Source organism: Chrysoperla carnea, chromosome 2 (genome assembly GCF_905475395.1).
Source record: "Chrysoperla carnea chromosome 2, inChrCarn1.1, whole genome shotgun sequence".
Classification (NCBI taxonomy): Eukaryota; Metazoa; Arthropoda; class Insecta; order Neuroptera; family Chrysopidae; genus Chrysoperla; species Chrysoperla carnea.
In genome coordinates, this window is record NC_058338.1 from 60,972,612 (window position 1) to 61,116,790 (window position 144,179).

Below are 144,179 nucleotides of genomic sequence, written 5' to 3' on the forward strand. Positions count from 1 at the left end.
TGATCTCACGTAAATTAGTACACAATGCATCTCCTTTTTCAGTAGTTACTAGCAGGATGAAACGTTGTTATAGCCAGCCGTAAAACATTTTTGATGATAAAATTCTGGTATAAAAGGTTATTATATTTTACGGGGCCCCGTTTCGGTATTTTAGTAATCACAGGTTGTAAATTGTGATGAATATGAATGATTTAATCTAATGAAAATAGCTCCTTCGATTATTTTAATATACATACATATTTTTCTAGAATTAAATCTGATGTTTTTGTGATAATAAATAGACATACTAATGAAATGAAATTGATTTTAAATTACCTAAATATACTTCACCCGAACTTCATAATGTATTCAAAATATGATCTTGGTAATAGCTAATTGCAACGTCGTTATTTAACGACACTAAAAATTAAATTTATTTCAAAAAAGAAAATTTTATTTTATAAATAAGTTGTGTGATGTTGACAAAGAGACATTTTTTATTACTATTAATTTATTAAAAAAAAAACTTTATAATATTGTTGATTTTTTACTTTTTAAGTTTATATATATTCGTATCTCATGAGATTTTTGTAAAATATTTTTTTTTTTAAATATTAAATATTGAATTAATAATATTGCATTAGTCCTGCTTCGAATAAGTTTTCGATTTACTAAAGTTCAAAATACGAATCATCAATCATAGTATCTCTTATGAACAACTATGAGCAGATTAGTGAAAATCAGAGCCAGTATTTTGATGTGATTCTCGGCGTCCTGATAATTAATAATTAAGAACGATAGACTTAGAGAAAATGACGCGAATATTCAATCGGGGAATCTAAGTATTAAGTGACTAATTCATAAGTCCATCGTTTTGTTTTTATTGATGGTGAAGGAAAATGTAAGAAATTATCAATATTTAATTGATATATTTTCCGATTGTTATTTCATCCTATGTAATTACAAGGCGGTTGTCGATTTTTAAGCGACTTTAGTTAATCGGTCAGTCATCATCATATTAAAGAGAATATTTTTTTCTCTTCGGCCTCCTTGCCCGTTAGCTCAAACAATATAAATTTATTTATATTATTATAATAGTGTCTACATTTTTTTGGTAGTGCAATAATAGGAACAGCTGAAAAATTCGTATTTTGACAAAAATAAGTTACGGATAAGCCGGTTAATAGTTTTATTTAGATAATTAATTATTTATTTACTATAATTCATTTAATAATGAAATAATTTTACTCGAAATAGTTTATTACTAAATACTAACAAAGCATAATTGTTTGTACATATACTTTAACTATAAAAGATACATCGACAAAAGAACTCCAGTGGATACCTTAAAAATTAAATAATTAACGAATTTTGATTGCTAACTTTAAATCAACTCCTTGTGATTCGACACTGTTATATTCCGAAGGTGACTGGACGCATTGCTCAGGTCGCGTTAGCAGCTGAACACGTTTGATGTATCTTTTTTTAATTTTTGAATAAAATTCTCATTTTTTGAAATCGTGATATTCTATTAATTTGTTAAATTAAAATGACAAAACAACTACTTGGGGAGAGGGTGCTATAATTTTGGTAGCTTTTAGAATTATGCATTAAAGCTTTTTATACAAATGATATTTTTGCGTTATGATAAAAATTCTAACCGTTTGTCATCGATTAGTGATTACTCATTTGCTTATTCGGACTAATAGTTTCAAAATAGAAACAGTAAGAAAGTTACTTTTAAAAAATTGGAAAGTGTCTTTTAATTTAACCCCTACTGTAGGGGCCCTGTCATTGTCATTGACATTGAAATCTTTAGAAACATAAATCGGCTGTAATTCACAAATCTATTATTTATATTGTTTCATGTGGATTTTTACTAAAATGAAAATTAACTCGAGTGCGAATTTTTAAACAAAGTTGCTGTTTGTGAACATTTAAAAAAGTTTCTTAGGTCACATCTGCAAAAAATTTTCATTTCAGACATTTTACAAATCATTTTTGACATATCATTTTCGTGTTTTTTAATCAATATTTTGATGTAATTTTAACACAACAAGTCAAAACTCATGCTGTTAACCCCAATTTAACTCCAAAAAACATCCCATAACAACATTTTCATTTACAAAAATCATCAATTCTGCTTTCGTTTGTGTTTCCATTTAAGCTTTTTTTTTTATAGACAGGGTTGGTAAAGGTTTCTAGTTTATTAAAAAATAATGTAATTTAAACTAAATTTCTTTCCATTTTTTTTTCAAATTTTTTTTTCATTTTATTTTTTTACAATTTGTTTTTTGTTTTTTTTGTTTGTTAATAACAGTTGTGGATTGTGTTTTGGGATTTCTTTCCATTATTTTGAACAAGGTATCAACATTATATCAAAATACTACCAGGGGATACTGAAACTAAATCGGTTTTTTTTTTGTTCATCGATCGCATTCATTAATCCAAGTGAGAATATACACGAAACATTCGAGTGTGGGGATAATGAATCGCTGGACAGCGAATATTTTTCATTGATGCAATTTGTTAATGAAATGTTGTTATATTATTAAGAGTTATTTAAAATTTCGAACGAACTAGGTCGATAAGTATTATTAACAAATTAATTTATTTTTTAGCGTTTTGTTTAATTTTTTTAAATTTTATTTAACATTCCATTAATTTTAAATTGCATTTAAAAATTACATTATTTTTTTTATTAACTGATACCTTATATTTATAAATATATTAACTTAATGCTTTAGCTATTTATTTTAAATGTAATTTGGAAGTATGTTTTATAAAATTAAGTTCCCGGCTGGAACCGGAATACTTTGTAGAACTTTGCAAATACCTTGATAATTAATAAGTTTCTCTTTTTTTTTTTAAAATAATATTTATTCGTGTTTAAGGATTTAAACTTTTAAAATGGAAAACATATTTTCTCATTACCGAGAATTATAATATCAAAAGTTTAGAGAGAGCTCTGCATAAAGCTTATCAACACTTTAGATGAATTAGAGTATAATTCTGATAAATTGACGATTAAATGCCTCAATTTTCAAAAAGTTACGAAAATCCGTTTTCCTATCACAAATCGAAGATCAAAATTAAAAAATAGGCAATAATACACGATTTCTTTCATCTGCCAGTTTTATGTGAATAAAACTGAGGGATGAAACTTTTTATTTTGACAAATATAACCTCCTGAAACCATTTATTATAGTCTTGTTTTAGACTTTGATCACTGGTTCGTTATCAAAAAATACGCTTTATGACTTCGATATGCAGGAATTTACTTACCTTCTTTTTAACTATCGATTTGCCGAAATTATATTAGAATCCATCGAGCTAGTTTTCCCGTAGGGTTTTTTCTCTTTTAATAAATAGCTAAAACATTCATTAATTTTATTTGTAGTATTTATTTTGTCATTAATTTTCTCATTACCGATATAAAATTTGACCTCATTAATTAGAATTACAACTTTAACAGACTTTCGAATCAATTAAGGCCTATTATATAATTTGCTAATTACTTAAATTATAATTATTGTGTATCGATTGATTCAGGTTAAAAATATTTGAAAGATTCAGATTAAAAACCTATCATTTGGTTATGCAACAGAGATCAGATATGCGAAAACTTCGTAAAAACACGGATTTTTTTTTATATTACATTTTTATAAACATATCTCTTTTTATCAGTCTAAAAACATATCTTTACTATTAGAAAATAATGTTTTAATTTTTTTTTTTAATTTTCGAAGCCTAGAAAATTTTTGAGAGAAATTTGTGAGATTTGAAGTTTTTGAATTTAATTCGAATCAATCGATCAACACAAGTATCAAATAAATTAAAAGAAATTATTAAAAACGATTCCAGTAGGTTATTTAAATATTGTTCAGGTATATTAAAAAAGAACCACGTGATACTGACAATGGTATAATAACAAATATCAGCAAATATTTCAATTAAAATTTAATTATAATTTACATTTTATTATTGTAATGAGTTTGTGATAAGGAACAAAACTGATGTGCAATTTTTGTTTTCAAAATTTTGGCGGGGTATAATAAAATAATAATATGGTTGCTTTTTCTTAAAATCAATAATTTGTATATTTTAAAATGTATACAGTTTTTCGAAAATGCAATAATGAAGGCTATTATTGACATAAAAAAAAAATTCTGTGACAAAAATGTATTGGTAATATTTCGAATTTCTTTTTTTTTTTATGTTAAATATCCCGAAGGTTATCAAAATTAATCATTAAAGTTGCTGTAACACGCCCTGATGATTATGATCAGGCATATTTTAACCTTCGTAATTGCATTGTAAGAAAATAATCAATAAAAACTGTTGAATTTATTAGTAAATAAAAATAATTTAAATGAATCAAAATAATAAAAAGTAAACATTAGTAAATGGTTACCAATAAATAATATATTAATTAATTATAAAAATAAAATATTGATCAATAATAATTGTAAATTATTAAACTTGAAATAAAAAAACAAAAGAATATTTGTAAATAATATGAAAAAAAAAATTATTATTAATTTTTTTTATTAGTAACTGAGCACAATTGACTGTTTATAGTGCCTAAAAGAAGTAAATGAATGTTTACGAATTCAATTATATTATTGTAAACTGAATTTTACTTGTATTATGGCTTTTATCATTAAAATATATTTCGTTAAGGAGTAATATTTCAATATTAATAAAGGCGTTAATTTATCTTTAATATTTTTTATTTATTTTTTAAAAACATTTTTTATGAATTTTCTATTTCATGAGTTTAAAAGCTGCCCGAGGTTGTAGGTCAGTATGGTGAGTATGCGAGTAAAAGTAAGATAGAAAATATTAAAAAATAAAAACTATTGTTCTAGTAGCCCTGTATTTTCAATAAAGGTTTGTATGTACCAATCTTATTTTCTCGAAAGCTAAGTAGAAATTTTTGAAGTTTTCCGTAATGAAATTAATATTAAATGTATTTTCTAAACTGGCAGCTAAGGTACTACTTTGTATAATGCAGTTGGTGTCCTATTTGAAACCTTTCAGGTGAATATAATTTATCTGTACTGGATTTTGTTTGCTGTTTCTATCTATTATTTGGATTCAATTTTTACAGAAGAGAAATTACGAATTTTTGTTTCAGTTTTCTATTGAATTTGTTAAAATTAAAAAAAAAAAAAAGATTAAATAACAAACAAAAGCAGTTGGTTATTATAATAAAAATACCTTTCTAATTATAAAATTTTCTCTTTCTTATCAGGTATGGATATGAGATGATTTTTAAACGAGTTTTCTCACTTCAAGCAAAACACCTTTTACTCGATTCGTCTTTCTAAAAACACTTTGTTGAAAAAATATCCATCTCCTTGGTTTAAAATAAGACACCTGGTACATTTAATATCTGATATACCGTAAGTTCATTCTTAAATATCTATTTTTTTAAGGCTTATGCTATAAAAGCTTTGCATTATTATTTTAAATATTTGATCTAAATTATTTTTGCATACTAATGGTACATCCACATTGTTTGGTTTATAAAAAAATTCAAATAATTCGATTGTTACATATATTTAAAAAAATTTAATAACAATTCTATTGAAGAATACCAAAATACTTAAATGTTAGCAGTGATCGATTATGGTACCATTTATATCAAAATCACCTTTCGACCAAGTAATACACATTAATCCTATTTGTATTGGATATTGCAGCTATTACATTATTTTTTACTATTTCGTTAACTGATTTTAAGGTACTCTTAAAGTTTATAACAATAGAAACAGTATTAAATTAAAAAAATTTAATATTGCAAAAGGGAGATAATTTGTGTAGTTGTACTGCATTTTTTGAAAGAAGATAATTTTGCCACTATTGTTGTTATCTTCAGGATAATTTTCAACAAAAAAAGGGTACCTATAATATTTTCTCTTTTTTTGCACAATGCTTCTGTTCCTAAATAAATGCCAGCATGCACAGTTTGACATTTCATTTTTATGCATTTAATATTATTAATGATGACGTCCATTGATGAAAATAAAGTCGTATTTTCTCCATATTTTTGTTTGGAAAACGTATGAAAAATTGTTTAGGGGTGAATGGGGGAAGTACGAACACTTAAGGGAAATTGGAAATTGTGAAAAAAGATAATTTTTGCAATAATACGTTATAGCGTTTTTAACTTTTATAAACAAAATTGGCAGGTGTGAGGCAATTACGGTTACTATATTTTTATTGTAATTAGTTTTTTAAAAAAGTCAACTCTAGTAGCTCAGCTAGTTAAGGCGTAATCAATTCCGTACACGGGATGTCTAGGGTTCACAACAAAAAATTAATGTTGTACTTAGGTGCAGTGCAAGATATATACATGAATGATGTGTATAATTTTTTATAAGAAACTCTGAGTCATGGCGGCGCACATATTAGACATTCTTATAAGAAATTCTGACCGTAAGTAATTAACAGAGTGGACACACGCAATTAACAAATAAACCGAATGAAATTATTAGTCCGAGGGAGAGCACCATTTTGTTAAATGATTAATGAATACTTAAAACTTCGTGTACCAAACTTTCTCTATACGACTTTTTTCGAAAGTGCTGCGTTTTTAAATGAGCATGCTAACGTCATATTTAAGCTATTGATCTGAAAAAACGCAGCAAGTAAATTGTCGGACACTATGACCGCTTGATAACATTAATAATTATTGAAACAATAAAATATTTTGTCCGACGATTTTGTCTACCGCCTCGAACATGCAGTACTTAAGTATTTTTGTTTTTTAATGCATACATCATTCACTTTTGCTGAATTGTTTAATAATTATTAATGTTATCATGCTCATTTAAAAATGCAGCACTTTCGAAAAAAGTCGTAGAGAGAAGGTTTGGTTGGCTCGCCAAAAGGAATCTAGTCAAAAAGTTCCAAGTATGTATTGATCATTTAGCAAAAAGAGTGCTATCCCGTGGACTATATGATTAACTATTGAAAAATCTATGGGTCATTGATAAATTCATAGATAGGTTCAGTGTACGTTTTTTTGCTAATCGCGTGTGATGAGCGACATACAGCTGTGAAATAAATTCTATGAAATTGATTGAATTATAAATTTTAAAATCATTAATTATAATTTCATAGTTCAGTTGCTAAACGGGTGTCGCTCGTCACCCATTGCTTTTTATGTGAATTAACCATAACTATTACCACCTTAAATATCCTTGAATCATGATGCCATATCTCCGAAGGAGATTATATATTTTTCTCCAGGACTTCTAGATTTGAAGGAGATTTATGAAAGTATTTGTGGTGGTAATAGTTATCGATCAATCCCGTAAATGTAAGTGAGAGACAGTATCAGAGACATTCTGATGACTGTCGCACATTATCAGAAACGTGAATAAGAAAGTCTAATGTATAGACCCAGAGAATTAATCCGATGTATCCAGTACTTTATCAGGATTTCTGATAATGTGTGGGATATGCCCCGCATGATGTCAGAACGTAATATAAAGTTTACACAGGGTATTTAAGTAATATAAATAATGTGATAATGTCTTTATGGCCTTGATAAAGAAAATAAACATTTGCATGTGTAGAATTGAATGATCGTCATATACTTATGTGGGTCAATGTTAAAAAAGCTATTCGGTACCAGTCACAATACAATTTTCTAGATTTTTCTATCCTTGTCCAATGATTATAATATTTTGGTAAGGACAATTATTATGGATTTATGTAAAAGATTTAAAATGGATTGTTCCTAAAGCAATATAAGAATTTGTGTAACCGGTAAATTCCCGTGGAATAAACTAAATAGTCAATTTTTTTTTTTTTAATAATAAATATTTTTTGTAGATTTTGAATTAATTTGACGTAGTTATCCAAAGAGAAATATCTATAAACCACGATATTCGACAAAAAATGAGTCAAAGCTACAAAAAAATTACCACAGCGTAATCAATTGCCAGTAGACAATTATCGTACTTGTAATCAAAAAATAAATCGAAATAAACACATTAACTACAGCAAACTATAAATAAATAGAAACAATTTTTTTTAATGCCAAATTTGGAAAAACATTTTAAGAATACCAAATTTTTGAAATATCCAACAATAAATTATTAAGTGAATTTGATACCTACATTGCCCTGATAAATTAAAAGTTGCTTACCCCAACTATTTCCCAAATGCCTTTTTAGCGTTTCCGAATCTGTCTAAAAACCTTTTAAGGAAACCTAAAAATTTGATACAATGATGCGTTATATTGAAATTAATATTGGACCTAACAACAGTTTTCAATTGTTTTGGATATGGTCACAAATCAATATTCTCTTTAAATAAAATAAAAAATTTAGTAATTTTATTAATTAATAGAAAATTTTGGACATTAAAATAACTTTAAAATAAGATTAGTAAAATTAAAATTTGATGCAAATGAAAAAATTGGGTTTTTTTATGTTATTGGGGCACTACAGGTATCGTCATTCGATAGCTTACTCAGTTTGTTATAGTGTTGACTTGCACACTGTATATTTTTATTTCTTTTATGTGATTGTTTTTTATTATTTTTATCAATAACATGAAACAAAAAATTTAGGATTATGAAACTTACGATCGTTACCAGACAATTTTCAAACCGCCCTGAGCAGACCTAGAGCCCCGATGATTCTAATAATAGTTTCAATTACATTTTTACTAGAATATCAACCATAAAATAAGGGTACGATTATTTTTTTAAAGCCTACCTACTACTAAGTAATTTTTAAAAGTCATCTGTTTATAAATATGTTTGTATAGTTTTCTTTGCCTTTTTGTACGATATAATTTTTACGTATTTATTACACCGATGTAAGGTATTCTACAAAAGAAAAATTATTACTTTTTAAAAATTGCCAGCTACTACGGATAAATTTAAGGTTTCTCTCACAAAACTTAAGCTGAAAAGTGAGGATTGAACGGTTAAGTTATGAACTGAAACATCTTGAAGTTATCACACTTGCGAGCAGATTAGACTAAATAATTCAGCTTAGAAGGACATAATGAGGGTATTTATTATGAAACTAGCTGACCCGGCGAATTTCGTACCGCCTAACAGTCTATGAATGTCATGTTTGTTGGACAATTTCAACTTTAAAAACCAAGAATACCGCGCTATAGTCTTCACTTCCCCCTGCGCTCACTTGGGCAGGGGAACAAACACTTTTTTTTTCACAATTTCATGAGTTTTAATTTTTTGGTGCGCAACCCTAATTTAAAAAAAATAAAATACGTTTTTTTGCTAACAATGTAGCATTCTATAGGCGAAATAACTTTTATAATCGGTTAAGTAGCCAAAAATGACGGATTTTCATACAAACCCTTCTCCTTAGCCGGGATGGGGATAGGAGGATAAGAAATACAACCTTTTCTCATACCCACCAAATATACAAAAAAAATAAATGAAATTCGATGTCAGACTAAGATTTTTCTTAGTCTACGATTCAAACTCAATAATTTTTGTCTGAACCTATTTTTTTTATAGCTGGTATTTTAGATGTGTCTGTTTAAAATGATCCACTTTGTACATATTTTTTAGATTTTTTGGAACAATACCTATTCAACTGAAATGTTTTGTTTTTAATTATTTTTTAATCTTGTAGTACCTACCTACTTTTAGATATTATAATCTTTAGTACCAAATCAAGCCTCTAATATTAAAAATTCATTTATAAAAAAACAAAATAAATACATTTTCGCCCAAAATATTATCGAAAAACGAATAAAATGTTCTTAAAAGCAATTATTATGTAATGAGTTTTTACAAAACACATCCCCACAAACACCCTTGCATGTTTAGATAACTGCAATTTTAATTAATTGATAAATAGTTTAATTTTTAATTAATATTTGGCTTATGTACTTATACTATCGTCTATTTGTCTAATAAACAATTATAGTTACACCGGTGTACGTATCGCTGAAAATAACAATTACTTTGAAACAATTTCAGTTAAATATTATTAAGGTGAATATACCTTGTGTGATTTTTAGTCTAATTTATTTAACGTGCTTATATAGTCCAATAAAATGAAGATTTAAAATACCATCAAAACGGAAGCCTGCATTTTTGAATATATGTTTTGACATAAATTTGAAGTATACATAGTTAAAAAATATTGAATTTTATTAAGGGGGTAGAAAAACATTAAAAACTACCCCCATAATCACTTTTTTGAAAATATTTCAAAAACATACCAAGATATGAAAAAAAATTTTGGTGAAAATCCCATCTTTCTAGCATGCATAAAACAGGAAATCGTTATTTTTGGGTGGTTTCTCGCTCACTCTTTTAACAATTAACAATCAAGCACTTAAAATGCTACTAGCCCACAAATTTTTGCGGGATGTTGTTGAGCAAGCTTTACACTACAAATAAAAATTCTATACATATATTAATATTAAAAATTTGATTTTTGTCATACAACTTTTAGGGATGAAAATCGTAAAAATAGCATTTTTTCATAGCATTTTACGAATTGTTTACTCGAAAACTTGACGGTTTAGAGAAAATGGTCTAATGTCTATTTTTTGTTAATTATGACCCCAATTATATGATAAAATTTTTCCGAAGTGATTCGGTGAATATTATTTATTTGTTTAAAAAAATTAGTTTAAACAATATCCTACTTGGTTACCCACTGGCAACCCGCACTGTTACATTCAGGAGCATTATTTAAACGGGATTCTGCAAAAATTTTAAATGTGAAATTTATTCATGCTCAATGACGTATTTTTTCGGGTCTATATACCGCTTATATTGACCAAATGTCATTTAAATTAGTCAGCAATAAAGACTTTCTTCCACTTTCACATAAAAATCTACATATCGCTTGTAACGAATATCGGTTAAAATGTCGAAATTTGTCGCTATAACAGATCTTGTCTGTATTTCTACCATTTACGTTAATATAGTGCCTCAAGTTGGAGGAAAATTGAAAAAATCAAGTCTTTTAGATTTTGAAGCTCAGAACTCATTAAGGTTTGAATTATCGAGGCTCAAAATTATCAAGTTCGTGTTTTACAGGTCTTAGGTTGTATTTTTCGAGTTATAGAGGTATTAAATTCTAAGGCCAAACCGACTTACAGAGTTTTCCTCCACAGGGTTGCTTATTTTCATGAGCTGCTAATCCCCATGTGAAAAACTATAAATGTTTTCTTCAAACAAGATTTCCCTACAATTTCCGTAAGGTATAAGTGAGCGAATACTGCAAATTACTTGCATGTGAATTTGGAGCTACAGATGTGAAAAATAACTACTGAAATGTTTCAAATTTTTATTAAAAAAACATAACATTAAGATAATTTTACAGTGCCAATTTCTCTGCCCGTAACTTCCCAGTTACAAACATATTAACTTGGAACTTGATCCCAAACGCACATTTGCTTGGTTGATTTTTTATATAGAATCGAATATTTTAAGTGTGGCCCAAATAATACAGATATCAGATATATAAGCCCATTGAGACAGTGCTTGAAGCTTCAATTTTAAAATTTTGAATTTGGTCTGGATTGGACCAATTATACCAAAATTAGAATTGATGACTTATTAGTTTCATATACACAGGGTGTAATTTTCAGTTTTATGGACAACAAAGTATAAATAGATTAATTTATTAAGATAAACGAAAAAATAATTTTCGTACATGAAAACTATCTGTGAAAATTGTTTTTAATTACAATTTGATTTTAACTAAGTAATAAAAAAAAAATCGTAAATAATGATTAGAAAATATCGTGATCTTGTTAAAATTACTTGTAAATTTTGTAAATAATGGATTATATTCATCCCCTACCTAATTTTACTATTATCAATATTTTTTTATATACAAAAGGGGTATATTTGTATGACTAAAGTTTCATTTAATCAGCAGGTGTTTTACATATAACATGCAGTCGTGTCGTAGTTCGTTCAATATATTCATAAATTCATTTAAAATAATAATAAAGAAAATAATTTTTAATATAAAATGTCAGTTTTAAAATAAAAAATCGACTTTTTATAAATGGTTTAAGTGACTTTTATTTGTCTTTTGTTTTTATTTTTGAAAAATAAACAAACATGAAAGGATATTATGATAATGAAGGATATTATCGAAAACTTATTGAACTTCAAGAAAAATTGCGAAGAAGGTATTATTCAAAATATAATTTTAATATTATTATAATTTGTTCTTTATACGCATGGAATCTATACCATAGTTTAATGATTAAAATATTGTATTTTTAACATACGCTTGACTCGTAACATCAAAACATGCATTGTAAACAAATTTTATGATTCACCCGCTTTTAATTATTTTATTATTGGTTCGAAATTTTGAAAATATTTTCAATAACAATAAAAATTTATGTACCATATGCTTCATATAATGGAATTCGAAAATACGTTATGAAATTTATAAATTGGTGGAAGCGGTGGGAAGAAATATGTTTAATGGGAAGATGTAGTAATATTAAACTAATTTTTTTAGTTTAAAAAAATAAGAGAGTAGAGAGACAGCGTATTTTTATTGAAATATGGACTAAAATCACAAAATAATTTTTAAATATAGATATTATAATTTTTAATGTAAAAAACCGTGAGGTTCTCTTTACTTTATCTCTCATAATTAATTTTTTCTAAAAAAATATTCACCAATACGAATACTCTTTTTATAAACATTCATTTTTATATTTTATTTTAAAATTATTATTTTGTATTATTATTATTATTATTATTTTTTAAACTGTTTGGAATTAAAATTATTTTCTGAATTTATGGAAATCGAACTTGCGTTTAGAGCCGTTGGAACAGTTTTAATAATTAACTCGATAATTTTAATTAGGTAATATTAATTATTAATTAATTTAGAAAATTACTCGAATCGATAAAATATACTACCTAATAATAAATTTATATAGAAAATAATATTCCGATTTTAGAATTATTTCTCTTTGTACTCAATGGAATGATTAATTCTGATGATTATTAGCCATGTTTAATGAAAATCGGTGAAATCGTTAAAAAATTATTGCTCGAATTGGCTTATTTCCGAAATTTGCAGAGCTGTTTTAATGTAAACGTACCGCCGGAAAGAATAAACGACATAGTGTTTTTATCTCGTAAATTGAAAACAAAAACGTTTGCAAACACTCTGTATAGACAGGGATATATATTATATTTGTTTTTACATTAAGAGGGCTGCTGTAGTCTTGTGAACCTTTTCATACTACGCATATATAGCGATCCACTTTGAGTTTCCGTACTTCAGTCTTAATAATAAAGCACACAAAATGTAATATTATCTATTTTCTTATTATCGAATATTTAGTATAATGTAATAAATATGAAAAATAATATCAGCTAAATGGTCGCCTTTGATTCGTTCGAGATAATTTTCGATGGTTTTATCGCAAGTTTATGAGATTGTCTCGGCTATTAACTTTATGCGGATAACTTTTAGTTGCTCCGAGTCCGACATTATACATTATATTTCAAGCCAACATTCGTACTTTGATTCTGGAGCCAAAGTAATTATAAATAGTGTAATAAACACAGTACCTATAGTCAGGGTATTTCAACAATAAACTCATGTTAGCTGTTGTTTACAATCGTTTTAATTTCTTTAAATAAAATGATAATTTCGTTCGAATGTAAAATATACTTTTTTTCATTAACGTTTCATAATAATGATAAAAACGCGAACACGCTAGACTGATGATTTATTTTTTTAAATTAGAAAATTAATGACTTTAACTTACTATATTAATATAAATATATTTATCCTTTAACTTACTATATTAATATAAAAAGTTATGTTTGCTATTATTAGATCAAATATATACAACAATTTAGTTTTAGCATTAAAAAAAATCACTTTTCTTAATTACAGTGAAGAAGAGCGAATGAAATTAGAAGAAAAATTTAATAAAATGATTCAACACAAACGGGAAGAGTAAGTACTTTATAAATTCATAGTTGAAAAAGTTGTTTCCAGATTTACTGGATTTTTTCAAAGACGAAGGGTACGTTCTGTTACCTTCCATACGAAAAAGACAAAAAAAAAAAAAAAAAAAAAAAAAAAAACAGGGAAATTTGATCTCCGATTTGCCTAAAACTCATATTCATATTTTTCAACATCTCTAGATTTGCTCTGAAATAGAAGCTTTAAGTGCAGGATTTAATGCACAGGATTTTTGAATTTTTTTGGATCAAAGTCGCCGTACACTCCAAGTTTTATTAAATTTTGAAACAAAATTTTTTTGTCTTCGATTTGGATAAAAATTATTTGTTAGACTAATTTTGATTCCAATAAATATATCCTAAAATCCTGTACGAAAAACATTTCTTCCGGAGTTGTTCTGTAGAAAACTCGAAATGCTTTTATAATATTCAAAAGGACTCGATTTGCTAAAACTTCGAAAGCTTCGTGTAAATGGTGATTTTGACCCAAAAAATACAAAAATCTTGTGTATTTAACTATTGGGAGAGTAATTTTTGTAATATCGCCTAAAATTGTGTAAAAAAAAGTATTCCGAAGCAATTCTGGAGATATTTTAAAAAATTCTTTCTAATCGTCAACGGAAACGATTTTATACTTAATCTTAAATGAACGCGATTTATTGATTAAGTGATCATATTGTCTTTGAATGTAGCTTAAAATGATTATTGAGTTTATCTCACTAGTCGAAGAAATAAAGCAATGAACTGTCTATTTCGTGAGCAGTAAGACGAATCGGGATGTGGTTTTTTGCATTCGATTTGTGAGGGCCTCTACAAAGTCTGTGAACAAAAGTGATATGAGGGAAACGAAAAACTGGAAAAATAGTCGGCGGCGACTCTTGGAGTTTTATGAGAATATGTTACATATATCGTAGAAAGTCGTTACTCGGCGTCGCTGAACATGAATATCATTACGGAAATGGGTCTCGAGGTATTAAAAGAGGGCAGTATACACTTTTGATACCTGTTGCCCAAGGCGGACGAAAGGCAACGTCCAGGGAAGAAATATATTACATATTTTCGTAAAAATCCAAGAGACGCGGTGTACACTGCCCGCCCTGGGCACCACGTACCTCGGGGGACATTCGTTGTGATATTCGAGTTCAGCGGCCCCAAAAAGTTGCGAGTAACCAAGTTAGACTAATTTCCATTGATATTTAGTTTTTCATTTCTCCGTCATTACTTTTGATTGTAGACGCCCTCACGAATCGAATGCAGAAAACCCACAACTCGATCCGTCTTACTGCTGACGAAATCGACAGTTGACCCGTTTCGTCTACACAACTTAAGTAATTATTGTAAGATGTTAAGACTTTACTTATAATGAAAATTGGATCTACTCCGACGTTCCAATGCTATGTCACGATTGTTTGAAATTTAAATTATCCTAAAACTGTTCGTGCTCTGATCGATTTTCATTCCTCGGCATTCCTCTTTTAAAATAAAATACCGTTCTTTAAATCAAATATTCAAAGATGGCTGTAAAATATATTTAAGAAAAATAACTAATCAGGTGTTACTTAGCAAAATAAATATAAACATTCAAAAAATATTCTTTCGTAGAGAACAACTTGAATTGAAAAGATTAAAACGGCAATACAATAAATTTTTAGAAGAAGAGAAATTTCGTAGCGAACGTAATGATCAAATAATACGGACATTAGATCGTATTGAATATAAAGCCGCAATGTTAACAGCAAAAACAGATCGATTACGAATATTACGTGGTCAATACGAAACTTGCATTAAACGGTCACTTACATGGAATTACAATAATAATAACAACAATATAAAACCCATGGTTCAACAACCAACACGTGGTATTTCATATGGAGATACTCAACAATCACGACCGGCGTCGTTAAGTAGTGGAGGTACAAATCCATTCCAGAGTAAATTTATTTATCCCTCGACAAGTAATGAATATGTAAGCAACAACGACGCTCAATATTACCCAAGGTTTGATAAATCAAATGAGCAAAATATGGACAAGCCTACTTCAATGACATATTTCAATAAACAAAACACTCCATCGAATTTTGACAATAATAATTATGGAAGCAAAATTACTAGTCGATATACTCCTACTGCTGTGCAAGAAAATTCAGGAATTATCCGAGGAAACTTACCAATTCGAAACCCTTTAAATCAATTTAGTGAAAATGGATATCCTCAGTTCGATGCGCGAGCTAGCACACATGAAAATGCGAATACTTATTATCCGTCATTTTATAATCAAAAAAATGATACAACACATCCAACTTATGAAATGGAAAAAGTACAATTACGCTCAGAAATTAATGGACCTCATCGAGAAACTTGGCCCAAATCCGATGGTAAAATAAGTAGGCAAGAAGAATTATCAAATCAAAATTTACCAAGAAAAGTAGATTTCATTTCTACATTATCTACAATACAAAATAATCCTCAACAACTTTCTCAAGAAATTGAAAAATCAAAACATGAAGAATTTAACACAGGTAATATTGAGTCACCACAGCCCTCGAGTCAAGAAGAAGGCACGAAAATAAAATCAAATATCAAAGATAAAATTAAACCAACAACTTGTTACATTGTTGACGACAAACATAATGACGCTGAGGACGTACGAATTTTAAACAATGCGTACGACGGTTATTATGTCGATGATGAAAGCGAACAAATATATGAGGATTCTAAACAAAAGAATGAGCCAGAAAAACCATCTAAACCGGAAAATTTGCCTTCTAGTAATGTAGCCAAACAGGTGAAGGATACAACTACACCAATGCAAGCAAATCAAACTCCTAAGATCCAAAGACATATTTATCAAGAAAATGATCCTCAACAAGTCAAAGTTATCGCTGAACAATATGCTAATAAGAAAGTTGTTCACAAAACACCAATAGAAGCAACTGAAAATATAGTGCAACTGGCAAATGGAAGTGTTCCTACAACTGATACACTTGATGGAGTACCATTAACAGATCAGTCGTATCAAAAATCACTGACATCGAAAACCATAGAAAATCATGTTGAAACATTAGCCGAAAATTCATTGAGTGGTGCTAATCCTCCAGACGAGTATACTGATGCGAACCCAGAAAGTAACATATATTCAGAAAATACAAATTATGAGGATCAACAAATATCAAAAACTAATTTTGATAAAATAAAAGCTAATAATTATGAATCAGAGAATACAAATTATGACGATCAACAAATTGTGAATAAGGGGGATGATTTTGAACAAACACAAGCTATTATTCACGATCAGGATAATTATGAAACTAATTATGATCAAGAAACTATAAATCAAGCAAAGGTAGAGGGGTATGCAAATTATAATGAATCAGAAAACAATGCTGATCCCGTTGTAAATCCAGAGGAAGCACAAATGCAGGAAAGTTATGTCGATTATAGTCAGTCTGAAAATTATGAACCTGGTTTAAATCCAGACCCAGCTCAATTACAGGAAGGATATGCAAATTATGAATCCGGGATAAATCCAGACACAGTTCAGTCACAAGAAGGGTATGAAAATTATGAACCTGGTGTCAATATTAATCAGATACCAGAAGTTTATGGAAATTATGATGAATCGCAAGGTGTTATAGATCAAGATACCACATTGCAATATGAAGGCTACGATGATACACAAGCACAATTTGATCCAAATAATCCAGACGCTTATGATAATACCCAACAACAATTCGATCCTAATAATCCTATAGATTATGATACTAGTCAACAACAATTTGATCCTAATAATCCTGAGGGCTACGATAATACACAACAACAATTCGACCCTAATAATCCTGAAAGTTATGACAACACTCAAGCACAAATCGATCCAAATAATCCTGAAGGTTATGAAAATAGCCAGGGACAATACGATTCGAGTAATGTTGTCTACGACGAAACAAATCAAATAAGCAATATAGAATCATCTCAAATATACAATGAAGAATCCGTTGTTGGCGACGGCACTTCAGCCGTACAATATACTGATGATAATCAAGATTATTATGCCGAAAATCAAGAATATTCACAAGTCGGTCAGGAATATCAGCAGGGTGTTGAAGGTTACGATTCTAATGTTCCACAGGAAAATATTGAATATCAAAATGGAAATGTTGCTCCAGATGGAGTTTATCAACAAGATGGTAGTGAATATCCAGTAGGAAATATGCCTCAAGATGGTGTCTATCAAGACCAAGCTTATCAAGATAATATTTACTCTGAAGAAGGTAAAAAGATTTACAATTGTATCCTTAATTTACAATTTTTCAAGTATTTCATAAGGAAACGTTCTAAATTATACCATTTTACTTTACTAAGAGCTCAAATTTGTATCTGTCAAGAGTACAATATGAATTTGCGGCATAGATACGAGTTATTCTTTTAGACCCGGCACTTATTAGAATAATCTCTTAATTTTGAAATTCCTAAAATTTTATGTAATAACTTAAAGTTTCAAGTAACTCTATTCTGGCACATAGATGTATTTAAAGTGGAAGAACTTATGATGCATATTACAAAAATAAATTATATTTCCTATATTTCAGGTCAAATAAATTATACAGCAGAGTCAAATAATATCCAGGATCAAGAATTAGCTGGGCAAGAAAATTATGTAATGAATGATAACAACCAACCCCAAATGAACTTACAAAATGAAGCTCCAGTTGCAAAATTAACATCGAATTTAACAACTTTATTAGATTCTGATACATCTGAGCAATACTCGTCTGAACAACAACAAGTCCCCTCTGTAAAAGATGAAAGTGATTTTGATTTTAGTGAATCTGCTGCAAATTAAGTGATTAATAATGGATGAAGAAACTTCGATCGGTTTTGTATACAATTTTATTAAGTTGTTTAATTATTGCTTTGTTAATTTCTTCGAATTCATTTATATTAAGCTATAAAGAAAATTGTTACTCAGAAACTATTGTTAGAGCTTAGAAAATTATTTTCGAATTTATCTGTGTTAATTAAAAAAAAAAATTAGGAATAAGTTATTTGTTGTTCAAAAAAAAAAAAAAAAATCAATAAAACTAAGTGATAAAAATTATAATCGTTTTCATTAGCTTCTGATTTTTGATTTCTCTGCATCGATTACATTAAAAAATTATACATGAAAAGTTTTTAAACTTTTAATTATGGTGCAGATAATCTACTTTTCTCTTTTGGGCACAAAATTCAATTTAAAGTAGTCTGAAAGATCTTCCAATTCGTTGGTTTAAACTAAAAATTTAATTTCGTAAATGCAGTTGCTTTGTGGCAAGTTATATTTCGTTTATTTATAGACCTTAAAAAAATGTATTGCGAAAATATGTCTACTGTTTTATACACAAATGAAATATTAAAGCAAACATTGACAAAATCTCCCCACACCGATGTATATTTTCGAAAAATAAGTTTATTTAATTTGTTAAAAGTTACCAGCAACATTCTTTAAAATTTTAGTCCATCGATTGATTGAAAGTGTTGAACCAAGAGTTCTCAGAACCACTAGCATTGTGCGAATCAAACCTGAATTAATCCAAATGGTTAAAGAATTAGAATCGCTAACCAAAACAAAATATCTGAAAAGGTCAGCCAATGAAACAACGAGAAATGTAAAAGAATTAAAGCAGAAAATCAATTTCTAATTTAACACTTCTGGGCAGAGAAGCCAAAATAACAACCCAAAATCTTTATAAGACCTGCTTGTTGTAAGAAATGTTTGAAAAACATAGACGGTGACAGCAGTTGATTTAGAAAGTAAGGAAAGGAAAAGGATAAGGAAAGAATATGGTGTAACAGAAAAGGGTTCACAAATAGGAATTTATCACTTTCACAGTATTTTAAAGGTATCTTATTAGTAACTGACACTGCCATTTACGTATACGAAGCTTTCGTACGTATAATATTTTTACAAGGTGTTGTATTGATTTTCTCCTTAACTCTTGTTTGAAGTCCCCTGTTTCTAAACCATTAAGTACAATTAATTTTGCTTTCGGAAATTTTTCACATTTACACAGTGAGAATTAAATTCGTGATCGAGTATCTAATAGGAAACAGGATGAATTTAGGATGGTCAATGTAGTTAAAACTCGAATCCTTGTGGAAAGAGATCGTTAGAGTGCCATAGAGTGATATAGCCTACTTTTGAAGCAAAGATCATGGCATCAATAAGACTTTGTGTGCGGTGTAATTTGGTAACCATTTTCAGTGTGTTTACTCACTGACCATGGGGGTTCATGTACATCATGGTGGTTGAAAATTTTGTTCTATAAAGAATATTACTTCAAAATTGGATTGTTATCTTATAGGTACGAGGTAGTACTCTTTTGAGTGTTTACAGGCTAGTGGCAAAGGCAATCCATAACTTACAAATGTAACATTGTGTGTAACATATGTGAAACCCCCTCCCTCCTAGTGTGATTTCGACATGCGACAAAACCGAAGTGAGGTTAAAAAATTAAAAAAATTCTGTGACGTAATTTATGAATGACCAAAGCATTTTTTTTACAAATGTAACATTTATACATGTACAAAAATAACATTTTAAATAAAACATAAAATATTGCATATTAAAGACTATTGAAACATTTGGTAGCAATATCTTAATTTTTAAAAAGGAATGGTCCGGGAGACGCACAAGAAAATCTGTGTAAGATGGCTGAATCGATATTTTAATACTATTCAAATATATCGTCCTATCTGCCGATTGAAGCAAGACTCGATCTAATAACTCCAATCAAGAGGGAGATATAAGCATTCAAAATTGAATTAAGCCCTAGAAAGATTTATTGACACGATTACAATGCGAAACTTGGACAGAAAGAAAGCGACGGATTAATCTGCCACTTTTGTCAAATTTCGTTAACCTACCTTCATTCGGAAGAAAGATCCTGAGTTTCATGAAAATAGGTGGATAGACTATCGTTCCATGTTTCGATATACTGCCATTTTAACCACTTCTTGGCAGTGACGGTCGGGTATTCCCCCGAGGAATGCTTTCAATTTTAGGAGTATATATCTCTTGTTATTAAGAGATCTAATTTTTGGTAAAAAATTACAGATAGGACGATATTTTTGACTGACACTAAAATCTCAATGCAGTCATTTCGAACGGATATTTCCCGCACATCTCCTTGACCACAACTTATGTTTAAACTTAAATACTCAGATAGAAAAACAACATTAAAATCACGAAAACCAGGATAATTAATTTTTAATATTCATAATCATTTTTTAACATGCAATATTTAAAAAAAAAAAAAAAAAAAAAACTAATAACACAAAAATCCTTATAAAAATGTGATTAATAATTTACAGGTTATGTTAAAAAAAAAAAAAAACAACAACAAAAACAAAAACAAAATAACGTGAATAACAAAAGTAATGAATTAACCGACTTTAATAAAAATAATTAATTAAAAGAAAATATATTGTGCAATATTTATTATGACTGTAGACAGATGCGCAATAACCTTTTAGCGTTGCGTGCATAAAATATAAACATAAGGACCTATTCGAGGTGTTTGCAGATGACAGCTCATGTATTGGTAACATCACGTCACATATACAAATAACACACATGCTCAGTGTATTTAATAATGTGAGCTATATACCGACAATTTATGTTTTGATAGTACGATATTTATAAAAAAAAAAAGTGAATGTATCGATCGATTAATTAAAGAATAAAAATATTTATTAACTAAATTAATGTAATATTTTTAGCAATTAAACAATGGATAATATAAATAATCAATTTTTAAACGGTGTTCGTTTATACCAGAACCAGAACCGTTTAGTGACATTTGATATGGAAAATATTTCTTCGGCATGTGATAGTTCTAGCAATTCAATGGAACAGTCAGGTAGGTATTATTATTATTGTTTTTAATTGTGAAAAATATTTTGTCTCTCATTTAGTTGTTGTAACATTTTTATTGCTTAATGGATTAAGAATTAATTACTATTATTTAATATACGGGTTAAATTCAGCGGTGAATGGTTAAAAACTAGTAAACCTTATACATTTCACATTATAATGTATCTCATTTTTCAATCAGTTTGTGCAATACATATTGCATAAACGTAAATATGTATTGCATAAAATAATAAGCGGAGGGACGAAAATCTCCTTCGTTTACTTACTAAATGAATACTATAGACAGCATGAAACAGCCTCTCAAAATTTCTATTCTTGTTAATATGAGTTGCTAAAATGTACTCTGGCTCTAGAAGAAAAACTTAACCAAGTTTTTCCAATTACTACTAAATTTGCCGACCTAAATTTCTTGCCGCCTTAATTATAAACAATGCGTTGCTTAAATTATGTATGTGGTGTAGACGCATGGAAGATATAAACATTCCAATTGGAGTATGATGTTTTAGCGTTATGATTTTATTTCTTTTATTCTAGAATTAATAACATAGAACCGTATAGCTGTCTTCGCCAGTCTTATATTACCTCTATGTATATATTTTGAATTATCTACAATAATTCAAAATATTAATATAGCGCTTTGATCGGCTGCGAGACAAAGAGCGAAGACGGCCCTTTTTTTCAGTCCCTTTTTAAGCGGTCAATAATTCACTTATTGCGTTTTCTATGTTTTTAAGCCTCTATGTTATATATAACCTCTTTGATTTTACCCTATATATAATCACTAGCATTGATTTGTTATTTGCAACTGGTTATTAACAGAGGAACATCTTTTTAGTCTACGCTCTACGTGGTTACATGTTTTACAAATTTTTCCAATTTTATTTTACAGTGGTACTAATATTGTAAAGAGAGTGTAAAGAGAAGTTTGTACAGTTATTTTTTTAATTTATTATTGTTGCATAACTAAAGAACGGATGCACCGATTGTTATGAAACTTTAACATATATTATACATGTTGCTTATTTGTATATATGTAGTAATATATTAATTTTAGGAATGCCTTTACTCTCTTTATCCCATTCCAATTACTATGCGTTCGTCTTAGTTTATTTACATACTGATATTGTAAGTATATGAGTATGTATGACCTGAATGGGACAGAATAAATATATTCCTATACATAGTTGTACGAAATATAGGCTGTATGATGTATACTGTATACGATAATCATAAATAGTACAAGGTAAAGCCACTTTTGTAGAGTAAACATATATGTAATACTTCTATATTGCCAGCAGAGTGAGTTACCACTCAGAAACCAGAGAAAACATCACGACCCAGCCGATATATTCCTCCATACATCACCGAAGAAATATTTGACACAGGACCGTGGCTGTTTTGCGCATACGCCTCTTCATGGGTAATAGTATTCGTGGCGCGATAGTAAACGGCTAATAGTAAAAGATGACGTGATTCTGGTGCATGCGCATAACGTATAAGGTACTTATGCTCTGTCTTGCTTGTTATCGCTGATTCTTCTCATAGAGGAAGATAGGAAGGCATTGGCAATATAGGAGTGTTACATATATGAGAGTAAAGCGATCAAGCTAAAATATGAGTCTATATTTTGCTTTTTTAATCTTTGATACCAAGTGCTTAGCTTAATTTTAGATTTATAGTAGGCGTGTCAAAAGCTTTTGTCTGGAATAAGCAGTTAAATGATGTGTGCTGTCGTAGAGCTGCTATTTCCTGCGTTTCCTGCATAGCGTATATAAAAGTGTTGACGAAGCTGTAGCTGTCTTTTCTTGCTTTTCCAACGAACGTTAACTGATACTCGCACGTTAACCTTTTTTCTGGACATATTTATGTCAATCTAGGGAAGTTTTTGAGAAAATATGCTCTACTATAATAATAAACATTCCTTTTATAAACAACAACTTATAGTACGGAATACTGACTATGCAAGTAACATTATAGCTTTGTTTGAACATCTTGTACATTTTGGCCGTATTTTCATAAATATCTGCATGTTTTCATGACAACCATAAATTTTTCATTACTGTATTTTGACTTTTCTCCAATTTACTCAAAGTAAGGGGTAAAGTATTTTTTTTTCCTCAAATTATGTGTGTTTGTGATAAAATGATATGTATTTACAATGATCCTATGTAAGTTAATGTTATATTTAACTTATTTTCAATTTCTCCATATACCCTCAGATGAACAGACAAACATAAAATATCGATATTGTAATCGTACCACATTTTAGCCGTAAAACTTTTATTTTACTCTTAAATTTTGAATTTCTTTCTTTTAAACAAGGTAGACCAAGGTTTAAAATTGAGATTTGAATGATTTCTTAACTTAAGTTTTAAGTTTACTAAGCCACTTCTTTTTATAACATAAGTAAGTTTCGAATTTTTATCTTTTCAACTAGAATGAAGCGAAGTGGTACTTTTTAAAATTGAGAAGGAACTATTTCTTCCTTCTTTGGTTTCTTAAATCTTTACTGAAAAATAGATATTCAAAAATTTTTACTAACTTTGACTTGGTGAATACCCTTTGTAGTATTCTTATATTCAATTAAGAATACTACGTATAATACTAATACGGTTCTATATTACTACTTTTCGTTCTTAATCGAGCATTGAAAATTGTCGTGGCTAATCATGGCCAAATATTTATAGTGTTAGAGGTTTCATTAATTTTGATATAATAGAAATTAAATAACCAGAAACAGAATTTTGTTGTAAAAAGGGAGTTTTGAACATTTTATTTGGTTTTCGAGTTATAATAATAATAATAGATACTTATGATATAAGACATAACCAAAAATAAAATAAGGCATAAAAATTTTTTACAGTAAGAATTCCTGAACTTTCAACCGCGCAAATGCCAAACTGCATATTCTGTTAGAAATATGAGGAATACAAAATTTTTTTACTATTGTATATAAAAATAGATTTATGTAAGTTTCGTTCAAACGTCATACAAATAAATTTACGATGCTGTTCCTAGCTATAAAGTGTTGTGATTTATTTTATGAAAATATAAGTAATAATTTTGATACAAATGTTTATCCTTGCAAAGGCAGTAAAATATTATTATAATACAGAAAACTAGAGACAGATACATATAGTATCTATGTAAGCATAAGTAATATAAAGGTATTGAATAGGGTTGTCCACCAAAGTTATTGTGGGTATCACGAACCTGTATGAGTTTGACGCCCATACTGCATTGACTCGTTCGTCGTAACTATTGCTAATGTTACTATTCCCTCAATAGAGTATACAGTATGGCGTTCACGCCGATATTGACATAGTGGTATCGACAAAAAAATTTTTACTGTGTACAAGGTTTCTTCCAAATTATTACAATATTTATAAGCATAAAGTTATTGCTTTGCCTGAGAAAATCAGTTAATGTTAATGTTGTTGTTAATCGCCTTTTGGTATGATCGATTCCCCTGACACACTTCTTGCCCCCTTTTTTTTCATAAATATTTCATCTGTTCAAAAACATGAAAAAAGAAAAGACAAAAATCTTATTTCAAAGAAAAGAAGCTAATAATAAGAAGCATCTAATGATAGTGAAATATGACCATCGAAATAAGTTTCTGCTACTCAGGAGTTTTTTGTCTTGAGTTGCATCTGGTACTCAAATTTTTGAAATGAATCTTACTTTTTTCTGATTTATCTGTTTGATAATCAGCTTGTCCTAATTTTATTATGGTCTGTTCATAACGCGACACTTTATCTGTGTTGGCTGAACAGAACATTTAGAGAATAAAATATTGAAAATATAAATAATTTCGTTGCACATTTGGTAAATGAAAATATTTGCAATACACTTTCACTTGTGTATTGCAATAATTCAAACTTTTGATTACTTTTTATCATATCTGGATGTAACTAATCCTAAAACAATTGAAATAATTTTATTTTGGATTTAACAAATTGAGTACATTCCAAAACAAAATAAGTCGAAATGGATATGACTTTTGGAGATCCGAACAATAATTTTTTGATTCCGAAAATTAAATTATTATTATTTACCTTAGCACCCGTAAAATTTAGAGAAGAATAGGATACTTTCGGTAGTGAAAAATAAATTATGAAATTTGATAAAAATTAAAATTAATGTAGAAATATACTGAAATATTTTGTATTTGAGTCATAAAAGCACATTATTGTTTAATTATATTAAAATTAAAAGTCGTAATTTTAATCTGTATATCACGTGACCTAAAACACGAGCCGCCATGCTGTGACATCCTATAGGAAAAAATAATATGCATTAATTACTAATTTGTTGATGGGTTTCATAGTAATTGTAGGCTATGTTATCATCAAATTTATTTATACATATAATAATTACATACACGACTGTTGTTTCTTCCAATATTACATCACCAAAATGGCTGACAGCGTTTTTGCAAGAGTAAAACAAAGTTTAAAATTTAATTAAATTTTATCGCAAGAAAGCGTCTGTATTTCGCTGGAATATATTTTTTTGTGGTTTTTATTAGAAAAATCAACATTTTGAAGTATATATATTGGTTAAAAGTTATTTTTCTATTTTGAATATTTTAAAACGTCGTTTTTCGGGATGAAAACTATTTTCTCTGTCAGAAAGTTAAAAAACAATTTATCATGTGAAATCGTAATTATTATAAACATAATGTGTTATTAAGATGTTGAAATAATAATATTGTGTTACGTTAAACATTTCAGTAGTCAGGTGTTTTTAAAAACTATGTACAAAATACATGGCTTCATAATTTATGTGGAAACAGCCTATGCTTGGTGCAAAATACTCAAATCGATAGTTTAAAATCGAAGGAATTACTGTGTGTAAAATTAATAATGTAAATACTTGAATGAAACGCAAAATAGGAACCTTATCAAAATTTGAAAATCAAATTTTGAATAGTGGATTCTAAATGATATTCTCCTTTTTTCGTAGAAAAAATACCATAAATTTAAATAATAAGTTTATTAGGCATACCTGTTAAATTTTACAAATGCTCTACTAATACTCTAGACACATAATTACTATTTTTAATACATGTTCTCCTAATATTAAGAACTTTTGATTTTTCCATCACTTTTCTACGAAATTTGTTGTTTTTAGCCACGGGTTACGATAATTACGGGTCGAGCTAGTTTCATATAATAACAATTTCTATGTAGATTCATAAGCTGGTAGCGATATTAAATCGCTTTAACTATCTTATAGAAAATTTTGTATCCATAATAAATGAGTAAAAAGAATTGCATTTATAGGAAAAGTCTTCAAAATAAATGTTTCATTCCGTGTGGCTGACAACACGATGTCAAAATAGCGTTTTCTTGTTATGTACTCATTGTCTTTGTATGTCATTTGACTTCATGTTGATTACGAAAAAACATGGATAGCGCTTACGTTAGCTGAGATTCTCGATTTCCTGCTCTTTCCTGATTCTTGTTGTTCATATACCTCCGGTACACCAAATATGCAGCATTTACCCTATTTACAAAATCTTGTTTCAAAAACAAGACCTCCTATCATTAAAATAGAATCACAATTTACATTTAGAATCAATTTCGATTGATAGATTGGCTAGAATATTTGGATATTATAAATTTATTTTGAAGGTTATTGTAAATGGAATTTTAGAATATTTTTTTCATAATCACCTATATTTAAATAAACCATTATGTTATATACTATAGCTATTTATCTAAGTATGCTAAATAATAAAGTATGACTTTTATTACAACCAAAGTTCGAAATTTAAAAAATATTCATATATTTTCAATATGATCTGGACTTACTTAAAGTCATAGCCGTTAAATATTTTGTTTGTTCTGTAAACTATAAACGAAGAAAATGAGTTTAATTTTCACTCGACATTTGTATACCATTTTTATATGAAATATATCAAGGTATACTAAGTTTAGTCCTAAGTTTGTAATCCTTAAAAATATTGATGCTACGAACAAAATTTTGGTATAGGTGTTTATATAATCACCTAATTAATCCATTTTCGGTTGTCCGCCTATCTGTCTGTGGGCACGATAACTTAAAACGAAAAGACATTTCAAGATGGTGTTTTTATAGCGGGCTCAGGACGTAAAAAGTGAGGCTAAGTTCGTATAGGAGCAATTGGGTCTTGGGATCGTAAAGCCCATCTTGTAAACCGTTAGAAATAGAGCACAAGTTTAGGTGTAAAAAAAGTTTCTCATAAAAAAATAAACAACTTTTGTTTGAAACATTTTTTCGTAAATATCACTGTATACTCGTGGAGGCGTAAATTAGCTTAAAACATTACCTATTTCTTATATGTATGTATAGTATGTATAGGGGAATATCAGTTATGTATGTGTGCCTCCGCAGTCGTCTTATATATACAAGACTGTGGCTATCTAAGAGTGATTATGATTGCGTAATCAACACTATCTATACATGGTATTTCAACAATTAACTCAGTAAATTGTTTGTTTTCACTTGAGTAAAGAACAAAATAATGAAAAAATTAAAAATGCGAATTTTGTCATGAAAATCGGTTTATTGATATAAGAAAAATTATCGAAGCTCCTTTTTCTAATACATTTTCTAACCTTCTCTGACGCTAGGCAAAATATTAAGAATCGGCTCTATTTGTCAATTTGTAGTAGGGCTGAGTTTTAAGATCAGATTTCGGTTAAGTATCTTAAAAAATGTGTCCCATTACCTGGTATGACGGCAAAATTTCAAATTGATATTCCTATAAGTAACGAAAATATGAGAGTAAGTTCATTTTAAATGCGACACATGGTTAATGACGAATTTTTACTTTATTTGTTAACATTAATTAATATTTTAAGTTATCATTTTTTGTTTGTGCACTAAATATCTGTAGACTATAAACATCAGAGTCTGCTGATTAATAATATTTATTATACAATGGTGTACACTATAAAAACAAATAAATCTCTATCTCTGTATATTATAAATGCGAAAGTAAGCATGTTTGTTTGTTTATTTGTTACGCTGTCACGCTAAAACTAGCGAATGGTTTTTAATGAAACTGTACAGCAATATAGCTGATATATCAGAATAACACATGAGATATAATTTATATAGATATAATAAAAAAAACATTTAAAAATTAATTTAATTGGACATTACCATAAACTACAGATAACTGTAAAAGTAGTCATTTGACATTACCATAAATTACAGATTTCTGTAAAAATAGTCAATATAAAATATTTCACGGCCATCTTTTCTGATATACTCAATGAACAATTACGACTATAATACATTTAAAAAAAATAGAAAACCATGCATATATTTTACCTGTGTAAAGCAATCCTTACCATTATTTCGATTGTTAAAGAAAGGGGATAAGCGAGAACAATCTTCATCAATCTTCAATTTTAAACTCAGCGAAGCGGGTGGATATCACTCTAGTTGTTAAGTAAATCTTAATTTAAAAAATACGCATAAACCAGAAATCGACCCCGGGGCTCTTGAATTCGTGTCAACCGTCCCACCAACTGGATACTCGGCCATATATGATGTGTTGTGTTGCAATTTTTTTAGAGGATATGTATTTGGAATTTTCCCAGAGGAAAATTTTGTTTAGTATTGATACAATTTCTAGCTTCGGCAGTAATAACAATATAGGTATGTTATGATTTACAAACACGATGTCTAACAACAGTATATGATAGTTAGTTATTCGTTGATATTTTCGAGGACATCGAATGAATTTTAAAATTATATTTTAAAATGATAAAACTGCATCATTTGACTACTTATGTGTAATAATCGTATAATAAATTTTATTGTATGGCGTATACAACAAATCTAAATTTAAAAAAAAAAAAAAAAAAAAAAAAAAAACAATTCACCGAACAATCGAAACGTCTATTATAACTACCTCGAATCAAACAGCGAGATCATTTTTATTTTTGATATGTACGAAACGAAAAATAGATGAGCCATTAGTAGTGAAATAACAAGATACTAACTAGTTAAGAGAACACTTGTCACTGAATGGTACAATAATATATTATATTTTAGTCATTGTTGTAACAAAAAACGTAATATTAACATTGAAAATAGCATTTGTGTTTTAAAACAAAAAGGTCAGTGTTCGGAGGGATATTTCGAAACATGTGCCAAACGTGTATTGTATTATTTGTAAAATAAAATTATATGATACGAGATCTTTGTGTGATTTGTTTATCAAAAATTTGATCTTTTTTTGTTATATTATGTGAGGTTTTGTGTTTTTCCTTTTGTGAAAAATGAGAAACTTGTGTTAGGTTATATTTCCTTTTTGTTTTAAGGTTAGTTTTTCTTTATCGTAATATATATATTATATAAAATGTATTTTCTATGTTTAGAAAGTGCCTTAAAATGTGGTTCGTTGTATGCAACTGAATCTTTCCTGCTTCTTTCTCAAAAATATTTTATCAGAAACTTTCAGTCTAAATTTTAAAGATTTTTCAGTTGGTAATTTTTAAATACAAAGAATGTTTTTTTAGTTTAGAATTGCGCGTATGTTACGTAATGTCGTGAGACGTGATTATCTTTAGTTTGCGTTAGAATGTCTTAAAGGCTATTTGAGTAAAATAATATTAAAAAATATACTCAAAATAGTAGTTCAGTTCGGCATCCGGCGTTTAAAGTAATATATCACCGTTGATTTTGATAAATCGGATACCGGTATGACGTTTCTTTGACTTGTTGCGGTAAGATGACCTTCAGTTTATTGGTACCGATCTGACATTTGTTTGTTTTTAACCAATAATGCTATTAAAAATTATGTATAGCTAAGTTTACGATTTAACAGCTGTTAATTACCTGCTTTGCTAGGCAACTTCAATTTTAAATACAAAGATTATTGTGTTATAACCCTCACTTCATATGTCGTCACTTATCCTCCTTTTTGTTAATAATTTTGCCGTTTATTATTTTGGTGCGGAACCCTAATTTTAGGCCAAAAGCTCTAGCTGTATCCTATTATGATATCAGACTTGAGTATATTTGAAAATATTTGATCGTACATCTCCACTTTCACTACTCCCTCCATATCCTCAAGTGTAAGGGTTAAAGTATTGTAATGTACACGTTATGTTCTTTTATTTGAAACCCCACTTGAGTATATTTGAAAATATTCGATTGTTCATCCCCACTTTCACTACTCCCTCCATATCCTCAAGTGTAAGGGTTAAAGTATTGTAATGTACACGTTATGTTCTTTTATTTGAAACCCCACTTGAGTATATTTGAAAATATTCGATTGTTCATCCCCACTTTCGCGCCCCACCTTTCCACCCCCGAAGGTTAAACATTTATATAAATAATCCTTGAATATATTTGTGTATCGTGTCAAAATTTGAGCTTAATCGATACAGAAATTTATAATTTTTTGAAGCACACTCCCTTTCAACCCCTCACAGCCCTTTTTCGCATTAAAAAGTAATCGGTGTCCTTTTTCAGGCTCTATACTATCTCTGTACAAATTTTATTTAAATCGGTTCAGTAGTTTAGGCGTGATTGGATTGCGTAACATACATACATACATACAGACAGACAGTTACTTTCGCCTTTATAATATAAAATATATAAGTAAGAATTTAAGTCATTTTTGACGTAAAAAGTAGCTAATACTGTGGCAATGGAACATAGATTTACGCACTAGACGATATGATCAATTGCGACTATTGACCTGACACTAGATTGATAAAAATATCCCATAAAAATTAATGTAGTATTTGTTAGATGAATGATCAATGCTGTAAATTGTCTGATGGTTAGTACTCGAAATTGTTCATATGCGTCTAGTGCAGGGCTTCTTAAACTATGGGTCGCGACCCCATTTGGGGTCGCGTAGCAAAATTCTGGGGTCGCGAGAGGTAAGAATACAATTTAACAGAAAATGTTTTTTAACCCTTAAAATTATTGTTATAAAGATAAAATAACAATTATCGTAGATAAATATATCATAAAATCTTCTAGTTTGGAAAGATCGTTTGTACCTGCATTTCTATTAACCTATTATAATAACTTGAATAACATTTACTACGAATTATGAAATGTTATTGTCAATCTCTAAAAGTCGAAATAATCCCGAGAAATAATTATCAACAAAATTTCTAGGTATTAATGCTGAAGAAACAGATTTAATACATATTAAATCCCAATATCGTTCAGCGATAAAAAATGTCAAAGAGGTTGTACGTCCAGCAGTTTCAAACATTCCACCAAGATTTGATTTGTTATGCAATAAAAAACAGGCACATCCATCTCATTAAATTTTTAATTTATATTTTAATTTAATACTTACCACGCAACTACTTGAATATATTCGAGAGAATTAAGACGGTCAGAATCCACTTTTATTTTTGAAACTATAATAAATACAATTTTATAATTTTTTGTGCAATTTTTAATTTTAGATTTTTGTATGTTCGAACTCTAAACTTATATATTTTAATATGTATATGTATATTGTTACCTAATAAATAAATCATCAAAAAATATTAATTTATTTTTCTTTTATATTTGTATGGGGTCGTCAAGAAACTCGCAATCATAAATGGGGTCGTGAATTACAAAAGTTTAAGAAGCCCTGGTCTAGTGCATAAAAATAGAATGTTGACAGGCATGTTAAACTTTAATAGATATTAAACAACACTATGTTACGGAAGATTTGATCTAATTGAGATCGTATCAAGACAGGTATTGATAATCAAAAATCTATACCGTTGTAATGGACAGTTAGTATAATAATGCTAGAATATTTATAGAAACAATAATAACGTTCTAAATAGGCTATTTCTATAAACCACCCTAGATTATACGATTAAGTATTTATAAAGCTCGTAAAATTGATTATTTTTAATAGTTTTATGTATTTATCAAAAAATAGCTCCTAAAAAATCCGAATTAAGATCGACCTTTACCCATCTGTTTCCTAACTGAAAGTTATTTTTTATGAAACATAAAACGTTAACCAATATCCCTAAAATGTTTTGCTCAGAGTAAAATTTTTTGAATTGGATCGCTGACTAGCTATATTAACGACTTTTGCTACTCAAAAGTTAAAAGCATAAAATATATGCAGCAGCTGAGCTGCTTGCCTCTTTTCATTCACTATTATCCCATATATCGCATTGTCGTTGATAATAATAATTACGTTAATTTATTAATTCAGTGAATCGCATATCAAAATAGAGATAATTTTATTGCAAATATGGTATATGATTGTCCGCAAAATATCGATAAAAAATGACGTTTACAGGTTTTCGAAGTTTTGATATTTAACAGTTGTCTTGCCAGAATTTTTCTAGGCCACCCATGGCAAGGATTTTGGTTAACTTTTTATATTTCAAAAAAAATAACCTTTATTCAGGAAACAGATGGGTGAAGGTCGACTCTAATTCAGCTCCTGTACTATAAATTACCCACTAGAATAGTATTTGTAATATAATATGAGGTATGTACTATTTGTTTATTAACTTGCTTGTGATGTCATAAGCAAGTAAATAAACAAACAACAAATTCAAATTATATAAAACAACAACCAATTCAAAATTTAAATATTTTGTAAAATTTTGTTAGATTACGGTAAAGAAATATGACAAAAATTTTCACGCTGCAAATAGCCTGTTCTTTAGAATTCAAAGATAGTTTTTACGTAGTGTATAAATTTGATAAATAACCGGTTGAAGTTCCTTAAAATAATGTCACCATAATTTCCATAATTTCCATACTTTATACGGCTTTAACAATTCATTCATGTTTAAAAATGTCGTTTTTAACTTAACCTGATTTATGGGTAGTTTTATAAAAATTTTACCTTTTTGAGTCCTATTAATTGGTAGTGGTTCAAACTTAACTCACATGGTAGAAGTTCTTTTCAGTTTTATGCTGAAAATGCAGTAAGACTTAGTAGCCTTTTTTCTTCCCTTCGCTTCCACGATATGACATTCAGAAGTCAATGGTATTATAAGTGAAAAGTTTTATATATATATATATATATATTTATTTGTTTTCCTTCATATTTATGTCAATTTCTCATTTTTCACAAACAAATTTATAGATCATAGACCCACACCTAACAGACTATGTGAGACACATTTTTGAGATTTTGTACATGTTCTCTTTATGTCCTATTGGGCAACTTTGCATTTAACAAATTCTCGGTAGTGTGGGGTTCTCTTTCTTGAAGTCATTCATTTTTTGATTACATAACATAAATTTCCCGGGCCCGTTGAACAACTCTTTGAAAATTACAATTTTCTGAGCGTATGTCAACAGATACCTTGTTTGTCGGATAAAATGTCTTTTCCATTTATTATTCGATGATGTGCCTGTTAGAATAAGAAAAAAACCAAATATCTATCAATTTTATTCCTAAGGGTGCAATAAAAAATTGCCCGGGCTCCGAAAAAGATAAACATTGCTACCGAGAATTCATATACAAACATATACAAAAGCTTAACGGCTTAACGGTGAAGTAATCAAGCGATTTAGGCATGGGCTTTTGATCTATTATACTATTATGACAATTTAAAAACATTGGATTATTTATTGAATATTTTATTGTTAAAGGTAGTATTGTTGTTGTATTGTTGAACGTCAAATTTTTTTTATTTATGGAAATTATTCAATATGAGCCAAAGAGGACAAAAACCACTTGTACCAGTGCCAGCTGCACCGCATGATCGTATTACTGCATTTGTTGACGATGGGGGTATGTTTTTTTTTTGCTTTTATTTTATTTTTATTTATTTTTATTTCTACATTTTCTTTAAAATCAAATCAAATTCGAGGAACGCTTAGCGGAGAGTGATTTGAGTTATCATGTTTTGAAAGAGACATTTTAATTTTTTGAGCTTTTCTGAATCTCAAAGCTGTTTTAGTTTTCCTAGCTAAATCACGGTCCAACACTGTTAAATAATATCAACTTTAATTACCTTTTTTTATCAACTTCTCCGATTTGTAATTGATGAAAATCGAGCACTATTCGAAAGAATATTACGTGAGGAATTTGAAAAATATGGAATGTCTACTTTCCCTTCACTACAACTGTGAAGTTGCCAGGTATTTACAGGTAAGCGATTAAATGCAATAATGACATATTTTTAAATCGCATTTTTTCCGATTGCTGCCCTTTTTTCGAAAAAATGGTTTAGATGAAAATATTAGTTTCTATATGAGGATCAACTTTTTAAAGGTGTCGCGATATTTGAGTAGCGTCAGAAAATTCTAAATTTTTGTGTACTTACTAAAGACATGATTATACAATTACCCTTGAAATTTGAATCGGTTTGACCGTCTAGAATCCGAGATAAATTTAATTAAAAGTTCGATATTTAACATGTATGGTATACACTCTTTATATTTTTGCATCAGTTATTAATTTATAAAAAACAAACTAACTGTCAGATATTTTCCAAAAACTAACAGTCTTTTAATTGATTTGTTTCGATTCTAAAAAAAATAAATAAAATTTTTGACCGTCTAGTTCAACAATTTATATGCAAGTATACATAGTAGCGAGTCAGACAGAAATAAGTATTAGCGAGTCAGACTGTAGAGTGTTAGGATTGGTGGTGTATACGTACACATGAATGAATATTGTATGTGTAACGTCTCCACGAGTACAGGCTTGCTTAAATATTATGGATTACTTAGCTACAAGCTCGTATACTTTTACAGCGCGCATATTCCATAATATTTATATATATATATTGTACCACGACAACTACCTTAATTTAAAGTGTTTTTCTATGTCTTACTGCTTAGGATCTAAATTGACTGGTAAAGAAACTCGAAGAACTAGGTGTCCTATATGATATCAGGACATTATGTCGCCCATCAAACTCTGCAACTTTTGTTAAAGTTATTTTTTGATTTACAAAAGGAGCATTTAGCCATTTAGTCTGTGTAATCTTTGTCATCATCAAACAAAGATGAGGATATATATTAATTATTATACCGTATCTTAGACTATATTTAAAAACTGAAACATCTATGAGATACATACAGAATCATTAAAAATTAAAGTAGGCTTTTCAAAGATTGCTCATTCATACCTACTCTCCACTAATTTTGTTGTTGCCAAAATCAAAACCAATTCGAAGCACGCTAAATGTAATATGCTCACTGTTCCTTGACATTTTCATGTGCTCATCTTTGTTTGGCATGAATGGTCAGTTCTGAATAACACTTCCAACACATTTGTCATTAGTATTAAATAACTGATGAATTTGTATCTGATAAGGACTTTCTACAGGAAGACGGGTGGCCCAAAATTCAGGTAATAATTTAAAATAGAAATTAACATTCTATAATTAACTAATTTCAATATTTTAACTTCAGATTCTTAAAACGTAAGTCCGAAGAATTTTTTTTGATGCTTTATTAGCTCATTTATTTTAATTTGGAGCGTGTTTGTGTATGTGATTACCATATTAAATGCGTTTGAAATTGTATTACTATACCGTCCAAACCTAAACAGTTTGTCAATGATTATTTTTATTTGTTTTTCTTTTTTAAGCGCATAAAAGGCATTAAAATATCTTGAGCCATTAGTGTTTTTACAGACTAATGAAGCCGCACTGAATAAGCTTTAGAAAAGGTCAGGGACTAATAGTAATGTTCATAAAATCATGAATATATCTGAGTATAGTTTAGTCTCAAGTTTGCAAAGCTTAGAAATATTTTTACAAACAAAATTTTGGTATTAGTATTCTAAAAGTCATTTGATTAGTTTATTTTCGTTTGAACAGACAGGCTCTCCGTCAACTCAAAAACGATAACGATACTCGATGGTAACCCGTACGATGACTCAAAAACAAATATCGAGCTAAAATTTTTATACGGTGTTCAGGGCATAAAATTTGGCTTTGAGTACAAAAAGAAATAGCTTTATTGGGTCCTGGGTCCGTAGGACCAATTCTTTTAAACCGTAACAGGAAGAACAAAAATTAAAAAAATAATAATACCCCTTTTCGAATAATAAACAACTTTTGTTTCAAACATTTCTTCGTAAATATCTTTTTTTTCTCGTGAGGGCAAAAGTAAGATAGAGATTTGAAAATTTGTAGGTAGCTTCAAATAGTAAGTTTATTTAAGGGGCTAAATTTTCGCTGAAAAGTTTGTTTGTGTACTAATAAAATTAATGCATATAGATTCCTAAAAATGAAAAAAAAGTACCTAGGAAAATTTTGTTTTCGGAGAGAAAAGGACTAAAATGTTTATATACATGCATCTTTTTTTTATTTATAAAAATAATTCACTTGTTATTATCAAGCTTCAATCGGAAGATTGTTTTTCCTGATATCAAGATGGGGCAATTACCCGACAAATATTACATAATCTTATAATTAATATAGTACTTCAAAATTAGTAATATATTCATAGGTGATATTTATATCCTCCGAGAACTAAATCAATATTTTTATTTAATCATGTGAAATCTTCTTTGTTCGAACGAACGACTTAAATAAATTTTGATATATTTATTTCTGGAAAAATCAACATAATTTTTAAACAAGACGAGTGTATAAGTTACAAGTTATTAATTTCTTTGTGTGAAATGTTGATGTTTCTTAATTTCTTGGCAATACGTCAAATAAATTAAAAATATATTCTTTATAAAATTTGTTAAATTAAAATGATTCGGCATAATATTTTACGAAATTTATATTTAGAAATATTATTTCTAAGAAATTCTTGTTTTTAACAAAGGGTGTGTTACAAACGATGCATCTAGTTACACAGAAAGCCTTGGGAATGCTAAGTTTAAAATTTTTACCATTGGAATAAAAATTTGCATATTCGCAGTAAAAAGAGGGTAATATCGGAAAAATTAAGAGTTGTCAACGTTTTTTTACAATTTACTCGAAATCTATGCGTTGAGAAAAACTAGTTCAGTTTTTTTAATATTTTCTGGAAAATCTTCATCAATGTACAATTTTACGTGTTTTTAATTTTTTTTTTTTAAACTGCAGCAAAAATTATACTAGTTATAGTTCTTAAGTTCTACAACTTGGGACAATTTTACGCTCTAAAAATTTAGGTTAGGTTAGGTAATATTGGCTGTCCACGAAGGACACACTTAGGCTATAGAGCCCATTGTGATACCATATATGTGTTTTACCACCTTTGCCGCTGATAATTTCATTTATCAGCTCCTCAATTATTTTCAGAGGCTGAATGCACCTCGTTCATGCATATACCCTGTACTACACCAGCCTATCACAACTATTTATTAAATTAATTTTTGTTGTGACGGCGGGAATCAAACCGGCTACCCTAGGCATACAGCGGACTGAATTGGTAATGCCTTAACCAACTGAGCTACTAAGGCGACCTCTACAACTTTGGACTGAAGTATTTTTTTGTATAAATTCACAAAAACTGCGGAAAAACGGGAACTTTTTTTTTTAAAATATCGATTGTTCCGAAACTTTGACAGATTGGGAAAAATAAAAATATAGAGATCGGTAGGAAATTTTATGCTTAGCAACTTCTTTCAGAAGTATTTTTTGTCCTAAAGTACCACAAACACGGAAAATTATACATTCATTGTAGATTTTTCAGGAAATATGAAACTACCTTGTGTTGTGTAATACAGGGTTGGGCAGGGAGGAATGTATGATTTGAAATAGCAGTTACACACTCATTTTTAAACGAAACGCAAAGTTTATTTTTTTAATGTGTTCCTTAGATGTTGCCATTATAAACATTAAAACATTGATTACGTACGAAAAATAACATCTGTTAAATGCTGTCCGTTTTTGTCCATACACTCCTGTAGACGTTGTGAGAAGTTATCCATACTCCTCTGAAGCATTGCACGTGGTAATGCAACACCAAACAGTCAATTTGTCGCCGTGCAGAGGTTTTTCATGGAGTTGACGTAGATTTTCAGAAGCCCAATACCTAAAGTTCTGCTTGTTTGCCACTCCTGACAAATGAAAATAGACTTCGTCACTCATAATCAAGTGTATGGACAAAAATAATGGCAACATCTAAGGTACACATTAAAAAAATAAATTTTGAGTTTCGTTTAAAAATGAGTGTGTAACTGTTATTTCAAATCATCCATACCTCCCTGCCCAACCCTGTATAAGCACAAAATATCTTTGGAAAAATTCTAGCCCAGCATTTATGTAATGTAACGCATAACATGATATTCTAGAAAATTCACTGAGCAAATATCTTAGATTTATGTATGGTATGCAATTTTTAAGAACACCTTATAGCTATATTTATAGTAAAAGTATCAATATGTAAGTTATTTTTATAAATATGTTTATTTATAAAAGTTTAATGCCATTTTACAGATGATGTTTATAAAATTAAATGTTTCTATAAATTACTACATTTTTCAAACACATACATTTTTTTTTGGATTTTATTCAATAAATTTTTTTTAATTTAAGTGTTGTTAAAATCAATTTTATAGAAAATTTTTTTAATAAATAACAGACAGCAATTGGTACATGGTAAAATATTCTGAACTATCAGAACTTATGAGGGAAAAGATGAACATACATACATATATACATATTCACATACATTCCCGTTAAATACGTAACCCTCACCGTCGCCGGGGTATCATAATCGATAATATCTGTCTTGGGTAATATCGAAAACTAGAATAATTTATTCCTAGTGTTTTTTGAAAGATCTACCGCGGAAAGTATTTTTTTTAAATATTCCACAGGTTAAAATCTCTATATATTATAAATGCGAAAGTGAGCATGTTTGTTTGTTTGTTTGTTACGCTTTCACGCTAAAACTAGGGAATGGTTTTTAATGAAACTGTACAGCAATATAGTTCATACTACAGAATAACACATGCGATATAATTTATAAAGATCTCTATATATTATAAATGCGAAAGTAAGCATGCTTGTTTGTTTGTTTGTTTGTTTGTTTGTTAAGCTTTCACACTAAAACCAGCGAATGGTTTTTAATGAAACTGTACAGCAATATAGCTCATAATTCAGAATAACACATGAGATATAAATTATAAAGATCTCTATATATTATGAATGCGAAAGTAAGCATGTTTGTTTTTTGTTACGCTTTCACGATAAAACTAGTGAATGGTTATTAATGAAACTGTACAGCAATATAGCTCATACTTCAGAATAACACATGGGATATAATTTATAAAGATATATTAAAAAAAAAATTTTTTTTTTAATTAATTTAATTTGACATTACCATAAATTGCAGATTTCTGTAAAAATAGTCAATATAAAATGTTTCACGGCCATCTTTTCTGATATACTCAATGAATAATTACGACTGTTATACATTAAAAAAAATATAAAACCATACATATATTTTACCTATGTAAAACAATATTTACCATTATTTCGAGTGTTATAGAAAGGGGATAAGCGAGAGCAATCTTTATCAATCTTCTTTTAAACCCAGCGAAGCGGGTGGATATCACTCTAGTTTTTTAATAAAGAGGAAATAATAAACAGATACCATAGATATTTGGTTTATATATTACTTAGTTTAGGATTGATTGAAGGTCATTGTGAAATAAATTTTTGAGATAATATTAGCAAATAAAACGATAAATGATATTCATTCAATAAACATTCAACAAAATTTATTATTAAATTAACATTGGTATCAAAATATTATGACAATATTGATATTGTTCATGTTATAAAAACATATTTACACAATTTATTAAAATCAAAGAGTTTGTTTGCTGTTAACTACTGTATTTTTTACAAAAAATAAGTTTGGAATTTAGAAATGTGTACTATAAATGGAATATGTTGTACCTGTAATTATAGGGTATTCTATTATGGTTGAAAGGATACTTAGGATACTTCAAAATGGTGATTTTCCTAATAAAATGCCACAAAAAAACCTCGAAAACGCTGTCAGCTGTTTTGGTGATGTAATATTGGTAAAAACAACAGTCGTGTATATAATTATTATATGTATAAATAAAGTTGATAGTAACATAAACCTACATTTACTATGAAAGCCATCAAAAATTTTTTTCCCCGATTTTTTTGGAGCCATATGACCGAGAAAATAAACAATTGATTGGTCTATTGATTTTCAATGTTTTGTGGATTGTTTATCGTCGGAAGTTTTGTCAGAACTTACGTATTTTTCCTGTGTTGAGAGAAGATCCCAAGGTCGATTAGCTACAACAAGCAAAAACACACAACAATTCTTCTAATTCAAACAAGCCCTCCTTCAAACTAAAAGACCGTGGATATAGGGTGGTGTAAGTTATAACAGAACTTCAGCAAAATGCAGATAACGTTGAAATAATGAAAATTTCTCTATAAACCTATAGTGGATAAAGCCTTCTTTTACTAAAAACAGGTGTTGAAATTTTGGAAAAAAGTGACATTTTTGAGAGTATTACCAAATTGAGTGCTTGTAAAAATTGAAATTTTGGTCACAGTATGATCTAAGAATCCTATAAGACAATTTTATGGAGCTTTTAAGCCCGAATATAAGAATTTGAGGACCGTAGGCAGTTTTGAAGGCACCTTCATGCGCATCTAATTCTTCACTTACTATATACCATCTGAAATAGAAGAGATCTTTGCGAACCACTCTCAAAATTTCATCAATTCTATGAGGAAAAGCCCGCTGACAATACTCGCCCTTGACAATACTCCCCAATCGCGATTTATTTTCTCGGCCATTTAGTGAATTACTGTAATTGTGTTGTTTTTTACTTTATAACTTCTATTATTCTTATAATTTCTAATAACCGCATGCTTTTCAATTATAATTAATAGTGTAAGCATGTCTTTACAGATAATAAATAAATTAAATATTTTTGGAATGGAATTTTTTGTATTTAAATTAAAAAAATATAACTGTGTTTATTTTAGGTAAGTTTTTAATAGTCTCTCTAACAATAATATTTGCATGCATTGATTAATTGTCGAAACAAGTATTTGCAGCATGGTATTTGAAGTTCCTATGCTATAGCTCTATGGTAACAAGAAATTAAATTAAAAAATTTAAATTTAATAGGACTTACAAAAACGGTTAAAAAACAAGTGAAAACAAACAATTGACTGAGTTAATAGTTGAAATACTATGTATAGACAGTTTTGAAATAGACTAATTGGGTGATTTTATGAACACCTATTCCAAAATTTTGTACTAAACTTATTATACTATGTATATTTCATATACATGGTATAAAAAGATAATAGGTGAAAAGATATACTGGTATACCGCTAATGTGTAGTAAACGGATATTTGTGAGTGCTGATTGTTATGTTGGTTGCATATAATAATAAAATTTTAATTAAGTATTTTCATGAAAATTATTTTGCACATAAAATTAATTTTAAAAATTCTTTAATATACATATAAAATATCTAAATAGGATTAAAATTTAATTTAACAAATGAATTTTAAATGAATCAATAAATAAACTGATTAAAAACCTGACTGCGTGATACAAGTCCAGTAGTTTATATAGCGACAGTCGGGGCTCTTTATTGGGAAGATTTGAGCCGGTATAGACTTTAATGGGTTCCTACTGTTAAAGTCGCTATGTAAACTATTGGACTTGTTTCTTTCTGTTCAGATCTTGTTTAACGCAGTCACGTTTTTCAATTTTTAAATTATGTTTTTTTTTTAGACTTTTTAGTGTCCAAGCACTAAAAAAACTCTCTTATATAGTATATATTAAAACATTTTAAAGTAATTTTATCTTCCTAATTAAATTTAAATATATATAACGTATATATATTTTTGTAATTCCCTTTTAATTTCCTTTATATTGATATCCTACTCGATAAATTTTGTTAATTTTTTTATTATTTACGTATTACTACTTCGCTCAATTTGTATTTTTTGACATAATAGAGATAATTTAAAGTACAAGGAAATTTTATGTTATGCCATATTGAATATCCTGATCAAACAAATTGTGGGTAATGTACGCACATATTGGGTTGACTACTAAATGAGAAGAATGCCTTCTTTAAACTAATATTACAATGAATTCATAAATTATAGAGTTAAAGTAGCTATAATATTTAATTCTTTAAAATAAATTAAAATATATAAAAAAACAAATTAAACCTAAAATTACATTAGAAATGCAAAAAGTATCGAGAGAATAAAACATTAAAAGAAAATAATTTCAAACCTGCATGGTAGTTTATAATTAATTACTAATACAGTTATTTGTATTTTCAAATAATTTTTATCCATTTGTATATTTTCTTTTTTTTTTTTATATTTTAAAAATATAGACAGAAGAAAAAAGCACAAAATGATCTTGTATAATCAATCATTCAAACCAGCAAAAAATTTAAGAAAATCTTAGTAAAAAAGCGCTACATTATATTGTACGAAGATACAATAGGAACATAGTTCCTAACAGGTGTCCCATGACACATCTCGTTCTTTTTTATATTGAAAACTCGTTGACCCAGTTTCATCCCTACATTCGAACTAACTATATAAATTACCATCGAGAAAGAAACGTGAAATATAATTGTTATTATTGATTGATACTTTTATGACAATGAGTGTATACTCACCTATATTAATAAAATATGTAAATTATTAAAACCAATAGGTATGTTTTAGGTAGGAGTTATAATAAGTGAGTTTGAGTGAATACTACTCAGTAAAAATACTCAGTTCAGTTGTCTCTAGGTCAACACAAAATAATAATAATCATAATCGTCATATTTATAATAAATATTAATATTTTTGCAATTTATGATTACTGTTTTATAAAAATATGTTTTTCTCTAAAAAAAATTGTTTACTTGTAATTCGAAATTTTCTGCATAAATATGTCAATAAAATTTTTTTTCAACATTTTAAGAATTAAAACAAGGTCAAATCTATTAAAACAGCAACAAATAGTTTTTCATATATAATTATAATGTGACGCATTTGGAAAATTTTTTGATACAGGAAATAATGAATAGACAATTAGTTGAATATTTAATCGGCTAACTTTATTGACAAAAACTTAAAATTTAGAGTTTTTGAAGTAAAATTTCTTTAGGCACGCTCGACTTGGGGAGTAAACTGGAGAATGTTTGATCAGAATGTTATGAAAATGTGTGATCAAGCTTGTTACGAAAAGTGTGATCAAGTTGAGAAGGAGATATAAGTTAGTGAAGATAGAAACAGAGAAACAGAGAGCTACGTTTCAACAACATAACAACAACAATGTTATACTATAAGTATATAAAATATTATACATTTACACAGAGACTCAGTAGCTTAGTGGCAATAATCTTATAATTTATATTTTATCTATTTGTAACATGTATTTAGACCAAAAGATGGAGCTAAAGAAGTTTTACGTCAGTCGTGTAAAATAGGTCTAAAGCACATTGTTTTTTTTTTCGGTATATTATAAATAAAAAACAACTATTTCTTTTGTTCGATTTTATCAGAAATTCTTATGTAAATTATGTTAATTTTTTGAATTTGTATGTAATTTCATGAATTTGGTATTAACTCACATTTAAGTTTTATAATTTGTCTGCCACATTCTTGTCTATTTCGAACCTACCTGTATTTTGCTTATTGGCTTGAAGACGAAAATCTAGAAGACATATAGTTGAAAATGCAAAAAATGCTGTGTGTATTTGAGTCTTTAGTCAGTGATCCTAATATATTCACAAATATCAACTGATAGCTGTAATGCTACGTTACCCGAATTCATTCCAAAACTTTCTAGAGGATTCTGTCTGAGCGTCTTCGTTATACTTTTTCAGGGTTTCTTATAAGTAACCCATGTGCGACGAAAAGATTTTCATCATCCACTTCAATTTACGCACAACGACTCCGTTTGGAAGAAATCAAACCCTTTTATTTTCAATGGGAAATAATAATTTTTTCTCTGTTGTCTCTGCCTTTGTAATCGAAAGTCGGGCAGTAGTGGATGACTAAACAGAACTTGACAACCGAAATTTTTGGGGACTGTTTTCAAGGTTTTGTCTAACAACTTTTTTCGAAAATTCAGCGGCTGTTATGTATATTAATTAATTTATTCTATTATTTCGGCATGTATAAACCGGGCTTGGGGTATGGTATTTTACAATCATTTCAGAATAAAATCAAATTTGACAACCGGAAATTTTAGGGTACTGTACTGTGTGGCAATCTAAAATTTATCAGACATAAATTTGACCAGTTTGAAGTCGACCCTCTCAAGGTTCAAGCCATTTTGAAATGACTATCAAACCCTACGTTTGATCCTAGACTTACAATAATAATCCTCCTTCGAAGAAATTTTAGAAAATTTGGTTAAAATGATATTGCGCAATATTAAATTACCCACTTAAAAAGAAATCATTAGCCAATCGGAAATACTTTTTTCATAGTTTCTATCATTTAAATAATGAATCAACAACTCACACAAACACACACTCCACTTCCATATATATGACATAAACACACATAAAACATATAACCAGTAAACTGTATTTATTATCATATTTAATCTTTCAGTGAATAAAATTCCAGTCTAAGTATAACATGCGTACTAGTCATAATAATTGTTCTATGTAAGTGTGGATTGTCAATAATTATAATTATTGCTTACAATTTTTATTTACTGACTAAACAACGTGTGCGTTTCTAAAATAAAAATTGAGTTTTTTTTGTTGAATTTTATTTTTTTGAAAGAAAATTATTTTTTATGAGTGTTAAAAATTTTGACTAAATGGAAAAAAACATTTATTTTTATAATAGTGATGAAAATAATACTTTAAAAAGCTCAAATAATGGTGTAAATGGCTCGTCATCGAGTAAGTTTATTTTTTTTTTGTGTGAAAACATATTTTTCTTTTTTTCTTAAGTTTACAATTCAAGGTTTTTTTATTGTTGAAAAAATATTATTGTTGTCTATTGTTTAAATATTTATTTTTGTTTTCTGGAAATATGTTTTATTTTTACAAATTTTTTTGTATTTATATTTTTGAGATAAGAACATTTTTTGTTTCTCAGCTTAACATTGTGGTTAAATATTTTATTGTTTTTCGTTAATAAACCTGAACAGATGATTAAGTTAATAGAGCATGACATAATTCATATATAACAGTGATTATTCGTTATGTAATTGTTTCTTCACCAATTAACTGATGCCAATGTCTCAACGCAAAAAAATCAGCTGTAAACTCCTCTAACAAAAGAATCTCAATGACCTCAAACGAGAGCAAAACATTGATTCAAAAAGATGCGTCACTTTCGCGTTTTGAAAAGTTAATAGCAATTCTTCTGGTTAATTGTAAGGCTGGTTTAAATATAATTTTTTTTAGCTATGCTTACTAATCGCTAAAGAAAACTTGATTTTTCTTATCTTCAAATCAGTCGTATTGTGTAGTCTGTTTATTATAAAAGTGATTGTGTGCCCATCGCTTCCACTACCAATTTTTAAAAAATCGCAATTTTTTAAATCAAAATTTTGGAAAAGTTTAACGAAACCTGCTTAGTTCGGCGGTTTTATATTTGTTGCCAGTTTTCACTATATAAATAGCACATCAGGTCTGACACCTGTATGTGCTACCGTTTCTAAAATAGAGTAAAAAAAAACACGTGTCATGAATGAGAACTTTTTTCTTTTTGATTTCATGTGTGCCATAGTTCTACATATTTGTAACAATTTCAACCGGTTACCTATTACTGTTTAAAATATGCCCTTCAAAGGTAAGCCAATGATTAATTTGCTAACGCCACTCACGGTATACCATACGGCTACAGAATACTATCTTTCGTAAAAAAGTAGGTTAAATATTATCGAGGGAATATTTTTTATAAAGATTTCCTGTTTACGTTTTAAAGCTTATTAATGTAAACTTTGAATGCATTTTATAAATAAATAAATCACCACTGACTTGAATATTAAAACCTTGAAATTGATTGGGGGAATAAAAAACATGTTATATAATTGTAATACTCAAACTTGTTTATGAAACTGATAAAATTTATGGATATTTCATAACACAAGGAAATACTGTTTTTAATTATATTAGAGGCGTTGCAGTTATTATTTAATAAATAATTATAAATATCTTGAAACGAAATTTTGAATAAATCAAGTTAAACACTCAAATTAAGAATTTGGGGAATACAGGGTTAGCTGCACTAATGCGGTTAATTCATCCAGGATAAAATCCATGAAAAATATTCCTGTTTACTATGTTCGGATTAGCAGCTATATTCCAAATACAGTTAGTCGACTAAATTGCTCACTTTTGAAAGGACACTGTGCTTTAATAATAGAGTCGGAAATTTTAAAATATTCTTGGTTTTTTTTTTATATTAAATTATTGATAATAATACTGTAGTTGCCTCATGTCGAATTTACCATATTACCCATAAACATATGAAACTAGACTTGATACCAAGACGAAATTTGAAAGTAAAATTCAAATTGATTAAAAAACGAAGAAGTTATAAGCATTCTTCACCTGAAATGATTAAAAAAATTTAGTCGGCATGCCTATTACTTAGGCAGACCGAGAAGCCTTACTTACTGAGGCAGTTAGATTAAAAGAAACTGAAATTTTTTTTATAAAAATACGCTTTTAATAAAAAATTAAACAGGATTCTATTTCTAAATTTCCCAAAAGAGGAAATTAAAAAAAAAAGACTATGTTTTGTAGCCTTGTTAATCAACACTCGTGGAGTGTTTTATTTGCAGCTTTCAACTAAGACCTGAAAAAAGTCACACAACTTAGACTCATACAAACTTGAGTTAAAAAAAAGGCGTTTCAGTAATGTGGTTTCTATACGCAGAGTATTTTCAAAACATTGAAAGAAAATTAAAATTAAAAATTATTCTCGAATTAAAAAGTATTTCATCAAAATTAAAATGTTAAATTAAAATTCATATCACAATTTTTATCACTGATGGAATGTTCCAACAAATTAATTAATAGCGCGTTGCATATTTTTTCTTTCTATTAATAAATTTAAATAATTTTTTAATTCTTAATTATTGTTCTTATAAGTAAATCATAAATTATAAATGATGCATAAAGATACATTATACATTGTGTACTTTCAATCTTTCTTCATTGACGTCAAAATCCTTTTGTTAGACAGCACTCCAATAAACATTACATTTTACATTAGAATTAAAATTGTTTTATACTTTTTAGTCCATAAAAGATTTTTTTTTAAATAGAAGAGAAATAATATTAAGAAAGAGAATATATTTATATAAATTGCCTACCGTCTGTAAAGTCACCATGTCATTGTAACTCCTTATATCTACATTTTATAGATATGTCTAATGCTCACAAGTGCTATTTCTTAATCTTTGATTTTTCTATATTCACCACTCTGTATATAAGTTACTCTCTTAATAAAGTAATACGGATATCTGTTATCGATGTAGTGGTTCAAGTGTCATGTTTGTATAGGATGTTTAGATTATATTTCATTTTTATTTAAATGATTAAGGGGTTAGTTATTATGATTTATCAAAAAAATAAACTATGAAACCCAAGTATATGTTTTTAGGTTCCGCCACCAAATTTCACCATTTCTGCCTGTGTTTATGCGATAAGAAAATCTGAAAAACGTTTCGATGATAGAAGGGTGGGGGTCTTAGCTAAAGATATTGGATACGTCTTTGGTAATATTTTTGCGTCACGTGAATGTTGTGCGCGATATAAGTTCCTAAAAAGAAGTAAAGAAGTAAGTCCCTTCTCTAAATTGAAATCTGAAAAAGTGTCGATACTAGAACTCTAAACACTTCAACGAAAATAAGTTAAAAAATTATTTGAAACTTTTTATGGCTTTTTAAAGAACCCTTCAACGATGTATAAAATTATGTTGTTTCTTTATATTTTATTTCGATAAAAATTCGATACAATGTTTCTTTGTTGCTCTTCCCGTAGGGCATATGGGGAACCCTTTTATGCGTGTCCTATACACACTAAGCCTGTTTAAGCAAATAAACAATCAATGGATTTAAATTTATTAATGTTATAGTAAAACTTGATCGGGGAAAATATCTAGGAAAGATAAAATCATATAAATAAATCCAATATAATTGGTATAATAATACACTCTCATTTTCAAACTGTTTAGATAATCAGATTACACTGGTCTGCAAAAAAAATTTCAGCTGCATGGGATATTTTTGGTAAATTATATGTTCTGAATCAAAAAATAATATTCATTTCCTTCTATCAGATCAGGCACTTGCAAAATTAATTTAAAAAAGCAAATTCTTAATTGGAAATTCATTTAATTGAAGAGTTTATTAAGGATGATTTTGACTTCAAAGAAAACTTTGAGATCTGGAAAGTTATCAGTTCGCCTTTTTTGTTTTCCTTCATTTCTTTTTCTTCTTGATGCTCCTCCGCTCACGTTTACACGAACTAATTAGGTATCGTTAATTTATTAGGATATGATAAACTAACAATATCCAAGACTGTGTTTGAAAGAAAATACGTTGTTACAGAATTTATTATATTACTCAGTTTCAGTAGATACAAATCTAAATAAAATTTCAATTTTTATAAGAATCGCTTTTCGAATTATTAAATAAATGCAATAAAAAAATGGTGGAAGCGCATATAAGTAATGCAATATATCCTTTTTGATTATGCATCGTATATTTATTTGCGCTTCCACCATATATATATTTAGTATAGTTGATTGTATTATACTTTTAAGCAATTTTTTAAAGCGATAATCTTATAGTTTATTCAACTATTAGAAAAACAATTAACTCCACATACATGAACTTAATTAAATATTAAATCGATAATAAGATACTATAAAAGAGAAATTTTAATAAAACGCAATGTATAAAATTCAGGATAATATATATGTACTTCTGTTATTGAAAATAAACAAGTTTGTTTGGCACATTATATTCTAATAAACAACAAATATGTTATGATTTTGATTGTGAATAATAATTGTTTGATAACAATTTATTTCTATTATGTAATATAATTAGAGAATTGCACATGCCTATCAAGGCAGTTGTTCTTCAAGTTCACGGGGAAAATTTGAATAAATTATTTTTACACATTTTATCCGTAATCAACCAAGAAATCGTAAAACATACATCATATATTTTGTACTAATATTACTGTATATAATTAGTTTTTACTTCCAAGGTACAAAGTTAAAAAAGTGTTGTAATCGCGAAAAAATACGCCGTAGGTTGGGGGAATTTGCTGTTCGGTCTTTGCTCTAGCTCTTTAGATTTGCTAGCTCTGCACCTCCGTCTTTGTGCTTAGTGATATGGATTATCTTCGATTTTCAGGCTACATTTTAAATATCGTTTAATTATACCTGAATTTTTTTCGATTTGTTTATAAAGATAAAAAGAAATCATGTGATGTTCACATCTGATTTTATACCATGTATATGAAATATACCAAGGTATACTAAGTTTAGTCCCAAGTTTGTAACGCTTAAAAATATTGACGAAAATCACCTAATTAGTCCATTTCCGGTTGTCTGTCTGTGGTCTGTCGTCTGTCCGTCTGTCATCACGATTACTCAAAAACGAAAAGAGATATCAAGCTGAAATTTATAGCGTGCTTAGGACGTAAAAAGTGAGGTCAAGTTCGTAAATGAGCAACATAGGTTAATTGGGCCTTGGGTCCGTAGGATCCATCTTGTAAACCGTTAGAAATAGAACAAAAATTTAAATGTTTCTTATAAATATATAAACAATTTTGTTTGAAACATTTTTTCGTAAACATCACTGTTTACCCGTGAGAGTGCAAATTATATAGTATGTATTATATGGGTATATCAGTTATATGTGTGTGACATGTATGTATGTGTAATGTGACAAAGTAATCAATACTGTCTATACATAGCATTTCAACAACTAACTCAGTCAATTGTTTGTTTTCACTTGTTTACTTAAGTTTTATGTCCGAAACAATAATTAAATAATGCATTTTTCTGAGTCCTTCAAAAATTTTTCCTAATTAAATCAAAGTTAATATAATCTATAAAAATGGATATTGTATTTTTGATAAGAGTACAAAAATATTTTAAATATAAACTTTTCTAGTATTTTCTCACTGTGATAACATGATAGAAATTTAATATTCATAAATATTATCCCGTATCTTTTTAATAACAATAATTTGTAAGTACATACTTACACATAATGAAAATTTTTACGACACTTTATTGTATATAATAAATATTTGATTACACTTATCACTAAGAAATTTAAAAATTGTAATAATTGTATACAATAGGTCATTTAATTACTTTAAAATAATATACAGTGTAGTGTAGATAATATTTATTTTTTTTATTTAATAAAATAAATAATAAAAACAAAAATAAAACAGTGGGGGCCCATTATTGGGAAGACTTGAGTCCGTCTTGCTTGATTTTAATAGACCCCGACTGTTAAAGCCGCTATGTAAACTACTGGACTTTCTTTTTAGATTTTATTTAACGCAGTCGGATTTTTAATTTTTTTGATTATTTAATTTATTTTGTGTCCCAGCACTAAAAGAACCCTCTCATTGATTAACGTATTAGTACTTTATTAACTTATTAATATTTCGCTCAAAAAATCCTTAGAACACTTGAGTTTTTGAGACAAATATAATGATAATTTAAATGTTAAAATAAATTGAGCCGTTTGGAAGATACGAGATAAACAAGAAATTTACAAACAAATATACATATATACATACAAGATACGCATGAAAAACATTATGACTCCTTGCCGGTCGGGTAAAAAAACTGAAAACCGATATTTGGTTACTTAAATCTTTGAACCATCTTTTCTTTGTCGTTTGACAAAGACAAACTTATTATAAATTTCTCATATTCATAAGTAGGAAAACCGCAAAAGTTTTTGAATCTTTTTATCTTGATCATATTTTTGGCTTAATAATTATTTGACCCAAAAACAGCAGTTTAACGGTGTTCTTCTTTTCTTTTATTGCTAATCCAGACAACCTATCTTCATTTAAAGATATCTCTAAGAGAAATAAGAAAATATCAAACTTTCCTAGAAAATAGTAGCGATTCTCAAAATGATTTTAAGTTATTTTTCCATGTTTTCTATAATTATATAGAAGTTATCTTCACAGTTTTTGCTACCTACCAACAAGTTAAGCAAAATTTCCAAAATTTCTTATTTTTTACGCGTTTTTTTTAAGTATTAAAATTATGAATGCTTCATACCCAATCTAGACAAAAACTCTTTATAGTGGTATTATATGAAGATTGTAATAATTTGGCAAGGCTAAATATTAAAACTGATTCGAAGCGAATCTCTACTAAAATTATCAGGCAAATGTGGCAACCAGAACCATTTTCGAGCTAAACATTAGTATTTACTATAATTATTTTAAATATAGTATTACTATAATTTGAAAATCTATATCTAAATCATGAATAAGATTCTAAAAATTATTTCTTTTAGCTGAAATAACTTCGGAGATATATCATTAAGATCGGTTTCCGTGTACCACCCAACACTAGTAAATTTAGTGCTTCCTATAAATAGAACCTTTTATGGCCGCTCATTGTTTTCCATAAGATTTTTTAATGTTCTAAACCTAAACAGTGTGAATTATAAAATGTTGAAGAAGTCATTCGTGATCGTGTCACCTATAGCATGTTTATGAATACTAATCTTTTAATAATATTACAAAGTTGCAAATGAACACGTATATTTTAGATATATAAATGATAAGGGTATTATAGACTAAAATTAGGACCTTAATTTAAAATTTATGTGAAATTTACACAAAAAGTTTATTCATTTAAACCAATAAAATATTTATAATATAAAAAAATCGATGACATAAAAAGAAATCATTTTCTCCCATTTAGAAAATTATTGAAATAAATCGGAAAATAGTTGCATATTGAAGTTTTCCATTTATTCCCATTGAAATTCAAAATTTTGAACAGTTCAGATTTATTCCCATTTTTAATCAAAAATTAATTAACAATAGCTTTTATTAAAATTGAAAACAAAAAATAATTTTTTTACATTTTTTTCCAACGGACTCTTGACTTTTTTTTCTCTTGAAATCAAATCTTGCTATGACACATTTGTATCAGCCGTTTTTTGACAACCTCTCACAGTTAAGATCGGTCAACGTCAAATATTTTTTGCTGTTTTGATTTGTTTGGTTCTATTTTTTTTCAGAAATTAGGACCGCTCGTTGGGCTATGTTTTCTTCTAATAATCACAATGGACCTTATGCTCTAAGGGCCTACTCCCAACAACTTTTGCAATTAGTTGATTTATCAATCTAAATGAAATAAATAATCTTTATAAACAAATAACCACGGAAACATCTGAGGTAATTGCTTCCTGATACGGTTATTAAAAGAATATAGGGACATTTATCAAAAAAACATACATTGAATGTCAAATTTTCATATCACAAAATGTTTTACATAAAACATCGTGATTTGACCCAAGAAATTGCCTCAGGTGTTGGCACACTTCTAGCCCAATCTATAACAAAACTTGAAATCCAACCCAATGTAAAACAAAACTTGCACTCATTGAATAATTCAATTTGAGGAATTGCAATCGGCGAATTCATCTCGTGTAATCAGTCCGGAATTACATTTCGTAACAACAGACAATAATTGTTAGAAATGGAAATTTCTGTAATCTCGTTTATTTTGTATGCGAACCTGCTTGGCATTGTTTACTACATACATTAAATGTACACTGTTAATTGACATGTCTTTTGTTGCATGTATAAAATGTATTATAATAAATTCGTCATAAAACTTCTATTATACGATTTAAGAGTTTATATAAATGAAAATTTAATGTTTTCTTTAAGTAAACTTTTGTTTTAATAATATAAGACTAAAATTATATTTGTAAACAAACCACGCCTGGAGCACAAAATTGAAGACCCAAACCAATATCGAGACCCCAGACACTCATATTCATTCTTCAAATTATTTGTAAAAAAATATTTGCCATTATTTTGTTCCTACTTTCTTTGCCTTCTATCAATCCCTTACGACCTTTTATTCAAAGGTCGTGTTCCAGATATCATGTCAACCATGTTGGAAAAAGTAGTTTCCAGAAAAAAAAGCTAAAAATTTGGAGTAAATTTTCGTATAATTGTATTTTATACATAAAAGTCGATAAGCAAATGGAATTTTGATTCCTTTGGAGGATTTATTTTAAAAGGTCTAAACAGAAAATATTCAAAAGAAATTGATTTTTTCAAAATTTTATATATATTTGTGTTATATATAATAACACTAATTATCAAAAATGAATGATCTAAAGGTAAATAATAGCCCTGTAAGGTCTATAGATATATAATATATTAGAGATTTCGAGCAAGATTTATGAATTTCAGTCTAAATACTTGGTTGTCATAGAATTAAAAAGCGGTTCGTATCCACTTTAACCACTAGCGCTAACCTAGTAAACTTTTTTTTTGCATATTTCAGGTAATTGGTTCATTTATGTGAATGCCTTGTATTCTGAATCATTGAATTCAGTTTTACATGTTGATAAATAAATTAATATATGCTTTTGTTTTGTTACAGTCGATTCGGAGGCATTCAGTCCTGGACATCAAAATACTGAAGAACCTTTATCAAATGAAATATCAGCACCGTATGAAGTACCTCAATTTCCAATAGAACAAATTGAAGGAAAAATTAAAATACAAAGAAAATTAAATACTCTGTAAGTAAACTTTCTCAAATAATCCTTTTCAACATTCATTTTATGGAAAATTACTGATTAATGCCTACAAACACTTAAGAAAAGATACAAAAACATATAAAATACATTTCAGCTTAACTAACAAATTATAATGTACGCTATCAGCGAGACAGTGGCCCAAGATTATTGTCTCGTTATATATAAAAGCGTGTATATTTATTTAATTAGAACAGTAAAATAAAAAATACAATTACAAATTTTATTGTTATGAACAATTTTCAGAAATCCAATTAATAATTTCTTAGAATCATTCCCCTGTAATTAATTATTAACAGCCAATCATAATACACTAATGATGTCAAATGTAAAGCTTTTAAAATGACATTCATAGTCATAACGTAACTAACATTTAATATAATTGATTACATAAATATAATTAAACGAAAATGTCGTTGAAAAATTATTGGTACACAAAACGGATGTACCACTAGAATTCCATCTTTATTTATACTTTTTACTGTCGTCTGTAATTAACACTAGTTCAGGTTGCTATGGCGGCAAAATCTACTCAATTTTGTTAAAATTTGGACCAACGATTATTTTTTTAAGCTAGAGTTGGTATAAGGACTTGAGATCAATTTTGGGTGTAAACAGGTTAATGGTTTTTTACAAGCTAATTTCTAAATCGTAAATTTAAAAAGGAAGTGCATTTCAGTTCTAAAAGTTTTTAATCAAGTTACTTTTCAAGTCATTTGTTACAAGTATAACGATCTTTAATCGATCAAAATACGTAATTATTGAAAAGAAAGTTATAGTCACAACGACGGGGAGTAATAGAAGGGCGGATAAAAGAATTTGCTACGAAGATGTGGACTTTGAGTGCCTTTAGTAAATGAAATAACGTCAGTAACAAACGCTTGTAAATAGTCCGGATGACCACCGTCGTGATAATCATTTCTCTTTCCTCCCATTTGATTATATTACTTGCATTGTTTTAGCATATAATGATCAATACCTACCATTTTAAGGCGCAATTCCACTGACGCAACATGTGGCATGCGGCATTGAAGTATGCTACACATTGTCATTGTTGATCGGTGCGGCTTGTAACATGCACCATGAAATCTGGATAAATTTACGTTGTCGCACGTCTACAATAAGCAATACTTGAAAAAAAATTACGAGCGACATGTCGTCCAGTGTTGCCTCAGTAGAATTACGCCTTTACTCTGAATATATATGTGGTGTATATCAAAAAAACCCAACGCTCGTTATACTCCAAGAAATTCGTTTAGAATGTGTAGATACGCAGATTAAATTAATTTTTGGGAAACTTTGCGATAAATGGATATGTAATATTTAAGGCACGTAACTTTCTCTCTTTATAAAGCTGATAATTTTACCGAACTAAAAAAGGCTTCACAAATCAATTTATTACATTACACAATTTAAATAAAAGTTATCGCAAGATCACTTGATCTTTGAGGCGACACAAGGTTGAAAAGAAGGTGTGTTCATTCGTCGAATATTCTAGTTCAAAAAGTCGAGTAAGAATTTTAATAAAATTTCTTCATTTTATAGAGAAAAAGACAAGCAAAATTTGATAAAGTTTTCCGATGATTCAAAATTTGATATACAATCTTCAACTGAATTTAAAAATGTTTTTTACTATTCATTTCTTTTTTTTAAAACCCTTTCATTTGATACCCATAATATTATTGGAGTGCGTAAAAACAAGTTCGCCATCTTGTGAGGTTGCCGAAATTTATTGACATCCAGTATAATTGGTTGAAGTAATAAGTAAACCAACATACGACACATTGATCAAATCTTTATTGAAGGGCATGCGACCTCCATGTATACCCTAAAAAGAAAAATAATTTATAAATTTTATTATGTTGTCCGTTTGCTTGAATCCCGGCAGATTTTCTTTCACTTAAATTATAAATTTAAATAAAATATATTCGAAATATTTTTAAAATGACTGAACTGAATTGAGTAAATCACTCTTTTTTTTCCTACATTGTAGAAATATTTGGAGCATATTTTATAATTTTGGTGGATTTACCCAAAAAATACGTTTTTCTTTCAAGTATTTGTTCACAGTTACCTAAATTGATAGAATCCAGTGCTGGTTTTAAATATGTATATGGAAGTAAATAAATAAATAAAAACATTGAATAGATATTAAAATTTACGGATTCTTTATATTGTTGACACACATTGTGTTATGTACGTAGTATATACCTTCCATTAGTCATGTAACGCCAGTGGTACTTAAACTGTGCATATTATTTCTATTTTTAGATTTTAGCTATTGGATCATGCAATTTTTATTTTACAAGTGAAGACAAACAATTGGCTGAGTTAATTGTTGAAATACCATGTATAGATATTGTTGATTACGAAATCGTTTGCTTTTTACGTCATGTAAGTAAAGAAAGATAATCACTTTTACACTCAAAGTAATAAGAGTGTCTTTCTTTTCACTTCCTAAGTGGAAATATTAATAAACAAATACCTACATAAAAAAAATAAATGTATACTTGATACAATACAATACATGTATAATGCTCTAACCTAATTTGCACCCTCGCGAGTAAACAGTGATGTTAACGAAAAGATGTTTCAAACAAAAGTTTATTTTTTATTTTTAATTTTTTTACATATAAACTTATATTCTATCTCTAACGGTTTACTAGATGGGTCTTACGGGTCCCAATTGAACTTTACTGCTCATTTATGTTTTTAGCCTCACTTAGCGTCCTGCGCACGCTATATGTAATTTCAGCTACATAACTCTTTTATTTTTGAATTATCGTGTTAACAGACATACGAAAGGGTAATCGGATTCTATGAACCCACATACCAAAATTTTGTTCACAGAATCAATATTTTTAAGCGTTATAAACTTGGGACTAAACTTAATATATCTTGAATGATTTTCTTCTTTTTCGCAAAACATTATATATTTACAATCCCATACCACAAACTTTATGAAACTTGTAATTTTTCTGGATCATAATTAATGCTCAGTATTCTTAACTCCAAAGCGACAATTTTTTATAGCCACAGAATCATATTTAATGAAAAATTAGCTTCATTGATGTTTGCATGAAATAATGACCCTACTTGAACACTAAATACACAACTCTTATGTGTTTTACATTTTTCTTATGCTATTATTTGTAATTTTCTCTCCATTATGCATACCACCTAATTCATATTATAATAGTCAAATGCTATTTTTTCCGCGGAAAATTTGACCAAATTTCATAGTATGCTCTAAAAGAATTTATCAACATTTTTGATTTATTATACGATGTGCATATTTTGTAGCACTGAGTATACATTATGAAATATATCAAGCTATACTAAGTTTAGTCCCAAGTTTTTAACGCTTAAAAATATGGATGCTAAGAAAAAAATTTTGGTATAGGTGTTCAAATTCATAAAATCACCTAGTTAGTCAATTTCTGGTTGTCCGTCTGTTTGTGAACACGATTACACAAACGAAAACAGATATCAAGCTGAAATAGCGTGCTCAGGACGTTAAAACTGAAGTTCGTAAATGAGCAACATAGGTCAAGGTTTTGGGTCCGTTGGACCGATCTTGTAAACCGTTAGAGATAGAACAAAAGTTTAAATATAAAAAATGTGCCTTATAAAGAAAAAAACAACATTTTTTCGTAAACATCACTGTTTACCCGTGAGGGCGCAAATTAGCTTATATACAGGTACCTATTGTTTATATATTATGTATGTGTTTGTTTGTTTATCTTTCTTTACTTATATGACGCAAGAAACAAACGAATGCGTAATCAACACTGTCTGTACATGGTATTTAAATAATTAAATCAATCAATTGTTGTTTTCACTTGTTGTATTTTGAATTTCATTAAGCTTGAAAATTTAAAGAAAAAGGCACGATTTTGTTAGGATTTCAGTATACGTAAATTTTATCAGTTTCTTTTTAAAATTTGAAATCGGGAAGTGCAAATTGGAAATATTGAAAAAGCGTGAGGATTGATTTATATACAGGTAGAGTTATTACGAGCACTTGTAATTAGTTTTTTATTCAAAATAGTCAATAAAATATTTTCTTATGATGTTTGTAATTACTTGCCAGACTAAACAGTTTGACGATCCCCTTCCGATGAAAATATCAATAAGTCTATTGATGACGACACAATTACTCTTTTGTTATTAAACATTACCAATTAACTGACTTCAATAAAAAGAGAAGGTTCTCAATTGGATTTATTAACTGTAGGAATTATTTACTGTGAAATTCCATTTTGCACATTTTTTGTTTTAATGGAGTATGTGAAATCTATTCATTTTTATACCATGTATATATGAAATATACATAGTATATTAAGTTTAGTCCAAAGTTTGTAACGCCTAAAAATATTCATGCTACGAAAAAAATTTTGGTATAGGTGTTCATAGAATTACCTAATTAGTCCATTTCCGGCTGTCCGTCCGTCCGTCTGTGGACACGATAACTCAAAAACGAAGAGAGATATCAAGATGAAATTTTTATAGCGTACTCAGGATCTAAAAACTGAGGTCAAGTTCGTAAATGAGCAATATGGGTCAATTGGGTCTTGGGTCCGTAGGACCCATCTTGTAAACCGTTAGAGATAGAGCAAAAGTTTAAATGTAAAAAATGTTCTTTATAAAAAAAATAAACAACTTTTGTTTGAAACATTTTTTTGTAAACATCACTGTTTACCCACGAGGGCGCTTATTAGGTGTAAATTTTATAGTATACATTAATATGGGAATATCAGTGTGTGTGTAGCTATTTAAAAGTGGATATCTTTTTTATTAACGTGACGTCAAAAAACAAACGATTGCTTCATCAACACTGTCTATACATGGTATTTCAACAATTAACTCAGTCAATTGTTTGTTTTCACTTGTTCTATTGTTGAAACTTTTTTTTGTTTCCATTTTCTCCATAACTATAAAATATAAATGCAAATTTGTAGGTAGCTTCAACTAGAGAGTGGAAGATTTTCTAATTACGAGAAAACAGTTTTCTAAAAAATACGCCGAAATTTTCAAAAATAGAACAAGTGGCGTCCGGTAGGCTTAAATGTGCTTGTTTTTTAAAACATATTCTCTATTTTATTATAATTGTCTAATCTAACATTTTTTTGTATTCGGTTTAATTTTTTACAAAAAAATTCCTACATGAACAAAAAGATTTAAAAAATTAAACGCAATTTTGTTAACATGTTATCATTTTATGTTTGTTGACTACGGTAATATCGATGATACAAAGCAAAGAAATTTTTTCTACATAAAATATGTTTGAGGGTAGGGCTCCTTCAAAATTTTGGTAGTCCTTGGTGAATCTTTTCTGAATTTAATAAAAATGGGATTTTATTTTGATGCAGTTGATATTTGTAAACCTACTTGACGAATGTTAAGAATGGGAAAACGCATGACCACATTTTTATTTTTCAACAATTCTTGCGGAATTGAGAATTGGTAATGTTCAAACGGCAAACAAGCAAAGCTTTTAAGAACCCCGATCAATCAAGTCAAATTTTTTAAATGGTTAATCAGTTTGGCCATATTACCCATAAAAATGTAAAACTAGACTTGATATCATGCCAAAATTTGGTAGTGAGATTAAAATTGAGTAAGAAACGAAAAAGTTATAAGCAGTCAAAGATTACATTCACATGTTGCCCAGCTGCTTTAGCAAAACAAAGTTTTATATGAAATCTCTATGGCGATACCACGTATGACGTCACTAGTAGGTATCTTTCTCTTTGTTTAATTAGGAATTTTAAACGTTCATATCTTGCCTATTAGTAAAATCCAGTGAGAATATTTCACCTGAGGTGATAAAAAAATTTAGTCCGATCCTCTATTATGCCACGAAAAGATACATCCCTGTTTTTTGTTGAAGGTTATTATTTCAATACTTTCGATTCGTATCAAACAAAGTGCATTTTTCAAACTACTTTAAACATAAAACTAAATTTTATTAAAATACCACTGTTGTAATGTGTATAAAAGCATCCATAAAGATTCTCTAGTAGATTTTTCGCGTAATTTGTAACAAGGTATTCGGTTGTACAATTGCACATCTCTTTCTAAACATAAATATATTTACATTCTTAAAATACTTATAAACACAATAAAATTGTTAACAAGTGCAGAACCATATCATGATTCATATTGGCCATGAATATGCCCAGAACAAGAAAATGCTTACTAAATACAGAGTGTTTTTTTAAGTTGGCATATGCTTGAAACTCGATCAATTTAGTCGAGGAAAATGCTTCAAACGAAAATTGTTAGTTTCAAAGGCACGCATCTTATACCTGCATAGAATTCGCTCTAAGTTTTTAGGTTCAATTAAAACCTCACTCTGATTCATAACTGACAAATATTAGGTGAACGCTTTAAATTAGAAACTTGTTCTGTATAAATAACCAAACATTTTTTTGTAAACCGAATAGTTTAAATAGTAATTGATAGCAAAAATTTAACTTTTTGTACGTTTGTTCATACAATTTGAACAAGAATGGTCTTCTAGAAAAGCAAACCAGTTTTATTGTACTTATTGGAAATTTGTTTTCAAAGAGTGTCTAGATTTCGAAGAAATAATTATACGAAATAACAATTTTGATAGGGAAAAACTATTTTGGAAAATTAAAAAAAAAAAAAATTACTTTTTTAATCAATAATAACTTTCTAACTTAAAGTGTTCATCTATCGATTGCCAGTTATGGAGTAGAGTGAGCTTTTATTTGAGGTTAATAACCTAGGTCAAGTTTATTGTCTGCGTAAGATGCGCGCCTACACACCCAACATTTTTTCCTTGAAGCTTTTTTATCGATAAAACATGTTTTTTGAATTTTAGCATATGTCAATTTAAATAAGGCCTCCCATATAATAAAATATACTAAAATGATATTTACGCAGTTATTTTGATTTGAAGTTTCCAGCTTGAAAAAATAGTTAAAACAATTTAAGCTGAATTAATGGTTATTAGCTAAGCAATGGTAAAAAGGAGGCATACTAGGGTGTTTTATTTTTAGTACGAGATACGGTGTAATAAATATATACCCTCATTTGTTATTTCATGATGAGAAAGACTATATAATAGATAATATTAAAATTGGAAACTGAAATTATAAAGGAATGGAAAATTAATAAACTAAAGAAAAATTTGTGTGGCTTAACTGGAAATTTGGGAAAAAATTCTCACATCAAGAATCCTTTTAAAATAACGAAAGAAATCAGCTGCCAAAAGTAAGCTTTAAAGACAATAATACAAAATTTCTACATGATAAATATTGTGAACGGTTCATTGGTTCAACGATTCACCTGATGAAAGGTTCATTTTTTTACTTCCGCGGCGTTGAGATCTTAACAATATTCTCGGCAGGGAGAGTGACATCGAGGCTATGCGTGCCCCACTCTAAAACGCGGAAATTATCATTTATATATTTATAAAAATTATTAACTATCGACTCAAAAAAGATGCTTTACAGTTTTTACTTCTTTGATTTCCACATTTTGTTTATATTTTCAAAATTATTCCCTAAGTTTATTTTGGACTTCAATGCAACTACCAGATATAGTACAGCTCAGAATATATCAATTTAGCTAAACTGGGTTTTGCAAATAAAAGTTTTTTTCCAAAAAATATTGGTAAATGTATACAGCATCCTAAAAGTATTGTAATAATGTTTCCTCTATATTTAGGCCATTCTAGTCAAATATTTCAAGTGTTGATTCTTCATTGATAGTGTAAAAGAAAAAAAATCTCTCAAAACCTTTCAAGTATCACGAAAAATAATATCCGTTATCATTTCAATTTACGAATTGCATGCAATATTTGTTACTCTTATAATGAGAGAGATCAATTTAAAAAATTTACATTCGTGAAATCGTCAGTGTAAATTGGGTTAAAATTATATTTTAAGTGATTGGCAGTACTACCATTAGATTAACGGTGATTGTTACTGTATTGCAGATCCTGAAACCATTTAAAACAGGATGTCCGTTAGTTTTTATTTACCACTACAACAAAATTTCTCTAGGGCATCAAAAATTTATTTGTTTGCAACATGATACATAAAATTTTGATACAAATTCCATTTGGCACTACAAATGTTCCGTACCAATTGCATATTAAGTTCAGGGAAATTTAATGGTTTGCAGTAAAAGTTTTTTGATGTTTTTAGTAGTTTTTATGTTTTTCTCTGAATAAATTATATACAAGCATATCTTTAAATCAGCATCATAGTTATCCTTCTAAGAAAAATGTAATTTATGGCCAAACTGTTAAAGATATGTTTAACGTCGAAATATTTTTGGTTTCTTTATTCAAGTGTTGCAATATTGGCATGCCAATTTCTTTTGATTTGTTCAAAGTTTTAGAACTATTTAATATTTCTCATAAGGGATCGTTTTACTAATCTTGTAAAAATAGGCGGGTAAAATGATCACATTGTATTCTTTACCAAACAGTTCACATAAAATATTAATTGTTCTTTTTCATTGCATCAACGGTTAGTATGAAAACAAAAATCACTTTTAAAATAATCTAAATCAACACATTCAAGATCCTAATGGAGCATCATTTTACCCATTATAATTTTACTCACAAAATAGGGATCATTTTATCGTATATAAAGGGGATCATTTTACCCGTAACGACATATTGAATATCGTCATAAAAACTGACCTTAAAATTTATTATATGTCTATCAAATTGTGTTATAATATTATTAAAAGTCAACAGAAGCCAAGAGTAAAACAATCAGCCGTGGAAAACTAACAAAAAAAAAATGAAATTTTACGTTGAAATTAAAAATATTTCGTTAATATTACGTTGAAACTATTAATGTGATCACGTGGGATTCATCTATCGATAAATATACTAGATGGCTTAAATGGTTCACTTAAAACAACGAGATATCATTGTACCTTAAGGGATCATTGTACAGCACTTTCCCTTATCTATGTACCTACACACAAAAAATAATGAAATAAATTTAGCCTGAAATACCGGCGTGATCTCGTGGAGGTTCTTTTTATCTGATTTTTTCCGAATCTAATTTCAATGACTGGCGTAACCATTATAGGATTACCCAGCTAAAGTAGTTCATATCACGGTTAAAACACATTTAGATATAAAACTTTAACGAGTCTCTAATGGACGATTAATATATGCAAATGTCCATTATATTTAAATAAGTCATCTTAACATGATATATACAGTCTGTTTTTAAAAAGATTTTATAATTTTACTAGCAGACTCGGCCACGCGTAGTTTATTATTTAGGAACGAAGGCGGAAACGTTAAAGCTTGTAAAAGAATCCATTGGAATAGGATTTGAAAGGGAAGGACTTTGAACACGATTGATCAAAATTTTCGTATAATTGATATTAAGCAAAAATTAATACAAAAGAATTAATTTTAAAATTTTTTTATTTTTTTATTAAAGTCTGTAACAAATGGGTATATTACAATTGAATTTCACTGTATTTGGTTTATTAGAAAATAAAATTAGGTTATACCTTGGCCTCAGCAACATGTGGTGGTTATCTTATATGAAACGTTTGTATTTTTAACATAGCGCCATCTATTGAATACTTACTCAATTCAATCAACAGATATCGCCATCTGTTAGAATCGTTTTGAGCTAACAGACAATTGTGACTGTCAAATAATAGACAAATAATTTGCAATAAAATAATATTGCGACTATATAGATTGAGATGTAAGCTATCCTTTCAAGTTGGATCAAATTGCACACGGTGTGAAAATCAAATTTAATGTCGGTTCAGTAGTTTAGGAGTCCATAGCGGACAAACAACGTGACACGTAATTTTTATATATAAAGATTATAATATTACTATTATAATGATCGATGATGTTATGTTTCGGACATCTAAGTCCGACGACTATACACATCGTTTAACTAGAAACTGAAATTTTTGATTAAAATATATTCATTTGTTTTTCTCCAACTGATAGTTCAGATCGACGATTTTTGCGCAATTTTTAAAATATTTTTTAGGAACATACTTTATACATATGATTAGAAAATATTATATAATTGAAACAATTTACATTATTTTTTTATGGTTTCAATAATGAAGTTGGCAATAACAGTTATAGAAACGATGATATATTTTAAATAATTAACTCTCAATTAGATATGTTTAAAAAGCAAAATAAATATTAATTTATATTACAAATTATTTATATTCGAAAAATAAAATAAAATTGGTTCATGGAAAGCATCAAATACGATCAATATATATTGTCAATATAAATAATAAATATTGACTGCAATTAGGGTCCATTCATTAATTACGTAAGCATAATAATGAGGATTTTAAAATACCCTCCCCTACCCCTTTCTTACGTAAGATTCAATCCCGCTTTGATGAATAGTAAAACTTTGTTAGAAAGTGTCAAAATCGTCAAAATTATGCTTACGTAATTAATGAATGAAAATCAAAACATTAACGTCATCGTTATTGTTTATTGAAAAAATTTCGATTGTGGTTGGCAGGGTTTTAGAATATATACTGCTTGTAAACTTTTTAGAAATATATTAGATTGCCTTCAGAAAATGTACTTACTAACGGCCTACGAGTATAAGATGCAATTATTCCCTACAATTCGCAAGTCGTAATGTCTACAATTTTTTCCATTTGAAATGGCCAAGAAACTGTACAGGGAATTATAACTAGAGATAATAGTATTAACAAAAACCAAAACAAAAAACTAATTTGAAAACAAAATCGAATTAACATAAACTTAATTATCATAAATTAACATAATTAAAATTTTGTAAACATATTATTATTAATAAATTAATCTAATGAATAAAATTATTTTATGAACAGCTAAGAATCGATTATTTATTTACAAATTTTAAATTTTTTCATAAATCTACCAACTATTATTAAATTTCAAAGCGTTTAAGTGCTATTACTACAAGAAATTGATGTTAGAAAACATTAACAACTTTTACAGTATGGTGAGAAAAAGTTTTCACGAAATTGTAGAAAATGATTGTGCTGAAGAAAACCCACGAGAGACGTCAGATAGTTTATTCTTATATTTTAATAGTGGAGTACATTATTAGTACAGAACGCATAAGCGCACGAATGTGGAAAATTTTCCCGTGGGTTTGGTGGTCAATGAAGCATAAAAAACCCGTTTTTTGCAAATTTGAAAGGTAGTCAGATTACTCCCATCATTTTTTTGAGAAATTCAAAAAAACCTATCATCTGATTAACTTAAAAGATATGCAATCTGTTTTTTTTTTTGTTAAAAGCGTCAAAAGGAATTTTGATGAATTGATTTATAAAAACTTAAAAAATAGTGTTTTTCCTTGATAATTCTTGAATTATAAAATATCATATATCAAGACTACTTTAAAGAATATGAAAACTTCGAAAAATTGCAAAGATTATTTTTAACCGATATTTCGCGGACAATCATATACCACCGTATTTGCAATAACATTATCTTTATTTGTATAATGGGATTTAATGAATTAACAGATGAGCGTAATTTGAGTTCGTTCAAACTAAAGTAGACCAAAGTGGCACCGACCAAGCGAGAAGTATGATATAATAACTCTACTATTATCAACTTAATATATATGTCAACATAATATTGTAATTTCTGTCAGATTGTAAACTAGATACAAAAAACCACTCAAAGTATTAGCACGGGTTAGGGAGGTTTTCGGCCCTTTTTTTAAGGGGATTTTTGGATTATACTTCACTGACTACTGCAAATATCTCACCAAAAAATGTTCATCAACAAATTTTCCGTGTTTTTGCTCTGCAGCATGCTACACTATTTTGTGTAGTATGATATCGAGCACAAAGCTGCAGCGCAAATGTTTATTAATAAACTAAATATTTATTGTTTCGAATAAGCTATTAACTGATAAAATATAATTAAAATACATATTATACGTAAGCTTTAATGCAATATAAATGAACAAGGGGATAGCCTGCTTAAAGTCCATAGAAAAATATGTGCTTTTCTTGATGAAATTTTGTGCATCAACAATTCTTTTTTTTCTGTGTACATACTTGAAGCAATTTTTCGCAATGTATTCATTTAACAAAAATTTAAAACCAAATTTTATTATTTTCAAAAATTTATAATACCTGCTTTGAATTAAAAATTTCAATCGAAAGTGATTAAGCGAAGTTAAAAAATAAAATTGTCTAGAAAATCAAATTAATGAAATTATTGAAAATGAAATTTGGTAAGATTGCCTTGTCTTTTAAACCTGCATATTTATTTTAAGACCAGTTTATGGTCGGTAATCTTGACGAAGAAAATCATTGAGTAGAAAAATGCAAAAATAATTTTGTCTATCATCAAAGAGGGGTGTTTGACAGATAACGGAGACATACGTTTGGTTCTTTTAAGTGGCGGTGAAGATGATTTTTGTATTCATTTATTTTTCTTATTCGAATATCGCTCTCAGTGAATATTCATCAATTTTAAGCTTGCTGCGCAATTAAAAATTTTCTAGCTCTGAAAAAGACGTTCCGCGCTATGGAAAGCCTCTCAACATCCTAGCCACTTCGAAAAAACTGCCAATCATAGCCCTGGCCCTAGAACTATTAGTTTAATTTTTTTATCATTTTTTGCAAGTTCTGAAATTGGTACTGTTATTAAATAAAAGGCCATGAAAACATCAATATTGTATAATTTTTCAGAGACATTTCTGTATAAAACACGACATTTTTTTATCGCTATCCCCCTCTGCTTGTTGTGTAATATTTTTCCTGATTGGTTCATTTTCATTGCATCCAATTATACTTCCTATACCTAATACTATGTTAGTTAAAGTGGAAAATTTTTTTTCATTCTGAACCATTTGTGAGTTAGTTATTCAATACTTGTTGTGTATATGTAGGCTTTTCTTTTTATTTTACCACCTGCGCTGACACATATTATTGTTTATTTTCATATATCTTTTAATATACAAATTTATATCACTATATTATATATATATATTTTCACGATTATATTTTAAGTTATTTTGTATTTGAAATTTATAGCAGCGAAAGCTGATGATGTTAAAATTCACAAAATTTAGATAATAAGAAACGAATGATTATCACATGTACTAACAACAGTGTCTTTGTTTAATTTGTGTTTTGAAACAAAAAAAAAAAAAAAAAACTCACCAAAATATTTATGAAATATAAAAAAATGTTTTCATCATCAATGAGATAAATTATAAAATTTAATAACTATCTTTTTAATTTTATATTAATATTTATTCATCGAAGTGTGTAAAATTATTTTCATTTTTTATTCGATTCTTAGGCGATTTTAAAAAGTTATTTTCATGTTTAAAAAAAGTGTTTTTGTTTGGTACCTAATTTTTTTTCAAGCATTACTTTTAAATGGTACCTAAAATCGTTATTTAAATTAGACAAGTTTGAAACTTAAGAAAATTCGGGGACCCTAAAAAGTTTAGTGACGCAATATATTTTTGTTAAGTGTGAGACTGTGTTGTTTTTGAGAAAATGTTAAGTTTATTAAAAGCTATATTTTTTTAATATAGTGAAATACTATTATTATTAAATTCGATCCTTATTTGGTCTGGGCTGAGTTTGTTCGATCAAAATTTTCCAGGCGGTAGCGGCTTCTTTATATAATCTAGAATCTAGATTATATTTGTATTTAAAAAAAAATAAATTAGTTACTTTTAACAAAAATAGCACGAAAGTATAGATACCTTGTTTAATTTTTTTAAGAGTTTCAGATTTCTTTTTTTAAAGTTTAATGTTGCTTAGGTACATTTGTTTAATATCTTATAGTGCGTTTTTCGTGATTCGTGAGTAGAAGAAGTGAAAATGAAAATAGTAGAGCTATTTATTGTGTCCGCATTATAACTGCATTAATTATAAATATTTCTCCGATAGCAAGGTCAAATTAAAAAAGTAACCAAAGCATGCTATAAAATTTTTAAAATATATTTAAAATAATTTTAATATAAACTTAATAATTAACCCGATAACAGTAACAAATTCTGACAGTTGATAACTATTCAAAGCAAACAAAAGTTATTTCCATATGAGTTTAAATTCAAATGTGGTGAATATATTTCAAAATTTAATAGTCAGTTGAAGCTTTATATAATAGGCTTTCTAAGAAAATACTATTTAAAGCCACCTGTTTTGAAATATTATTTCAAAAAAGGTGGATTTAAAAAAAATATTTTTGCTATATTGTGCTTCATAAAAAGTCTTAAGGATTCCAGAATTATAGAAAGGTTTTTCAAAGCCTAAGAACGATGTTGGTTATAATTAAAGGAAAATACCAAATTTAATCAAATATAATTAATAGATTTTTTATACCATTCATTTTATTAAATTATAATTAACATTAAATTAATTAATTTACAAATCATTAGCATATATGCCGTTCATTATTTGTTAATTATTTTATAATATATCTATTTTTAGTTAAATTAAAAAAAAGTATTATTTTAGTTCATTTTATCATAATGTTGGAGTATTTTTGAAAAGTATCACATGTGGGTAATTGGAAACACAAGATTCTTGATATTTAAATTATATTTTACTAATAAAACTTGAAAGTTTTTCAATTTGTGTAAATCGTTATTCTTTCATGATAAAAAAAAGCTGGAATCCAAAGTTTAAGAAAATTAAGGAATGAGCTGTTGGAAGAAAATCCAACTTTTTCGGAAGTGCTAACTAAAACCTGATGTAATGTATATTGCATAGTTTGAATACATTTACGCCAGTTACTTACTGGCTCTGTAATATATTGGCCGTAATTGGCAGTTACTCTGCTCCTTTTTTAATCGGACGCTGTTTCTGCCATAAAGATACATGTTAAACGAGACGTCCAGATCTGATTTAGTCATACATTTGGATGTGCGTGTATGCTCACATCATTTTGAAAACACGTGGCTCAATTAAGTTACATAAATAAAGGGAAAAAATCCGGTATTTTTGGAATTAGTTTTATAAGTTTTGCAAATAGGAGGCTATCCCGAGACGGAGGAGTTTTTTAAACAGGTGTTTCCTTTATTTTTGCGTATGTCTGCGTTCGGGGTTTAAAAAAGCGTCTTTTAATTTTCCTTGTAGAAATCAAATGTTCAAAGTTGCAGGTTTGGCGAGTTTCATAATTTTACACGTATATTATAAAATTAAAGTCATCAAAAAAGCTTGTTTTAATTTTCCTTGTAAGAATCACATGTTCCAAGTTACAGGTTTGGCAAGTTTCATATCTATGTGAAAATTAATTTGGTTGCAGTGTTGTCTAGAATTGAATTAGTAATTGTTTATTATATTTTAATAATTGAAAATCATTCTTCCTAACCTTAAAGATATTGGAAGCCCTAGCTTACTATAGCATTTCATTAGTCTCGTATCTCGTTCTAATACCAATTCTTTGTTTTTCATGTTTAAGTACCTCTTGGTTAATGTGTTGTCACTTTCCTTCATTTAAATTTACCAAAAAAGCATACTTAATTTTTAACCAACAAGATTTGTTCGAAAACGGAACAGATTTGGTAGAAATGTTAAAAAATTCTGAGGTTTGTAGGTCCAAAGCGGGTTGTTTCCAGGAACGTGTTTATCATAACAAAATGCTTCTTTTGGCATACTGTATTATCTCTTTAAATTGACCGTTTTATCTTATACACCCGATATACTTGAGTAGCTTCGGTCAAATTGTCTAATAAATTCAAAAAAAAAAAAAATATTATTATTATGAAATTCATGAGTATGTATTTTTACAAAAGGTTATGCGAGGGCATCTTTTAAATTATATGAACAATAATTAAGCTAACTATAATACGATGGAGGAGACAAACTATTTATAACTTAATTTTTATATAAACTGATATTTTAAATAACCTTTAAATAAATAATAATCATAAACACAGTCACATAGGATGATTAATTAAAAATTTTAAATTGTAATTAATAAATATCATATGTTAAAGGTTATTAATATTATATTAATACATTTGTTTTTGATCCACAATTTGTGTCGTTTCAAGTAATTAATTGAACAAAATAATATAATTTATTTGAAAATATTGCCGGCTTAAATTTAACTCGAATGGTCTCGATGAGAATATGAATATCATACCCGGCAAAATGCTACCATTAGAAAATATAGTGTTTAACATTTTTTTCAAATAACCCAAAAACTCAAAAAATTCAACATAAAATTTAAGATTAAATCAAATTAATGAAATATTTTTAAATCGCCTTTCCTCCAGAAGGTAACGAATTTCGAAAAAAAGTTTTAAATAAAAAATGTTACTTATTTTATGAGGACCAATTTTCTAATTTACAGTGTTATTTTATCTCGTACCTTTTAGGATGTAAATTGACTATTAAAGTAACCTTCGTTCAAGTTATTTTTTTTATTAGTTAACTGCAAACCGAGCTATTAGCCATAATATATTAAAATGACCCACCCTATGGCCCACCCTTTTTAATTTTCTTGACGCTGACATCTTTATTTGTTCAGAAGCCGAGCTTGGTAAACCTATACAGGGTGTTCTGTTAATGACTGCAGATCCTTGGCCTACAGAATAAGCTCATAAGGACGAAGGGAAAAGTTATTTATCAATTTTGGATCTGAAGCCAACTTTGAAAAATAATTAACCAAATAAATTAATATAATATTAATATTAATATAAAGTAAATAGTTTTATCGAATCACAGTTCACTTAGATATTAAAGGCAATACCCAGCCTATTACATAAACTAAGTAACTGTCTTATATTTACATACATAAAACAAAAATTATTAATAAATACAAAATATTGTATCTGTGGAGTAATACAATAACATGTCTGAATCAATTGGCTGATTAACATAACAAAAACAATAATATGTTTATTATTTACTTTATCGTGTTTGTAGAATATAAGACAGTCCACTTAATTTATGTAATAGGCTGGTATTGCCTTTAATATCTAAGTGAACTGTGATTCGATAAAACTATTTACTTTGTATTAACATTATATTAATTTATTTGGTTAATTATCTCCCAAAGTAGGCCTCAGATCGAAAATTGGTAAATAACATTTATCTTCGTCTTTATGAGCTTATTCTGTAGCTCAACGATCTGTAGTCAATAACAGAACACCTTGTATATGCAAGCAATATAAAAGTTTTTTACGAGTCTTACAGAATATATACAAATGTAAACAACACCGTTGTTACAAGCCAATTATTTTACCTCATAAAAGCAAAGATATATTGTAGAGCAAATTTTTGAACAAAATAAGAATATTTTATGTATGTTATTGACAATATGTCTATGAAAACATGAGCTATTGAAATGGTACAAATTTTAAGTTCTTGACACACGTAATTAAGTTATATTTTATTTAGATTAAACTAAAGAAATGTTGATAAATTAAGCTGTAAAAACCATAAAAAATTCAGGGCAACTGAAAGCTTGAAGTGAATAAACAGTAAAAAAATAAAATTTATGAATTTTCGTGTGTGTGATAAAATAAATAATGTTTTTTTGTATTTATCATAAAATTCATTGTGTTCTGGTTTAATATGTTTGGATTCGCCGTTGATTCAAAACGATGGTATCGAAATAGTTTAATTCAATCTAGGTATATATTTGACAAAAGGTATATGATTATAATATTGCTTTTTCAGAAATTATAAAATTTAAAGTTTTTCCGTTTTATATCAAGTCCTTTTTTTTATTTGGAAATCTTTAAACTCCCAAATTGAAATTATATTTAGTCAGATGAAATGATTTAAGAAGATAAAAAACTTCGTTGAACATTCGACAAAAATATTCATACTTTCAATTGGCAGAATACTAAAACGAAGAAAATTGTCATATTTTCTTAGAAAATTAGACTTCAGCCCTTTTAACAGTTGCATCACTAATGTCTATCGTATTCAAAACCAATGCCAGGCTCTGTCATATAATTCTATCAGTAATAGATGAGTCTTTAATCCCGAAAAATGGGTTCGGGACTCTCAGCTTGACGACACTCACATCAATTGTTAATCCGATAATTCTCAATCGCATTCACTTCGAAAATAACGATTTAACGATTTTTTTTTACTACGCCAATTAGATGTTTGCGATGTTTATACAATAATATAAAAGATATTTTAGAGCCAGAATATTAAGCGAAAGTCTACGTGTATCAAAATCTCGACCCTTTTTTGTTTCGGTTTTAAATTTTAGCTAAGTAGTAACTAAGCCATTTGCGATTTAACAGGCACTTTCAGTTTTATATTGGCATAAATGGTGCTTAGATTTATGAGAAAACATTTTAATCGTTATATAACAAACTAAACGTGAATGATAATTATAGGAGTAGGTCAGGAATGTTTTTTGAAAAAATTCTAAAACAATTATTACGGCTGGTGCCCAGATCAGATTCACCACCCATTTTTGGGGTTAAACACGTCTTTATAAACATAGTAGATTCCACAAGATCATAGATAGCTGTTCCAAAACATGAAAAACAAACTTTGCTATATGTTAGCGAAGCGAACACCAAATTTTCTCTCTTTCTAGTAAAAAAGTTCTAGAAAATAATTTTTAACCTCTTCTGGCTCAGAAGCATGTAAATGGTGCACTTTCATCTGTTATTCTTATAATCTTATTATCTCTCTAGCACCTAAACTGTTTTACAACTTATGTACATGTTTTATTTTATTTTTTTTCTAGGAGTAAACAACACGAGACTGGAAGTCAGTCCAAACCAATTTCAGTTGTGGGTTCAGATGCCGACCTTCGTGAGGAACTCAGTACAATTGAAGAACATGAATTTGTTCCACATTTCCAACGTGTTAGTGTATCCGGGGAAGATACCAGTGGGGTAAATATATATTCAGTCATTTAACTGTTCAGAGTATAAATCATAATTTAAGAAAAAAGAAGATATAAAAAAGAAGTTGCCTCATGACGAGTATATGAACTTTCTCGTTGGTTATCAATCTGTTTCGGCTTTTATCCAGAAACTGAAAGAATTTATAAAATCCTTCTTATCTTACCTCATGACTTAATGATATCAAACATATCTTTCCTTTTCTCCTTTTGTGCCATCAAAATTTGTCTCGATTATTTTTTACAAAACTAATTATATTTATCCGAATGTTCATTCGTTGGATAGCTTAAGAAATCAGAATACGAAAAAAAAATATAATGAAATTTTGTACGGCCTATTCCAGAGTGAACATTTAAAATCATTTATGGAACGAAGTCCTTCTATTCCTATCCCCGCTTCCTCAACTCCAAATAAAGCGGTAAGAAATAAAAACAAGATTTAAATAAATATCTAGTCATTTTCTTTAAGGACAAATTTTCATTTTTGGAAGTATTTGATAGCTTTTAAAGGAATATGCTTTTATAAGCCAATAAATTAGAAGAGCATTTCCGAAGTAAAAGGAAGGAAAACTACTTCTTTGCTTAGTGATTAATTCAAGGGAAAAGCGTCCAGGGTTGCATCAGCATCCATTGTCATTGATAAATACACCGAAAATTGGTGTGTGGCTAAATTATGCTTAGAATAACTTTTTCTTGTACGAAAATTATTATACGTGTGGCATTCTCTTCCACGGGCCCGAAAAATTTCATATTCAGTTTCGGGCAAGAAGACTTTTGCATTTGTTATTCAAATCGTCGTATAATAAATAAACCGATATTCGACAAATTGAAACTTGCACATGAGTTCAAAAACTTTCCGAACCGCGTAAAAGAATTTACAAGAATTCTCATAAATAAAATAGTTGATAGGCTATGCGTAATCAATGACATTGTATGCAAATGGGCACCAAGACTGTTTATTCGTTGAACTAAAAACGGAAATTTGCTTGTCAAATAGTACAATCTGATTCTAATTTTTATTCAGACTTCCTTCTGAAAGAGTCCCAAATTCTATGTTCTTTAAAGCAACGACGTGATCTAAGAATTAAGATTCAATGCCGTCCAATTTCTTATTTAAATTATACTCACATCTTTTCAAAAATTCCTTGTTGTGTTTTGACATGGACCGTTTTTAAGTATTTTTATCATTATACTTTTTTTATTATACTTCATATACTTTTCATATTTTTATCATTATACTTTTCTTCAATCACACAACAAAGATATTTATGAAAACCCTGTATAATAAACTTAGAATATGTAATTCATTAGTAATCCTTTCTAATTGGATGAAACCTGTCTCTTGCATAAATCATGTAATGATGTTATAAAAATACATTTGCATTTCTAAGAATTCAAAATATAACAAAATTATTAGAAAAATACATTTTGAATAAACAACAAAATAAGATTTTCTTCAAATGAGTACGAGTCATCTTTAAATATCATATAAAATTTAACATAAATCAGGGTAGGCTGCTTATATTTGTTTTAGTCTAAGAGCTGAGTGGCTGTTTTGAGTACATATTTGAGGAACATTGAAAATATTAAAGTTGATAACTTGCGAATGTATGGATGGTGAAATCGACAACCTGGCTGGGAGGTTGGGGGCGTTAGTGACCTATGAAATTTTTAATTTGCAATTTTTCCTATGAAAAAAATGTTCTTGAGGCACTTTGAAAACTACTCCATTTTTAAAGTCTAATATTCAATCATACGAAATATTATCGCCTGACATGATTTGGTGGGGGCTAAAATAGCTTGGCAGGTCATTTTAATTTGCAATTTTTCCTATGCAAAAAATGTTCTTGAGGCACTTTCAAACTTACACCATTTTAAAGTCTTATATTCAATTATACGAGTTATCATCGCCTGGCATGATTTAGTGGGGGCTAAAATATCAGATCCACTTTTCTAGTTAAAGCAATTATTATAATATTATGTAGAGAGCACTCCACACATTTTATTTATATCAAATATAATTATTTTGTACTTTTTGATACACTAAAAATTCAAAGTGTCAAAATATTTTATGCACAAATGAATGATTTTTTATATTGAATACTTGTTCGCCACTTAGGTACCATTGGAAGACTTAGAAGTCGCTTCATTAATGCTTGTGAAAGCATTAACAATAAGAGAACAATACATGGCCATCTCTAAGCAAAATTTTCCATCAACAACAGCGCGATTTTTACGAGCTGCAGACATCAAGTCAACCTCATTATCATTAGAAGATGTTATTCATGATGACAAAATGACAATTGCAGGTAAAAATATTTTTTTCAAAACAAATTAACTCCAAAAAAATTATTTCTTTATAGTTCCAAATTATTACAAAACTTTCACATAATAAACGATTTTGACAACTTTCAACAATAAATTTTAAAGTCCTAGTTTAACAATCCTCTATCCTATTCCTATCACAATGTTACTTTTTTATAGATACTTTTGATTAAAATAGCCATTTTTTATAAAATTGAATTCGCCTGAATATTATGAAATTATTTATCCTTGTCTCAAAGCTGTATTATGTACCTATATAAGTTCGACTTGTTAATGTAGGGCTATAAATCAAACCAGAAATTCTAATTTTCCGAGATGAATTTTAGTTTCCCGGGATTTAAAAAAATAATAATAACTGTTCTTGGCAGCAAACTTAAGCAATTTGAAAATCTTAAAGAAGATTGACTTATTGCGAGCGATATGCTTTTTAATACTTTCCAATCGTTTGATATCAACAAAAACTTTTATTTTTAAGTTATCCCAGCAATGCTAGGATATTAGCCTAAAAAATTAAATTTTCCCGTTGTCTAGCCCTACTTTGTCTACTCGTACACAAATGAAATGTTTTGCGCTAAAAATCAGCTGTGCGAGTTCAGAGAATAAGATGGCTATAGCCTATACCCAAAGAAAATTGATATTTTTTGAATTATCAAAGAACTGGCATTCATCATGAGAAACAAAAATTTTCTTATTCAGTGGGTATGGTTTTCTTCTTCAGTCGACTCAATTTCATAAAAAATAGTTAATATTATTCAGAGTACAAAAATTATGTAACATAGTGACTATTAACTTAATCCTAATAATTATCCTAATAATATTACTTTCCAAGAATGTGATTTAGGACTACCAACCAGTGTAGTGGAATTAAATACAAGAAAAGACACAATAGACTATGAATCAAGGAGAAATTCAATCGATTTTAATACGCAAAATACCAGTAGAAATACAATAGAATTAAACACAAGAAAAGAATCATTACGGTCCTCATCACCAACATTACTTTCATCCAACAAATATAAGCATTCGATCAGTGATATTGAATTTGATAATGAAGTATTTAAAAAGTTTAGAGGTAAATTGTAGACTCCTGTTGGACGAAAATATTTTATTAAAATGGGCTCGCCCACTTTATACTTCCGTAAACATCTTATTGGTTCTAAAACCGTCTTAAAAAAGAACATCATGAAACATAATTCGGCTTAATATAGGCTTTATGCAGAAGTAGATTTATTCATTGATGTCAAATAAAATTACAAAAAGGCTCATTTAAGCGTTAAACTAGATCTCCAAAATAAGCACAGTCCTTCAGGAATGGACTACGATCACACGAGCGTCGATTTAAACGCAATCTTTACCAACTACAGTGCTATTAGCTCCATTTTAACACGAATGTATTGCTGAAATTCACGTTGACCTAAGATAAAATTAAAAATGGTTTCATGCGGTCATTTTATGAACGAAACATGAGCCTTATGTTAATTGCAAACTTAGAAGGAGAAAGCCTCGAGGAAATGTTGTCCGAGCCTTGCCTAGTTACGTGTGGGCGATCCCATTGCTTTCAATGCTAACAAAGTAATCAATCGATTCCTGTTCAAAACAATATTCAGAAATATATGGAAATATTATTGTTTTAGCTGGTTTAAATCCTTATCCTTTTAATTTTCCTAACGAAACCAATTTTTTCCAAATTATTTATTTTTTTTCTAAAATAAATGTTTATGTGTGAATAATAAAACTTAACGTGTTTGAAAATATTTTTTTATGTACCCCAAGAAAAGTTCGGAGACATGCGATCACAAAGCTGCTTATCATAATTTTTTTTTTAACTCAATCAAAAATAAATTGACTTACAAATTATTATTTGAGGTTTTCGTTTTTCTGTTCTTTTAAAATTTAGCATGTTGTGATTATGTGTGTGTTTATGTAAAGAGTATCAGTCAAGTAAAGAAACATGAAAAAACAGATTGAAAGGCCGATCGAGGTGTCTAGAACAGTTGAAGAAAGTTTGAGAATTTTTAAAATAGACCAATTTAAGTCAAAATTAATATCTCGAAAAATAAAATTAATATCTAATTTTTTTTTAAATTTTATTCTAAAAACATTCTTTTCAACTCTCCGCTTTTAAGGTTGATAAAAATATGGTTAAAATAGCACAAACCTGCTTCTTCAACAGTAAAATGTGTCTGGTATAACCAATTCCATATTTCTAAACTTCTGTTATTAGCATTTTTACTTATAATGCTTGCAAATCTTCCTGTTTCAATTAATTCTAACTCGTTCCTTGTTAAATAAATTTTTGAATCCATATTGAACTATTGGGAATTGGAAATCTATGTGCTGCATTTCAAATTCTTCAATTTCCAATCAATCAAATTGAGATAAGTTCGGTTTATTAAGTGATATCAGATTACATTATAAACTTGAGTGTGTTGAAATAAGTAACAAAATATAATACATGTGATGCCATCTATTATTACTTATTGGTTCTATTATCAATAGTATGGTAATACATATGACGTAATTTTGTAAGATAGAATGTTCTTATATAAAAATGTATGTACCAACAGAATAAAATATAGTTCGTTACAAAACATAGTCGTGTTCACTTCTAAGAGGTTATGGGCCTCACGTGTTCAAGTACTGCGTTATATAAAAAGTAATCCACATGTTCATAATTAAAAGAAATCTTAAAATATTTCATACATCTTCCAGTAAAATATTTTTAAATAGTGTTAATTCATTTTAAATTTTCTAAATAAATCCATTTGTGTTAAAATTTTGGCTAAAATTTTGTTGGAAAATTTCAAAGTGAAAACATGTCGGGAAACGTGATAACAAGTATTACGAAACTCAAAGGAAGAGAAAATTATGAAGAATGGGCGTTTGCAGTTGAAAACTTTCTCGTTCTAGAAGGCATGGAAAAATGTTTGAGACAAAATGATGAGGCAACCGATGCCAAAGCACGTGCAAAAATTATTCTTACAATAGAACCAGGTTTATACGTGCATATTAAAAATGAAACAACGGCATCAGGACTATGGGCGAAGCTACGAAAAATGTTTGATGATAACGGTTTTACTAGAAGAATTGGATTATTGCGAAATCTGATTTCAATACGACGTGAAAATTGCGTGTCCATGGCACAATATGTGACCGCAATAGTGGAAACAAGCCAGCGATTGAATAATACTGGTTTCACAATAAATGAAGAGTGGGTTGGGTCGCTACTTTTAGCAGGATTACCCGAGAAATTCTCACCGATGATCATGGCCATTGAACATTCCGGTATAGATATAACGGCTGATTCAATCAAGTCGAAGCTTATAGATATGGATGATTCAAATGAAATCAACAGCGGAAGTACCCAGAGCGCATTTGCTGGTAAAAAATGGCAGCCCAAGAAATATGAAGGAAACCGAATGAATAGAAATGCAAACATAGCTAACGTCAGTACGCCAGAAACGTCAAAATCAAACATTAAATGCTATAGATGTAAAAAGGAAGGGCATTACAAAAATCAGTGTAAATTTACAGAAAAGAAAAATCAATCAAATGCATTTAGCGCTATTTTTCTAAGCAGTAAATTTAAAACTACAGATTGGTACATTGATTCAGGCGCCAGCATGCATATGACAGCAAGAAAACAATGGCTTAAAAATGTGTCAAATCAGCCACTTGTTGACGAGATTGTCATTGCTGACAAATCAATGATTTCTGTGAATTGTTGTGGTGATACACAAATAACAACAATAGTTAACAACACAGAATATGATATACCTGTCACAGAAGTGTTATACGTGCCAAACCTTGCTACAAACTTACTTTCAGTGAGTCAACTTATTAAGAAGAGAAATAAGGTAATTTTTAATGACAATCGTTGCCTGATTTATAACCCAAGAAACGAACTGATCGCAACAGCAGACTGTATGGATGGTGTTTACAAGTTAAATGTAAAACAAGTAGACTGTTTGTTTACACCAGTATCCGGACGTATATGGCATCGTAGATTTGCGCATTTAAATAGCACCGATCTTGAAAAAATGAGAGATGGTGCAGTAACAGGAATGTCATATACAGATAAATCCCAAGTAAACAAAACAAACTGTGTAGTATGTTGCGAAGGAAAACAATCAAGATTACCATTTACACATATTGGTAACAGAAGTGAAGAGTTTCTTCAGACTGTACATGCAGATATTTGTGGTCCCATGGAAACTGAATCAATTGGAAAATCTAAATATTTTCTATTGTTTGTGGACGATAAAAGCAAAATGATCTTTGTTTATTTTTTAAAAACAAAAGATGAAGTACTAAATAATTTTAAAGCATTTAAAAATATGGCAGAGAATCAAACAGGTAAAAAAATAAAAATTTTTAGGACTGATAATGGGTCGGAATTTTGCAATAAGCAATTTGACAATTTTTTAAAAGAAGCAGGAATATTGCACCAAAAGACAAACCCATATACTCCTGAACAAAATGGAATGAGTGAACGGCTAAATCGTACAATCGTAGAAAAGGCCAAATGTCTATTGTTCGATGCATGTTTAACCAAACGTTTTTGGGCAGAGGCAGTGAATACTGCAGTGTATTTAAGAAACAGGTCAATAGCATCAGGTCTAGGCAATAGAACACCATTTGAAGTGTGGACAGGAAATAAGCCAGATGTTAGTCATTTACGCATATTCGGCAGTAAAATAATGGTCCACATACCGAAAGAGAAGAGACTTAAGTGGGATAAAAAAGCAACCCAATGTATCTTAGTCGGCTATTCAGATAATGTAAAAGGCTATAGAGTATACAATCCCAACAATAACTCTATAACAACTAGTAGAGATATCGTCGTGATTGAGGAGGGGAATGGTTCCACAGCTACAGAAATGCCTATAAACATAACCGAATCTCAGCAAGATTTTGTTATGAAAACAGAAATATCAGAAGCAGTGGGAAACCACGATGATGCATCAAAGGTGGAGGTAAAACCAGAATCTCAATCTTCTACTACAGTTACAGAGCAGCAAGAGCAACAGAATCTTCCAGAACAGCATGAGCAGCAAGTGAATCTTCCAGTACAACAAGAGCAACAAGTGAATCTTCCTATAGTGTCTAGAGTACGCCGTGTGCATAAAAAACCGAAACGATACTGTTTTACTAGTGCAAGTAGTGAAATTGAATGTGGTGATATAACTCTTGAAGATGCTATAAATGGACCAGAAAGTGCTCAGTGGATACAGGCTATGAACGATGAATTAAATTCATTTGAAGAAAATGAAGCCTGGGAAGTTGTGGACTCACCAGTGAATAATACAGTTGTGCCATGCAAATGGGTGTTCAAACGCAAGATAGATAGTGATAATAATATAACACATCGTGCGAGGTTAGTTGCAAAAGGCTTTCTTCAAAAGCCAGGTATTGACTTTGATGAAACTTTTTCACCTGTGTTAAGACATTCATCATTAAGATTATTTTTAGCTTTGGCGGCTCAGATGAATCTTGATGTAACTCATCTAGACGTGAAGACTGCTTTCTTAAATGGCTTTTTAAAAGAAACAGTTTATATGAAAATGCCAATAGGTTTTGAATGTAATGATAATAATAAAGTACTTAAATTAAAAAAGGCCATCTATGGTTTAAAGCAATCTTCAAGAGCCTGGTACCAAAGAGTAGATAGTTTTTTAGAATCAGTAGGTTTTAAAAGGTCTCAAGTTGAACCATGTTTATATATTAAAATAAATAATTCAATTAAAATATTTATTGCTCTATATGTTGACGATTTCTTAATTTTCTCAAATAATGTATCAGAAACTGACAAAATTAAGAAAGATTTGTCGTCTATATTTAAAATAAAAGATTTAGGTAGTGTTAAACAATGTTTAGGCATGAGAATTCATGTAGATAAAGAAAATGGTAGTGTAACTTTGGATCAAGAACAATATATTGAAAAATTGTCGCAAAAATTCAATATTCAGAATTGTAAAGTTACACATACACCTATTGAAGCTAAGTTGAATTTAAATAAAAGTGAACACTGTAACACTCAATTACCTTATCAACAGTTGATTGGTTGTTTGATGTATTTGGCAGTACTTACCAGGCCAGATATAGTTTTTGCGGTTAATTATTTAAGTCAATTTAACAATTGTTACAGTAATGAACATTGGGCTTATGCTAAAAGAATTTTAAAATATTTAAATTCAACTAAAAGTTTCTGCCTCAGATATACTGCTAATGGTAATTCTAAAATACAAGCCTATGTTGATGCCGATTGGGCTAGCAATGTATTAGATAGACGTTCATATACAGGTTTTTTCTTTACCTTATGTGGAGGAGCTGTATCATGGGAAACTAGGAAGCAGGTTACTGTCGCTTTATCAAGCACAGAGGCAGAATACATGAGTATAGCTGATAGTTGTAAAGAGGCCATATATTTAAGAAATTTACAATATGAAATAACTAAAGAATATTATGTAATAACTATTTTTAATGATAATCAGTCAGCACAGAAATTGGCAAATAATAGCTGTTTACATAAAAGATCAAAACACATTGATATTCGTTTTCATTTTTTTAGACAACATATAAATAATAATATTATTCGTTTGGAATATTTGCCAACGTCAGAAATGCCAGCTGATTTATTTACAAAAGGATTAAGTGCAGTCAAGCACTATAAATTTATTGAAATGTTAGGTTTAAGTAAATAGAACCAAAAAGTCAATGCAAAGTTTTTGCAGATAATTAATAATAGTTTTATTTTGTTAAGTGGGAATGTTGAAATAAGTAACAAAATATAATACATGTGATGCCATCTATTATTACTTATTGGTTCTATTATCAATAGTATGGTAATACATATGACGTAATTTTGTAAGATAGAATGTTCTTATATAAAAATGTATGTACCAACAGAATAAAATATAGTTCGTTACAAAACATAGTCGTGTTCACTTCTAAGAGAGTGTGCCTGGTATTTCCGATAATTCTTTGAACTCAGAAAATCTCTCTGAAAATTACTTGATTGAAGCGTCATTAAATTAATTATTTCACTTTATTAAAATGTAAATTTAAAAAAAACATTCACTGTCACAAACAACATTTAATAATATCCCGTTGAAGAGTCATTAGCAATTGCAGTACACGATGTAACTCCAATAACAGACGAGCGAGCATTCGCTCGTAATATAAACTTCATAATGAACTTTGTGGCGTGCCCAAAATATTGTGTCGCCTGTTATTGGTTCGCCATCCCTGATCTAGCGATGCCATAATAAGCCAATAATGATAACAATTAAAGAAGAAATTTTAAATTTTATAACTGCCCACTTCTAAACTATTTTCAACTTTGTTCTTGACATCATATGGAACAAAATGACCATCTTCCAAGCAAATCGGTCTTATTACACTCTACTTCGTTCATTTTATGCTAATTTACTTGCTTATACCTTGTACTGGTAATATTATTTTTTTATTATACCCATTAATTTACTTACGTTTTTCATTAGATCATCCTGTACATCCACCAGCTTCACAAGGGGACCCATGGGAATGTAAAATACCACCATCTAAAAACTATACAATTAAATCGGTTGATGGTGTTTTTAATTTATATTCGACAGCCGATGATGCTAATAATAATCAAAATACAATATATAGATATCCAAATTTAGGAACATTTGTATCTGATATGATTGCCTTATGCAATATGATAGCTGATGGACCATTGTAAGTATTCATAAAATTATTTTATTTTATTTTTTTTTTTAATTCTTTAACATATAACACTAACAAAAAACGTCCATCTATGCAAAAAAATTATCACATCACCACACAAATTCTATCGACGGGTGTGTTTTTTCTTTTTTTTCTTCATAAATCTCTTTGTAAAAGTCTTATTAATATACCTGAGATCTGAAAGATTGGATTCAATGATTGTCAAGCAGTTTAGACGTGCAAATTTTTTTTGCACGAAATTTTTCCAAAAATAGATAAAAACAATCCTTGAAGCTGATTGTATATCGTGTCAATATCTGAGCTTAATCGATGCACAACTTTTTAAGATTTTGAAGCACATTCTGTCAACCCCTATTTCAATCCCTCACTCTACTATATTATGCATGTATTAAACACAAAAACTTCCTTTTGTATCACTCTATATATTAGAAAAAATCGCATCAAAATCCGTTGAGTAGTTTTTATTATATGTAATCCGTGCATTTTTTGTGACACTGAGTATAAATAGTTAAAAGTATCAATAATAATAATAATAATAATACCAAATATTCCTGGGGTGCCTATCCGGGGGGCCCTTTGGCCAAAAATTTGTTTCCTTCCACTTTTCTTCTACTTGTCCATTTTTTCTTCGTAAATGTACTTGACACTCTTACCATACAGGGGAGAGGGGCTACTCATACTACATGGCTAATCCGCCACTGCTAATATATACATATTATAATTATTTAAATACACCGTATAATATTCATGTATTTTTGTTTCATTGTTTTTAGAAAATCTTTTTGTTATCGACGATTATCATATTTATCATCAAAATTTCAACTGCATGTATTATTAAATGAATTACGTGAATTAGCATCCCAGAAAGCTGTACCGCATCGTGATTTCTATAATATACGTAAAGTAGATACACATATTCATGCAGCCTCATGTATGAATCAAAAACATTTATTACGTTTTATTAAGAAAACATTAAAAAATAATGCTGACGAAGTGGTTGTAAATACGCATGGTACTTACATGTCAATGAAAGAAGTTTTTCAATCAATGAATTTAACAACGTATGACCTTACTGTGGATATGTTAGATGTGCATGCTGATCGAAACACATTTCATCGTTTTGATAAATTCAATGCAAAATATAATCCAATTGGTGAGAGTCGTTTACGTGAAGTGTTTTTAAAAACTGACAATTATATTAATGGTAAATACTTTGCAAGAATTATTAAGGTGAGTCTAACAAAATAATGAATGAGTCTAATGAATAGTCGATTTTTGAAAACAATATAGTCCAGAAAGTAACCTAAAGAATTCAAAATATTCTTGCATTGTATTTTGAAAATGAAATAAAATTGTGATTTAGAACCTTATGGAAGAGTGGTGGCGTTGGATGGCTAACAAAAAAAAAAAGCAATATATTTTAAAATCATTTCGTTAACTGAAAATAAGTTTCATACAGCCTTAAATTGAACATCAACATTTTTGGTGTGCATTTTCGTACTATTTAACAAATATTATTTTATTTGTTTCTTTATAGGAAGTAGCATCTGATTTAGAGGAAAGTAAATATCAAAATGCTGAATTAAGATTATCAATATATGGAAAAAATTATGATGAATGGGATAAATTAGCTAAATGGGCAATAGAAAATAATGTACATTCTGATAATGTACGATGGCTAATACAAATGCCACGTGTGTAGTAAGTATATATGCTTTGATTTTTTCACCGATTCGCTTTTGTTTCGGGCAGTTTTCAAAAAACTATACAAGAAAAGGCATATCAAAGTTTTCACCTCTTTGACAAACAGCACTGTTAAACAACGATGGAAGATATATGGCATCTCCTTACTTAAAAATTTTTTTGACATACTGCCCAAAACAAAAAAGCATCATTTTTTTAAATGAAAGGTCTATACAGTAAACATAACGAAGCTTTTATTTTTTCCAGTGATATTTTCAAATTAAATAAGTTATTAGAAAACTTTCAACAAATATTAAGTAATATTTTCCTACCATTATTTGAAGTTACCAATGATCCAAGTTCTCATCCTGAATTACATAAGTAAGTAGTTTGTAAGCAGGTCAGGTATATTTTAGTATAACTTAAAATTTGGCTATTCCATCAAAATCAATTTAAATTCGTTTAATTACACTTTTAAATATATTTGCTAGGCTTCATAAATGCATAGTTTTTTTTTTATTCAGCTATTATGAGATTTCCGAATGCTCTTCGGCTTGAGTTATGCAACCCAAACTTTACATTTTTGAATAATTATAGTAAAGTGAATAATATCTGAGACAGTGATGCAGAAAGAGCTAATAACTCGCATCTATAAATTGCAAGTAGCAAAATTTATCGGATTTCTTTTTTAAATTACAAGTTTTTATTTAGCTTCACCTGTCCGTTGTTTGTAATCAAATCTTAGAATTTAAATTTGACCCACTTCCTGGTTTCTGCTGACTATTACTTATGCAATTTTCAGCCTTTCTTAAATCACTCACAAAAACTACGCTTGGCCGCTGACCTATGAGTGATTCATAAGATAAATAATTTTCCACTTATTAGTACTAAAAAATTTTGTCACATAAAAGTTTTATTTTATTGATGATTTATTCTTCAAATTATTTTACAGATTTTTACGATATGTAATTGGTTTTGATTCAGTAGATGATGAAAGTAAACCAGAGAATCCATTATTTGATAAAGATGTACCAACACCAGATAAATGGTCCGATGATGAGAATCCACCATATGCATACTATTTATATTATATGTATGCAAATTTAACCGTTTTAAATCAATTTCGTAGTGAACAAAAGTTAAATACATTTGTATTACGACCACATTGTGGTGAAGCCGGTCCTGTACAACATTTAGTGTGTGGTTTTATGATGTCTGAGAATATATCCCATGGTCTGTTATTACGAAAAGTGCCTGTATTACAATATTTATATTATTTGGCACAAATTGGTATTGCAATGTCTCCACTTAGTAATAACTCATTATTTTTAAATTACCATCGTAATCCGTTACCTGAATATTTAGCAAGAGGCTTATGTGTTAGTTTATCCACGGATGATCCATTACAATTTCATTTTACAAAGGTAAAATATAATCCAGAATTATAATAAATTTTTGAAGTGAAAACTTTCTTGATCCTGTTTCATCAATTTTATTGTAATAGTTTTTAGTGTGGGTAAAAATTCTAGTTTGGTGATCACCATGGTTTAAATCGTCTCCTCGGGAGCGACACGCATACCACGTGGCATACATACTATGTTGAAAACATCGATTTACAACCGATAAATGAAATCATGCAACATTGGGATGCACAGTCAGTAAATTGATGAGATTGAAAACAATCGGTGTACCCATTGTTCTCATTTATAATCGTTTGTTATACCCACTGTATATATTACGTATTTTTATGACCTCAAAACTCGTAAAGTAGTCAATGAATTTACTTAAAATTTTCACAGGTTGTTGCATTTACACCCAAGAATGTTTATACATTCGTTGCATCTCGAAGTTTCTAGATTATTTTTATATTTACTCACCCGAGTTTAGCCTAGTATGTTAATAATTTCATTTTTTAAAATTATGAAATTTTCATTATTCATACTATAATTAATCTGAAAATCAAAATAAACACAGTTATTCCAAAGTTTTCACTTCTGCCGGCTAAATACCCATGACCGATTAACATTTTTTTAAAAACTAAATCATCTCTTGTAGGAACCTTTAATGGAAGAGTATAGTATTGCAGCTCAAGTATGGAAATTAAGTTCATGTGACATGTGTGAATTAGCAAGAAATAGTGTATTGATGAGTGGTTTTCCACATAGGGTAAGAATTTATTAAATCTCCATTTAATCTCGAAAACCTCTAAAAAATGATTTTATTTTCTAGATGAAACAATATTGGCTTGGACCAAATTATACAAAAGAGGGTGTTGCTGGTAATGATATTACACGCACAAATGTACCAGATATTCGTGTAGCTTTCAGATATGAAACTTTGCTTGATGAGCTTACAAATATTTTCAAAGTTTTTCAGAAAAAAACAGTGTAATCTATTTCAATTTTTTTATTATACTCTACTACTATGCCAAGCTAAACATTTACTTGTTCAAACTTGTAAAATATATCTAAATACCAATTTGTTACCAATTAAAACTGATAATTCAGTACCCTTTACTATTCAGGAATTAATTATTCCTTTTTTGAAATACTGATTCAATCAAGATATTACTCTTAAAACAATCAAATCTCTTCAGAAAATATATTTATAAAATTAATTAAACTAAAAATTCAATCGGAGGCGGTTTTGTGAATCACATATAAGTAGCGCGATTAATAAAAAATGTCTTATGTAATTTGGAAAGCGTGGATTCAAAATTTGATAATTTGATAATTCATAATATCGGTTATTTTATATTAATTTTGTGAAAATGTATATCCAAAGTTTTTTTAAATAGTTTATTTAAGCTGACAATTGTCAATAGTTCAAAAGTTATGTGCACTATTAAATTTAATCAATAAAGTAAAAGCATTGTTAATAAAGTAAACCGCAAATCAGATTTAAGCTTCAAAATATTATTACTGCAGCAGAGCTCTACGTCTTCAAATTTTAGAAGAGCAATAATTTGTTGTGAGGCTGCGGAAGGACATTTTGAATCAAAACTTTAATTAAAATTGTGTAGGCAAAACAAAAATTTCTAATTAAGTAATAAAATATTATACTGCTCTTTTTCAGCAATGTCTTTACTTTATTGGTTAAATTTAATTGTGTGTAAAACTGTTGGGTTTCGGGCAAAAGTATATAAAGCACTGTCGATATAAAATTATATATTAGTATAAAAACAAAATTCAAAGAATCCCCTTTTTTATTTAAATTTAAAATATTTGGACTAAATTGGTCGGTTTCTAATACGCAGCCATCTTATGGATATGACGCAGCCAACTAGCTTAAATAGCTAGTTGGCAACCTAGCCTTTTTACTAAACGGCCCGTTCAACTAGCGTCCTGAATATTCAATGAAACAGCTAGGCGGAATGATGAAATCACATGGATCTGATGCGATTCACAAATCGTCTGTTGAAATAATATTTTATTAAATAAATAGTACTTAAAATGTTGCTAAATATTTCTGAAAAATACAAAAAATTTAAAACTAAAAATTCTAATAAATTGACGATGGATTTTTCTAGCAGCTACAAAGCATTTCAATGCGCCTTAAACATGAATCAGTAAGATGCATATTGATTCGCCTCATATTTGCTAATAAAATCCAATAAAAAAAAACTGTTTATATTTTCTTATAATTAATGGCGTTTAGAAATGTCATTATTTTCTTTTAAATATTTAGTAAATATAAGATAATTGATAAATTCATTGGATATTTTCATAAATTGTTTATTTAAGAAAAAAATTATAATATACAAATTTTTATATTTAGAATAGTTTATAATTTTTATAAATCTCAATGTTCTTTGAAAAAAAAAAAACTTATTAGAAAACGGGAAACCACTAAATTGCGACATTAAAAATGTTTTCGTCTTATATTTACGAACAAGTTTTTGAAATTGAAAAGAAATAATTACGTTTCATAAATCTCCAGATGTAATTAATTTTCAAGGCAAGTTCTTTTAAAAAAGGCAAAATTTTCCTTAATTGCAACACAAAAATAGTTGGCCTATTCGGACTAAGAGTTCGATTATCCCACCGTTGTTGTACACTTTATTACAGTTGAGTTATTTAACATCTATATTTTAAATTTTATTAATATAGTTACTTATTATAAAATAAAATGTCGCATTTTTTCGTTACAAAATAACATAAAATTTAAATTGTTTTAAATAAAAAAAAAATAAAAAAAATATTAAAAAAATTATTGAATTTGTTTTGTTTAGCTCTTACCTTGAACCAGAAACTTCCATGTGTAGCTGTACCTGCTCTAAATGATTAACATTTAATTATATTCAAAAATAGCTGTTTTAATTTTTAATGACAAAAAATTTTTCAAAAATAAAACATTATTTTGTATCCGTATGTATTTTTTTTACTACTTTTAGGTCCATAAACAATAGTTTTGAGAATAAATTTCTAGCTCGTAAAATGCATGTTACGTTTTTGAAATGTATTACGGATAAGTATTGAGCCTTCTCCTTCATCCTTTTTAATTAAAAAATTAACCAACAGTCGTAAACAAACCATCCACGAGGTTCAAAAAACAATGAAGACACCAAATGCTCCTATTACCAGATTTCAATTGATTGCAATTTTTGCTTGAATTATTTTTATTTTTGCCTAGCATTGCTGAGCGTTTCGTTAAGTAGTATGAATTTAAAACTGTCAACGACGACGTTATATTATTTGAGGCGCATCTTGGCAATAAAGGCCAATTAAGGAAAGAAGCCGTCATTTTTAGTTCACTTCCGCCATTGCAAGCGCTATGAATACAATATATGGTGAAGTTGGAAGCCTCGATCAATTCAAAATGCATGTTTATTTTTAGGAGGATGGATTCTAGATTAACCACCATCAACTCCATTTTTTCAAATGGAACACTATATTTTTTGTATTTGATTCATTTATTGATTACTTTCGAGAACTGTTAATTTTGAAGAAAGTTCGTAGAATGTGAGGAAGTCTTTTTTATTTTAACACGAAAATTTTAATATTTAGTTGCTTGTAGTTGCCACAGAGGTTACATTTTTCTCAATATCAGTAGTATTTTTTTCATTTAAATTCTTGGTTAAATTCACAACAGTTGCAATCGTTTTCTCCTTCGGTGGATACAATGTTAATTTGATTATATTCCGTAAAGGTGCTTCAATCATGATATATACAAAAAGTCCAAAAATATATGACATTATTATCATTTGAAAGGTGCGGTTTATCTGAGAAAAAAATTAATTAATTAAAAATATTCCAAATTAGAAAATACAATTCTTTGACGATGTATGTCAAAATTAATTTTTCGCCTCATCAATTGCCCGGTGATGATTCATGATGGTCAGGACATATAATACATTATATTTGGTACTTACAATGGAAAAATCTCCTTCAACGTACGGTACTTTTTGGATACCAGCCATGTACATAAGATAAATAGGATGTACTAAATAAACGGCATATGTTAATTTACTTAACACTGTGAGGAAATAGGCCGACAATAAATTTCTAATGGTATCTGAAATATTACAAAAAATAAATTTTTAGATTGTTAAGATCAATGGAAGTTCAAACTGGTTTTTATTTCAGTCAATCACCGTTTTCACGCTGACATGAATTGAAAGTTATTTAAATAGTAATAATGTAAACTAAAAAGTACTCCAAACATTTACCTAATTTTCCATATTCCAAGCAAATTATTATGACCGATATTGCAATTGCCCAAATAAATCGATGAAATCCTGCATAAATAGCGGCTATTAGTGGATAAGGAAAATTTGTTACATAAAATAATCGACCGGATAACAGCAATAGAATTAATGTAGAACAAGCTGCAGTTGAATATAAAATTGATTTTCCCTTAAAAAATTAAAGAATGTTGAATATATTTTTCATTGAAAATTAACTGAAATGTATTTTACCTTATTTAAATGAATATTTGAATTTTTTCGTGAGTACAAAATGTAACCAAGAAAAACACCTACTAAATATGTGACAATTCTTAAATGGCTTTTAGTGTAACGTTCATTGAATATTACATCAGTTCTAAAATGTCGTACAAATCTGAAAAAACAAAATAAATCGACAAAGTTTAGAATAAGAATGGTCTTTACCAGTAGTAGATTTTTCAGACAGGCAGCAAATTCAGCGACTTCATACTACATGCTTTTTTAAAATAATATAAGCAACACATTTTACATAAATGATTAAACTTTTCCGCTCTGTAGTGAAAAACAAGGCAAAGTACTATTGGAGCAAGGTCTGTTCTCTACTGAGTTACAGATCAAACTGAGTTACAGGATTAAAAATGTGTTTCTGTATTGAATTAGTATCAGAGAAATATCTTTTGCAGAAATTATCAAGCTATCTTCAAATCTTAAGGAAATACCAAAGAACCAATAAACTTCAAAAAAATAAGTAGATTCTAAGTTAGCTTCGGGTTGCAGGTTGCTTAACGGTCAAATTAACTGCAAACTATACTGCATATACAAATGGCAACAAGATAAACCGTGTGGCATATACAACCTCTAAGTTCCGGAAACCCTCATACACTTCATACTCGAATGTTCAATTTATAATCACACGCGAGAAAACATTTTATAAACCAGAATTTTCACACCCGAGATAGTCTTGAACAACAAATGATCGATTTACTGATCACCTTATCTGTAGAAAAGATAAATAGTACCTACTACTATGTATGTGAGGCACTGGAAATGAGAAGTTTTGTTTTAGATTAATAAGAACCCCTGCCAATATATCTATAACGATCTGTTTATTTAATTTTTAACATCTAGGCTTTTTAACTTCCGAACCAAAAAAAGGGGTGTTATAAGTTTGACCTCTATGTGTGTCTGTCTGTGACATTGTAGCGTCTAAACTGATGAGCCCTTTTGTATTTTTTGTTTCGTTTGAATGGTAATTTAATGAGAAGTGTTCTTAGCTATGTTTCAAAGGCGACTTTAGGTTTCCGTACCCAGAACAAATAAAAAAATAGGCGATGATCCTCAAAATCGGTTCAGTTTAGAGAAGGCTCTAAGGAAAAAGATAATTTAATGGAGAGTGTTCTAAGATACGCTTGAAGTGCGAGTTTAGAGTTCCGTACGCGGAAAATTTATCGGGGGGTTTTTTAAATTTTGTAAATTTCAAATTGTTTGTTATTATTCTAGAGGTGAAAAAACTTACGTTACTGTAAACAACATAGCTCCATCCCAACTGTTAATAAACGTTAATACGGATGATGTTATCATAGAAGCAAATGCAATAATTCCAAGTGTTAATAATCCATATTGATGCTTTTTATTAATCAATTTAACAATTAATATTCCAATAATGAAAAAATGAACATCACATGATAAATACCATGATGTTACCATGCACTAAAACAAATAGGATAAATATATAATTGTAATCCAATCGTTACTCCTTGACACCAAAGAGCTTGTTTTTCTAAGGATAGGTGGTCAAAGACGAGAAGAAGTGGCTTCAAGGAAGGCTTCGACCTTTGGCTTCAAAGTTCGTTATATTTCTTAATACCATATTTAACTACACCTCTAGAAATAAATATGATATCAATATCCCCTAGTATTTACATTCCTAAAGAAGAGTTAAAACGGAGTATGAATCAAGGCGGACTTTTTTTTCTCTAAGCATCAGTTAATTTTCACCACTAAATATATTTTCCTTTAAAGAAAAGATATTCTCAAGAGTATCAGATCCAAATGCACCAAAATGACGTCGTTCACCTAGAATGCAATCTTATTGAAGCTGTTTCAATTCAAAAGAAGTTATGAACATAAATATATCATATGTTCAAATAAAAGTCAATTCTCCTGCATAGAGCCCCAGGTCCTTCTTTTGCATTGTGCACTGTGACCAATTGTTCAAGGATTCGCCATTAAAGGGCCCTCAAATTCTTAAATTACTGCCAAAGGACTTCAAGGTTCTTAATAAAAGGTTCCCAGCGGATTGAAAACAGGCTTATTCCAAATCAGAGTTATCAACACTGCCTATACATGGTATTTCAACAATTAACTCAGTCAATTGTTTGTTTTCACTTGTTATGTTTATATTTCGTAATAATTCGGTACTTACAGTTCTATTTGTATTCACATAATTACTTATGTAAAGTAAATTTAGCCACCAATTCTCACGACACATTTCTTTTTCGTCATCTAATATTAGATGATATAAAGGTCCATTATCTATTTTTGTGAATATTGTGGCAAAGAAAAATACGGCTATCGCATACACAGGTGTTAATCTAGAAGCAATAAAATGGAAACTAGTTAATTAATATTTAAAAGTCACTGTGCCCGTATGGTCTACAGCAATCCAGCAATCTTTAGACAAATATCAATATGAATATTGAACATTTTTTTCGACTTGATTCCTACTTTTTATTATTGGGCGTACTCAATTTTTGGTGCAAGGGAGAAGAAATTTCAGATACAGGCATGGACAGGTGTCCAGACTTTTCCTCTCGTCAATACGGCCATGTTTTGATTCGTGTAATAATAAAGCTAGTCTGCAAACAAGCAGAATGCTTGTCTTGTCTAGTTTGAAAAATTTAGTCGGGAATTAAATAGTTTCGACAGAAATTTCATCTGAAAATAGATCAATACATTTGCTATAAAGTAAAAAAATTAAAATCGATCATATTTGCTATTAAAGTAAAGGACAGGAATAGGGACGAAGACGATAAAATGTTTTCAACAAACTTTGTTTATTTTTTATAAACCATATCTTCCTTTGTTAAAGCTTTCTTCTATCTCTTACTATCAGAATTTGAATAAACAAAATTCTTTCCGTGTATGGATTTCTTCTTGTTTTCGACAAATGTTTCGAATAACAGATGTTCATTTTCTTATAATAAACAATCCAATTTAAAGTGTACTATTTTTTTATCACTAATGAGCTCGAAGTATCTTAGATGATCCTGAAAATCACGTTCAAATCCAGGGTGTCTTAAAGATGTTCTTCCTTTGAGCATTTTTTGTTTGAATTTTTTACCATTATCGATTAAAATAGTCAAATAAGTATAAAACAATAATAGATTGAAAGAAAGTTGAATCATACCTCAAATACCGTAATAAAACCAACATTCCTAGATTAAATTTTTTCCCTTTTTCATATTGACTCAATAATAGGTATGTTGTAAGTAAACCTCCAACAATGAAAAATGTATCAACCCATAAGTCGGCGTGTATAACTAAATAATTCAGTAGATAATTATTAACCTAAAACATATTTAATGCAAAAAAATAATTCCTTTTCTCAATTTTGATCGATATAACAATCATTTATTTGTTGTAATTCCACATTAATTATAAATTAATAAATTAATAAATAATCATAAATTGTTTATTCAAAAATGTTTTTAAATTCTTTATAGCACTTTGCTTACTTAACATTCAAAGCTTGGCGTTCGTCAGCATATGCTGATTGGAACCTAGTCTAAATTTACAAAGAAGCTATTTTTTAATAATAGTAAAGTTTATAATATTAAAATAATTTACCTCTTCAGAGTGTCTGAAATCATACATAACTCCAAGATGAGATAAAGCCATGCTATGCCCGAATACAATCCAAATCACCGAAAATACTTTAATACCATGTAAATACCTCAAATTATTTTCATCAGCTTTAAGTAAATCGTTTCGAATTGTATGCGTTAGTGAAAATGACTGAATTATTATACTTCTAAGTGTATCTTGAAACCAAAAAGAAAATTTGTTGATAAAAATGGAACAAAATTTTAATTTTGCAATAGCCCAATCAAGTATTTAGTAAGAAAGTTCATCAAAATAATTTTTACAAATTTTGTATTAGTTTAATATAATTTCAGGATTTATTTGCTTGATTAAATGTCAACTTTAATACTTATATTGTAGGATATGGCACGTAAAAAAGTCCATGAACCCTAACTTTCTGCAGCATCGTAAATAATTAAAATTTTCAAAATTATTTGCCAAAAAAAAGAGGAGATTTATGAGTCTATTACTCCTAACTTCTTCGAATATCAACTTTAAAATCGAAAAAGAAACAATGTTATAAACAAATGTAAAAACGACTATTTTCGTTCATTTTTTTAAGTTTTCTCGGCACCTACACCTCCAAATGGGATTTATCAGACGTTAATCGAAAGGTTTTTTGAGATTTAGAACTTTCCCATATAATTTTTTTTATTTTTGCCAATTTTTGGCTAACTTAGCCATTGATTTATAACTTTATGCGGCTGAGCTATAAATTAGATTTGATTATTGCAAATGTCAGGGTTTCTATTGCAAATAGGTACGTCAATGTGATTAGAAATGATTTTATAGAAAATTTTGATATCTACATTTTTTATTTAAAACTTATTTCCACATCTTCATATGTTTTCAAGATATTTAAAAAAGTGATTTTGGGGGTAGTTTTTAATGTTTTTCTACTCCCTAAATAGAATTCAATATTTTTTAACTATATGTACTTCTTTAGGTCAATACGAACTTAATTAAAAAATGCAGGCTTCCGTTTTGATGGTAGTTTTAATCTTTTAAATCTTTATTTTATTGGACTATTATTCATGATTTGTAACTAATTACAAATTTTTTTTGTATTTATAATTAATGATAATAATCTAAAGGCCAAGAATCTTCCACAGACTAAGAGCATAATTTATTATTAAATATGGAAATGAATTTGCAAGTACTCTGAATTTAAATACATTAATTATATTACATGCGTGTCGAATAGTGGCTAGTTACAATGTAAAGGCCTAAATAATACAATGTGTTAAAAACTTGTACTAATGAGATTCAGTAGGCTAGGTTAGGATGGAGGTTCATTAGGTTAGGTCAAATTTAACATTGGGCCTCCGTAGATTAATTGGATTATAGGACATATATGGCAGAGCGTCCATTTTCGAGATAGAGGAGAAGAGAGAAATAAAATGCGTAAAAATTGAGAAAAATTTCTGCCCCATATCAAATAAGCTCTCTAATGAACACAAAAACGTTACATACTACTGGCATAGATTTTCTCCTATCCTCCTCCCAAACGCCCGAAAAAGGGTTAAAATTTGTTTAACTGAAATTAAGCGAGAACGGAGAGGTATATGTCATTAAGGAACTTATTTAGCAAGGAAAAATGACTAAAAATTGAAAAAACTTGTTTCAATTTTACTCATTTTATTTCCCTCTCCCCCCTCTATCTCGAAAATGGCATGGCGGCTCTGCCATATATATGTCCAATGAGAGAAAATGCTCCACATCGATTCAGGAGTTTATTTGCCACACAGAAAGTTAGGATTCATGAATTTTTTTACGTGCGTGTTATTTTTTAATGTAATTATAACTATAAAGCCACTGGATTCAATATTAATTGGGCTATTTCGATAATGTTTGTACTTACTTGGCTCTAAATGTAAATAATTATGTATTATACTTGAAATAAGTACCAGCACCACAAATACACCAATTAAAACACTAAAAATTCGACACAAAAGAAGGTGGTATTATTAACAGTTCTTTCGTTTATTTTGATTGAGATACAATATGTTATACGATACTAAAAAAGAACTTCTTCCATTAGAACTATTTAAAGACGGGTACTCCCGATTTTTATTAAAGAAGACTGGGGCATTCTTATGAAGAATCAAGCAGATTCAGTGTCTATGAATTATTGAAGATAATTAGAACCCAAAAAACGTTATCTTCCTTTCGAATAGCTTCCTAATAAAAGTTTTTCGTTCAGAATTATAGGCAATTCCTCCTTGCCAGGAAGGGGCATCTTTAGGGATACCCTTAAAAAAATTGCAACAAGTCGTGAAAAAATTTTATTATAGAGTATTTACGATACAAAAAAATATATTCCTTTTATGATTGAAAGACTAGTTTCGAAGATATAGACGAAAATTTTATACAAAGGGCGATATGCTGGAGCAATTTCTTCTGCAGTTGATACTTGATATTTTTGGCGACATCTCAAAACTAACTCATCCAATCGTGAAATGAACCAGATTTTTGGATGAAAATTGCCCTATAGATATCAGTTTTCATAAAAATTATGAAACAAACATTTTTTGCTGTTTTTTTTTTTTTTCAAGCCTTCAGCAAATTTGTTTGTCTACCTAGATGAAAATAATTTTCGTGAATAATTTCGACTCTTAAACATAAATTGAGTCCCCTTGGCAATCGGATAAGTAGTTCCTGGAATATAGACTAAAATCGCGTACGAGGGGTCATATCTTGGAACATTTTCTTCTGTCGATACCTCGGAAACTTGACAGTTTATCGCAAAATCAACCATATGGCGTGTTTTTAAACAAATTAAAGGTAACGACATAATATGAAGGATATAAAATTTATAATTACTGAAAAATGCTCATTCATCAACCAACAAATTCTGAATGCGCGCTCGTAAAGTAAAACATGACAAAATTAAAATATTATAATCTTTTTGGAATTTTGCTACGGAACTCTAACATGCAACTTACCAAAACGCGAAATCATAAATATCAAATTCTTCACCTCCATTAACTTGGCAAGCATTAGGTGGAAATGAAACTTCATAACTGATATTCATTTCATTATTCATTGAATAATTATCAAAATATGTAACCAAATAATTTTTTAATGTCATATAATCACAAGATTTGGGTAAACATATGCCATTTCGATAAAAGTTTCGTAAATTTTGAAATTTATTCGTAGGTCTCTAAAATAAATGATACAAATATAATAACTTCAAACTTGTTTTAATACTTTTCAAATTTGTACTTACAAGAATTGAGTCAAATATAGTTTCTTCATTAGTCTTTGGTGGTTGCTCTAATGTTAATTGAACATCAATTAAACAATATTGGGTGTCGAATGGTGCATTTGCGGTTAAACATTCATCAAAGTGTCCAATATTAATGGAATCGGCAATCATTTGTGCTACAGGAGTTTTTGAGGAAGCATCCCACACTGAAAATAATAAACATTTCATTTTGAATTTGTAAGAAATTTAATAAAATTTTTTATGTCTGTATAGGATGAAAGTATAGTTCTAGTAAAAAATCGTTTTTTAATCCGATGCAGTTAGAGATTAATTAATTATAAACTAATTAAACCAATAATTGCATAAGAATATTCATTATCCATGACATTTTCTCTTTCGCATTATTTGCTGTTTCTCTCTCTTTGTTCTATCACCTGTGAAAACGGAAAAATCCGCTGCCTGGATTCGAACCCGCAACTTCTTAGTCAGTAGTCAAAGACTTAACTTGCTTGACTACTGAGCTGATTTAGAAAAATCTAAGAAAAAAAAAATGTATTTATTAGGCGCTGGAACCAAAATGAGTAAAAACCCGGACATCTTGGAAGACATTTAAAAAAAATAAATTAATAAAATCCTCCAATTTATGAGTTTAAAATTTGAGATCGTAAGTCAAATAAATTTTTCAACTTTTATATTTTTACCAACCCGACCATCAAATTAAATAATCGCTTTAACATGAACTCATACGTCTGGAAAATGAAATGTTACGCTTAAAATTAATAAAAAAAATTATCTTACTTTGAAATGCCCATTTTGTATAATTTTGAAAATTTTCCAAATATAAAACACTATGTTGAACACATTCATTATTTGTGGAGTTTAGAACATAATTTGGAACTACTGGAAAAATTTCATTATATTTGGTTACAATTAAATTTGAATTCACGATAGCGATGAAAAATAATAAAATATTTAGACAATTGATCATACTTAAGTGAAATCGTTAAAACTTTTTAGCAATTAATGATTTGATTAAACATTTTTTGAATTATTTATACAAACTTTTTATTTTTTATTAATACAATAAGCCGTAGCGAGAGGCCGTAGCGAGAGGCCGTAGCCAGGGTAGCAGTTGCAAGGGAGGGCAACTACTCCCCTGGACCTGCATTTGTTTAGTATGTGTTTTTTCTGAAATACTATGGAATAATTCAAATTTTTAGGACCAAAAATTTTGACTTGTCCCTGCCTAAAACACAAATTCTTGTGCCCTCCTTGGGTCAAAAGATAGGTACTTCCCTGCTTATACAATTACCAAATATACGGTTCAAAAAATCTTATTATTAATCTACAAGGTCAATCATTTAATAATTAAATCCATTTCCACTCGACAAATGTTTCCTCAAGAGTAAACTAAAAGAAAATAAAAAAAGATGGGATTTTTGACCAATAGCTTGAAAAACTTGCATGTTATAAGAAATTTACCATTGTAGACGGTAAAGTTTCCTATAATAATTGACTGTTTTTATGTTTCCTTCATTTTTCGGGATGAAAAACGCATTTTAGGTTGTAAGGGCTTGTTCTTACATTTGAAAATGCTGAAATCTAAAATACGAAATAAAAACCAAAGAACTATATTTGAAAATTTATGCCGCAATGATAATGTACCAAAAACAGGCGTTGCTTCGGTAATAATTGTCTACAATCAAAGTAGCATTATTGAATTAATAGGCATTATTTTCAATTATGTCTATTAACGTTAGTTTTGGAAATATTAAACACAATTTTTCAAAATAAATTAATTAATAAATTATTCAAAATAAATCTGTAAAATAATAAATAATAAAACTAGACACGCACAACAACAATAAATATTTAAATTTTATTACGCGTAAATAAATTTAGATAATTTAAATGTAAATTTCCACTTAATCTTAAAAAATTCGCTGTATTGGCATTGAGATAGTAATAATCCGAAGAAGGGGATGTAAGGGATATTAACTTTCGTTTGGAGTTCAAGTAACGAAATCTGCATAATCACAAAAACTGATGTGGGTGGCACTAAATCACCTACCTTAGATCTTGTACCACCCCCAATATGAGGAGATAATTTTCCTCGTTTGTGAATTAAAAAAATGCTTTTTTTGAAAAATTTTGAAAAAATTTTTTTTTCTAATTCTTATTTACTATGTTATATGTATGTAAAAGAACTGTACAAAAAATGCAGTTTTTAATGCACAAACGAGGCAAATTATCTCCCCATAATTTGCAAAGTTTATAAATACCTTCTAATTCCTAATGCAAAAAATCGCATCACGATCCATCTTACTTTAGAATGCTGGCGTAAAATGTTATATTTCCTCGTCTACATCGTTCAATGGCTTTTCTAAGGAATTAAATATAATTGAATTAAGAGATGTTTAAAGTATTTAATTTTTAGATAAAAACAAGTAAGTTTATGCTACCTATTTAACTTCACAGGCATAAATAATTAAATTTTGTATCTTGCATGTTCTTGCTTGACAAAATATATGCGCATTTTCATTGCTAATATCTCATTCCACAGAAACGGTGAAAAAATTTCCTTAAATATAGGTTTTTATATTTCTTTATTTAAAAAAAAAGTAAATTTTTTCGCTGCCTGTGAAATGAAATATTAATAATCAAAACGCGCATGATATTATACCAAGTATAAAAAATAGATCATTTTCTATATATCTTGAAAACGGTCCTAACCATTTTTTTTTTCAAAAACAACGTATTGAAACAACAATTCATGTCGAATTTTTTGGTACCGAAAAAAAAGTTTTTGTTGAAAAAAAGAAAAGAAAAAAAAAACAAACAACTTTTAAATTTACACTTGTATGCATGTATTGAATATATTAATAGATACATTGTCTTAGTATTGTACACTGTTGTTGGGACAAATAGTGCACGAATATAAGAGCATATTTTTATGGATTTTGACTATAGCAGAAATGTATTTTTCATCGAAGTTTTTTCGTATTTTTTCCAAATTCAATCGAAAAGAAATCAAAAATTATAATGATAAAAACACATCTGCCGCAAAAATTGTTAAATTAGAAGCGAATGGAAAAGCACTTGTACGGAATTTCAATAATTACCCAATGCTTTAAGATACGAATAAGAAAGTTGATGCAGATATTCCACCTACTCAAGCATTACAGGCAATAGAATTAGGTATAAACGATTTTTGTGGCAGATGTGTTTTTAGGATTATAATTTTTGGTTTCTTTTCAACTGAATTTGGAAAAAATACGAAAATGGCTGAGCTACCTGGCTGAGCATTTTTTTCTATTTTGAATGTTATTAAAGCAACTGATTTGTTTCATTTTGGTTAATCGAGGACACTTTTGGAGCTTGTGTCGGTCTATAGTATATATATAGTTAGGGATGTGCGAGATAATTTTGTGTAAATTTTTGCTTTTTCGATTATTAACTCGAAAATTTTAGATGACCATGCTGTAATCGGTTCCAGTTTAATGTTATGAATAGTTTAGTGTTGCATAGTCGAGTTTCTCGATTGTATCAGGTAATTCATTTCGTACCCTAACCGGAACCATTGCACAGCGTTGCACTTCAGAGGGCATACAACACGAAAAGAAATTTTTAGAACTAAAAAAAAAAAACAATATATAGAACTGCACTCCCTTACGAAGTAGTGGTAAATAACCAATCACTTGTCAGTTAGGAACAATGAGTTTTCATTTAATTGCTTCTAAGGAAACCTAAAGACAAAGTTTTATCTTGTTGTACATTCATTTTAGAAGCAGCATCCAGTTATTTTGGAAGGAATGGAAGTGTTTAAATTAAAATTACAATGTTTTTATTAAAATTAATATTACAAATGCAAATTAAACTAACATTTTTGGTTAACAAAAATAAAGTCTCAAAAACGGTATGAGATATCAATACAATTTTTTTATATTTTAGACATTGAGTCATGGCATTTTTATTGAAAATTGATTTCATTTAAATAATCGCCTTTTAAACGTACAATCAGTATTTCTAAATATACATAAACAAGCACCAAATTGTTAATTTTTGTGGATACGAAAAGAACAATTTTATTGGGTTGCTTACGTCTTACAGAATTTGTTTGGAGTGGTTTTGTGATACGAAACGTTATTGGACTAGATTGCTTCCTTGTTATTATTTCTAAAAAATGTTTATTTAAAGTAATGGACACTAAAATAAATTTTAACATTTAGTTACACTAGATCTATTCTTCTCAACATCAGTATTATTTTTATCATTGCCATTGATCGTTAAATTTAAAAAACTTGAAGTCTTTTTATCCTTCGGTGGGTACAATGTTAATTTAATTATATTTCTTAAAGGTGCTTCAATCATAATATATCCAAAAAATGCAATAATATATGACATCAATATTATTTGCAAAGCTCGATTTATCTGGAAAAGAAGTAAAAAGTAAATATATAGCAAAATTTTTAAATTTGGAAATTTGTTTTTGTGATGTTACAATTTCGCCTCGGCAGTGAATCAGGGTATAATACTTACAAGAGCAAAATCTCCTTCAACATATGGTACTCTTTGAGTTCCAATTATATGCAAAAGATAAGCTGGGTGTACTAAATAAACTGCATACGTTAATTTACTTAATATTGTGAGAAAATAAGACGATAATAAATTTTTGATTGTATCTGAAACATACAAATTTTTAGAGTTTGTGAAATTTTTGAATATTTTTTTATTTTCAGTCTAAAAACTAATGAATGTATTTTTATTAAATCTGTTACGCCAGCGACGCAAACTACGAAAATCGCATTTAAAAAAATGTCAAAATTAGGTAATCTTTAGGCTCCAATTAGGTACCAAAGTCAGAAATTAAGTGCTCAGTAACTTACACCGCAAATCAATACTCAAAGTTGCGTTGCTAGCATTATGAGATGCTAGCAGGGCAACGAAAATAATAATGAAATGATAAATGTTAAAGAAACACAAGTAGGTGCTTCTTAAGTGCTAATCGGTCTGGTTCGTAAAATTGTCTAATTAATAAACGAAAGCCTCGAATTTCGCAAAGCAACGTATCTAAAAATCAGATATTTCTAAAACTAGGACGAATACTTAATTAGGTATAAATTAAGCATGGTAATTAAGTGCTAATTAGATGCTTGCAAGAAATTAAAATGAAAACGATCATAAATAAGCAAAAGAAACCATTTATTATTTTATGTTTTGATAAGTCTGTATCTAACAGTAGAGATACTCGAAAAATCATAATTTTAGAAACAAAAGTTATACGCGAAAGTTGCAGTGGAAAGTAGTGGATTTATTATGGGAATTCCTTAATGCTTAAGCAACTGTCTAATTTAAAGTCAATGTCAATTATCAGTTATGGCCAAGAGTACTTATACTTTTAATGATCTTGAAAATCAACGTCAATTTCAAGGTCTAATCTTACTACTAATCTTTTAACGCTAAATAATTTTTTTTAATAACACATAATAATATTTCTTTAAATCCTTTATCATTTCTTCTGCTGTTCCTCTATTTTTTTAATACTTCGATATCACTCCTATTGTGACTAAATTGTTGATTGTACGAAAAAAATAAAAAAATTTACCCAATTTTCCATATTCAAAACAAAATATTATAACTGATATTGCAATTGCCCAAATTAATCGATGAAATCCTGCAAAAATAGCAGCTATAAATGGGTAAGGAAAATTTGATACATAAAATAATCGACTAGATACGATCAATAGAATTAATGTAAGACCAGCTGAAGTTCCAAACAAAATTGATTTTCTCTGCAAAAATTTTAAAAGATTAAACATAATTTTATTTCCAAGAAATATAACACTATTTTTATACCTTATTTAATTGAATATTTGAATTTTTTTGTGTGTACAAAATATATCCAAGAACAATACCAACCAAATATGTGGCAATTCTTAAATGACTTTGATTGTAACGCTCATTAAAAACTGTATCATTTCTTGGTTGTTGGACTAATCTGAAAAACAAAGATTTTTAATTGACGAAGTTTGTGATAACAAATCTCAGTGATAAGCATGAAGTTACAATGCAAAAAAAGATAAGCGGCACAAAACGAGAAGATAATAAGTGAGCAAAAATTGGATCGAATATTAGAGTCTTGGTATTCGATAAATAGGTATTCTAGGGTTTGGCGACACAATTTTCTTTCAATATACATTTCAAATCTTTCATTTCCAAGTCTATATGATACAACAAACATGCTACTCTGCCATCATTTTTCGGAATCACTTTTTTGAAAATTTGTATAAAACTTTACAGTTAATTTTACATAACCGTACAGAGAATTGATATGAATTTTTCACAAAATATTTTCAAACGGGTGATTAAAGTAGTTGAGTCACGCAAGCAAAATGTTAAGAAATCTCCAAAACTTTTAATATAAGTTATTAAAAGCCTAAGGCATACGCTGTTAAAATTTAAAGAAAATTTACCACGCCTAACAGGAGATAATTGCAATTAAAAATTACATTTGTAACACTCGTAGCATTGAAGAAGCGTGTGAAAATGGCAATGGTTTTAATTTTTTGGAGAATTACAGTTTCGATAAAAAACTAAGTAATGTTTGGAAGAATATTATATTTCGAATCATAAAAAAAAGAAATTTATTCGCCATTTACTTTCCATAAAATATTAAAAGTGTATGTGTGTATTCATCCTTCTATATATGTGTATTTCTTACTTGTATTGTATTCATTAGTAGTAGTAATAATATAAAAAATAATAAATTCTTATTGTAACTTATAATTGTGTACATACGTAAAAGCCAATAGATTTTAACTGCAGTGAAAGACTGCTGGGAAAAAAATACCTTATTTGATGAATCAAATTATAAATTTTTGATCTTGTTTTCAATTTTGCACATATATTGGATCTTGAGTACTTATTTAAATCGGAGCAAAAAAATGAAGATAAATTAAGCCACTCTCAACTTTATAATATTAGTACATATTGCAAAAATTAAAAAATGAGACTTACTGTATAGTAAATAAGACGACACCATCCCAATTATTGATAAACGTTAATACTGATGATGCTATCATGGAAGTGAATGCTATAATTCCAAGTGTTAATAATCCATATTGATGATTTTTGTTAATCAATTTAACAATTAATACTCCAATAATGAAAAAATGAAGATCACAGGGCAAAAACCATGAGGTTGGTATACACTGAAAAATATAGTTTAGATAACTAGTTTTAGTTTACTTGGTTTAAGGATGTTCCAGCATGGTATTTGCAGTTTCTATGTTAAAGCAATGGTACAATTTTTTTTTCGACAGAATTTAACGAAAAATTAAATTTAAGAATTTAATAATGCTTACTATTAATTCCCAAAGTTTCAGAAATTTTGACCGTTTAAAATGGGAAATAATTATGCCAACGTCCCAATTTCGATCAATTTACGTCAAAATTAATATCTCGAAAGTGAAAATTAATTTCTAAATTTTTTTCTTAGAATTGTATTGTATAAACATTTTTTTCTACTTTTTCTTCAAAATATAATAATATCATAAAAAATAGTTGGAGAGACCGGACATTTTACATGCTTTAAATGGGACATGAACCTCAAAATCGCGAACTTTGTCTTTAAATATCTCGCGATCTAAACGGTCAAAAATTATGAAATTTTAGGAATTCATAAATAAAGCTATTATAAACCCGAGAAAAAAAAATTCGGCCAAATCTGTCGAAAAGTGATTTCATGCTGGTACTACCTTAATAAAGTTATTTTGTTAACGAAATTATTTACTTTAATGAGCGTACAACCTTAAATACTTCATATTATTATTAGACACCCAAGGGCGAAGATAAAATTTATAGTGGTTTAAAGGTAAATATAAAAATTTTCAAAATAAAAAAAAACACAATTTCGAGAATAAATGGAAAATATGCAAATTTCAAATACAAAATGATACAGAGTTCTGCAGACTTACAAAATTCGATCTTTCAAGTAGAATTTCTAAATCGGATATTAAATTACTGGCATTTTGCAAATTTTTTTGAGCTTTTAGGGCAGTTGCTCCTTCTTGCCCTCGCTCCCTTGGTGGCGACCTTTTCGATACTTACAGTTCTATTTGTATTTACATAATTACTTATGTAAAGTAAATTTAGCCACCAATTTTCACGACACGTTTGTTTTTCGTCATCCAATATTAGATGATATAGAGGTCCATTTCCTAATTTTGTATATATTGTGGCAAAGAAAAATACAACTATAGCATATAACGGTGTTAATCTAAAACCAAAAAAGATAAATAATTTATAAATTTATGAAAAGCTGTGTTATTAATCATAAAACAAGTACTTTAAGTAAAAAAATAAATTTTTCTCATAGCGTTCAATTCCTTCTTCGTAAGGTCTATATGAACATTTAAGTTTTTTATCTTACGATGAATATTTGGCTTGAGTTTGAACCGAGTTTGTATACTAATAGAATCCAAATTTAAAAAAAAAATCTATGAAGAAGCTTAGTAAAATAGATAATCAAGTGAGGAGATATTTCGTTATAGGTTCTATAATATACTTGGAAAAACAAAATTTATAGCTATCTATAAAATATCCAAACACAGAAAATTTTCGAAAGTTAATAAATCACTCTCAGATTTTTTTAAATTTCTGCGTTTCTACGAAGTTTATTACTATTTGGCATTTAAAAAAAATCGGTTTTGAATAATGAAAACGAATAAACGATAATTCCAATATTCTGACCATTTATATGCGCTTCCACCATATTTGTCAACTCACTAGTTTGAGAAATTCATTTATTTGCTGGGTTCACAATTTACTTCTTAGTTAGATGTGTATTAATAAATGTGGTTTTATTGTACAAAACCATAAAAAATTGAAACATACCTCAAATATCGTAAAATGACTAACATTGCTGGATTTAATTTTTTCCCCTTTTCAAATTGACACAATGACAGATATGATAAAAGTAGACCACTGACAATGAAAAATGTATCCACCCATAAGTCACCACGTAAAACAACATAATTAAGTAGATAATTATAAACCTAAAACATTTTTTAATTTAAAAAAAAAACTTTTAAGTTTTAACAATTAGGAACTAAACTGTTTCTTCTAAACTTCAAGACAGTTTCTTTAAAAAATAGTACCGAAAGGCTTTAAAAAATAGTATCGAAAATGCATTTTACCCCTTCAGAGTGTCTGTAATCATATATAACTCCTGCATGGGATAGAGCTAGACCATGTCCGAAGATTACCCAAGTTATTGAAAATACTTTAAGACCATGTAAATATTTTAAGTTATTCTCATCAGTTTTTAGCAGATCATTGACAACTGTATGCTTTAGTGAAAATGACTGAATTATGATACCAAGAAACGAATCTGGAATCCAAGCGAAAAAAAGAGGTATTGATAAAAATTAAAATGAAATTTTATTAATAGTCCAATTAATTTGAATTTTTTTTTGTTTTCTAGGAAACTTTGTCATATAACTAAAACTAAAACTATGCACAACTCTTCAACTTTTACAGCAATTAAATGCTAATTACAAGAATAAAAATTAATTGGATTATTTTGAAAGAATACTTACTTGATTTTAAATTCAAATAACTTTGTAATATACTTGAAATAATTACAAGCACCACAAACACACTAATTACAACGCTAAAAGTTCAACATAAAACCTGTTAAAAAAGTTATTTTCAAGATTTTTTAACCCATCATCCCCATATGTTACATTTTAAACCCTGCCCAGTCCCTTACTGTCATATTGTGAAAATCCCTAAAAAATTCATAGTAAATTGTTTTTTAAATTAATTTAATTCATCCCACTTTTTTTAACGAAAAATTTCTTCAAATGTTCATCGATTCTACCTAATAGATGTCAAAAATGACCATCGTTAAAATTTAACTTGACCTTGCAAATACCAAAAGCTTTCTTGATACCAAATTTTATTCAAATCGGACTTAAATTGCGACCGCTTGGGAGGGTACAGACACATAAACGTATATATACATATAGTAGAGTGAAATTACGCCTTGTGTATGGATTAAAAGTTCGAGCAATGCAACTTTGGGGTTTTTCTTTTCACATCAAAATAAGTATTTTTTGAAATTTTTTACTTTCCCGGAGTGGTGCAACATGTTTAAAAATCAAAATGGCGTCAAAAATGAAATTTTTTTCAGAAATTTTATCATTTTTATTTTATATTCGCAAAAGGAGACATCGGTGCATATCCAAATTTGGTAGGTTTGTAGTCCATGTTAAGAACTGCTCCTCATAATTTTTTGGTGGGGTTTCGTACCTTCCCCTCCCAGTTATATATATATATATATACATACATATGGTAAAACAGTTCATTTGACTATAACTTGAAAAATATTCGATTGATTTTAATGAAACTAATATCAATAGTAGGTTTTATTACTTACAACTTTCGGTTAAAATTTTAGCGGAATCCGTTAAATAGTTCGGCCAAAATTTCCAATTTAGGGAATTATTTAAAATGGCTGCCATTTTATGCCATTTTGTCCTACGAGGTTAAATTTTTTTTTAAATTGTAGCATTTTTTATTATCTTTCGATTTTATAATAAGTGGCTTACCCGTAAAATGACTCCTTGATCCATATTTTTGCGAAAAACGGAAAATTTAACACTTTCTGGAAATAATTGCTTGGGGGGTGTATGGACTGGCTTTGGGGGGTGTTTTTCGCTTTGGCATGAGAAAACTATTTTTAAAAGAGGTCTATATGGTTTAAAGCAAAATTTTTAAGTTTTAACCCCCGCGCTGTAAGGGGGAAGGGGTGTATGAAACAAATGTATCTTAAAAGATTTTAGAAAAAGAGGTCAAAATAGTTTAAAATGCTAAAGTAACCCAAAATTTTAGATGCTTTTATTAATATAGCACTTTTTACAACATCCACCCCTTCCCCTCCCGCTTTCATATTTTTTGCAAATTCAAAATTTTTATGACGTATAAAGGGGTTTTTGGGGTCGCTGATCTCGAACTTTTGGCCCAAATAAGTACACCCCCTAAAAATAGTACAATTGTTTTTGATAATCTATTGCAAAATTCGAGATCAGCGACCCCAAAAACCCCTTTATACGTCATAAAAATTTTGAATTTGCAAAAAATATGAAAGCGGGAGGGGAAGGGGTGGATGTTGTAAAAAGTGCTATATTAATAAAAGCATCTAAAATTTTGGGTTACTTTAGCATTTTAAACTATTTTGACCTCTTTTTTTAAAATCTTTTAAGATACATTTATTTCATACACCCCTTCCCCCTTACAGCGCGGGGGTTAAAACTTAAAAATTTTGCTTTAAACCATATAGACCTCTTTTAAAAATAGTTTTCTCATGCCAAAGCAAAAAACACCCCCCAAAGCCAGTCCATACACCCCCCAAGCAATTATTTCCAGAAAGTGTTAAATTTTCCGTTTTTCGCAAAAATATGGATCAAGGAGTCATTTAACGGGTAAGCCACTCATTATAAAATCGAAAGATAATAAAAAATGCTACAATTTAAAAAAAAATTTAACCTCGTAGGACAAAATGGCATAAAATGGCAGCCATTTTAAATAATTCCCTAAATTGGAAATTTTGGCCGAACTATTTAACGGATTCCGCTAAAATTTTAACCGAAAGTTGTAAGTAATAAAACCTACTATTGATATTAGTTTCATTAAAATCAATCGAATATTTTTCAAGTTATAGTCAAATGAACTGTTTTACCATATGTATGTATACATATATATATAACTGGGAGGGGAAGGTACGAAACCCCACCAAAAAATTATGAGGAGCAGTTCTTAACATGGACTACAAACCTACCAAATTTGGATATGCACCGATGTCTCCTTTTGCGAATATAAAATAAAAATGATAAAATTTCTGAAAAAAATTTCATTTTTGACGCCATTTTGATTTTTAAACATGTTGCACCACTCCGGGAAAGTAAAAAATTTCAAAAAATACTTATTTTGATGTGAAAAGAAAAACCCCAAAGTTTCACTGCTCGAACTTTTAATCCATATAACAGCCTTTTTTTGCTTAGATTTACTCCAGTAATATGTTTATGTATGTATACGTTTATGTTTATGTATCTAATTATGTTTTTATGTATCTGATTTGAATAAAATTTGGTTTCAAGAAGGGTTTTGGTATTTGAACGGTCAAGTTCGTTAATGGGAAAGATAAAAATTCTTGCTAAGAGGGAATTCGTTTTGCTAACGCAGCTCCTGCGCTACAAATTAAAAAAAATAATTATTATAATATATATCCAACAGACAATGTAATCATCCCAGTTTAGTTTTATGAATATTTTTATATAACAATAAATATTACGTATTTTTAGTCGCATAAAGGAATACCTACATAAAATAGCCATTCTTAGGGAGCCCTCAATAACAGCTCCGATTTTGAAGATATTTTTTGAAATTTTTTCTTTTTAAACATTGTGCCCCTCTGAGAGATGTCTGATTTTAAATGACATTCAAAAATAAACATTTAAAAAAATTAGCCAAACCGGAGCTGTTATTGAGGACTTTTACCCGAGTAAAAACATTAATTGATGGAACTATCTGGATAAAGTTCTATTTTTCTTCAGTCCACCAAATTGACTTTGTGCCAATACAATATGGAAAACTGTACGGACGGTGGATGATATTTATCTTCGTCGTATTTTTGTAATTTTTCCCTAATATCGTTCATTCAACAGACTAGAAGACTTACCAAAATAATATATCATAAATATCAAATTCTTCACGTTCATTAACTTGGCAAGCATTAGGTGGAAATGATACTTCATAACTGATATTCATTTCATTATTCATTGAATAATTATCAAAATATGTCACCAAATAATTTTTTAATGTCATATAATCACAAGATTTGGGTAAACATATGCCATTTCGATAGAAATTTCGCACATTTCGAAATCTATTTGTAGGTGTCTAAAATAAGTAATTTGAATAAGATTTATAATCATATTTTCAAAGAATTTGTATTAATTTACCAGAATTGAGTCAAATATAGTTTCTTCATTCGTCTTTGGTGGTTGCTCTAATGTTAATTTAACATCAATTAAACAATGTTGGGTGTCGAATGGTGCATTTGCGGTTAAACATTCATCAAAATGTCCAATATTAATGGAATCGGCAACCATTTGTGCTATAGGAGTTTTTGAGGAAGCATCCCACACTGAAAAATACAAAATTTGCTTTTATTTACTTTGGAAGTACCAATACTAAATTTAATTTAAACAGAATAACCTCCCACGTAAATTATAATTTAGATACTTATGTTGCTCTGAGAGAACTTAACTACATGGAATTTATGTGATGTGAAAAATACCAAACCGTCCGGTTTTTCATCGCGAATTAATAAAAAAAATAGAAAAAATTTTCAGAAAAATATCTTGTAAATAAAAAAAAGTAAGCGCTATATTTATATTGTACCAAGGTACGAAAGGAATATAGTTCCTACCGGGGGCCCACGACACCTTCCGCTCTTTTTTTATTTTTAGAGAGAGATCTTGATTACTTCGTTAGCTATTGCGACATTCTGTAATGAGTTACTAGGTCGACAGTGAATTTAGTATATATGAAGTATAGGAATACGAATTTTATTTCTATCTAATTGATTCTGACTAAATTTGTCTAACTTGATCTTAGAATTGCTTTTTCAACTCATATTATTTTCTATTAGTTTTCAAGAAATATTATTTTAAAAATGCGAGGAACATATTTTTCGCTATGTTTGAATTTCTTAAACCATGCCAGACAATTTTTTCAACAAAATGTTCATAATGGAAGAGCCAGGCCAAAAAAATTCGTTGAATTTACCAAAGCTGATCATTTGAGGATTGGCTATAGTAGTTGTGTACACACACATACTGCGGTCAGTTAAGCGAACAATAGAACAGGGGTCAGATATATGCTATATGGAACGGTGCAGCTTTACTTGGTACTAAATTGAATTTACTCAAGCTTAAAATTGATATACAGATTGCATATTGCATATAAATAATAGTTATGATTGTCAGTCAGTTAGTTGTTAGAACTATGCATATATGATTTTTGTGGTATTTAAATGAATTAATTGAAGCTGAAAATTGTTATACAGTTTGAATATTGCATGTAGATAACAGTTATGACAGTCAGTCAGGAAAATGTTAGAACAAGGCTGGTCAGCCAGCCCTTATTTATGAACAATAAATAAATAAGATTCATTTTTTATTTCCGTGCTATTTTAATGAATTTATTAATGCTGAAAATTGTTATACAGCTTGTAATGTAAGTATGCGAAATTTGAAGTTAATCGGACCGATAGTTTCGGAGATTTCGTGATGAGCCTGTCAGTGGGAAATGGCTTATAAAATTCATTGGGATAGGAATTCCGTAAAATCCGTAAAATTCCGTAAAAGCTTATTGGACGTCTATGTCACGATAAAGGTAAGTATGCGAAATTTGAAGTTAATCGGATATAATATATATATATATATATATATATATATATATATATATATATATATATATATATATATATATATATATATATATCAGTAATTAATTAATTAACTAATTAATTAATATTTAGGTATGATTCATTCTAGTGAATCTGAATATTTAAAAATTATTCACAGACGTTTGTGTAATAATTATTTAATACTTTGTTTAGTTTACAAACAATTATTGCATGCGCATGTAATTATATTTGCATTTTAATATTTTCTGATTGACTTCACTCATTATTTTATATCAAGATAAGCTAAAATGTGGCCAATTATCGGTTAATAAACATAGTTAAACTTTCAATTACTTATTTAAATGTCTCGCTATCTATAAGATACAAATTTTGATTATTCGACCTGAGCAAATATTTTTTTTGTTTTAAAATTACGAACTAACAGTCAACGAATGTCGTGTTCGCTGGCAATTTCAACTTTAAAAATAAAGATTGCCTCACTATAGCCTTCACTTCCTCTGCCCTCGCTTGTCACTCCTTTTGTCAACAATTTCATTGTTTTTTAAAACTCGGTTAAGTAGTGTATTCGAAAATGACGGATTTTCATACAACCCACGTCTTGGGGTTGTTTGCACAATCTTACAGGTTCATATTTTTTTAGATACTTAACCGAAATGAGAACTTTCAACTCAACCTACTTCAAATTGCCAAATAGGGCCGATTTTTAATATTTAGCCTAGGGTCAGTTGCTAAGAAATTTTTTTTTTAATTTTGGTCTTTACTTAAAATAATTACAAGTTTATTTTTTTAATTTTGTAACTAGTGTGCTATGGAATGTAAAAACTGGACAAATAGATAATTTAAAAGTGTTATGCATTCTATACTATTTCAATAAATTTGTAATAATTCTGATTAAGTAGACCAAAATAATTAATTAGTTAAAAATGTGAATTTCGTTATGAAAACCGGTATATGGTTATAAAAAAATATTCTAAGCAACTTTTTCGAATAGTTTTCTTCGATTTAACAATCTCGGATGCTAGATAAAATATTAAGAATCGGCTCTATTTGTAAATTTGTAGTAGGTTGAGTTTAAAGTGTAGATTATTCGGTATTGTACTTAAAAGATGTGATTCATCACCCTGTATGACTTTTTAAGCATTTAAATCAATATTCCTATAAATAACGGAAATATGAGAGTGTCTACATTTTAAATGCGACACACTGTATTATTTTAAAAAAATTTGCGATTCTGAAAAAGTGTTGTAAATGGCGAGCAAACATGTTAAACTGGACTCAAAATTAAAATTCTTTTAGAACTTTATACACATTAAGGATGTATGAGCATGACAACAATGTTTAATTTGAAGACTTAAAATTTTTATATAGGCAGAATTTTACTCAAATAATATTTGGTTTTTAATCAAAAAGTCATTGAAAATCGATAAAAAATACATTGGCTCTTATGGAGGAATCTCAAAAATCGACATATTTTGAATGTTTTTGATAATTTTCGCTTGGAATGAATGAAAACAAATTGAAAAAAAATTTTTAATAGAAAGTAAACATATATATGCAATGGCAGAGAAAAGAAAAAAATCAAGTGTCTCCGCCCATATAAGGGATGTAAGGGCAGGGTAGATTTAGGGTTTGATATTATTTTTATCTTATTTTGATGTTGAATTTTGTTATAACTTCATGAATGTAGACAAAACAATTTCGAAATATCGAAAGCTAAATAATAAAACAAAATTTTCAATATTCGATATTTTGAAAATTACGCCAAATATCGAAAAATTTTATTCTTACTTTTCGTCTTATATCGTCATGTAATAATATAATTTATCATCAAAATTGAAAATATATATTTTTTAAATTTGTACCCCCACTACCGTGCGTATACCTCCTTAACTATATAAAATAAACTATCCATTTAAAAAAAATATCTTACTTTGAAATGCCCATTTTGTATAATTTTGAAAATTTTCTAAATATAAGACACTATGTTGCACACACTCAGTATTTGTCGAGTTTAGAACGTAATTCGGAACTATTGGAAAAATTTCATTGTATTTGGCTTCCACTAACTCTGACTTCACTATGGCAATATTTAAAAATAATGAAATAAAAAGCCAATGGATCATGCTTAACTCGCTTAAATTTAATTCTTAACAATTAATGTTTTTAATTTTTTCCCAATATTTATATAAGCTTTGTATTTTTGAATACATAAAAACAAATGTATTATAAGAACCATTACTATAAGAACGATGGTTCCGTAAACTCTTGCTTATTATCTTTGTTTTGAAATATTGTATTTTATTTGATTTCAAACATATTCTTCAAAATTTGCGTCAAGGAATGAAAAAGATTTCCATTGATTAATTAAATATTCCAAGAAAATAAAGACATGAAGTAAAAAATTTTAAAATTTCCTTTTAAATAAAATAAATTATTTGCGTGCCATTTAACTATAAGCCTATTCATAAACTTTTTTTTAGATTAAAAGTTTTTCTCGTAATTAGTTTCAAAAAAAAAGGAAAGTAAAAATAGTTATTTTTTTTATAAAATTTCCTTGCAGTGCATTTTTATCTGAAGACATTTTTATCTGTGAATAAAATTGTGATTGATTTTAATGGCACTGCCTTTTTTATGGTGGGAGATTTTTTTCGAATACATAGTTTTAAAAACAATATTTTAGAAATTTTCGATAATCCATCTCGAAAAATTTATTAAAATTACGAGATTCTTTGTTAAAAAAACAATGCAAAATCACTGCAAAGGACCCCGCAATACTAGATAAGAAAATCGTTTTCTATGAAACTTTTTCAAACCGCCCCTAAATGGTCTTCAGATCGTTTTGATCTCTCTCGGTCACAAAAATTTTTAACGAGTAGTTTTCGAGCTACAGGCGATCAAAGCTACACATACTTTATATTTATAGTACCTACCTACCTATATGGCGAAAATGGCTTTCTGTGAAACTGGTTCAAATCACCCCCAAAATGTTTTTCAGACCGTTCTGATCATATGCTCTCATATCCACAAATTTTTTAACAAGTAATTTACGAGCTACGGACTATATAGCTATAATTAATGCGTAGCTTTAATTGCACGTAGCCCGAAAACTACCAGTTAAAAATTTTGTGGCCATGGGAGCTTTTGATCATAACGATACGAACAATATTTTAGGGTAGATTAGAAAAAGTTTTACAGAAAGCCATTTTCCTATCTAATATTGCGAGGTCCTTTCTGTCAGTTTTGTGGTCAATTATGGAAATAATCTATAAAACTTTTTTCAAATTCTAATTACTTTCTTTAATATTCGTTCAAGTAACCCAAGTCATCAAAAAAATTTATTCAAAAAAATCTAGAAAAACTGAGACTACATTTCTTAAACAAAACAGCTACATCGTTTTGTTCTAACCATGTCATCATTCATGCATAGATAGGAAAATGAAAAACAAGAAAATGAGGGGCACCGCCGCGAAATATCTTATCGTTAAAATTACATCGCTAAAATCCAAACCGAATATGGCGTGATCGAAATGATTTTGTGTATTCTCAAAACTTATAATCGAAGATAGCAGTAAGACAAATAGACTGAATCATATTAAGAAGCTGGCCAGCCGATGAGTTAATCATGGGACACAGTGCTGTCGGGATGAAGGCCGGTCACCAATGACTTCTTCTGTGGGGAATACCATAAGTGATAAGAAACTGTAAAGCATCTACTGTACTTATGATTAAAACTGGAAAGTCATCGTGCTAGAATCCTGGGGCAATATCTTCTAGATGGTCTAAAAAGGGTAGCGCAAATTATGAGACTTTAAAGAGTTTTTAATGCAACATAATACGCTCCAAGTGTGCTATAGCACTGCCAACAAAACTCTTAGACCTAAACTTAACCTACTGAACCTCATAAGTGCAAGTTTTAAATACATTGATTGTATTTTTTATGCCTTTACATTGTAACTATAACCACTAGTCAACACGCATGTAATATAATATATTTAAATTCAGAGTACTGGCAAATTGATTTGCATAATTAATAATTATGCTTTAAATCTGTGGAAGATTCTCGCCCTTTAGATTATTATCATTGATTATATAAATATAAAAACAATTCGTAATTAGTTACAAATCACGAATAACTTCTATCAAGGCTTACATTTTATTGTACTATTTGTTAAAAATTTTATTATTTCTAGATACAGTCAAAATCGGTTATAACGACGAACCAGTTATATCGACGAAATCGATAAGTCCCCTCTTACTCTCTATTAAAGCACATACAAGGTGGGTCACTTTAATATATAATGGTTAATTCGTTTTGTAGTTAATCAAAAAAAAAAAAAAAAACTTAAATAAAAGTTGCAGAGTTTGATGGGGGACATCATGTTCTGACATCAGAGTGTCATTATTATTAGCCATTACAGGTTAAAATGATCCACCCTGTATATGAATGCGTCGGCTATAACAACATCGGTTTCAATCGGCTGTAACGACCAATATTCATTAAAATTCTGGGCCGACATATCGGCTAAAACAACCAACGCTAGTACATACACATTTTGTTACATGTACATACTTTTTTTGTTAAACTAAACAATATCATAAGGCATCTTGAGCCTTATTTACTTGATTTTGGACCTTATTAACTCGTACATCGGTTATAGCAAAGAGTGCCATTGTAATTAGTCAACAATAAAGATCAACACGTGTACAGGAGCAGATAATTTTACCACCACAACTTTGAAATTTCATTGACACTTAGAAAATAGTCTACCCAGAAGATTGAATTCCTCCATCTTCTGTGTAGTCTATCTATTCCTCGATCGATTTCATATTTTTTATCATTGTTAAAGAGAGAATTTTATACTGTTTCAAATAAGTTATCACAAAGTAGGAAGTGCCATTTGAAAGTTGGGATGGGTGGTGGGGGAAGAATGAAACCTAAACTTTTCTAGGTGCCAACTTTCCTGGTGATACCTATATCGATACTCAATACTAAACGATACTAAACAATAATCACATCAAGTCAAGTCAAGAGTTATTAAGGGTGTTACTTTTGAAATGATCAAACTGTATAGCTAATAACGTCTGTCGCTTATAACAATCATAATTACCGGTACCTTCAATGTCGTTATAACCGATTTTGACTGTATACATAAACAAACACTTTTCCCTGAAAAACAGAATATTGTTCATAGTCCATAGAAGTACACGTGGAAGATTTGGTGCGCGAATGGAAGTTTTTTAACAAGCAAATAATTAAAATAATAAATTAATTGTATATATATATATAGTGGGACTCCACGGTTTTTAAAATATTATACATACATACCTGAAACTTCGTGAGTCGCTTCGAAAGTGATGCGTTTTCAAATGAGCGCGATAACGTCATATTTAAGGTAAATGTCTGAAAAAACGCAGCAGGGAATTTATCGGACACTATGATCACTTCATAACACTAATAATTATAAAACAATAAAATATTTTGTCCGACAAAAAAAACTGCATCGATGAGCTTGTCTGCAACTCGAACATGCTGCACTTAAGTACTTTTGTCTTTCAATACATACTTAGTTCATTTTTACTGAATTGTTTAATATTAATGTTATCAAGTGGTTATAGTGTCCGACAAATTTCCTGCTGCGTTTCTTCAGACTTTTACTTTAAATATGACGTTATCGCGCTCATTTGAAAACGCAGCATTTGTAAACGCAAAAAAAAAAACATGGAGAGAAAGTTTGGTAGGCTCGTCAAAAGGAAGCCACTAACGAAGTTTCAAGTACCTATGTATTTATCTGTCAAACCGTGGTGTCTCCTGGTCTAATAAGTTAGTAAAAATCACACAATATAAGCGTCATCATAAATCATAAATAATTGTCTACACTAATATATAAAGAGGAAAGATTTAATTGTTTGTTTGTTTGTAATGGATAAACTCAACTACTGGGCCGATTAAAATAATTATTTCACCAATTTAAAGCTACATTTATCAGCGAGTAACATAAACTGTGTTTTTTGTAAAAATATATTAAGGTTCTGCACCAAAAAAATAACACCAATAAAATTGAGAACATAAGGGGCGGGTTGTCTAGCGAGGCAGCCGGGTAACTGCAGTTCAGTTATAAATTAAAAAAAAAGTTTCTATTAGCAAAACAAGGTGATCCTCTTAGTACATATCCTCTTGTCAATTTCTTAACAATGTTTTACATATTTAATTTTAACTTTGTAAAGAATGTTTGTAATGTGTATGATTAAATTAGCTAGGTACTGATAACGATTGCAATCCAAATATCGATATTTAATGATATGTAAGGCTGTTGTATGATTGACTTTCACGAGATGTCACGACGCAATAGTTTTTATTCCAATTACTTAGTTTTTTTTCTGTATGAAAATTCGTCTGTGACAATATCATGATCTACTGACTTCAATTTTAAAGAAAAATACTTGTTTTGAGAAATTAACTTCGAAAAAAGTTATACTTGCGGATGTAGTTTTAAAAATATGGCTGGTTTTTAGTATGGGTTTTTTTATATTAATTTTTATACTAATTGTATGTTAATTTCATAAAATTCTATAAATATTTTTACACTGAGTTATTTTGTGATTGATGTGCATACTTAATGTTTTAGGGACTTTGAATTCTGTATATTATCAAGTCAATTGTTGATTAAGGTGTAGGTACTTATTTTTTTGACTCCCTCAAAAATCATACTGGCCCGCTTCTTGAAATATTAAACACACAAAAATTTTATACCATGTTTATATGAAATATATCAAGGTATACTTACCTTAAGTTTAGTCCTAAGTTTGTAACGCTTAAAAATTGTTGCTGCGAACAAAATTTTGGTAAAAGTGTTAATAAAATCACCTAAAAAGTCCCTTTCTGGCTGTACGTTCGTCTGTCTGCCTATCCGTCTGTCGCCACGATAACTCGAAAATTAAAAGAAATATCAAGCTGAAATTTTTAGAGTGCATAGGGCAAGTGAGGTCGTGTTCGTAAATGAGCAACATAGGTCAATTGAGCCTTGAGTCCGTAGGACTCATCTTGTAAAGTTTGGAGATAGAACAAAAATAGCATTCTATAGATGAAAGAATTTTTTAAATAGGTTCCGTTGTGTTCTCAAAAATGACGGTTTCACTATTTAATAGATTTTTACTTTTGGTACGAAACTCCAATATTTTTGAAAATAAAATACAGTTCATGTCGCTTGCTGATAATGTAGCATTCTATAGGAGAAAGAATTTCTAAAATCGGTTAAGTAGTGAACTAAAAAAATGACGGTTTGTATATATTTTCATACAAACTATCATCCCCTTTTTGACCCCTTTAGGTGATGAATTTCGAAAAATCCTTTCTTAAATTACACCTACAGTATAAAATCAAAATCGTCTCGAAACTTCTATCATTAACAATTAGGGATGGGCGTCGATAAATCAGTCGAGACATTTCCTTTTCCCCCTCCAGATTGCCCTTGCCCCGGGATGGTTTTTGATTTTAAATAATAAACAAGAAGAAACATTTAAAAAAAATCATTAAAATCGGAGCTGCGGTTGAGGACTACCAAGTAAAAACATTCCTTGGTGTGACTATAATAATGAAATACTCAAATAATGTAATTTTTGATTATTGAAAAATGGGAGAGTTTAATAAAAATGAAAATTTTTTATTTAAAATTTTGTAGATATTGTATTTTTTTCCAAATGAGAGTTTTTTATTGCGGTTACAATATTTAACGTATTATTTGTACGATCTTCTTTAGATGGTTTAAGAAAGATTGCTTTTAAAATGTTTCTTAATGGTGCTTCGATTGTTATATATGCAAAAAATGCTAAAATGTAGGCAATCGTCATAGTTTGGAGTCCAATATTTAACTGAAACAGAAAATAAAATTTTTTTAATCAATAATAATTATCAAGAATATTCAAAGTTAACAATTTGTTTAATTAAATTCATACTTTAAGCTACTCATAATTCATAATATACCCAAGCTTTACGCCTTAATATAAGAAGATAAAAGAGTGTCCATATACCCAATTTCACGCAAACTGTTTCACCGTTATTAGAAGAAACAATTCGTTATTTGCTTTTTCAGGAACGATACTAAACAAAGTAATGAAGTTTACTTTAATCGATTTATTTGCGGACAATTCGTCAAAGAAGAATATACTAAATATACAACCAGTAATCACAACAGTCAATTTATTTCCATATCTACCACTGTAATCCAGTTGAGTGGTTAGTGTAATTGATATAACTATAGGGAGATGTTATAATATAAACAGGAACCTGTATCACAGGAACCTGCTGAACAGCAAGGTACGTACTTCATATTAAGCTGCAAGTCAACTTTTAAAGCTACATATTGATTTCTTACAATTACCTGGATGTTAGGAATACATAAGGCAATCGTTTAGCAAGTGATCTTTTTGTCCGAGAATTGACTTAAAAGCCTGGTATCGAATCTCTTAAACTTTTTTTTAACTTCTTGTTGTGGATGTTAAAATAGAGAAAATTCTCTTGGCAGATAAAAATAAAGCCTTTTTTTATGTTGGGGGGTTGGAGAAATTCTTGTTTACAAGCTCACGTAAATTTGCTGCCATAAGTAGGCAAATTTTTTGATTTTGTTAGCTTTACGCTTTTGTTCACATACAACGATTTACTGGTGAAATTTAAATTAACCAAGGCAATTTACGCAAATTGGATGAGCATGCTAACTAGCTTTAATCTGGCAGACATTTCGACATTGAAAATTACTTATTTTTTGGAAAAAATATGATATTGTGAAGGATACTTACCAGAGCAATATCGCCTTGAGTATAGGGAACCTTTTGATTTCCCATTACATAAATTAAATAAATTGGATGTAACAAATATACAGCATACGTCAGTTTACCTAAAACGGCTAAAATTTTACAAGATAGCATGTTTTTGACAGTATCTAAAACAAAAAATAATAAATTATTCAATTAATATTATAATTGGTAACAAATATTATAGTGTCAGGCTGAAATCACTTTTTCAGTCGACTGCGAAATTTCGTCTATTGCTTTTTTTCTTTTTTTCGGAAAATTTTTATATTTTTTCCAGTTATCTTATCCGACTTATCCGAAATTTTGTTCGTTAAAGAGCCCAAACCCAAAATTTTTTTTTTGGATATTGATGATTTGCTAGATTTGCCAACCTCTAGTAGGTGAAGATACATAGAGAGAGTTAATTTTAAGAATGTGGATGATTTCTACCTTGGTTTCACTTCAAGGCCGTATCATTTCAAGTATTCCATTTAAGGAGCCTTCCAACTACTGACAAATGTCGTTCATTTTTACAGGATAGAACATCTGAATAAAATTTTATCAGTTTTTTTAACTTTCGATATATTTTTTCGGCAAATCATAGGTAAACTAGGAAGGAATAAAAGTCACTAGTTCATAAGATTACAGATTAAATACTTACTTAATTGTCCATATTGTAAACAGAATATAAAAACCACCGTTGCACATGACCATACTAGTCTATTCAGTCCAACATAAAGAGCTGATATCATTGGATGCGAAAAATAAGGCACATATAATATACGAGTAGTAATTAATAGTGCAACTAATGTACATGATGATAATGAGCTTAATAAAATTGAGACTCTCTGTAGAAAGAAAATATTTTAATAAATAAAAGCTCTCCAAATCAATGAATGTTTTTACTCAGGAGTTATGAATAACAGCACCAATTTGATGATTTTTTTTTTTCAAAATGATTCTTTTTGTATATTATTTAAAATCAGAAACATTTCATAGGGCGGAAATAATCTAGAGGGGGAAAAGGCAATGTCCCGACTGATATATCGAGGAACAGCCTAAATCGCTAATGATAGAAATTTGAAATTTCGAGAGGATATTGATTTTATACTAAAGAGGTGAATAGGGGACGAAAGTATATATGAAAATAAATACAAACCGTCATTTTTGAGTTCACTTAACCGATTTTAAAAATTCTTTCACCTATAGAATGCTACAGCAAATAACATAGGCTATACTTTATTTTCAAAAAAATTTTTCGGTTTCGCACCAAAAGTAAAAATCCATAGTGAAGCCGTCATTTTTGAGTTCAATGCGTAACCGATTTTCAAAATTATTTCATCTAGGTATAAAATTCTACATTATCAGCAAGTGTCATGGCCATATTTTTTTTTTCAAAATAATTAGGGATTAGGGAAGTTAAAATCCATTAATTAGTGAACAAAAGTGAAAGTAAGAGAATTGAAGGCTATAACGTGGATAACTGCTAGTTATGTATATTGTTTAAACAATATTTGTGCAACTTATATGAAAAAAAAATCACTTTTAAATGTATTTTAAATTAATAACAATAAAGTCCATGTTAATTGATGATAATGTAGCATTCTATAGGTGAAAGAATTTTTAAAATCGGTTTAGTAGTGAAATCAAAAATGACGGTTTCACTTTTGTATGGATTTTTAGTCTTGGTGCGGAATTCAAATTTTTTTGAAAATAAAATATTGCCAATGGTTTTTGCTGATAATGTAAACATTCTACAGGTGAAAGAATTTGTAAAATCGGTTAAGTAGAGAACTCAAAAATGAACATTTGTGTATATTTTCATACAAACTTTCATTACCTATTTCAACCTTTTAGGGGATAAATTTCGAAAAATCCTTTTAAAATTTTAAAACTTCTATCTTTAGCGATTTCGGCTACTTGTTGATATACCAGTCCGGACATTGTACCCCCCCCCCCTTCAGATAATTTCCTCCTTTGAAAGGTTTTTAATTTTAAACAATATAAAAAAGAAACATTAAAAAAATCATCATAATCGGAGCTGAAATTGAGGATTCCCTAAGTTTTATGTATTCCTTTATCCGACTATAAAGTAAAGACTTTATTATAAACTTACCTTACTAAATTTAATTGGTATATCTTTTCGACTGAATAAAATATATCCAGCAAAGATTCCAATTAGAAATGGAGTCATTCTTGAATGACTTAGAATATAACGCTTAGTGAATATTTCATTATCTCTTGGATGTTGAACGAAACTATAACAAACAAGTGAAAATAAACAAATGGCTGAATCAATACCCTAATACTCCAATAAACGAGGAGAAGAAAAGACGAAATCTCTAAATTTTGACCTATAGCACCGATTTTGCCCAGGGGGTGGTAGGCACCCCTTCTAGAGTATAGAGAAATACATGTTGTAAATAGAGCGGGAATCCATAGAGCAATAAAATCTAAGCAAAACGTGTAATTTAAGTATTTTTCGAAAAGTCAATACTATCCGAGTTTTTGGCGATTGAAATCCGATCTATTTAACGTTAAATAATTGAAAAATTAGACTTTTTTCTAAAAAAGTATTTAATACCCTTTTTAAAGTTCTATAAAAAACCTTGAAAATAAAAAAATATTCAAGTGATTCAAGTTTTTGTGCTAAATAAAACATAAAAAAGGGAAACTTTTTTTATTTTCAAGGGTTTTTATAGTGCTTTAAAAAGTATACTTTTCTTTTAGATAATTTTTTTATCTGTGTAAAGAATTTTCCTCTTCAAAACGGAATTTGTTCCATTTCTTATTTCTTGTTCAACATACATTTTCCTGCAGCATTATTACGGTTCCCTTTAAAGTTTTATTGTTATTGATTAAATAAAATTTCCATAATTATTTTTTATTCTTTCTGCTTTAATAAAAAAGCTCATTCATATAACAGACAGCAGAAAAATTTTTGTTTCGAATAACTGTAAATACAACCAGGGTAAAAGAAATCAAAGATTTGTATTTATCTCTTTCTAACAAAACACAATTTAGCCATAGTAACATTTGATCGACATAGTCTTTGACGTAATATATTATGTCGGATCTTTCTGTCTAATATCTGTCTAATTAGTAGTTTAAAATGCTTATATCGTGGATATTGTTTGCCCGATTTTAATTTTAATTTCACTTTTTACATCTCTTTTACGGTATTTTCATAGTGTGATAAAAAATGATGAAATAAATTTCATGCATAGGTATACCCTATTAGCAAATTCTTTGAAAACTTACTCGATTGAAAATTTTATAACGGGTGCTAAATTATTCAAATAGGTTATAAGTGCTGGTATGATCATGGATATTAGAGTTCCAAAAATAAGTAGAATACGCCCAGATGAATATTTTGTCTGCATTACTTGAACAATAAACAATCCAATTATGAAGAAATGCATATCGCATGGCAAGTACCACGTATGGACCATACACTGAAAAAAATACACATAGTAGTAAGTTGTTAAGAAAAGTAAGAAAACACCAGAATAATTATTGTAAAGTCTAATTAGCTTTTAAAAAATACTTTCTTTCTTTTATACAGACCAACCTTATAATTTAACAATTTTGTTTATCTCTTTCTATGATGAAAATTTTAAAGAAAAAGGATTATTTCAAAACAAGAATAGATCAAATTATGAATTCAATTTCTGGCGTATCTATTGAATTCTTCAAAAAATGTGTCAAAAAATAAATAATTGTTTTAAAAAAACTAAAAAACACGCTTTTGTAACTAGCGGAACTTAAAAGTAGAAAATAATTACTAAATTTCATTTAATTTAGTATTGATAAAAGTAAAGTCATTATAAAATATTTTAAAAAGCACCCCACGTTTTTTTACGATATAATGATTTTTTTGAATTTAAAGAAATTATCTTCTACCTTTTAGTTTAGCTAGTTACAAAACCGTTTTTTTAGTTTTTTTAAACTATTGTTTATTTTGTGTTTTTTAGCTTTTTCGACAATTATTTATTTATCAAAAATTCAGTATAAATATGGTGGGAGCGCAAATAAATGTATATATTATCAGATATGGAAATCGTTAGTATTCCTAAAAAATTAAATTATTAAATTTTTTTATTGTCACCAGTTTTTGATAAATGTGCCCAATTTCGAGATAATCGGACGTTTTGAAGGGGGTCAAAATCATGTTCAAAGTTTCCGTACATACTAACAAACTAACATACGTATGAAGCTATTAAATAAAAGCGTATTAAAAATATTTTGATTTTATGAAATCAGAAAACTTTCCTAAAAGTCAGAAATTATACCTACATCTCCTTTAGCTTTACAACTTTTATATGAAACTCTTTTTGTAAGACAAATATTTTTCGTATTGGGTTGCTGTTAATGGGACTTTTGTAAAATCCTGTATAAAAGTATATGGAGTCTTTTAATATAAACTGATGTATCTTATCGTCAAAAATACATATTTTGTTAGTTGTCAACTATAAAATTTTCTTATTTCTCATCATGAGAGTGTAATTAACCTCAATTTTATATTTTTTAAACCTATTTCTATATTTTAAAACTTATTCCTATTTCTTATGTGTCCCTTAGAAGAATTTTTTATTAAAGTTTTTAATTTATGCTCTTAAGGATGTTCGAGCGCCAGGACAATTTTTGATAAAAGACTTGATTTTCTATATAAATTTGGACTAAGTCAAAATTAATTCTGAAAATTTTAGGAGTGGTTGCCCGATTATTTAAATAAGTAAATGACTTCAAAAGTAGGCATATTTAATATTGGTCTTAAGGGAAAACGGTAGTGGATTTTCCTCAAGGATTTTTTCCCAGTTGCCAATATTCTGGAGACTTTTTCGCGAGAAGTTTTTATATCGCTTTGGTCGTGAGTGTCTGTCCAATAGTGGTTAGACTCGTGTGTTATTTTATTTATAATGTATTTTGTTGTGCCCCAAAGAATGTATCTGAGCCGTTCAATGTACCCATTTTGACTTGTTAAGAAAATTTCAAAATATGTTTAAATCTTACTGTTTTATCATTATTCACATAATTATTTATGTACAGTAAATTTGTCCACCAATTTTCTCGACAAAATTGTTTTTCACCATCTACAATAACATGCCACATTGGACCATCACCCATTTTACTTAGCAATGTGGCAAAGAAAAATATGCTTATCGCATATAATGGTGTCAACCTATAAAAAAAAGTTTTGATAATAATTAACTAACAATATTTTTAATCCAGAAAAGACATGATTACCCACCTAAAGTATCGTAAGATTATGATCAATATTAAATTTAACTTTTTTGTTTTTGAATATTGTTTTAATAATGTGTACGATAAAAGTAATCCGCTAAGAATAAAAAATGTATCCACCCATAAATCTCCTCGCATAAAAAGATAGTTGTATAAATAGCTATAAACCTAGATAATTAAAAAAAAAATCAAGGATAATTTCTCACAAAATAGCGACCCTACAAAAGTCCTTAATATTTTCCCTTTTTAAAAATGAAAATTTCATGACTTATGTGTTTTATTTTTTGCGTTGTCATTGAAAGTTTTTAGCGAAACCGTTATTTAAGCTCAAAATGAGACTTTTGCTTGTAGTTGTATCGTCTAAAATAAGAGCTTAATTGGTACAGGATAGGTAACTAATTTTTTAAAGATTTCTCAAATATATATCTGTGAGAAATTCAGGAATTTTTATAGCGTTTTATGGCTTTATCTGTATGTTGTTTGTGGAATTCCCAATTCCTCGATTATTCACGAAAATTATTAAAGATTAACAATATGGAAAATAGTTATAAAACACAGTAAATTTATCATAATTATAGTTGATGTATCGAAATTATAATAATATACGTTTGACAAGAAAACCGTGACGCTTCACTTGGTGCTGTCCAAAGACCTAGAGAATGGACTTTCCCTATTCAGCTGTTAATAGTTTCCAATTCAGTTGTATAGTAAATACGGGCAACAAGAATGTATGTAATAAGGATAGGAAACTTCTATCCCGAGCTATAAACGCCGGAGGCTGAATCTAAGATGGGGTCAATCTGGTTGGGGTCTAGTCATCGATTGTTGCGTACTTTGTAATGCGCAGGCTATCATGTTTTCAATCACTTTTAATTGATTGAAACGACAAAAAATTGAAAATAAAAGACAACCTGATGTGCAGTACAAAGTAAAGTACCACTATATTTTTACGTCATTAATACACATGTTCTTAACAGGCAAGAAACTATTAGTCGCTTTGCTTAGTCCATTCTCCTTAGTCCATGTCTTTGGTACTGTCTCAAGAACATTTGTACTTTTTAAACCATTTTAATCACTATACCCAAATTTCTCATAGGCCTAATTCCAGCGGCCGGTTTTTTCCAAAATTAAACTGTAAATCATGTATTTTATTCAAGAAGTATACTTACATTTTCTGAATATGAGTAGTCATACACAACTCCTGCGTGTGTAAACCCCGCACAATGACCAAATATTACCCAAGTTAATGCAAACACTTTAATTCCATGTAAATATTTTAAATTACTATCATCAATTTTTAATAAATCGTCATAAATTGTATGTGACAATGAAAATGAACGAATTATAATTTCTGCCGTTGAACCTAAAATTTAGATCGAGAGAGACGTTAGTAAATTAAATTTTATTCTTTAAATTTTAACACGTGTGTTATCCACAAGATCTGACGTGATTATAACACATTAAGTGTTCCATTTCTGGTACACTTTTTTTCATTTCATCTATCTCTATACATATACAAATTTTTCGGGCACGGAACCCTAAACTCACACTTGAAACATAGCTAAGAACAATCCCCATTACACTACTTTTTAAACGAAATAAGAAAAATCAATATCGGTTCATCCCATTAGGCGGTACGATGCCACAGACAGACAGACAGACAGACAGACAGACGGACATAGCGGTCAAACTGATACCCTCTAACACTCCTTTTTTGGTTTCCGGGGGTAAAAATTTTTGTCCTGAACTATTGACTGTCCTGAAACCTGAAACTTGGAAGGTATTTTCTATGTATGACGTAGGTATACATTAAGAAAGGATTTTCAAAAATTCAACCCTTAAATGGGTGAAAAACGGGGCAAACTTTGTATCGGACAACGAGATTTAAAATTTTGCTTAAACTTTCACTGATAGAATAATTTTTTCGTACATTATTGAAACTCGTCTAACGGGGTTAAAAAGGTGTACAAAGTTATTTTGGGGGTGATTCGCATCGAAGTAGATTTTCGTAATTTTTTAATTAAATACTCAGCCGATTTTAAAAATTATTTCACCTATAGAAAGTTACATAATCAGCAAGTATCATGGGCTAAATTTTAATTAAAAAAAATTAGGGGTCCGCACCAAAAAAAATCCATAAAATTGTGAACAACAGGGTAGATAATTGAGGCCAAGGAAAGTGAGGGGAAATTGTTCAGCAAAGCGGAAGAGTATCTGCTAGTTAATTATTATTCTCTTTTCTACTTACCTGGCTTCAAATTTAAATAAGATCGTAAAATTGAGGAAACAATTACCAATGTTGCAAATCCCAAAATTAGAACACTACAAAACAATAATAAATTACCTTATCTTCTGTAATTTTAATACTGAATAAGACAATTTTTACTTATAAGTACTATTTTTACGCATCGTTTTCCAAGCGATAAATATCTACACTAAATTTACTCGCCGTACCTAAACTACCATTTATATGCGAAAAGTAACACCGAAAATCGTTCACGCAAATCGTTAGTCCTGCGCATTCGCAAAAATATTAAGACTCTTATTACTACATTCCACTTTCTCTCTGTCATGGTACATAAAACTGGATTTGATTAAACCTCGGAAAATCTGAAATTAATTGTAGTTTGAAAAGCTTACCAAAAGGCAATATCATACTCGTCATATTCCGTTTGCTTTGTTGATTGACACGCATTTGGTGGAAAGGATACTTCATATGTAATATTAAATTCATTGTTTAAGGAGTAATTGTCAAAATAAATATTCAAATAAGTTTTTAATGTATTATAATCACAAGATTTTGGTAAACATATTCCATTTGAATACAAATTTCGCCAATTTCGAAATTCATCGTGTGGTGCCTAAAAAAACCTATACATTACCATGACTAAAAATATTTTATTAGATTTAATGTTATAAAACTATTGAAAATTTTTTAACAAATGGTTTTGTTTCCTGGCATATTCACGTTCAAAGTAATGAACATGTGAAATTTACAAAATTTAAAAAATCCCCGACAAATGCAGTTTATTCTTTGTAGATCTCTCCTGAACCGATTTTGAAGACCATCGCCTCTTTTTTAGTTTTTTGGATACGATACCAAAAACTTACCCTTGAAACAAATCTCAGAACAACTTCTATTTGTAATCTCTCTGTTTGAAAGCCGGACAGGCAGACACACATAGGAGCCAAACTTATAACACCCCTATAAAACTTTTTTGGTTTGGGAGTTGAAAACAAATTTGATAAATTTCAAATTTAGTATGTTTAACTCCCAAACTAAAAAAGTCGTGTTATAAGTTTGACCGCTATGTGTGTGTGTGTCTATTTTTCTGTCTATCTGTCTGTGGCATCGAAGCGCCTAAACGGGTGAACCGATTTTGATTTTTTTGTTTCGTTTGAAAGGTAATTTAAGGGTTCTTAGCTATATTTACAACTAAAAATTTGGCGATAACTTTCACAAGGCTTTAAGGAAAAAGGTATTTTAATGGAAAGTGTTCTTAGATATGTTTCAAGTGCGATTTAAGGGCTCCGTAGCTGAAAAAATGTCGGGTTTTTTTTTTTTAAATTTTGTAAATTTCACTTGTTATAAATAAATTTTAGTTATTTTGCTTAAAAGATACTTAATATTTTGGAATGCTTATTCTGTTTTTCTCGTTACATCACAGTGATTTTTTTTCTGTTGCATCATAGAGATTTACTGTTTTGGTAAATGAAAGCATTTATATTGCAATTACATATTTCGATGAAAAATAACGAGTATCGTGTGCACTCTGTTGGAGCTGTGTTATTTTGGCTATAATTCATATATTTTAAATTAGAAAATTCATTTATTTAAAATTTTTTTTAAATATAATGACGTGGGCTTGTTTTGACCTAACGATTTTCCACATGAGGCGCGGGCACCATAACGACAAGACTTTTCTTGTCAACGTCTCATCCGCCGAACGGCGATTAAGAACATTGTCAACCTAATCCGCATTTTCCGTATCCGAAAAGTTTGTAGGGGGTTTTTTAAATTTTTTCAATTTCACTTGTAGAACATACATATACAGTCCAACAGTGGTATCACCATTAAAGTCTCTTTATTACTCTCTTTAATTAAGATTACTAGACAAGATATTTGTCAATATTTAGTTTACGCTGTATGTATCATATTATAATCATCAATTATAATCGAAGAGATCATGATGTAAATAAATATCGTAAGCATGATTAAAAGTAAACAAAAACAAAAAGTAATTGTGGTATCACCATATACAATTACGTTATACATTAACTAAATAAGATTTTACAATTAAGTCACTTACCAGTATGGAATCAAATACAGTTCTTTCAGTATTATTAGATGATTTTTCCAAATTTAATTTAATATCTATAAGACAATACTGTGTTTCAAATGGTGCATTTTCTATATCTAAGCATTCGTCGAAATGGCCAATATTAATTGACTTTGATACCATTTGCCCAACAGGTATTTTAGATGATGCATCCCACACTTTAAAAAAACAATAATTATTACATTTTGTGACGTCAACCTTCCCCCGCTCCTTTTAATCATTGATTCCTGGTAAACGGCTTGGGTAACAAACGCTCCACCCCCCAAATAAGCACATGTATAGCTTTTTTCAACACCCCCTCCCTCCAAATGGCCCCTTATATTGGTATGGACTGCGAAAAATAATTAAATTTATATTATGTTACACACTATAAATTAATGTATTTGTTCATTTATTAACCAATATTACCTCAATGGAGAACATTGATTAACAGACAAATATCTCGAAGTTTTCTCTAGAGATTCCTATAGCTTTGTTTCGAAAACTAAATTTTTTTGCAATAGGAAAATTATCTTGAAGTAACTTTAGTCCCCGGATGTCCCCTGCTATGAAAATCTCTTGCGATCGTGAACGTGCGATCGAAGAATACTTGGATGCAAAAATGGGACGAGGTACAAAAGTGCGTATATAAGGGCTCAAGACAAATCTAATAAATGTTAATTAATTCAGGTGAATTTGTTTAGATTAAGAATTCGTTTTTAATCAATCAAACATTAAAAACAAAAACGAATAGAATTCTAATGAGAACAGTTTTCCAATGTAATAGAATAAGAGTTTCTATTCTTATAACCAAAATGAGTAGTTTTTAGAGGTAATAGAAGCCTTAGGTGTACCATTTCCCTCCAATCATAACTTCGTACTATTTCTGAGCAAAATATCATTTCAACACGTTGCTCCGCTTAATCCAAGCAAGTAATTCGAACAAGAAATTTTATGAAGAAAAATATTTCCTTCAAACCAGTTATTTTATTTGATCTTAACTTCAATAGCCCAGTATAACTCGGAACTATTAAAAAGATCATTTTAAATAAAAAGAAAAAAGGTCCTCCCAACTTATAGGTTGAGAGTTCCTCTAAAAAATTTTTTAAAGGGTAAATTCTGCTGGCATTCAATATCTCTTTTAACATAATAATAAGCTGCAAGCAATTAAATTTTTAGCAAATAAAATAATTTTTGAGTAGTAGGTACGTTTTAAAATTTTAAATGTATGAAAGACTTACTTTTAAATGCCCATTCTGTATAATTTTGAAAATTTTCCAAATAAATCACACTATGTTTAATACACTCTTCATTTGTTGAATTTAAAATAAAATTTGGTACTATTGGAAAAATTTTATTATATTTAAAATCCAAAAATTGTGATTCCACCGCAATAATTTTTAAAAATAACCATATAAATAACCAATGAAAATGGAACATATTCGATTCTAGTAAATTGTAAAAAATTAAATTTTTTTTAAGTAACAATTTCTTTTTTTAGTTTACAAACGAAAATTTATAAGAGCAATATAATTGAATCAACATGAAAACTTTTGAAATTAATTTTTCTATTATGATATTAATTTTATTAATAATTATGTTTTATAAGAAATCACAATTATTTATAATTTTTTTATTAAATAACTTTTTATTAAAATAAATAAACCGAACTTTAAAGCAAAGTAACAAACCATATTCTTATTACGTAAATAACTCGTATAAGAATGATTTGTTAACGTTTTGAAGTGTTCAGTGTCTGCAACAAAAGATTTTGATCGAATCATGGATTTTTTTTCAATAATAATGAAATTAACTTAAAAAATGTTACAAACTAAACAAAAACAGAAAAAGAAAGTAAACTTTTCTTACTTATATGCATAAAAAATTTGTATTATTATTTTCCACTTTATAATAGTTATTTATTTTTCCCAATATACCTAATTCTGGTGAAACAACTAGAATTTGTAACGTATTTGCCTATGAGATCGAAATCCCTGATTCATGTAATCATGGTTGAAAGATTTGTATTGAAGATAAATAAAGAGTTCTATGTTAGACCACTTTTCAGGGCCGAAAATAACAATAGACCAAACGGGACAGTGCTCCAGGCCTCTTTTTCTGATTACCCGAACGTAATAATTCTTAATACCCAAATAATTATTGCTGCCGAATATTTAAAATACTTATAATATATTGTTGATGCCGTATATTAAATTGGATCGCCCGTAACTCGAAAACTACTCGTTAAAATTATCGTGGCCGTGGGAGTTTCTGCTCAGAACGATCTGGAAAACACAGAAGGCATTTTCCTAGTTATATACTAAAACTATAGTATACTTGTAGCTTTGATCACCTGTAGCACGAAAATTATTCGTTAAAAATTTTTGTAGCGGTGAGAGCTTTCGATCATAATGATCCAAAGAACATTTTAGGGTTAGTTAAAAAAAGTTTGACAGAAAGCCATTTTCCTATCTAATATTGCAGGGTCCTTTTTTGAACGAAAAAATATTGTTATTTTTGCTTTACATTTCCACAATATTATTTTAACGAGTAATTTTTGAATGGGATCCCCAACTTTGGTTTGGTTCCGGGGTCTTTTCAGCTCTACTTTCGGCACTGACCTTTAACACAAATGTGTCTCATACTTAATTAGTTATTTTATGAAAATGTTTTCAGTATTATAAGACCCACAAACTTGAAATTCACTACAAAATTTCAAGTGGACAATATTAACAACAAATAACACATCAAAAGCTAATTATAGAATATCCTCTCTCATTTAAGTCGGTTAAAAATAATCTTTTACGCAAGTACCTATCCTACGGTGTTTGTCAATGTAACTTAAAATGCAAATTTTTTGTATTGTTAAAAAAAAATTTCTTTATCTATCAATTTTAATAAAATCTTAATTACTTATCAGAAGCAGTCAAGCGGTCAGCGATATATAACAAAATTGACTTTGTAAGTAAATTAAGAGTGTTATTTTAAAAGACTTCAATTAAAAATTAACCACATAAAAAAATTTAATAAAAAACAAGTGAAAACAAACAATTGACTGAGTTAATTGTTGAAATACCATGCTTAGTCAGCGTTGATTTCTTTATCACATTACACATACAAACATTTGACACATACATAACTGTTAATCAAGTATAGTACATATTATAAAATTTCCGCCTAATTGGCGCCCTCACGGGTAAACAGTGATGTTTACGAAAAAATGTTTCAAACAAAAGTTGTTTAATTTTTGATAAGGAACATTTTTTACATTTAAACTTTTGTTCTATCTCTAACGGTTTACAAGATGGGTCCTACGGACCCAAGACCCAATTGACCTATGATGCTCATTTACGAACTTGACCTCACTTTTTACGTCCTGAGTATGCTGTAAAAATTTCAGCTCGATATCTTTTTTCGGTTTAGAATTATCGTGTCAACAGACGGACGGATGGACGGACGGACAACCGGAAATGGACTAATTAGATGATTCTATGGACACCTATGACAAAATTTTTTTTCCTGGCATCATTATTTTAAAGCGTTACAAACTTTGGACTAAACTTAATATACTATGTATATTTCATATATACATGGTATAAAAATACTTTTTAAGGGACAAGCTTTTATTGCACTGAGCGGCTCATGCCGGACTAAAAGGTACAAAATAATTAGACAATGGTAACCATGTTTTTAAAACGGACTAAAAGTGTCAGATATTAAAAAGGTGGAGTGTCAGATATCGCAATAAAAATCCAAGAACCACCCCATGCTTTTCAACATAAAATTTTACGTTAGGTACCATTAAAATAATTCAAGTATATCATACTCTTTAGTCCGTCGTTAATACGTAGTATATTAAAAAGTATTGTTTATTTAAATTTTTTTGATTTTTTAGCTTCCCAGTATGGAAAGTTATGGTAATGGGTCCGATTTTCGAAATCGAAATTTTCAACTCATTTTTACGTTTCATGGTAAGGACAAGGCATTAACACCAATTTAGAGAAGAAGTATGGGTATGTGTGTGTTTGTGTGTGCGTACGTACGTAGACATTTTTTTCTTCGTTGATAACGCGCGAGCCAAAAATGATATCGACTTCGTTGATATCGAGGGAAGCGTATTAACGGCAATATGAATCGAAAAGAATTTCATAACATTCGAACGAGTTTTTATTTTTTTTAAATATTTATTACTATTTATTATGCAAGGAAGTTATTCGTGTCGACCTCAAGGGTCGCATCAGACCTTACCTATGGCTTGTTTTGTAATTTGTTTAGAATTGAATTTCGTCCATTTTCATCCATTTGTTATCTATGTTCTAAATTTCAAGTGTTTAGCTCATCGGAAAGTTAGTTTAAAATTAATTACAAAATTTGACTCATACGCGAAAGGGAGTTAATAACGTGGCAATAATAAGGCCACTAGTAAATTTTTTAAATTTTTCTATTTTTATTTTCAACAGTATTAATTTTTTTGATTACCTGGAATGGTAAGAAAATTGATGTCAACTTAAATTATTGGGCTTCATTGATGAGTAATAAAATTAATATATTTCCTAATGTGGCCAAACAAAAAACGATAAACTCACGATAACTCAACCCGTTTTAAGATATATTAAGTTAACATGGGTTGAGGTGGCTTGGATTGAATTGAGATGAGTTGTGTAAGCACGGGTTTTAATTTTTTGGTAGCTGGTAAACTCTCCTTGACCTCGTGTTTAAAAGTCGCATGAAAAATTACTTTATACTCTTCTTAGAATAATATGGTTAAAGTATAGAATCATCACTGCCAATTCTATTCAATGGGTGAATTATATAATTTTCTGGTAACATATATAGAAAAATTTATTTATAGGTATGTGCTTTCAATGAAACATTATTTCTTACAATTCAAAGAAAAAATTTTATGCAAATTGTGTAAAAGATATTTATGATATTATATATACCTAATATTTTTAAAAAAAATTCCATTATTTTCTTATTTAAGTTCATCACACTTCAGATTAAGATAAACAAAACATGATATGTTTTGAAATTTTTAGAAGTTGATGACTCCAAAATTCAGAACTGTTGTTAATCTCCAATCACGATGTAAAAGGCTTTTTGTTTCCAAATCACTTTTCCAGTTTTAAAGTATCGAAAATTATATAGGATGCTCTGTTTCTAAAGATTGGGTATGTAAAATTAGGTAGCGACATTACTTTTTCAGCCAAAAATTTATTTAAGTCCGGTTTCAATTACTAAAAACTAGACGCTTTACTCGAGGATTGATATGTTGATACGTTCTACGTTCCAAATCTCTCAATTTTGTATAGAAGTAAACCTAGATAGATCCATCTATTATTATGGGCCGTACTATTCATGATGGAACTTTGTTAACACCCTTTTGATCAGTGCTACAGTTACCATTATAGTAGCACTCAACAAAAAAGGGCTTTCAATTATTTTTATTCTGGTTACAAAAAAAAAATTTTTATGGTTAAAGGCCCAGTGCAGGGCCCCAGATAATTTAACGAAAACTATAAAAACAAGTTGAAAAATAGAAGGAAATTGGAGCGAAGTATTTTTGGGCAAAAATCTCTCGCCGAGGGCCCCAAGGAAGATTTACCAAACTAAAATAAAAAGCATGCTTCCATAAAATAATAGACTCAACAGTTGTTATTGCGTAAAAATTCGAATATCAACAACGCATATTATAGTATAGTGTATTGGCCAAAAACATATAATTAAGGACACGAAGTGATTGAAAACATTTGAAATTGTTCAATTGATTGAAAATAAAATCCAAAAAATTGAAAATAAAAGACAGCCTGATGCGCAGTTCAAAGTACGCAACGACCGACTCGCCCAGACAGACGTGTTTTTTCCTGCTACCCTTTCCACTCTAGTTTTACGTCCTTAATACATATGTTCTTTGTACTGACCTTCTGGATACGCATTTAAACACGGATTCTACCCTATCTAAAATCTAAAAATATATTAAACGAAGGAATTATTAAATCGCAGAGTTAGATAATATATCAAACATTTTAATTTGCACCTTTTCAATAACAAGCAATTTACATAAAAATTTAAACAATTTTATTCATATTTTTTAACTTAATATTAATTCACCTTGATTAATGCCTTCATTAAATTATGCTTAGTAATTATTTATGCTTATAGTGGTTTCCGTCGATTATAATAAAGGTGTTCAAATTAGACAAAAAATTATATCATAGTTTTAATAAATTTGACCCTTAACTTATTGGACTTTTGTTTTAGGATTTTAGCTGGTATAAAAATCAAAATGTTGTGTCTCGAGCTAAAATGATTGTAGTTTTTTTAATTTAGTTTACCATTCGCAGATGTAACAATTTCTAGCTCTCTTTGATAGCCTTATAATAAGTCGTTATTTAATAGTAAAACCGGGAAAAAGTTCTTTCCCTAACGAAGACATTTTAAGCCTCCACTCGCGAAGGAATGCCAAGCTGGACGATCGTCCAGCTTGGCATTCCATCGATGTTCCTCGAGGAACATCGATGTATCGGACGTGGCAATGCTTTTGATGCCCCGTCCTTTCTGGTCATGTCTTATCCGACCTAGCAAAAAAGGTGGTTTTATTGTACCCGAGTCAAAGGTAACGCGAGACACCCAGACGAGCTTCATCTCCACATCTCCACAAAAAACTACGCATTTCATTGACGATTACCATAATTTTTTCAAATTATAGAATATTAAAATCTCCGAATACAAGGATGAATTAATCCATAATTCATCGCTAGCACAAAAAACTTCAGCAAAAACTTACGCCTAGAAATGATCGGCTCAAAAATTCAAATGGATGCTATCATCCGTAGTCAAATTTCTCAATGTCACTTACTAGTTGGTATCATCACGAAAGTTGGTATCATATTTTTTTTCATATTGAGATTTTTTGAAATAATAAGTAGAGAAAATCTTCTTTACTTATCCGTGTGAAATTTCGAAATAAATCAGCAACATCAACAACCAACTTGTTGTACAAATTATACTGAATATCTCGACATATAGCTTCTTCTTCCATTTCGTAGCATTTTTATTTTTCTCTTATAATCCATAGTGATTACCAAGTAAGCAGCTTCCATGACTATTTTTAATGACATGATATACCAAACTGAAGCTATCTCAATGGAATCGCTTTAAACACCACATATGCTACACTCATGCGATGTGGGATGACAAAGCGCATGCGATGTGGGGAAACAATTCCGCATGCGACATTTAATTGAATTTTGTGCCACATGGTCGGCCACCTACAAGAGGAAACACTAGGAAACAAATATCAAGCCACATGTCGTTCAGGGTTGCTTTAGGGGAATTGTTCCTTTCAGCCAAAGCAATTTATATTTGCGAAGAAAGGCGAGAGTGCGGTTGCAAAGATTATAAAATATTCTTTGGATTGGATTACCCCGCGAGAGTATGGATGAGTGTACCTGCCAAAATTTGTATAAACAATGTTGTGTTAATGTCGTCCATGTAACTATACTAAATCAACCTTTCAAGAATTTTTACGGAATTATTTTTTTACATTGAAATTTTGGTTGAATTGGTTTAAATTCGAATAATTAATAATAAAGACACAATTTTTATTTGCTTAATTTCGATTTTATAATTATTTATTTATTGAAAATATTTATTTATTGAAAACGATCGTTTCATCTTCTTATTAAGACATTATCAAAACAGTTATTGTGTTTTTATCATTAATCATTATGGAATTCCACAAGTTAAGGCTCAATACAATTAATAAATCAATGAAATTCGAATAATTTCGGCATTGAACCTCAGTAACTTCAAGTAATGTTTTGACGACTTCGATAACTGGAAGCATCTACAGTTTTATTCATCATTATAGTTCTTGTGTATATAACGGATAAGAATACTGTCACTTATAAACCCTTAGTAAGTTAAAAACTCGATAACTCAAATTATTTAACATTTCCTTAACGAGAGGTTTTCAATTTATCGAGATTCTACTGTTCATTTTACTACGTTATACTATCGATAAAGAAGGTTGTTTCAAAATTGTTATTCAATGTTACATAGGAATGGAGAGTATTTAAAAAGCCCCTTGAGAGGTATTGGAAATAATTTTGGTTTCGGAATTTTCTGTTTCTAACTTATTTTAAATCAAGTACGGATTTCATTTGGATAATTAATCAATCAACAATAAATAACTAAAATTTTTTAGATTTTATTAATGTAAAAATTATTCTTATACAGTAATTAGGTACAAAATTATTCTACAGTATACACAATTGTTATTCTTTCATGTTGTTTTTTTCCGCAAAAGTATTTCATAAAAACAATTCAACTATTTCGATTAATTCAAGTGAATCTGTTTTGAAACCTTGAAAAACGTTTATATATTTGTATTTATTTAACTTTATTTTTCAATGAATATTTAATAAAGATTAAAATTTAATGAACATGTAACAGCTGAAAAGTCTTTATACTTTTGGTGGTAGTTTAAATTACACTTACTATTAATAAATTATAACATAAAATTTTTAATGACACCTGTTAGTGACATGGAAAAATTTTGTTATTTTCTTAAATAAAGTTCAAAATTTTGCATTTTTTCAAAATAAATAATATTTTTGTGTTTTGGATCAGTTTTAGGTAAAAAAGTACTCTTGTATTTTTTTTTCTAGGCGCTTAATTTTCGCAATGGAAATTCTTGAAAAATTAAAAATGCAATATTTGATTTTAAGAAAAATGTGTTACTTTTTCAATCTTTGAGGGAATTCGCTAAGCTAACTCAGTTTTTTTTATCTTTTTTCTTGTGCAGACGAGATCCGTATTATTCCTTTATCAATTTCCGTGATTTATTCCTCATTTTCAAGGTTATCGTGCTGGCTAAATACGAAAAATATATCATCACGGTCTAAAAATGTAGCGCTTAGGAAAAAACAGGCTAGAAAAATAAAATTAAGATACCATTTTGTTCATTATGCAATATGTATGTCGTATCTGTAATAAAATTTTCGGATATTTTTTCGTTGAATGATTTGATAACTAATATACACAGAAAAACAGAATTTATAGACGAAAATTAATTTTGTCTTGAAAGTCCAGAGTTTCTTTTCTTAAAAATTCTTGATCCTAGAAAACCATTTTTTCTGCTGTGTAGCATAAAACATTTCGTTTTGATCAAAAAGTTTTGGGTTCCACAAATTGTTAAATTTCGATTTGAAATTTTGAACTTTCGAATGATCATCTATTTCCAATGTCACTTAAGTATTTATAATTATAAATTTTAAACTAAATAAAATATTATTTACAAAATAAATAAAAATTACGTAAAATTACCTACATTTAAATTTAGAATTTTTGTTTTAAATAGAAAATATTTTAACTAAATAATTTGAGCACTTTTATAAGGGACTTCTAACTTCTAATCATAATTTCGAATACAGTTATATTGACATTGACATGGTATTTTTTGATCCTGTACAAAAGATGTATCACATATAGTGAAACAAATGTAAGTGTTTCAAAATTCTACCAATAATCTTCTAAAGGCTCTAGGGAATATAAAAAAAAATTTACTCGCGAAAATTCAGGTGCCTAAACGCTTCGTTTACGGGATACAGAGTGATAAAGTTCTAATATAAAAATATAATAATGATCAGTAAATTCTTTTTTTGAGATTTCTTACATAAAAATATCGGTAATCGAAAAAATAGTCCCGAAAAAAATAGATCCGGAAATATAAGTCCCAAACACATCTGGAATGGAATTTACGATTATATCAATATTTTGACACTCATAACTATCGGATGCATTCTTATTCACCCCCAAGTTAAGGTTCATAATTCATTTATGAGCTAAGGAAGTGTTATGAGCTTATTGTAAATTTACCCTCTGCCCTCGCTGGCAATCTTCGATTTTTGTTTTTTTCTTTATATTTTTCTTTATTTTTGCTATTTTTCATCAAATAATCAATTGCTTCTTTGTTTTTGTTTAGCAAGTTTATTTTGTCTTAAAATATCCCTTTTAAGTGTTTTTCCAATCAAACCATTAATTTTTTTATACAATTAATTTTTCCTTAATTTTACTTTGTTACCCTGTATTTCCGAAACGAAGCTTTTTTGGGCAACATTTTTGGGGTAAAAATGTTTGTTTTGAAGTCCACTATTGTCAGAAATGAAACACTGTGTATATATCGAAGTTCAATGCCATTCACTCCCATTCTGTTATGTAAAATTTCTGATAGGTTCCGCTGATATACCTATTTAAAAAACGAATTCCAAATCCATAGATTATGGTTTCGGCTGCCACCATTATTTTAAGAATCGAAAATCAAAACAAGCTCACAACAATTTTCCATTGTTCGATCGTATATTTCGAAGAAACTTATGCAAGTACCCTATTTATTTTTTGCCAAATCTTAATTTAATTTTATCACAGATGAGATAATAAATTCAACTTTTATAAAGTAGTTTTAATCGTAAAGACACTTTTTGGATATGTTTCTGCATTCTCGACTTTCTTCTCAATTTCTTGCTTGATTTTTGATGGTAATAAAAACTCCTTTGTCATGCCTCTCATTGGCGCTTCAACCAGTAAGTAACCTACAAGTGCTGTGGTAAATGATGCAATGATAAAGCTAACCGCACGAATCGCCTAAAAAATAACAAAAACATTAAAAAATACTTTATCCTTTTTGGTTTAAAACTTGATAAGTCACGTCAATATTTCTGTAATTATATTAAACTTAAAAAAATTGTCGGTTGATACATTATGGTAAATTTGATTTTCTATATTTTTGCTTATTATAAAGCTTTTAATATTAAGGATGTACGGGCGCCAGGGCAGTATTGGATAAAAGGCTTGATTTTTTTATATGAAGTTGGACGATGAAGTCTAAATCAATTTTGAAAATTTTAGGGAGGTCTTCCGATTATTTAAGTAAATAAATGACTTCAAAAGAGGCATATTTAACATTGGTTTTATGGGAAAACGGTAGATAGATGATATGTTTTCATAGATTTCTCCAAAACTATCCGGTGGAAATTAAAAATAAAAAAAAAAACTATTTAAATACTTAAAACCTTAATAAATTATTGATAACAAAAAAAACCCGTCGGTCAAATCGGGTATATGAGCACGGTAGTGGGGATACAAATTAAAAAATATATATTTTTTCAATTTTGATGGTGAGTTATGTTATAATTTGACAATATAAGACGGAAAGTAAGAATACACTTTTTCGATGTCTGAAGTAATTTTCAAAATATTGAAAATTGAAAATTTTCTTTAATTATTTACCTTTCAATATTCCGAAAACCAAGTCAGGTATAGAAAAATTTTATTCCTATTTTTCGTCTACATTCATAAAATTATAAGAAAATTCATCATCAAAGTTGAAAATAAGTTAGAAACAATTTTAACTACAAGTCTAAACGTGCTTTAGCGCTCGTACTACCTTATTTCAAAATAAAACGGCATGATAACTGGGCTCTCCCTATCTTGTAACGCACGGAACGGAAAACGTTTAAAACATTTCGCCTTAGAATTTCATCGCTGTTCACCTTTTTTATTGGATCTTTATGACTTTTGATGTCACTAAAGTAATTGTACAAAAAAAGATAATAGGATAAAATAAATAACAAATCAGACTTGTCGATAGGACGTAGGGCGTTTTAAGGCATGCATTTTATATTTTGTTAAACTTACCGTGTACGAAAACGTTAATGTACTTAATTGAGCGTTTGATGCAACGGCGGATATTAAAAATATCATGTGAACCAGATAGCAGCCGTATGTCAATTTACTTACTGGTAGCAAAACATTTGATGTCAATAATCTGCTAACAATAGCTACAAAAAACAAAATTATTTACTTTAGATATTTCTTTAACACATTATTTCTACGAGCACATACTTTATCAACGAGTACTACAGTCAGAGGCGTATTTAAATAAGGCAAAGTAGGCCAGGCCAGTTTTTAAGCAAACCTAAATTAATTGTGTGAGTAAGTGTACAAAAAATTACAGTCCGTTGATATTAATTTTTGTACAGTTATTCAAATGTATGACAGTCAAATTCATACAATTTCCGCAGAAAGGTAAAATTTTAATAAAAATAAACAGTAAGCCTTGAAACTTTCAAAAGCCAAAGAATATAAAAAGGACACAAAGAAATTACGAAAGAGAAAGCTCGCAGCATATGAATCTACCGAAGACGGGAATAATTCGGAGTAACAGTATATTTTACAGCAATTTATACAGTAAATATTCGTTTTCAAGCAATTTGATCAATTTGAACACTGGAGAATTTCAAAACAAGTATCGATTCTCTATTCTGGTGATTAGAAAAGTGATTTTTTGATGAATGTATTCATCTACTACTAATGTTTTTAATTAACAAAGATAGCTCGAGAGAACTGTCCCGAACAACCAACGCGATTTTATAGGTTCTAAGAAATAAAGAATTTTAAGTGCGGCCAAATTGCCATTTTGTCAAAAAAAACTATGTAGATGTTGGTAAATAAATTGACAGTTTATTTGTAGTTATTACAAACTAATTATATTGCAACCTTTCTGCATTTCTGTGCTGCAAATTCTTTTATTTGCTCATCACATTATAGTTCCTTTGTTAAATCACAATTTATAAAAAAAAAAAAAAAACTGATAAATGATTTAGTCGATAGTTCGAGATTGTGGTCCTATATATGTTATCTATATACAACATGCTCGAGAAAGAGCGTTATGCTTCACAGCTGATTGGCAACGTTAAAAAATGTTTAAATTTAAGTCAATTTGTCACTTTGACGAGGAGCGATTGATCTCAGCTTTGACATCCTCAGAATCGTCTTGGGCTGCAGCCCAAAAATTTAACGCACTCCTGTGGGAGCGTTAATTTTTACAACTGAGAACAGGAGCAAAATTTGTTCATCGGTCTCTGACTAAAGCAGAAATTTAAATATTTGTACACTAGGCTAATTCAATATAATTCGAGTGTAGACACTCCATGAAAGCAACTTGTAAAAATTTATTTCTGGTATACGCGATGGCTATGTAGGTGTAAGCGATATTTATCTGATAAAGAGATTTTGAAAGTTGTGTAAACAAAACTCGAAGGCTAAGTAATCATTGTATGGGGAAAATTTATATCCTAAATTATCACTATGTTCCAGACTTAATTTTCCTCGTACTTTTGAAGCGGCCTCTATAAAGCTCTCAATTATAACTTATCATCAAGTGGCTACTAATATCGTCGACCATTCTAATTAAATTTTGGCTGTCAAACCTAATACTTAACAGATTATTCTTTTAAAATACACACAGCCAATTACTGATACTTACGCATTTTTCCAAAACCTAATGTTAAAATGAACACAGAATTGCCGACAGCCCATATTAATCTATGAAACGCAGCATACGTTGCAGCTACAAA

The 144,179-nt window shown here is 28.9% G+C and overlaps 7 protein-coding genes across 12 annotated transcripts in view; 3 read left to right on the forward strand and 4 right to left on the reverse strand.

Moving 5' to 3' along the window:
* The window catches only part of LOC123291699 (kinesin-like protein Klp98A), a 15,471-nt gene extending 12,959 nt beyond the window's left edge, over positions 1-2,512 (forward strand). Inside the window, exon 19 of one of the 2 annotated variants that reach the window (XM_044872075.1) lies at positions 2,300-2,512. In XM_044872075.1, the coding sequence (XP_044728010.1) occupies positions 2,300-2,382 (83 nt within the window). In that variant the 3' untranslated portion in view covers positions 2,383-2,512. Of the gene's footprint in view, positions 331-2,299 lie in introns of those variants that run through there. The other variant, XM_044872076.1, reaches the window with a different exon arrangement.
* Positions 2,513-12,070: 9,558 nt separating this feature from the next.
* LOC123292823 (GATA zinc finger domain-containing protein 14) lies at positions 12,071-18,819 on the forward strand. The gene is made up of 4 exons (XM_044873536.1): positions 12,071-12,141; positions 13,884-13,946; positions 15,557-18,222; positions 18,541-18,819. Exons 1-4 carry the CDS (start codon positions 12,071-12,073, stop codon positions 18,792-18,794), a joined length of 3,054 nt encoding a protein of 1,017 aa, XP_044729471.1. The 3' UTR covers positions 18,795-18,819.
* A 2,884-nt stretch (positions 18,820-21,703) lies between these two features.
* On the forward strand, positions 21,704-87,928 carry LOC123292225 (AMP deaminase 2). Of its 5 annotated transcripts, XM_044872798.1 has the most exons (12): positions 29,867-29,983; positions 34,461-34,602; positions 54,411-54,552; positions 73,274-73,424; positions 75,552-75,741; positions 83,260-83,479; positions 84,262-84,718; positions 85,026-85,189; positions 85,439-85,552; positions 86,124-86,595; positions 87,227-87,337; positions 87,401-87,928. In XM_044872798.1, the coding sequence occupies exons 2-12, from the start codon at positions 34,521-34,523 to the stop codon at positions 87,560-87,562; spliced, it is 2,265 nt and encodes a 754-aa protein (XP_044728733.1). In that variant the 5' UTR covers positions 29,867-29,983; positions 34,461-34,520; the 3' UTR covers positions 87,563-87,928. The 5 variants fall into 5 exon arrangements, with proteins under 5 accessions (XP_044728731.1, XP_044728733.1, XP_044728732.1 ...); XM_044872796.1 differs by lacking the exons at positions 29,867-29,983; positions 34,461-34,602 and adding an exon at positions 21,704-21,849; XM_044872797.1 differs by lacking the exons at positions 29,867-29,983; positions 34,461-34,602 and adding an exon at positions 45,506-45,664.
* A 4,420-nt stretch (positions 87,929-92,348) lies between these two features.
* LOC123292824 lies at positions 92,349-98,899 on the reverse strand. The gene is made up of 8 exons (XM_044873537.1): positions 98,710-98,899; positions 97,933-98,117; positions 97,073-97,188; positions 96,562-96,635; positions 94,686-94,879; positions 94,246-94,406; positions 93,262-93,430; positions 92,349-92,462 (listed from the first exon to the last, which is right to left on the reverse strand). The coding sequence occupies exons 1-8, from the start codon at positions 98,897-98,899 to the stop codon at positions 92,349-92,351; spliced, it is 1,203 nt and encodes a 400-aa protein (XP_044729472.1).
* Positions 98,900-101,879: 2,980 nt separating this feature from the next.
* LOC123292087 (nose resistant to fluoxetine protein 6-like) lies at positions 101,880-114,538 on the reverse strand. Its single transcript, XM_044872615.1, has 12 exons — positions 114,339-114,538; positions 110,937-111,121; positions 110,654-110,874; positions 107,511-107,584; positions 107,109-107,302; positions 106,807-106,967; positions 106,021-106,189; positions 104,929-105,122; positions 103,768-103,909; positions 103,517-103,703; positions 102,451-102,593; positions 101,880-102,342 (listed from the first exon to the last, which is right to left on the reverse strand). The coding sequence occupies exons 1-12, from the start codon at positions 114,529-114,531 to the stop codon at positions 102,130-102,132; spliced, it is 2,076 nt and encodes a 691-aa protein (XP_044728550.1). The 5' UTR covers positions 114,532-114,538; the 3' UTR covers positions 101,880-102,129.
* A 5,580-nt stretch (positions 114,539-120,118) lies between these two features.
* LOC123292088 (nose resistant to fluoxetine protein 6-like) lies at positions 120,119-132,109 on the reverse strand (the record flags this gene model as incomplete). Its single annotated transcript, XM_044872616.1, has 12 exons — positions 132,000-132,109; positions 130,750-130,937; positions 129,080-129,300; positions 128,688-128,761; positions 127,609-127,802; positions 126,447-126,607; positions 126,209-126,377; positions 124,457-124,650; positions 123,312-123,453; positions 121,857-122,043; positions 121,202-121,344; positions 120,119-120,277 (listed from the first exon to the last, which is right to left on the reverse strand). Coding segments are annotated over exons 1-12 (1,833 nt in total), but the record flags the coding sequence as incomplete, so codon positions are not given.
* Positions 132,110-140,791: 8,682 nt separating this feature from the next.
* Positions 140,792-144,179, reverse strand: part of LOC123292089 (nose resistant to fluoxetine protein 6-like) — a 13,131-nt gene continuing 9,743 nt past the window's right edge. The window contains exons 6-8 of the mRNA XM_044872617.1: positions 144,089-144,179; positions 142,459-142,601; positions 140,792-141,405 (exon numbers count right to left, since the gene is read on the reverse strand). The exon at positions 144,089-144,179 is cut by the window's right edge and continues 99 nt beyond it. Of these exons, the coding sequence (XP_044728552.1) occupies positions 141,211-141,405; positions 142,459-142,601; positions 144,089-144,179 (429 nt within the window). The 3' untranslated portion in view covers positions 140,792-141,210. The remainder of the gene's footprint in view (positions 141,406-142,458; positions 142,602-144,088) is intronic.

What these genes read in the sequence shown, in the direction of transcription:
- LOC123292087 (XM_044872615.1), bottom strand. Translation starts at nt 114,531, where the DNA reads ATGATCCATTGGCTTTTTATTTCATTATTTTTAAATATTGCCATAGTG. An exon ending in TACAAAATGGGCATTTCAAA is followed by an intron (nt 111,122 to 114,338) that starts GTAAGATATTTT and finishes TGTATTTTTCAG; the next exon opens with TGTGGGATGCTTCCTCAAAA. An exon ending in CAAATATTCAATTAAATAAG is followed by an intron (nt 103,704 to 103,767) that starts GTATAAAAATAG and finishes AAATTTTTGCAG; the next exon opens with AGAAAATCAATTTTGTTTGG.
- LOC123292823 (XM_044873536.1), top strand. Translation starts at nt 12,071, where the DNA reads ATGAAAGGATATTATGATAATGAAGGATATTATCGAAAACTTATTGAA. An exon ending in ATTCAACACAAACGGGAAGA is followed by an intron (nt 13,947 to 15,556) that starts GTAAGTACTTTA and finishes ATTCTTTCGTAG; the next exon opens with AGAACAACTTGAATTGAAAA. An exon ending in TAATATTTACTCTGAAGAAG is followed by an intron (nt 18,223 to 18,540) that starts GTAAAAAGATTT and finishes CCTATATTTCAG; the next exon opens with GTCAAATAAATTATACAGCA.
- LOC123292225 (XM_044872796.1), top strand. Translation starts at nt 21,720, where the DNA reads ATGGATAATATAAATAATCAATTTTTAAACGGTGTTCGTTTATACCAG. An exon ending in CAAAGAAAATTAAATACTCT is followed by an intron (nt 54,553 to 73,273) that starts GTAAGTAAACTT and finishes TTTTTTTTCTAG; the next exon opens with GAGTAAACAACACGAGACTG. An exon ending in CCGGGGAAGATACCAGTGGG is followed by an intron (nt 73,425 to 75,551) that starts GTAAATATATAT and finishes TTCGCCACTTAG; the next exon opens with GTACCATTGGAAGACTTAGA.
- LOC123292824 (XM_044873537.1), bottom strand. Translation starts at nt 98,899, where the DNA reads ATGATCAATTGTCTAAATATTTTATTATTTTTCATCGCTATCGTGAAT. An exon ending in GCTCCAGCATATCGCCCTTT is followed by an intron (nt 96,636 to 97,072) that starts GTATAAAATTTT and finishes TCGAATTTTTAG; the next exon opens with TGTTTTAATTGGTGTATTTG. An exon ending in ATTTCAGACACTCTGAAGAG is followed by an intron (nt 94,407 to 94,685) that starts GTAAATTATTTT and finishes AATATGTTTTAG; the next exon opens with GTTAATAATTATCTACTGAA.